The 144,179-nt window shown below is 42.4% G+C and overlaps 1 protein-coding gene across 1 annotated transcript; it reads right to left on the minus strand.

Moving 5' to 3' along the window:
• Positions 1 to 30,654: 30,654 nt before the first annotated feature.
• Positions 30,655 to 105,717, minus strand: RPS6KA6 (ribosomal protein S6 kinase A6). The gene is made up of 22 exons (XM_054995915.1): positions 105,152 to 105,717; positions 88,138 to 88,197; positions 78,702 to 78,818; positions 75,200 to 75,281; positions 73,654 to 73,734; positions 71,176 to 71,255; positions 69,655 to 69,761; positions 69,006 to 69,043; positions 61,530 to 61,672; positions 60,741 to 60,811; positions 58,778 to 58,866; positions 57,116 to 57,180; positions 55,698 to 55,800; positions 55,208 to 55,332; positions 53,331 to 53,456; positions 52,088 to 52,177; positions 51,655 to 51,813; positions 50,574 to 50,735; positions 50,124 to 50,200; positions 40,670 to 40,787; positions 39,413 to 39,553; positions 30,655 to 39,317 (listed from the first exon to the last, which is right to left on the minus strand). Exons 1-22 carry the CDS (start codon positions 105,293 to 105,295, stop codon positions 39,192 to 39,194), a joined length of 2,304 nt encoding a protein of 767 aa, XP_054851890.1. The 5' UTR covers positions 105,296 to 105,717; the 3' UTR covers positions 30,655 to 39,191.
• Positions 105,718 to 144,179: the final 38,462 nt, after the last annotated feature.

The following is a 144,179-nucleotide window of genomic DNA, read 5'->3' on the forward strand; positions in this document are numbered from 1 at the left end:
GTACTTGGGTGCAGAAATATGGCTGTCATTCTGTTGCTAGCTAGGGGCAGGTGGGGGGTCACCAGACTGAAAACAATCTATACCTATCCCTTTAGCAATCATAGAAACATCGAGCTGGAAGGTATCCCAAAGGCCATCTAGTCCACCCCCTGCACAACGCAGGAAATTCACAGCTATTCCCCCTCCATGATGCCTGCTCCCTCAATGATGCCTATTCTATGCCCTGAGAAAGGCAAACATTCTCCAGGATCCCTGGCCAATTTGGCCTGGAGGAAAATTCTTTCCTGTTCCCAAAGTGGTGATCAGCATTACCCTTGGCATATAAAACAGGGCCACAAGAGCTAAGCACCGGCTCATCCCTTCATGCCCTCCCTCTCTTGATCTGTGGTGACTGGTGATGCCATGACACCCACCACTGTGTTTCCTGGTACCCACTTCCTCCTTGAGTGTAGAACTAGAAGTTCTACACAAAGTCAGCAGAAAATTGTTCAGGGTTTTATCCAACAATTGTAGGAGCATTCTCTTTGACTTATGCACATAACCACTTTGGAGAATGGTTGCCACAGAACAACTGCCTTGTGTGCCAATCGCAGCCCATGAAACGCCCCCCCCCCACAGTCATGCACCTACAACAACATGCACACAATGAAGGTTTGTCACAAGATTGTACTCGTGCATGCACCATTAATCGCACAGTTAAAGTATCTCACAAGACTACAGTCATGAACATATATTCTCATGCATGGGATTTAAATTTTAATGTAAGAAAAATGCTTAGATGAAGACAATCAGAGGTGGTGGCGGAGGGGTGGTGTATGTACACACTAGCACTACCCTGCTACAGCTCTGCATAGTTTCCACTTCTATACAACTGAGCACAAAAAAATATTTGTAATCAAAAGGATGCTTTTCAGCTCAAATAATTATTTCTTGTTCAGTTTCTAGACTACAGTTCATTATCCTTTTCTGAGTGCGGTATTAAGTTGCCATATTTCCTGGTGGTCTCCACTGAAGTCTATTTAAAAGGCTTTTGGCTCCCATTGTAACAAATGCTTCAAAAGGTCCAGTTTATTTCTCGTTGCATTTCTTTTCATTGGCTAGGTCTATAAATTAGATCTTTCTTCTCCTAACCAGTCATGGATGAATGGTTTAATTAACAAGGAAAGAAACAAAACAATATTCCAAAAGAGGAGAGAAGTCTTTTCAAATGTTTTTAAAAAGCTCTTGAGCGAAATCACTGCAATATAAAAAAGAAGAAGAATTATAAAAACACCAGGCAATATGCAGGTGACAAAAATAATTCTTCAGCTCTTTCTATAAATTCTGGCAATTGCCTTGGAGTTGTGTAATCCTCCCCATCCCACTACCCATACACAAACAGAAAAACTGCATGCATAAATCAATGTGGTTGGAAGTTGGGGATAAGAGAATAGTAAGAATATTCTCTAACTATTTAACACTTCCTACATTTATTATGGCCCAGCAAAAGTCCTTCCTGCCATTTATTGTGGACAGCCCTGCTACAAATCTCTCCTTTTTAGGAAGGGGGATATGGGCAACAGAACTTTTGTGTAGCCCCCAAATTTAGGAATGCATTTAGGGTTGTCAGCTGCAACTTGGGAAATCCCTGGAGATTTGGGAACCCTAAAGTTGAATAGCATAACATAAAGAGTCCAGTAGCACCTTTAAGACTAACCGACTTTATTATAGCATAAGCTTTTGAGAACCACAGCTCTCTTTGGCAGATGCATAGTGCTACTGGACTCTTTGCTATTTTGCTACTGCTGACTAACACAGCTAACTCCTCTGGATCCATAAAATACGAAGCAATGTTAAAATTAAGTAATCACTTGGGCTGAGCAAGACTTACACTGGCCAGGTGTTGTTTTTCCCAGGCTGGGAGCTACTTTCCTTGGGTGGGCGCAGCTCTCTGTACTACGCTGGCCCAAAGGCAGAGAGGAGACAGCCATCGGCCGGCCAGGAAATTTCCCTTTCAAAACAAGCAAAAAGAGGCTGCTCCAAGAAAGACTGAAACCAAAACAGGGCGTATGCCCAACCAACTGGATATATATCCAGTTTACAAAAAGCAATAATCTCACTTGAGGAATAACCCTAGGGTTGCTAAGCCAACTCTGGCAACATGGGAGGATTGGAAGGTAGGGATGGGGGGGGGGGCGTGTGACATCAGCAATCTCATTTATGTCATTTCATCACTTCAGGGCACAATCTGGGAGTGAAAGTGGTAGCTCTAGGAATCACAGTATCTGTATGATAAAACTCTACTACTGTTCCACTGCTCAGAATCGTACAGGCAACTGATTGAATTCCCAGGATGCCCCCCTACAGTGGTTCACCTGGTACTGGGTTGCCAACTCTGGCATGGAAAAGTCTTGGAGATTTGGGGGTGGAGCCTGGGGAGGGTGGACTTTTGAAATGAAATTCAGCAAAGATACGATGCCACAAAGTCTGCCTCCCAAGCAACCATTTCTTCCAGGGCAACATCTCTGTAGTCTGGAGATCACTTTTAATTCCACGAAGTAGTATTACATTTTATTAATAATATGACCTTTTAATTTGTTTTCCTTCACGCCCTTGTTTTCTATGTGTGCTTTAAAACTCCCTCCTGCGGAATTGTTTTTATCCGAATGTATACCATGTTGTGGCTATATTGTTGTCCATTGATTGTATATGTTTCTGTCTTGCAATTTTGGTAGGCCACTTTGGGCATTTTATGGAGCGTTCAGCAAACAAATATTCTAATTAAATGAAAAATAAATGTCAGTACCTCACTTTCCCCTCCTTTTCCCCCTAGTAATTATGAAGACATTGTGCTATATGAAAAATACATCCCAGGTATGAAGTTATATACCCTTCTCAAGAGACTGGCTTAGTAGGGCAGAGCGCATGCTTCAAAAATGTATGTCCTTTGTTATCCAGTAGGGGGGAGAGGAGGTGAGCGTTCTTCCAATGTAGGTGGCTGCTCCACCCTTATGCCGCTTCATCTGGGTAGTGATATTTCTTTACTTATTCTTAAACATCTGATGAAAACGTAGGGCTGTAATGCTAAACCTTTCAGGCCCAGGATCCCCCTTTAATCTTAAATTGCAATACAGTTTCCTGCTTCAATATCTCTTTTTAATCCTATATGCTCTTTCCCCCCTTTACAGATTAGGTTCCTGTGCGAGATGTTTGAGCTCTCCTTAATTACTAGTAAATGAATTAAAGGGGGAAGTTTTGCAGCTGTGGCTCATGCAAGAGTTAAAAAGCTGTAACTCCCAACATTCTTTTCTTCTATACAACAACTGAAGATAAAGCAGTTCTCAGAGCTGGCTTTAAATTGAGGACAAGGGTTGACAAAATCACCTCCACCCACCTAAACCTCTGTATAAGGAGGGAGTAGAAAGAGAATGCCTTCAAGCCAGCAAGAGCAAATGGAGGACAAAACCCACATGGGTCATTCCTTTCATCTGATTACTCCTTCCAGCTAGAAATGGAAGGGTATTCCAGATTTCCTAGCATCCTTCCAAGTTCTCCAGGGTGAGTCCCAGGGAAGAAGCTAAGCTATGAAGTGGCAGAAAATATTCCCAAATTCACAGTGTTAAGACTAGAGATGGGCACGAACTGAAATACGAACCAAAATTAAGCAAGAACCAGGCCGGTTCGTGGTTCGCGAACCGCGGTTCATCAGATCCCATTTCTGATGAACTGCCACAAACTTTAGGCTGGTTCATTTGGTTCGTTTTTTGGTTCATGATGGCAGACAGCCTGGTGCCAATCAATCAGTTTCCTAGGCAACAGGGGATGGACTTCCTGCAGACCTTCTGCTGACCCGAAAGTGATGCTTTTCTGACCCGGATGTGACGTTTTCACAAACCAAACAAACCGGTTTGTGAACCAGGGGCAGGTTTGTGAAAGTTTGTGGTTCGTGGAATTTGACAAACCACAAACTGCATGGTTTGTTTTTTCCCGGTTCGTGCCCATCCCCATCCCAGAGTCTTGTGGTGCAGGAGTGACCACACACATCATCCTGCGAAGATACTGCTAGTGATCCATGTGCCAAAGTCCTTGGCACAATGTATATGAAGGTGGAAGTTTTGCTCTTAGTGAACTAAAAAAAGATGAAACACATTGTACACAGGGAATGAGAGAAGATTAACAATGCAATCCTATGAAGAGTTACTGCAGTCTAAGCCAATTGAAGTCAATGGGCTTAGACTGGAGTAACTCTCCATAGGATTGCACTGAAAGTCTCTGACTAGGATGTGGGAGAGCCAGGTTTGAATCCCTACTCTTCCATTGAAGCTTGCTGAATGACCTTGGGTTCACATTCATAGGATGGTTGGGAGAAGAAAATGGAGGAGAATGATGTAAGCCAGTTTGGTTATCCATTGGGGAGAAAGGAAGGGTATATATCAAGTAAATAAATAAATAAGAAAATAGGAAGAGAGAATACTGGCTTGCAGATAACAACTCTTGCAACCTCCCTTCAAAGACACTTTTCCCCAGTTAGCCATTTCAGCAGAGGTGCCAAAGAAGCACAGTCTGTACCATAGTAGACATTCTCAGCTATACAGTGCTACCAATCAATATAGTGATTCAGCAGATCAGCACATAATAACAAAGATGTTAGCTCAAAGAAAGCTCAGCATAGTTTGCTGTTTTCTTTCCACTTGTATCTCCAAGGCAGAGCTTCCAGACTTGGACATATCAGGGATTTGCTTAGGCTCACAAGCCACTTTAATCCAGGAAGAGCTTGGCTCTTTTATCCTAGGATGGACTGCCACTTGAGGTCAAGGTGGACACTGCCAACATGTGTCAGCACAACTGTATATAGAAGTTCAGTCACAATCGTAAATGCTAATATTTTGTTTTCAGTTATGCAAACATTGTAGTACAGCAAATAATTCCCCCAAGGATGCACAGTAGATAAAGGTAAAGGTAGTCCTCTGTGCAAGCACCAAGTCATTACTGACCCATAGCAGATAACTTTGCCTTAAAGAAGTATTTTCTAGAGGTGGGCACAAACCGCAATATGAACCAAAAAAATGCACGAACCGGACCGGTTTGTGGTTTGGGAAAATATGGTTCGTAGGGCCACATTTTCCACAAACCCCATGACTTTTTTGGCCCAGTATGTCACGTTCGTGAGCGGTTCGTGACCCCAGACAGGCTGGTGCTGCTGAGGGGTGTGTGAAACTGACAGCCCCATTCTCCTGCCGCCATCAAGGGGCAGGAGAAGGGGGCTGAACCCAGCGTGGGGTGAGTGAAGCTGACAGCCCCCATTCTCCTGCTGCTCTGGGTGGCAGGAGACCAGGAGCTGTCAGTTTGACAGACCCCACGCCAGGTTCAGCCCATGGACTGAGGCCGGCACAGGGTGAGTGAAGTTGACAGCTCTCATTCTTCTTCCGCTCAGGCGGCATGGGCTGAACCTAGCACAGGGTCTGTCAAACTGACAGCTCTCGTTCTCCTCTCACTCGGGTGGCAGGAGAACGGGGCTGTCAGTTTCACTCACCCCGTGCTGGGTTCAGCCAATGGGCTGAAGCTGGTGCTGGGTGAGTGATATCAGGGGGACAGGAGAACAGGGCTGTCAGTTTTACTCACTCCGTGCTGGGTTCAGCCGATGGGCTGAAGCTGGTGTGGGGTAAGTGAGGCTGACAGCCCTGTTCTCCTGCCACTCAGGGGACAGCAGAATGGGGATGTCAGTTTCACATGCCCTGCGCCGGCTTTGCTTGATCGGATGAAGCCTGTGCTGGGTGTTTTGAAACTGACAGACTTCTCCTGCTGCTTCAGGGTGACAGGAGAAGGGGGCTGTCAGTTTCAAACACCCCGTACGGGCTTCAGAAGCCAGCGCCAGGCATTTGAATTCCATGAACTATGAACCACAAACCGATTCATGAACTGTTAAATGTTTGTGGAAGTTCGTGGTTCATGGTTCATGGAACAGCAACAAACCATGAATCAGGTGCTTTGGTTTTTTGGGGTTCATGCCCATGTCTAGTATTTTCCCCTCTGCCTGCAATGTCATCCTCTGACATTAGATGGCTATTTTCCAACCTTTACTTTAAGCTCTTGCCAAAGGATCTGATATTGTAGTTTCATGAACTCAGGAGCAACATTTTTGTACTTTTTAAAGAGACCTCGCATTCCCCCCTCCATGATATACCATTGCAAATGGGCAAGCTGGGCTCTGTAGTATGATTTTGTGCAATTGTTTTCAGTATTCCATCCTATTCAGAAATTTTTGGTGATGTACCTGACCTCTGTTTTCAAAGTCGGCTATGAAAATAAATCTCTTGCCTCTCTTTGATCAGAAAGTATATCTGCATAGAAGGTAACTAGGTTTTCCTTTAAGTAGGTGAAGGCTCTCTGTTTATCACTTTTGTTGTGAAAACAGTAATTAAGAAGAAGAAAGTAAATGAAAGTGTAAATGCTAATGTAAACATATTCCTGCATAAGTTCCAGATAATTTAAAAAGCAGGTTCCTCTAAATTAAAAAAAAATGTATGACAATCATTTTCACACAAGCTCAAGTAGTTAAGGCTTTTTATGTCCACTTGTGAATCTAATGTTAGTATAAATGACATTGATTTCAGATATTTATTGTAAGAGTGCTGTCCTAGTGGCGCACATAGCATATCTGTGTACAGGGATAATACAAGTAGAAGGGAAGTGGGAATGAATATACTGCCCCCATACAACCATATGTGCTGGCACAGCTCTCTCTCACCATCTTTCATCCAGATGTGAACATGGTACCTACATGCACACAAGTAGCATGTCTTTATGCTTTGCTTTGGTGAAAATAATTTACTAGCTATGGGCTGTACAACATTTTCCTCTTTTTGACCACCTGTGATAGTCTTTTCTAGTGAATTTTCAAAAGATTTAATGCAAGTGAATTCCTTGGGACTGCTGTTGCCACAAACACATTCAATCCCCGCCCCATTTCATTTTGTCTTGATCTCTGTATTTCAGAACTTGACTGCTTCAGGTCAGTACAAAAGCAATACAGCCAACTAAGTTTTCCTCTAGACTTTGCAAAACCCGAACGGCCTGGTACCAAAAGAAGATCAAAGCCTTCTGATTTAAGGGTAGGCATTGTAAGAATTAAGAATTAGACATTGTAAACAATATGCGAGCAGCAGCAGCAGCTGCTGCTATTTATTGTTGGTTTTGCTTCTTCTTCTTCTTCTTCTTCTTCTTCTTCTTCTTCTTCTTGTGTAAGACTCACACATAGTCCCATTTAGTTTAATAGAAGATATTTTCACAAAAATGTCTTCAAGTTTAAAATTCAGTTATTCAAGATTAAATAATTAACAGTTAAATTATGCTGTAGCTGTGTACAGATGATTTCTGTACGTGTGTGTGTGAGAGAGAGACAGAGACAGAGAGAGATTACTGAGGAGCAAGTTGATGTCTTTAATTTCAAAGATGGAGTTCATAGGGTCTGAGATGGAGAGGACCCCAGATCCAAGTTGTGATTTCTGTCACATTTAGGCTCTTGCAGAAGATTAACTGGCCAAAGACATTCCCTCCCAACGATCTGTTTGGGGTAACAGCACAAGAGGGGAAAGCAAACTCCTTCAGCATGCATGCTGTGGACTCAGTCCAGAGCAGAATCAATACATGCAGAAAGAGAGGAGAAAACACATGGCCCGTATGACAGACTGGATACAGGGCCCCCACCCATGAATTTATTCTCACAGAAATTAACACTCATATAAAAGCAGCTGTCCCACTTCAGGCTCGTAGGGAAAAAGTCAGACAAATTCTCATTCATATATAAAGAAAGTAGTGGGGTGTTTTTTTGGGGGGGGGGTCCATTTTTAAGCAAAGCTCACACAAGCGAGGTAGGGGAACACTTGCAGCTTGTTCCAGAATGAGAAGTGTTTTTTCTCCCAGTCCTGCTGCATTCTGGTAGTGGAGCCTGGCTGAGAGAGAAATGCTTCATTGGGGGGGGGGGCAGCATTTGGTTGCCCATTTGCTCCATTGTTTTTAAAATAGACCCCCCCACACACACACACCCTCACCTGAGTCATAAATGAGGGGACTCCTAGACAAGAATCCTTGTGCCCTTAATTAAATATTGTTGGTCACTTGCTCCTTTAGATTGCCAAACATCTACTTCCTTCTGCCGTGCAATTGTCTGTAAAAAGGAGACACTTCCTCCTATCTGCCTTACATTTCAAAGAAGTACTCTTGGGGGGGGGGAGGTTGCAACTCTTGAAAATTTCATCCTGACTGAGCAGAAAACACGTGCACCCCTCCCAAAAGTTACTGCCTGAAGTGTGTTTCTTATTAAAAACCATTTTTTTAAAAAAATGAAGAATAAAGAATCCAAACAGGCATGACTGTAATATAGAAAATGAATTAAAAATATAAAAAGGGGGGGGGGCTACTTGGAAATGGCTATCTTTTGTACCTCCGTGCTAGCCCGTAATTTGGTTATTGCCTTTCCATAACAGAAACCATGCCCACCAGTTCCTGAGCCACCCGAGGAAGTCATCCAGTCTGAACCACCCCTAGAGCAGTGTGACACACCTCCCCCCAAACAGTCCTTCTGTGACAAAATCTGTTCAATGTGTTGTTGTTGTTGTTGTTCCACATGCTGGAGGGGAAAGGAAGACTCAGAAGAATCATCAACAGCTCCTTCTGCTGAAATCGAGTCCCCGCCTGCAGCACAAGAGCCCACGTTTCAGATACCGCCCAAACCACAGAAAGGAATTTTGAAAACAAGCACAGCCGTGGAAGAAAAAGTGCCACTTTCTAAGTCTGTTTCTATCATTTTACCAGAACCAGACCCCCCCACTCCACAACTTCCTTCTGAGCCTTTAGCTGATGCCAACACGTCCCTGTCATCTACAGATTCTGAAACCGACGGCACAGTGGTTGCATCCTTCACTGCTACAACAACTGTCGTAGCAGTTGAGTCTGAGCCTTTGACTACTATTTTTAGAAGTGAGGAAATTTCAGCCATCATTGACACCAGCATCTCCCAGACAGCTTCTGAGACAACCGAGCTTAGTTCAGATATTCAACTCAATGCGGAGGAGCCTCACTTACCTGTCACTCCTCCCAAATCAGAGAGGCATTCCCCTGTGCTCACTGGTGTTAGTGGACCAGATAAAGTTGCTGAGGAGCATCCTGGAAAAGAAACAGAAGTGGGTAAATCTATTCCCACTGAAACAACGGCAACGTCTCTGCCTGAGCCCGCAACTGACGCCAACTCCTCCCAGCCAACTTCTGAGAAAACAGAGAAAGGATCACAAGGCGACCAGTTCATTATGGCGGCGGCAGCTGCCTTACCCAATGTCCCTTCCAGATCTGTGCGTCCTAGACCAACCATAGCATCACGCAGATATTTTTCCCTTGCAAATCCAACATATCAGGAGAAGACACCTGCTGGAAAAAAGACCGCTCCCTTAGTAAGCGATTTCTTTTTTTCTTTCTCTTCATGTTCCATAGAGTTTTGTTGTTCTATGAATGGCCCTTGGCTTTGATGGGAACATTTTCACCAAACTGACAAGCAAAACTAGAGATCGGCCATTTTAAGCCACACCATGGGAAGCAATCCCTGCATGTATTACACACGCACATCAAATCAAAATCCTGCACTGGGAAAAGTTGAATTCTGTGATCTGCACTCATTATGCAAATAAAGTCTATTTTAATATTGCAAGGCTCTCTGGAGAAGAAGCATACACGTTGGCCGATTCTGCACGGCTTACCTGAAGCCGGAACGTTGTGGGACGTTGCGGAACATGCCGGCAAAACCACAAAAGATTGCTTTTTCTCGCGCAAGTTTTGCGCGATGTCGTGCAAAACTCGCGCGAGAAAACGCGATCTTTCGCGTTTTTGCCGACATGTTCTGCAACGTCCTGCAACGTTCTGGCTTCAGGTAAGCCGTGCAGAATCGGCCAATGTCTAAATAAATAAATAACATCTTTCTGTTTCTGTGGCCTATGGAGAGGAGTGAGGTGTCATGAATGTCACTGCTGGTGACCTTTATTTGCACTAATGGGCTAAAAAACTATAAAAATAATGTCACAAAACTAAGAATGCTGAATTCTGTTTTTGATATCATAATAAATAATAATGAAAATAACTGTACTTATATACCGCTCTTCTAGATAGATTAGTGCCCTACTTATAGGGGTGAATGGCAGTGTTATTATTATCTCCACAATACAGCTGGGGAACTGAGGCTGAGAGGAGTGGCTTCCCCAAGGGCTGAAACGTGTATGGTCTGTCATTGTGTTGATCCTCGGACTGTATCATCATCTGTGTACAGAGAACGTTTTAGCAATTCTTAGCATATGCATGTAGCCTGCCATTCAGACCTTATGTTTTTAACTTGTCTTTAACATATATTTTATGCATGTTCATAATAAATACTTCCTTGGAATATAAACTTGACCCCTCCATCTCCCCCCCCCGCTTGTTTGGGTTGAGTTTGTAGGGGCTTCTCCCCCACCCCTTATTCTTCTTTGTTGTGGCTTACCCAAGGCCTCCTGCTGAGCACATGGCAGTAGTGGGATTCAAACCAGCAGGGTGCTGACTCGCAGGTCAACAGCTTAATATCGCTGTATACTTTTCTGCATTTGCAGAATACACTCCCTGGGCAATGTCTTCTTCCCAGTCACTCCTCTAATACTCATTCTCATTACTTCATTATTAACATAGGAACATCTCACTTGTGAACTAAAGTCTGGTGAGGACCTAACTACATGATACACTTTTCCTGGATATGTTCCTAGGTTAGATCTACAGGTGTCTTCTGAGAGTTCTGTGCTTCCCTGGTATACATGGGCCTGATTAGGATCGGGACTAGACATGGGCACAAACCAAAATAAGAACCAAAATTAAGCACGAACCCGGCCGGTTTGTGGTTCGCGAACTACAGTTCGTCAGATCCCATTTCTGACAAACCGCCACGAACTTTTCGGCTGGTTCGTTTGGTTCATTTTTTGGTTTGTTACTGCGGACAGCCTGGTGCCAATCAATCAGTTTCCTAGGCAACAGGGGATGGACTTCCTGCAGACCTGCTGACCTGGAAGTGACCTTCTGCTGACCTGGAAGTGATGATTTTCTGACCCAGATGTGCTGTTTTCACGGACCAAATGAACCGGTTTGTGAACCAGTGGCAGGTTTATGAAAGTTCATGGTTTGTGAAATTTGACAAACCATGAACCACATGGTTCAGGTTTTTTCCAGTTTGTGCCCATCTCTAATCGGGACTATGGTGTACAGAGAAAGTGGGCTAAAGCTTTCTCTTCCCCATGCTATTTTTCCAACCTTGAATGGCCCTAGAAAGCTGCTGTTGCCTGCTTGGGAAAACTTAGTTGTACTAACAAGCTGTAGGTATATTCATGGGCAACTTGCAAGTTTCTTCGATGGGGCAAATAGTGGCTTCTCGAGGCCAACTCAGATGAGAAAAATGGTACAGGGGGAAGGTATATGCTCCGTCTCCTTTCATGCTGCAATGCTGGTCCAAATAGGGAAAGTATGGAATTCCCAGAGTCCATCTGGTGATCTGATGCAGGGTCACACTTGGGTGTATTGTGCAGTTAGGCCCTCAGGTTGTAAAGGTTCCAGAGAGGGGAGCAATTTGGGAGAGCCCTAAGCCCCTTGTCTCTGGCACGGGCTTAGGGTATCAAAGTTCTGGGGGCCCTAGTTGACCTGGTTACTTATGGAGCCAAGCGAGTCATGTGATTGTTTTCAAGTGAGGCTTTGATTGGGTCTGAGAGGTGTGCAGAAAGCCAGGTGAATTGTTGTCTAGCATTCTGTAGTGCCCATCAGTAGCCCTGCTCTGGGAGGAAACATTCCCTTACTACTGCATGCTGAATGAAAACATTAATTCTTCCTATGGCCTCAGTAGTTACTTCTGTGATCCTTTTGGGTTGTTAACACACTCATTTTCTGCAATCAGCTGCAAGTGGAATTGGAATAGAGGTTCCACACAACACACCATAGTGCTGTAGTTCCCATAAAAATGTTATCAATTATTATTCTGCTCATTTGAAGCAAGTTTGGTATATTGGTTAAGAGTGGCAGGATTCTAATCTGGAGAACTGGATTTGATCCCCCACCTCCTCTGCTTGAAGCCAGCTGGGTGACCTTGGGTCAGTCACAGCTCTCTCAGAGCTCTCTCAGCCCCACCCACCTCACAGGGTGATTGTTCTGGGGATAATAATAACACATTTTGTATACCACTCTGAGTGGGATTTAAGTTGTCCAGAAAGGTGGTATATAAATGTCATTGTTATTGTTGTTGTCCATTTCCTTTCATAGCATTTCTTGTTCTCTGTGTTTAATTAATTCATGTGCTTAATTCATTAATTCCTGTTACTTGACTGTGGTCACTCACAGCCCTCTTGAATGGATTCTTCATCTGTTCCCTTTCTCAGGGGTGGGGGACATAAGTTACTACTTTCCCCTGTGCAGCCGAAGTGATGGCTCTTTTATCTATCACGACCATAATTTTTAACTGGAAATGATAACATGAAAATAAACTTAACGGGCAATTGGTTTTTCTGCAGAGTGCAAAGCAGCAATTATAAGCCCTCCCCCATAAGATCTATTTAAGGATCTAATCAGAAATGCTGCACAAATGGGCTGAGAAATGGATGCTGTTTTAAAATAAAAGAGAAATTGTAGAGAGACCATAGCCCTGGGAAAGCTTTGTCAGTCCACATGTGGGTGGATGGCTAGCCACTGCAATCATATTTTAAGAAGGGGCAGCCTACATAAACTGAACCTTCAGAAAGGACAGAAATACAACTGGAATATAATGGGGTTTACAGCAATGTCATTATTTGGGTTCTCTGTAAAACGGAGCAAACGGACAATGGCCATTTCAGACCAAGTACCTTATGTTAAGGAAACAATATGCATGCATCAATGAACAACATGCACTTTTGTGAGAAATGCTTGCCTTTATGTCCTTTCCCATGCCTCTGTGGCCTCACATTGACTCACAGCCTGCATGTTCAAATTAACAACTGTATTCAAATTGTGCTTAATTTTGTTAACATATATAGTGGCAGAAATCAACTTTTTCTTGGTGCAAGATTTTTGTAAAAAAAAATCACACTCACAAATTCACACACACACAATCTTTTTAGTCTCACTCTCATGAATTGTATCTTCTCCTCTGCAGCCTGGACCAAATTGGATTCACAAATTCCTTTAAAAAAAAAACTAGCAAGGATGATTTTCCAATTCACCGCCTCACTCCCCTGGGGATTCATACTGCCAGAGCTAGTATCAAGGAACTGTTCTTGCTAGTAATCAAAGCTAACAAATAAAATATCTCCACCGATACACTGTGAGTAGTGATGTAAAGTTAGTTTTTGGATCTGATTCTTTTAAAACTGTCACTAGTATGGTAATGAAGAGAAGTCGAGGTGGGCCAGTACAGAGGGAACTGCAGTCAAAGGATTGCACTGGGATGAGTTCATTGAGGAAATGTTTTATTACACTAGAATCCTGTTGATTTAGTCATGGGTATGTCACAGCGATAGACAATTTAGCAATTTAATAGAAATAATTTATTGGCAAGACAAAGGAGCGCAACCTTGATTACAAGATTCATGCAAAAATATATAAGCATGACGTAAGAAAACAAATACTTGAATCTGCTTGATCCGAAAACTAGATCACTCCAGAGTGCCTTCAGACCATTGCAGCAAGTTGGTTCAAACAGAAAGCAACCTCTCTCTAGTGAACCATTGGTTTTGCAGCTGCCTTAGAGCAGCTGCTGAAATTGCAGTGACACCCAATGAACATTTCCACGCAAGGTTATTATTTAACTCATGTTTGGTGGTTTTGTTGGGTTGCCAACTCTGGGTTGGGAAGTTCCAGGAGATTTAGGGGTGGAGCCTGAGGAAGATTGGGTCTTCAGGGGGGTATAATGCCTTAGTGACCACTATTCAAAGCAGCCAATTATTTTGCAGGGGAACTGAGCTCTGTAGTCTGGAGATCAGCTGTAATTCCAGGAGATCTCCAAGCCACACCTGGAGGTTATCAATACTGTGCTGTTGGGAAGCTGGCCCCCATCCTGCTTCCCAACAGCACTGTAGTGCATTCGCGCATCTCCTGGAGTGTCCCCTGCTTCTATCTGACCTTTCCCAAATAAGTTTATCAGCCAAGTGTCGGCAACTGGTGGGAATTTTAGGGGGCAAGGACATTCAAATTGATGTTATGGTGATGCTACAACAGCAGGATGCTACGCAGCAGCAGGAGTCCAGGGCCATGGGAGGGAGGTCTCGTGAGTGACCTCCCTATTCCCAAATCTGTTTTGCTGAGAAGTTTGAGGACAGATTGCAGCAAAGCCTGGACACCTATTGTGTGGGTGAGAAAGTTTGGATTTTCCCAGATTCATTCATACAACAGCCATTTCCTCTGTCCGTGTCCTCACAGTAGCCATTTTCTCTCCCTGTCACTAGCCATTGTCATTGCAGAGATATAAGGGGAAAGGTATATTTCTACAATGAAAGGTTTGGAGACAATATAACAATACTCAATTACTGATTTAAAAAAATAATAATGGGGAAAGCCCTTGTGATATGGGTGCAGGGAGAGGAATTGCCACTGCCAGGAGACCGGGGCTGAGAAAATACATGAAGACTTGCCATGTGGAAGCCCCAGCACCATTGTGCTGTATTGGCAGCCATGGCAGCAATAGGGAAACTATACAAGTCTATCCCCACATAGAAAAACACCAACATCATTTTTCTTCCCAGCAGTCCAAGACAACATTCATAAGAATTATCTAATTTATGATCACTACAAATCTATGAGGTAGGTTAAGCTCAGAAATTATTGATGATCTGCACAAGGATTCTTGAATCAGTCTGTCCAAGTCCAAAACTTACCTGTAACTAATTAAATGGCTCTTGCAGCTCCCATTACAAACTGAAGGGCAGTTTTATGGAAATCAGTATCATTTCTTCACTTTTTATAAGAACTTGTTCCTTTTTTCCTTCCTTCTCCCCATTACTTAAATGTATCGCTATGTTGCTCCTTGTCTGTGAAGGAGCCTCCCCTTTCTATTAATCAACCTTTGCATCCTTCAAATCTCACTTCTTCCATACTGCCTTCCCTGATCCAACTTTACTGTAGTTCCTCCGGGACCACCCTCATCCTTCTGACTCTTGCTTTCCTTTCCAGGTGCTCAAAGCACTGTGCCTAAGCGTCTTTCTCTCATTTCATACTCAGAACAACCCTGTGAGGTAGACTAAGCTAAGAGGCAATGACTGGCCCATGGTCACTGTCATGCACAGGCCTCTTAATAGGGCCTTTCCCTCCTCATAAATGATTAAAGAATGGCAACATAAATAAGTGATTAAAATGTCAGTGGTCAATTATATATTCTCATGGCTGAGGTAAATTATAGCACGGAGAGAGCAACTTCTGGTTCCTGAGGTAAATTCTTCCTCCCGCCCCCTCCCCCCGTGATTCATGCAGATGCCTTAAATTTAACAAAACAACAGCACGCCTGTCACTTCCAGAGAAGGGTAAAAAGCTTATTATGATTGTCAGATATTATAACCCAAATGCATCTCAAATAGCCATAGCTAAGTTGGGTAGCCATTCTTTTTAGTGTGTTACAGTGTCACCATATGGACATATTCCCCAATGGCCCACTACTTTGCCCTGGTGAGGGCGATGGGCTTTATCTGGTCAGTCCCCACTTCCCTAGTCCCATTTGCTAGGACTTAATGCTGGAGACCAGGTTGGCTGACTTCTGGTTCCTACCCTGATCCAATACCAAAGCCTAACCTCATGTCTCCCTGTGCTAGCCTGCCTTGTTTAACCCAGGATACCTAAACCTATCCCTATTAAGTCATATCTCAATATCTTTTCATCTCTTTGCTTGCCAAGACCTATCTAAGCTGCTGACTAGAGTTGCCAGCCTCCAGGTAGTGGCAGGAGATCTCCCGGAATTACAACTTGTCTCCAGGCCACAGAGATCAGTTCACCTGGAGAAAATGGCTACTCTTGGGGGTGGACTCTATGGAATTTTGCCACACCAAGGTCCTTTCCCTCCCCAAACCGCACTTTCTCGAGGTTTCTCCAGGTCTCACCCCCCAGATCTCCAGGAATTTCCCAACTTAGAGCTGGCAACCCTACTGCTGACAGACTTTACTTGCTCCCATAATTCCTCTCCTCCCCACAGAGATTCCACAGCCTCCCATTGGTTGGTGCCACTGGGAATTCACATATTTGCTGTGACTCCTGGAAGTTGGAACTAAAGACTGCCCATCACAGTCACCCAGTCAGCTTTCTGGCTGGGCAGGGATTTGAACTCAGGTCCCCCCCATTCTAATCTAACCACACACTGGCTCAATTTTAAGGCATCATTCTCAGACTTCTCTTCCATCTCAAATCAGGAAAATATTGTGCCAGTCTCCAGGCCTGAGTTCACAGATGCTAGCACCAGAATGAGGCCCATAGCCAGAATGTTCATGTTAGGGGGGCAAATTACAGTGGAGGGAGGGGCAGCCCATCAGGTGTCTGTACAGAATTCCATGCTTATTTTTCTAAATAATTAAATAAGTCAAGTGGTGTATAATGCAAAGAATGTTTCAGGTTTATTAGAAATGTATTTACGTGTAGAACATATATTGACATTCAAGAGGTAACTGACAGCACAAATTTTCAAACTTTTTAACAGTGTGCAGAACCTCTTAGAAGAATTCTACTCTCAGAAGTAAAACTTGGTTCAAAAGAGAGAGAAATAGTCAAAATACATAGCCTGAAGTTTGGAAGATACTAAACTTTCCTAATATAATTAGGAACTACAACCCACTTAAAACCTACAGTTTCAAGTAGTTAGTGTACTGAAATATGAATTCAAGAGTAATAGCAGTGTAATTGCTTTTATTGTGACCAACTAAACAATCTAGTAGTGAGCAACCTTACTTAATTCCCCTCCTCTTCTTCAAGGTAGGTATTATAAGAGGTACCATGCAGGTTCCATTGAGTTAGACCACATAGAACAGATTTCATGTTGCACCAAGAGCTACTGGGACTGAAAGGCTGGTAACAGCTGTTCTCCCAGCTAGCATGTATATAACTAGAATGTTGGTCAAAGATCTGAGACTCTCATATTTAAACCCCTCCTCTGACTTTCTCAGCCTCAGTTATGATTCTGGGAGATTTCCTCCACCTGGAGGATAGCAACTGTATCACCTAACAGTCTGGAACACAAAAAGTATATTGTTTAGATCAGTCCTTTAGTTATTTATTTGATTTATTAAAACATTTATACCCCATGTTTCTCCTGGAAAGATGCAGCCTTTCTGTCACCTCTGTCACATTATTCCCATCTCATTCTCCTGCATGAGTAAATCAGACCTAAATTTGAGCTGGTGAGCAAGCAAAAGGGTTGGCAGGTCTCTTGGTATGGGAGAAAAATTAACAGATTACTGTTAGGCCAGAGGCATGCTGTCAGTTTCGGGAGGAACCCAGAAGGAATGTCCTCTCTGGGAATTACTGGGAACTCTATGGTTTTTCCTCTCTAGAAATTACTAGAAACTCTATGGTTTTACCAAGGAGTTTCCAGCAAATCCTGGAGAGGACAGACATCACTTCCAGCTTTTTTTTTACTGGAATTAATATCATGACATCATCAATTCATTTTCTATTGCCTGTGGGCAACAGTGGGGCAGGAGATCTCTTGCCCCCAACATCCATATGGCAATCTTGCCTTCGAGTTTGTTGTTCCAATATAATATGGGTGAGTATGGTGCTCATATAAGCTACTTTGTTGCTGCAGCAGAGACACTCAAGATAGCCAGTGCTCCATTAGCATTGCTTTCCCCCTCCCTTACAGATGTGTGGAAGGAACTCCTCCCGTTGCCAAGTTATTTAGAGAGAGTGGAAAAAGCGGAGTCTGTTGCCAGGTAGACTTGGAGCCAAGGACAGGGAGAGGCTTTGCCCTAACATGAGGTAGCCGGAGACAGGAGCAGTTTCACTTTTAAGTCACTCTTGTCAGGCAACTCTATTGGCAGGGCAGGTATGGCACACCAACAAGAAATAAGCCAGGAAACCCCAAAGCACAAAACCAAAGCTAAGGGTGACCTTGGTTAATCAACCAGCTTCAGATCTTGGCTTGAGGTACCTGAACTAACTGCGAGTTAGCATGGTGGCATGGGTTCAGACAATCATTTAGCCATGAGTATATCTTCTAAATAAAATCATGGGCTTGTGTTATGTCTGAACCACTTCTTTCTTTGGGTTTTGAAATGCTTCACCTGATTCCCATTTATCAAAGCTGAAGTGGATGAGTGGAACTATTGAAATTTATTTTGGAAAAGAATTGCAACGAAGATCATATGTCTATTTTTTTAAAAAAATAAACCCTTTTGGAACTTTGTGAGCTATTTCTGCTGAAAACATGCTCTATAATTCATCAAGCTAGCATAAAAGAATTAAATACCCAACTGCCCAAGGCACAGACTATATTTGTGGAAGTTAAGCAGAGTAATAAATGGCAAAGGAACCTGAAATATTAATTTGGCCTGTAGCACTTAAAACACTGATTTGCATTCATTAATCAGAGAGCAAGTTTGTAGCACTCCTTTGTCAAGGATTTGCTAGCGACTTTCAGGCAGTGCTAATTTTGTAAAAGACACTTTTAGGATAGTTGTATTCTCCATCTGTATTCTTTTCCACAATCATGACTTTTTGCCATGCCACACCTTCAAAAAATATTTGCAACTGTTAGAAATGTCATTTTCCAGGGGTCTTAGCCAGTTCCTAACTGTGCCATACAGTGAACTAGAGAATAAAACCTGGACATTCGTGGCTACTAAGCATTTTGGATCAGATCCTTTTTGCTAAGTGAATACCCTTGTTCCAGAAAGAGGAGTCTTGCTCCAGTGCACAGCTCTGCCACCTATCGCTCTTATAAAAAGAAAACAAAATGTAACTTTGAGAGGTAGGCAGAATGCTAGAATAACCAGTATGTGAAGATAATGTCAGGCAGAGACTTTAACAGGAATATGTGTGTAAGACCACACATAAATTTGCACACTGGCATGAACACGCGTAACTTGTCACATCTAGTTCCACCCTCGATCCCACAGTTTGGGTGTAATTTAACATGATGAATTAAACAAACCTACACTGCCAGTTCACCAATCCAACCTTCAGCTAGTAATATTCATCAATTTAGTAAGGCTCTGAAGGGGGGAAAAGTAAATGCCTTAAACTGCCAGTGGGAGGCGGTGGAGTGGCTTCACTTTGGACTTCTTCCTCTGTAGTGAGAGGGCAGAGCAACATCCTAAACTGGAGGCCTGATTTGTCATTATTTCTGAACCCTGCCTTTGATTAAGAGTGAGACTTGGGTTTTGAACCAAAGCCAGCAACCACAATTAAACCGCTTATTTTAAACTGAGTCAAGACAGAAAGAAGACATTTTAAATGAACGGATAGAATTTTTTATATTTGGGGAAAGGGGAACATGGTCATTCCCAAGCAATACCGAAGTATTTTTCTGATGTAAATAACTTGTTTACTTCTTAGTAATTATAACAAGTACATAACTACATATGTTTAAGAATAATAGCAAAAAGAATTCAAATCCCCAAGGACAGCTTAATGTTCAATAATTTCACTTAAATTTATACAATGTCTTTCTGGGTCAAACACTCATTCTTGAACCATTTAATGAGATAATGTACGTAAAAATCTGTTGGATGTTGGAGGGAAGTTGAGTGGCTCGATTTCTGATTGGAAAGCAAGCATGAACAAGCAGGTGCCATTTTTATTATACTCTGGTGAATTACCCTAACATACTACATTACATTACTTTGACTTCCTGAAATACTATAGAGATGATATATGCTAGACAATTGCTCCCTCTTCTGGCCAAAGGAGGGAATACAGAAAGGGAAATTTAAAAAGAATCTAAGAACAAAGGTCTAGAACAGTTCTTAAACTATGCACCAAGGAATCCTATAGTCTCTCCAAAATGGGGTAGGCTTCCAAAATTATCCTTCTCTGAATATCTCAGCATTTTGAAATTCTGAATAATCTGATTATATTCCTCAAATAAGAGCTGACATAAAGGTGAAGGTGCGTGGCCCATTAGTAAAACAAGCAGGGAACCAACCCATAATGCTCAGAGAGGAATCCCGTTCTCCTCCCACCAGTTCCCATTCCTCCATTTACCAGCCAGACTGCATCACTGCTGTCTGAGCAGCTAACAGCAGTGAAGGAGCTCCTTTCTCCCCTGCCCACATTGCTAACTTTCCTTGGCTTCTGCTCCTGTCGTCCACCCACTCGCATTACTACCACCTCTGCAACTCACACGTTGGTCTCTGCTCCTCCTCTGTTTGCCTGTCCTCATAGTAGGATTTAAACTCTCCTCCATTCTTTCACATTTGTAGAAATATGTTTTCTCAATATATAGTTTAAATCTTCAGATTTAATAATCTGTAGCTGGAGCCCATAGAGTTAAACAGATATGCTTGGCATGCAAAAGATCCTGGCTCAGTCCACCGTGTTTGCCATTGAAAGGATCAGGTAGCAGATAATGTAAAAGACTTCTTTTCCGCAGACCCAAGAGAGCTGCTGCCAGTCAGAAAGACAATACTGACCTTGATAGACTAATGGCCTGACACAGTGTAAAGTAGCTTTATGCATTTATAACAGCAATCATGCATAGTACCAGTTTTTTTTTATTTTGCACATGGAACACTATGTATGTACCTGCTTGACACAGCTTTCAGTATCTTCAGGCCATTGTTTTTATGTTATCAATGTACATCTCCACATTGGAAAAAAAAAGCTAACAGCAGCTTAATGTAACTGTACGTTCAGTTGCATCAAGGTTCTTTTTGTGTGATGTGTTACCACTGAAGTGTATGTGCACGTTCATAAGACATTGCACAAAAAGAATCTTGATTCATCTTATGTACAAGCATACTAAAGTTGCTTTTTTGCTCTGTTTTATCAATGCACATGGGCAAAAGAGGAAAGGGAAAAGATGCAAATAAAATGAAAGAGGAGAAGTCTGCAGTAAAGTGCATATACTTTATAGTGCAGTTTCCATTTTCAGAAATTGCCTTAGTAGAACTAGAATTAATGATGGGTGGAACGCATGACATAATGATCACACTGAACAATAAAGGGATAGAATGAGGGAAATCTGCTCACTCCAACTTATCAGAGGCTCTTCAGCAAAAGGTCAGTAAGTGGTAGACAAGTTTTTCTGAAAGTCCGCCAACCTTTCACTGGTTGTATTCTAAATGACTCCAGTCTTCAGATTTAAGAATCCACAGCTGTGGCTATAGCTGGGGCCACTGAGTGACACAATAGGCTAGGCCAATCTTCAGTAAACTGACCATATCTTCTAAGCAGTGGTTCATAACTGTGGCTGAGACCAGAAGTGTGAACGTTGATTGCAAGGTCAGGAAAGAGGATAAGAAATGTATGAGCTGTGAGAAGGTGGGAGGGGGGCTTGATAGCAGATTTGCATTTGCCTCTGCATAATGTGCAAAATGGCCAAGAAATACAGTCCGTTGCTCAGCAATGCGATATATTTACAAACACTAAAAAAAGTAAAGTGTGCTCAATGTTAACTGATGAGAGATGCTTGCATTTTATGTTGGGGGGGGTGTATGGAGCTATTTTGTAAGTGCATCCCACAAACAACGTTAAGTTTAGAAATAAGTCTCACTTAGAAAAGTTTGCATCTGATGAAGAGAGCTGTGGTTCTCAAAAGCTTATGCTACAATGAAGTTGGTCAGTCTTAAAGGTGCTACTAGACTCTTTACTATTTCAAAAAGTTTGAAAGCCATGGTCCTATAACACATCCATTACATACAGGGATTCCATAGCAGAGTCTAAGTGTTCTCTGAAAGTGAAAGGCTTGGAAATTACCCATAGGCACTGTCCCTTCTGATTTCTGAAAAACAGGGTTGTGCTTACCTGTAACTGTTATTCGTTGAGTGGTCTTCTATACAGGCACATGGTGGGCCTGCACACACACAGGCCAGCCACAGAAAAGACTTCCAGAGCTTTCTGGAAGACTAGGAGTACCCCTCCTCCCCTTGGCACTTTCCCACCAAAATCATCTTCTGATCAGGAGAAGGGATGCTATTCCCTCAGTTCTTTCCATGCTGCCACCAAAGGACCCCAACCACCCAAAAACCCCTAAGGTTCCAGAGTGTTCACAGAGGGACAGGAACGAGGGGTGTGTGCCTGCACAGAAGAACCACTTGATGAACAACAGTTACAGGTAATTGCAACCCTGCTTTCATCTTTGTGGCTTCTGTACAGTCCCACATTGGCCGAGTAGCAAGCTCACTTACTAAAGGAGATGGATATGAAGTTCTCAAAGTATGAGATTTTGGAGGACTACCTTCCCATCAGATGCTTAGCATCCCATATTGGCATTCATCCAGAAGTGCTTAGAAAGAAGCAAGGAGCTCTCGACAAGTATCTCTGCTGAAGTACAACCAGGAATGCCACAAGGAAAAACAGTGCGGTAGCGGAGACAGTTGTGCTAGGTAAAGGGAATTGAAAAGCCATGCACTCAAGATAGAGTGCAATAATTTGTACCAACCCCAAAAGAAGGGTTGTTTGAGCCTACTGCCCGGTCTCTTTCAGAGTCTGATTGACTAATACATCTGACAGAGTTGTGAGTAGTGGTGGGCCCGGACCAAAAAATGGACCAACATTTGACACAGACCGGCCTACTTCAGTGTTTGTGAACAGGCAGGTCATGGGACACACATTCTTCATGGACGTGACAACTTTTGGGCCAGTCCATCGATCCGTGAATCCAGACATCCCGGTGCCGAGCAATCAATTCCCTAGGCAATGTAGTGGAGTCACCTGCAGACCTTCTGCTGCTTTTGGAACACATCAATCTTAGCCCTGAAAACCTTGATAGGCAGCTCTGGCTGCCAACCAGAGAGCCCCCATTATTCTCTTTGAGAGCAAGCAGTATCTCTAACACCCAGCACTAAGCCACAGTTTCACTTTTCAGCTGGTTACCGAGAAAGGAACTGCTCGTTGTGGAAGTTTTTTTGGATTGTGTGAGAGGGAGGCTTGGGGCTTGTGCTGCAGCAAAGCTCTGGGAGCAAGCTTCCTCAGCTGGGTTTCCTCAGCTGAGTGCTCACTCTGTTTAATTTTTTTTAATTTCTTATTTCCTTGTGGGATGGTGGGCTAGTCTAGGGCTCTTCCCCAACCCAGTCTCAGAGCTGCAGTAAGGCTCTGGATGCAAGCTTATTCGGCTCCTTGAGGGCTCACACTTCTGCTTCATTTTTTTCTTTCAATTCTTATTTGCTTGTGGGGTGTTGGGCTAGGGAAATACACAGTTTGTTCCCCTTCTTGAAAGTCTTCTAAGGGCCTCTTGCTCCTAGAGACAGCCGCTGCCCCCCCCCACCAGTGCAGCCTCTGTACCTCCTTGCAGAGGTCCGGCTTCCTCCATTGGTGGAGCTCCTCATTACAGAATGCAATGCTGATGTGCAATGGAGACCTGCCGATGCCTGGCTGTCCACATCTGCCTCCTCCCAATTTTTGTCTGACCCCCACAAAATCCTCACTTTCATCTTCCTTTCCACATCTGTCCCCTCAAAAAGTCTGCCCCCCCAAGAATCCTGTCTTTTAGTCTCCCCATGCCCTGGTCTGCCTCCTCATGATGATTGTTTTCCCTCCCAGAGTCGGCAATTCCAGCCTCCCTTCTGCCAGCCCGTTGGGGAGATTTCTTTCCCCCAAGGAGACTCTCCCCCTGGATTAACCTCCCCTCATGGATTGCCTCTGTCCTTTGCTGTACAGGGATATTCCTGTCTCCCCAAAGAACATCCACTCCTTCCCCCCAAATTTAACCTCCTCTCATAGATTGTCTTTGTCCTCATGTCCTTTAAAAGTATATTCCTCCTGTCTTCCCAAAAACATCTCCTTGACTGTCCCCTCAAAGAGTACTTCTCTCCCCATTCCAGCCCCAGAGCAGGTTTTCTGCTCCCAGGAACCATCATTCCACTCACAGAGGAAGATTCTCCAACTCTATCCAACCTTTTCATTGCAACTTTTTGGTACTGCAAGCCAATGCAAGTCAGTTGGCATTTGAGGCTCCTATTTGGCGTAGTGGTTAAGAGCATGGGACTCTAAACTGGAGATCCCCACTCCTCCATTTGAAGCCAGCTGGGTGACCTTGGGCTAGTCACAGCTCTCTGGAGCTCTCTCAGCCCCACCCACCTCACAGGTTGTTTTGTTGTGGGGATAATAATGGCATTCTTTGTAAACCGCTCTGAGTGGGCATTAAGTTGTCCTGAAGGGCGGTATATAAATTGAATGTTGTTGTTGTTATTCTATCTACTGGAAGTTTCCTGGAGGTGGTCGCTTTGGGGGTCTGTAACTTGGACCTCTGAAATGCAATCTTGGCCAAACTTGGAGGGTGGCTGGAGGAGAGACTGCTGAAGACTCCCTGTGAGTTTGGCATCTCTGAGTGCAAAGAGGTCAGTCCTAGGGGCCCCAGAAGTGATGGACCATGGACCGATGAAGCGGTCTGTGAACAGGGGTGGGTCCATGAGAAGTTCATGGTCTGTGGACCATGAAAGGCAACAGAGCGTGGACCGATGGTCCATGGTTTTTCCCTGGTCCATGTCCATGTCTAGTTGTGAGAAATAAGGACTGAAAGCCAACCCTGGTAGGGAATCCTGTCCAAGGCATTGGACACATTAACATTATGAAACAGTATGAATGAGGGGGACACAGGTTAGAACCCTCATTCCACATGTAGATGTGCTGCACACTAAAAATGAAGCATCAGGGAGGTGCAACAAGTTAACAAGGAACGTCTTTAGAAATCCAGTAAGGAAGAAAGAAGTTTAAAGTGTTTGTGACCTAAACATAATAGCAAAAGAAGCAGGTTCCAAGACCTGGTGTAGCCTCAGTAAAGACTGTTACTTGCTAAAAGGTGCAAGATATGGTAATCAAAGAGCAGCAGTTGGCACTCAGAAAAAACTGAGACTACTGTTCTAGTGCAGGGAAAAGAGCTGACGGAAACTGCTGGAGTCATCAGCAGGAATGAAGACATAGCAGATCCACACCAGAATAATGAAAACAGTGACGCAGGTGGGATGGGGCCAAGGAAAGGACAAACTGTCTGCACCATAAATGAACCTTGTGCTGCTAGCAGAGCAATCCGTGAGCAAAACCAGCTGGGGGTGTAGGGGTAACGTCACACATAAAAAGAGATTACCTTACCAATAAATTCGCAAGGGCATTCCCCAATGACAGGAGGGTCCCTGGCAGCAAAAAAGCAAACCAAAGGGCAGGGCATGGACCATCGTAGTGTGTGGCAAGGCCCAATAATCCATGCCTCCAATCAGAATGTCTAGGAGTTGGCGTCACTTAGTTGAGGAAAACATAATAGTAATGCATTGCAATGAAGTGGAGCATTTGCTCTAAAACAAAAGACAAAGAAAAGTAAGGTACATCTAGTGTTTTGGTGAAAGTATTATGACGCTCGTTTTACAGAAAACCACCAGCCACCTGAAAACACACACTCATAGCAGGGCCCCCCCACAGCAGGTGTAGCCCCTGGAACCCTCACCTCATGGGAACCCCTATTTTGAGCCCTCATTTGTTCTAACATAGGCTTAGGGCTAGAAGATGGAGTCTAGATACTAGTACTGATATTAAACTAGCCTGTTAAATAGCAGCGAGCCCTGCCAAGGGCAATGGAATGCTAGAGCAGCTCATCCATCTATCATGCAAAAGCCCATCTAAAGAGATTAAACCAGAGGGCCATTCTCCCCAGGGACTTTGGAGGTTACTCTCTAAATAATTTGGTTCTAATGAACACTTCTGCTCCCCTTCATTTGCTGGCGATCAGCAGGAGGTAGTAACTCCCCCGGAGATTGATTGGCACCAACAGGCAACCCAGGACAACATCGCACCAACTGGGAGTGTGCTCCCACACTTCATTGAGGCCAATATTCATGCTTTGGTAACATGTGCACTGGGCTATTGTAATGCACACTACATACACCCACCTTTGAGTGAGACCCTTCAATGGCTCAAAATGCAACTGCTAGAATACATAATGGAGCTTGCTGTACAGGGAGGGACATACAATTCCAGGATCATGCAATTTATGGGTTACTTGTTTCTGGTTTTGTCTTGAAAAGCTATAAACTTTCTGGGACTGGAGTATCTTAAGAACTGCATATCCCATATGTACCAGTCTGAACATCCAATAACAGAGGCTTTCCTCGTCTCCCTCCATTTAAGTGTGGTCTGGAAAGCTCCATGAAATCACCTTTGAAGGAATGTCCACCAAGCTCCAGTATTGCTTACCTTTTGAAGAGTAGCAAAAATATTTTGGGGGGTGAGAACTGCCAACTAATGGTTAAAAATCAGTGCTCTGAAGCTTTGCCTTTTTTGCTGCTTTTAAAAAATATTTATGTTATTAAGTCACTAGGAATGTGTGTCTTTTTTAGGCAGATAGGTAAGGTAGAACTATTGAACATAAAAAGAACTTCCTTGCATTTGAGGCTAGATTTAAAACTTTCTTGTTCTAAGGATACAAACTCTTGATTACATGCAATCCTGAAACACAGACCTATCTTCAGGGACTTACATTATATCTCAGAAACAGGTAGTGGCAGGTAAACAGTTTGGTGTAGTGGTTAAGAGCGTGGGACTCTAATCTGGTGAACTGGGTTTGATTCCTCACTCCTCCACTTGAAGCCAGCTGGGTGACCTTGGCTAGTCACAGGTCTCTGGAGCTCTCAGCCCCGCCCACCTCACAGGGTGTTTTGTTGTGGGGATAACAACATACTTTGTAAACTGCTCTGAATGGGTGTTAAGTCATCCTGAAGGGTGGTATATAAATTTAATGTTGTTGTTATTAACAGTACTAAGATGTAGTACAGAATTTTTTCCCTAGATACGCAAAGCATAGGAACCATGTGAGATTTTAGGCAATTTTCATTGCTTTGTTCATTGTATATTTTAGACTGTTGGGCTGTTTCTTTAATTTCATAATGCCGTTTTGTTTCACTGTTGTATGCATGATACTCAATTATTGTGTGAAGTGTACTGTTTTTGGTGTGCTTTCTAATTCTGTGATCCTATTTTATAGCTTTATTGATTATATGTATTATATTGCTCTTGCATTGCTTTTAATTGTATAATTTGCCTTCAATCTCAGCGAGTGGTGAACTATAAACAAAATGAATAAATGAAATGAAATGCCCTTTGAAATACACTGCTTATCTATTTCAATAATTCAATTATATCCCCACCTTTCTACCCAATGAAGACTCAAAGAGCTAGCAGCATTCTCCTCTCCTCCATGTTATGCTTCCATGGCAGAGTGGCAATTCCAAACTGGATCTCACAGATCTTAATCCACCACTCAAATCAGGACATCTCATATACGTACAGTGACCAGAGGTATTTTACCATGTATGCTGGGTTGCTATACAAAACCACATGCCCAGAAAGACTGTAGCCTGGTCTACCCATGCAACAGAATGGATAGATCAGGCTGGACCAACAAAGACTATGGGGGGGGAGAATCATATATTTAACCCCCCCCCCATATAAAAACTCCCTACAAATAAAAAAATAGTACAAAAGTGCGAAAGGTTCTGTCCTAGAATGTTGAACTAGTGTTGAACTGAAAAGTTTACAACTAAATGAACATTAAAAATGTATTTAAAAAAGTAATTCATCTACAGTCTAAAGTAGTACAGTCCTCATCAGTGGTGTCACCTTATTACCCCTCACATGCAGTTGTATATGGTAGATTAACTAGAGTTTGTAGTCCAAGCTACATTTTAAAACTATCATGATCTGTTGTGCTTGAATGCAGCTGAAATTCCTGTATTTTAAACTAGAGGAGTTTCTTCCTCAACTAAATGAAGCAGATATGGATGTCCTGGTTCTGGCCGTTAAGAAGTCTTAATAAATAATCTCTTTGGAAAGCTTAGCATAGCTAGGTTGGGGAAAACACTTGAACCCATGGGAAAGAGGAAGCAAAGTTATGCAGGTAGAAATCAGTATGGTTATGTCTTCTGAGATTAATTCCAGTCCAGTTTTGAAAGGGGGTGGCGGCTCTGAAGAGGCCCCCTGAGTCTGTTGTGAAGCAAAAACGGTTTTAGACTACTCAGGAGATAGAAATACCCTCGTAACTATCGTCCTATAAGTCTACTTTCTATTCCAGGGAAAATCTTTGCGGCACAACTTCTTGATAGGTTAACGGATTGGATGGATCAAGAAGCAGTACTCTACCCTGAACAAACAGGCTTCCGTACAGGGGCCTCGACTATGGATCATTGCTTGGTTTTACACCATCTAGCAAGCAAATATTTGGCACCCCCCGGCGGTAAACTCTATGCGGCCTTCATGGATTTGAAGACCGCATTTGACTCTATTAATCGTTGTAGATTGTGGCGTAAATTGTCAGAATCTACAATAGATAAAAGACTTTTATATTTAATAACGAACTTATATACTGACACTTCCGCCCAAATTAGGTACAACCGGCAGGGTCAATTAACTCCAAGTTTTCAAACCGATAAAGGTGTGAAACAAGGTTGTTTGCTGGCTCCATCCTTATTTAATCTATTCATTAATGACATGATTCCATTTGTGAAATCACATACCAGACACCCCCCCCTTATCTAGCAAATACTCCAATTTCGATTCTTTTATACGCAGACGATGCTCTCCTTATCTCCAAAACAGAACTAGGTTTAAAATCACTAATTAACGCATTTATTACATATTGTAATAATGAGGAACTTAAAGTTAATTATGCTAAATCAAAAGTCCTGAGATTTTCCAGGTCCTTCCATAACGGCCCCAAATCGATAAAGAGTACTGGGAGGGGCTTTGGAGAGAGTCCCCTCCTTTAGTTATCTTGGTATCACTTTTAACTACAATCTATCATGGAAACCACATATCCAGGCTGCTCTGAAGGCCGCAAACATTTCATCAATGGCAATTAAAAAATTCTTTTACTCCAAAGGAGCAAAACATATACCAGCAGCCATTAGGATTTTTAATGCTAAGGTTATCCCACAGATACTTTATGGGTGTGGAGTGTGGATTGAAGGTGTATCCGACAACCTTGACACCCCTCTACACACATTTTTGAGGGAGATAGCGGCAGTACCGAGATGCGTAGCAGGTACTGCACTTAGGGTGGAATTCGCCCAACCCTCAATTGAGAAGAGAGCATGGATTACAGCCTTTAAGTTGTTCTTGAACAAGGAAATTTACAAGGACAATTCAGGGAAAGTAGGTTTTGCACATTTGATCTCGCAGGATACCTATAAGAGTAGCCGAACTAATTTAATTAACCAGAAACTAAAAATTCTGGATATTGATATAACATCTTTACAGACAAATGAGGCCCTAAGAGTTATAAAAATAAAACTAAAGGATCTCGATTACAGCAGTACTCTCCAGAGAGCCAGACGTACATGTTCGAGCTTATCCCTGGGACTTTCACCTCCAGAGGCTATTCCATCTTATTGCTATTCTTTAAAGATTCCAGCTCAACGCAGAGCCTTCACATTGGCCAGACTTAACTCCTTCCCCTCTAAAGTGCTTTCTGGTCGTTTCTCTGGACTCCCTTATTCTGAACGAGTTTGTGACTGTGGACAAGGAAAGTCAGAGACCTTGGATCATATAATAGTATTTTGCCCTAAGTGGAGTAAGGAAAGAGAGAGATTTATTATTCCTATTCCTATTATGTTAAAAGAAAAGCTTCCCTTCCTTCCTTGGGCAATCTCAGTGTTATTGTCTGATAACTTTCCTGACAATCAAACCTCTGCTATAGTGGCTTCCTTTTTAGCCACGGTGATAAAGAAACAAAATCTTCATGAGCTTAGATAGTTTAAAATGATAATGACGAGTTATGCCTGTGTGAATTGGGTATGTTCAAGTGTACAGTTCATATTTTGTTGCTGTTTGTATGGCTTATGGCTTCGGCCGGAAAAGCAATAAACATATTATTATTATTTTAAGAAAAGAGCAAGTTAGGTGCACAAAGAAAATGACTAACTCCAGAAAACCTTAACTGTCCCAAAGAAACACTGTTGTTATAACTAAATTACTAAGTAAAGCACCTCTCACTGTTAAGAACCAAAATATATGAAAATAAGCTTCAAGGATACTATTTTGCCTGTTACACAAAGTGTATTCTGTGATACCAACAAAATTTTACCTCCGCACTTCCATCCCCTGACTACACTTACTTAATCCCTGTCTGTTAAATAAAGTTATTTCTTTTTGAATGTTAAAACGTCTCTAGCAACCATTTCCAAGCAAAAAAAGAAAAGAGCTTCTGCTTTACCTCATCAAGTTCCTGGACTGGGATAAAAGCTAAAATTGTATGTGTGTGTCAGGGTGGGACAAACAGACTTTCTAAACCACAAATATTAACATGGTACTTGGGGCAGCTCAGTGAAAACAGGGAGGCTGAATTTTGGCGGGAAAATCTGCCTCACAGTGGGGAGAGTGAAAGTGGGGTCTGTCATTCTCTAACATTAATTTAGAGAACAAGCAATGATCTGAGTGTTTGAACTTTTAGAACATAGACATCAACATCATTTAGAAAATCAGCCTTAAAATGCTTCTTGAACTATAAATGATCAAAATGTGGTCACTTTGAAAGCCTTATGAATTTACGTTTTTATTCTAGTACCCATGGACCTGTTATTTTGAACGCTTTACCATTTAAAGTTGCTCCTCACAAACTTTCAACAAAAAATAGATACAAATTTCTATGTCGTCTTTGGCGTATGTCATGATTCAGAGAGAAAAGAAAAGCACACACCATCAGCAGCAGCATGGATGCAAAGAACAACATAAGATGCAATACAATGCCGGATACACCTTGAAGAAGAATGTAATACAATGCAAACTTTAATGTCAATATATACAGAGCATTAAAGAAAACTTTGTTTTAAAAAACTGAATGGAATAAATACAATATGATACAAATCCACAATGTTTTGAGAAATGATAGTTACAATATTGACAACAGGGTAAGAGGATTATTTTTGTATAATTTTACTTTTTGTTCCCCAAATATGTCATTGAATTGCACAATTGGGTTTCACTTAATGCTCTCTCATGGTTTGAAATTCATGGCCAGTCACATGCTGGAACAGTTTTAAAATGTAAACCTATCAGTGCAAGAATGCCAAAGTGCTTGAGAAGATGGATACATGTGATGGGAGCAAATGACAGTTAAAAGACCAGGTGCATCCTGGGTTAGATCCCCAGCGCCTTTGTGTGAGCATTGCCAGTCGCATGCAGGGTGGAGTGGTCTGCACACATCAGCTTCCCTCCCCTCTGCATCACACCTATTCTGTTCCCAAGGGTCAGAGGAACCCTCAGCAACAGATTTTTAGGCAAAGGGTGTGTGTGTGCTGAAGACAGGGTGGTGGGAAAGATCTGTCCCATGAGCACTCTTGGGATCCAACCTCATAATACGAACATGTCTATCCTAGACAACGAGATCTTTTTTGCTTGTTTTTTCAGTAACCTTCAGCTTGAGGAAAAAAACCCATGACTTTCTGAAAAGTCTATCCTAAAACTACGTATCTTGAAAACTTATTAATGAAGTTGCTCATTTAAATATAAAATTTAATTGAATCATACCTTTCTGAAAGCATTATTGCCCAGCTTTTGACTTCCATTTAATATTTTAACATGTACCTATGATTAGTTTTAACTACGCAGTATCACTATGCTAATAGGATGAAAGTGGAAACAAATAAGTTTTATAATTGTCTACTAAAAATACTGCAGTGTGGGACCAAATATCTGTTAATTGTCACAGGAAGTGTGGAGCTTAAACCCACTAGAATGTTTTCTTGTTAAGTTTCACTGAAGAGAGAGAGAGAGAACTGAGAAAGGAATCAAAGATTTATTCTCGTACCATTGCTTAGAAGATATTCCCAACAGATGGGCGTAATTTTAACCAGCCTGTACTTGTAAGTAGAGATGGGCACGAACCAGAAAAAAACCGAACCATGCGGTTCATGGTTCATGATGTTTCACGAACCACAAACTTTCACGAACGTGCCCTGGTTCACGAACCAGTTTGTTTTTGGTTCGTGAAAATGTCACTCTTCCAGGCCAACAAATCACCACTTCTGGGTCAGCAGGTCACTTCCAAGTCAGCATTAAGGTCACTTTCAGGTCAGCATAAGGTCTGCAGAAAGCCAAACCTTTGTTGCCTAGGAAACTGATTGAATGGCACCAGGCTGTCTGCAGTGACGAACCAAAAAAAGAACCAAACGAACCGCCCTAAAGTTCGTGGCAGTTCATCAGGAATAGGCTCTGACAAACCGCGGGTTCGTAAACCACGAATCGGCCTGGTTCATGATGAACTTTGTTTCATATTTCGGTTCGTGCCCATCTCTAGTTGGAAGTCATTTCCTTTAGCATCTAACAATAGAGAAGGATAATACAGTCAATAGTGTGTTGAATAGAAGTCTGTACAGGCACTCTAACCAAAACTGGCCTATTCTAAATACAGGTAAAACATACTTCCTACTGGACCATACAATAACATAATCCCTGAATGTAACACTGAAATTAAAACCCAATTTTTAAAAGGACATATTTACAAAGATTTGCTTTTTAAAAAAATCTGTATGTACAGCTCCCATTTATCAAGTGCTATTGTTTATATAAAAGCAAGTCATTTTTATTTGGATTACTCAAGTCAACCCAAAGCCAACTTTTCTACACAGGATGCGTCTTACAGGGGTTTGCTTCCCCAAACTGCTGTGTTTTTAAGAGTTGTTGGTGCACTTGTGTACAACTATGCCAGGATTAGTATGCTACCATTACTTTGCTGCATTTGAAAACAAACCATTTCATTTTAAATCCTAAATACACGTTATATATTTAAAAAGAGCCCCCTGGCGCAGAGTGGTAAGCGGTAGTACTGCAGCCCAAGCTCTGCTCATGACCTGAGTTCGATCCTGGCGGAAGCTAGGCTCAGGTAGCCAGCTCAAGGTTGACTCAGCCTTCCATCCTTCTGAGGTTGGTAAAATGACTACCCAGTTTCCTGGGGGTAAAGTGTAGATGACTGGGGAAGGCAATGGAAAACCACCCCGTAAAAAGTCTGCTAAGAAAATGTCATGATGCGACGTCCCCCCATGGCTCAGTAATGACTCGGTGTTTGCACAGGGGACTACCTTTACCCTACACGTTATATTTTCCTCTGGTCTGAGCAAACAAACATGTACTTGCACATTCCGTGCTCGGGAATTGGCATGCACAAGGTCTGATTTGGCTCCAATTTGTAGCACGCAGGGGAGAGGGTGCTTAAGCCCTCCCCCACACTGCACCATTTCCCTGGCCTGAAACTGCTCCACTGGAGAAATGTAAGTGTACCCATGTGAATCCCGATGCTGTTGCCTTGGCAAATTGTTTACCAAAGCAAAGATGACAGTCACAAAGATGACAATGGCCATTTCGGTGCAGTGAAGCCAGGAGGCAAGGAAAACAGGTCACAGGGTTTTGGGGGTGGAGGTTGGAGCCAGTAGAAGCAGCAGGATGTATGATTACACATACTTCTCAACATCACTCATTCTGCAAATCCTGTTCTGAAATAAAATGGGGGTTATGTTGGATGGAGTATGGTCAACATTCTGTTTAATTAGTTCAAAGACTGCTAAAACAAGAGCAGTTAAAAGTTTATCCATTTCTTGAACACATCTTTGGGAGAACAAGAGCTCAGTGCATAAGCACACTACTTAGAATATATGCTGTGGTATCATAGTCAATTTTGTCATACACATTAAAACATTTTAAGAGATGAATCTCTTGTCAGTGAGAGGGGTTTTACAGAATCCAAATACCCGGAAGTTTTAATTATTTTCACTCTTCCCATCTTTCATCATTTATTTTGGGAGCACTTCATGCTGCTTCTCTGTTGGGCCCAAATGGGTCAAGGGAAAAAGCGTATTTGCCTGAATTAGAGTTTAATACAACTGAGTTAATCGACACATGTAGATACATAAGCAACACTTCCTGCATTCTAGCAATATGGAAAACTGTGCCCTAGCTGAAGAGTATATATTACTCAAAAATGATGTTTTGAGTGCTCTGGTTTTTAGCCTCACACTGGGAGTTCCAAGTAAACAACAGCCATCATTCAGTAATGACAGTTCCCTAAAAATAAGATTTCTAGGAAAGACAAATATCTTCTAAGAAATAACCAAAAATGGAAATCTCTATATCTTATATGCACAACTGAATCACATACATAAATCAAATTCTTTTAACTGGGATTAATTAACCCATGACACTCTATAAATTTTACTGCCAATAATGGCCTGTTCTCACTATCCAGTGGTATTTTGCAGGTTTGGTGCCTCTGGAGTATGCAGGACCTCTTCTGAGCTCAGGGCTATGAAGTACTTATGAAGAGAGAAGGATTGCTGCAATTTCTATTACTGCTGCTTGAAAAAGGAAAGCCGAGTGCTTCACATGGAGATACTAGCTCATACAACCATGGAGGTGCCTCCTGAATACACACTATAGGTGTTTCCTTGGGAGGGCTCTGTCCAATGAGAACGAGACCTTAAGGAAGCAAAACGTATACGTAAGGCTAAAGTGAGGGAGCTAATGATGGCATTCTAAGCAGTTACGCCCTTCTAAGTCCACTGAAGTCAACGAACTAAGAAAGGTATAGTTCTGTTTAGGGTTGCCCTGCAAATCTAGTGAATGAGAGTCTGATGTGATCTTTCAGATTTATTAATACACTATGATCAGTGTGAAAGTCAACTATGTTCTTATCAGTAATAAAACTGCTCATGAAGCTTTCGAATAAGGCACTTCATTCACACTTGGGCGTAAGAATATAAGATCAGTTTTATTGGATCAGACCAGTGGTCTGTTCAGCACTGAATCCTATCCCACGAACATCCAAATCTAGGTGCATGAAGTGCATAATTCAGCACAAGTTTACTCCACAGCATCTCCCAGCTACTTTTCCACAGTTGGAGGATTAAGGGCAATTTAACACACTTAGCTGGATCTCTTAGCATCATTCTGATTAACAAAGATGATCCAACCATCCATAGCAGGGGTCCCCCCACCACGGGAGCCATGGCACCGGTCAATAACCTTTCCTGGTGCCTGCCAAGTGTTTTTAGAAAGCAGAAGGGGCTTTTGATTGGCTGTGCAGATTTTTAAAAAATGTTTCTTTGGCAGCAGCTGTCTCCATAACACAAGGATCTTCACTGTGCATCTAAAGGTAAGCTGTGTGTATGCAAGAAAATATTTTAGAACAGTATGTTCATTTAAAAAGGCATCTGGTTAAAACAGAGTTTCTACCTGAAATGTTGAAGATTTACTATCAGCATTACGCATAATCTTACTCTCTGACATTTTGGGGCTGACTCCATTTTCCGTATCAGCCATTTTGTAGTTACGTGCACCACCGTGTCAGGGTACCAAAGATGCCTGCAGGGTCAAAATGGTTGGGGAGCCCTGATCAATAGTGTACTCTTTAGACAGAAGAAAAGAAGCTTGTTTCAATCTTGCTCCATGCCAAATTTATTCAGGTATATAATTCAACATGTCCGCTTCTTTTTCATGGGAGGTGCATACTGTACTTTTTCCTGATCTGGTGTTGGTTTTTTCAAAATGGAATTGCCAAAGCTATAGTTTAATTAAAACATTTATATCCTACTTTATCTCCTCAGACTCAAGGCAGCTGACAAACATACTCAAGAGCGCTTTATGATCACTGACAGAAGTACACAATTCCATTACTTCGTTTTGCTCTCTAAATATACTTTTCTATTCTATTAAAGAGATCTGTACAGCTCTAAACAGTATACTTTTGAATTACACAGAGCACTTATTTACATAAGCAGAAGTTGGATCAATAAGCCTATCTTCTATTTCTTACTCTGTGGATCCAAGAACACCATGCATCTACACTGAAAAAATCAATGCTACCATCCAATTAGCTTTTGTTCCACAGTAAGCTGTTGTTTCAATGGGACTCCAAGATCTTTCCCATCCCCCCAAAGCTAGAGCCAATTTGATATCAGAAATTGTGTAAGCACATTTGTAAGTGTGAATGTCTTTGCACTGAACGTGCAATTTTATCTGTTGCTCTGTTCTAATGTTACGAAATTCTCAAATTACCTTTTGGCCTCATAGACTTAACTCATTTCGTATCATCAGCAGGCTTTCTTACTTCAAGTATTCACATATTCACTAATGACCTGGAAATAGGTGGGAAGGGAAAAAATCAAACTGCCTTGTCCTTTCTTCATATTTTAATGCTAAAAAACTATTTAATGAGATGATCAAATAAATTCTTAATTAAACTTCAATACTTCTGTTTGAGCTCCTTTGCTTTTCCCAGTTGAAGCACCCCCCCCAACAACAAAAACAGTCATTTAATGATACTCTAAACACCAACAAGTCCATCATAGTTTATAATCACATGTATTCAACTCTACCTTTCTCTATCTGCTTGCATTAAGGAGCTATTTTAGGAGTTAAAAAAAGTGATTGTTTCAATATTAAGATTTTTTGAACAATACGAATTGCATCTTGCAACAGCACAGCAGCCAGTACTGGAGTTGTCCTCCTTTGGATGTGGGACATATACAATTTCATAGGTAGATTCTGCAAACCAAATGTCATAGAACCATTATGTGAAACTTAGCCGAAGTTTACTGAAAAGTGCAAATTTCAAAACTACAACTCAAAATAATAATAACAACATTTGATTTATACACTGCCCTTCAGGACAACTTAATGCCTACTCAGAGCAGTTTACAAAATGTGTTATTATCCCTACAACAATCCCCTTGTGAGGTGGGTGGGGCTGAGAGAGCTCTGGAAGAGCTGTGACTGACCCAAAGTCACTCAGCTGGCTTCAAGCAGAGAAGTGGGGAATCAAACTCGGTTCTCCAGATTAGAGTCCTGCCACTCTCAACCACTACACCAAACTGGCTCTTACCAGCTTGCAATTTGCCCCATACTAAAGAGGGGCAAGTGCTCTGTTCCCCTATATAATCTTAGATTTACTTCCTGCTTAAGAAACACTACAACATTTAAGATCTGATGTGATGCTTGAGGAAAACAACGGTTCTCTTTCTCCCCCCACCACACATTAGAAGTTCTCATCTCTGGAAAAATAAGGCTTCTGCATAAATCAGGAAAAAAGATTTAGAAAACATTTTGAAGCTTATTCTGCAGCTAGAGGGGATTAAAATAAGACATGAATATTAGCATTTCTTTGTAATAATTTTTATAATGTGACTGAAAAATTACAGCTTTTTTCTACAAAGTCTGAATAAATAAAAATAATTGTGAAATATGTTATGTGATATGAAATCGGTATTTTATAATTCAGGGAGAATTAACTTCTATCACATCACAAAACAGTCCTGCCAGAATGATAACCAGGTCATGTAGGAAAAGGAAAACCAAGAAAACAGCACAGTGGATTACCGAGGTAGCTCAAACAGCTTGTTTAAAACAGGGTCAACGATCGTTTCTTGAGAGCTACTTCATTATAATAAAAAGTATCCCAAGCTATCCCCTCCCCCAGCATGTTACCAACTCTTGTTCCATCCGAGAGCAGAACCACAAGTGACAAAAGGCACAGGTTGGACACTTGTCAGCTTCCCTCACGTTTTGATGGGAAATGTAGGCATCCTGGTCTTGCAGCTTGGCTCTCCGACTGCTGTCCAATGGACTTTTCAACTGTCACTTGTCCAACATTCCGCCAAGCTGCCTACATTTCCCATCAAAACTTGAGGGACGCTGGCAAGTGTCCAATCTGTGCCTTTTGTCACTTGTGGTTCTGCTCCTAGAAACAAAGTATGAAGAGCATCTGCAATGAAGCTGTCAGCTAAGCAGCACAGAGAGAAATTCTATGAAACAATCGCTTTTTAAGAAGCCTAGAGCTTCTAATGATCTTTTCCTGGGTCTTCTATGGGATTCACGAGCTACTAGTCGTTAATGAGCTAATGCCCAGGGTTCATTCTGGAGGGATTGCAGCCTTAGTGCAGGCAAAACACCAGCCCTTCTACATTAAATGAAAGGGCACAGACCATGTTTTACAGAAAATTACACGGACAACGGAAAAAACATCACAGAAGACCCACATAGTTGGAAGGAGCTCAATGGACCATCTAGTTCACTGGTCTTCAACTGATGTCAGGACTCACAATCAGGTAACAGCAGTTGTATTGTCTTGGTTAGCTCTTGAAACACGACACACAGAGAGACAAAGAACAAAATGTCCATATACAGGAAGGAAACCGAATCTTTTGACTGAGACTGGGAATTAAAGGTGGGTCTGCAGTTTGATAAGGTTGAAGACTATTCAACTAGGGTCAACCTCTGGCTCTAAATGTCTCTACATAAAGCTTATCAAGAGGCTTTTCCTGAAAACCTTCAAAGATGAAGATGCCACATACATGTTGTTATTGCCCTAACAACCTTATCCCTCAGCAGCCTTATATTCCTAACCTGACTTCCTCTATAATTCAGGCAGGGGCTTTCACATTACAACTGAAGTATAGATCTTCAGAAACACATTGCCCGAACCCAGTATGGTCTAGGCTTCCATATAAACACTAACTCATTTTGCACTGACACATTCTTTTTTGATTAGCTTTGCCCTGTTCTACCACTCCGTTAAGTGGATGGTCTCCATTACCAGGTGACCAATTTACAAAACTATAGAGCTTACACGTTTGTTGCTAGGTTTGTTTGTTTTTTTACACAGTAGGGCCAGATAGCAAAAATACTAAACATCAACTATTATTTTTTTCCCTCTTTTAAATTTACAGCTCAAGCGTTGTTAATGGTCCTCTAAACCATTTCTTTAGCAACTGGGAAAACTATACAGTATTTAAAAGTATTAACATAATGCAACAGGTTTCTGAAAAGGACAGTGTACAGAAATTCTTCATGAGCTTTGTGATGCCCCGATGCTTTGCTTTGATGAACAACCAACACTTCCTGCAGAACACATTATGGATCCCCTTGAACCTGCGTCCTTTTTTCCCTCTTCAACGGAATTCAAGTAGTATAGGAGGAACTTGTATATGCCTTTTATATCACGGACCAGGCAGATACAGAGCCACTTATTGAATTCCCCTCCCCTCCCCCCCTTGTTCCACTTTGGCTAAGTACTCCCAGCGGAACTATAAGTCTGTTGACGTTAGCTTTTTCATGCTTCTCCGTTGAGCTAAGCTTGAAGCTGCGACAGGCTCTAACACAGGCTGAAATGTCTTGTGATTCAGTGCAGAATATGTGGCAGCCATGGCCCCCTAGAAAACAATGAAGTTAAGAGATCATGATATCCTCCTCTACCATAATAAAATCAAACTTTCACTGAAAATGAAAGGTGGGTCACGGTTTTTACCTTTACTAGGTGCGGTGCATCTTGCCTATTTAGCTGGTAGTGTGGCAACTGATCCCTACAGGTTATCCATGAGTGCTTGAGAACTTGCTCTGCAGTATATCGTTGATGTGGATCTACATGCAGCATATGAGACAGCAAATCCTGTATTAAAAGTAAATTAAGCAGAGACAACAGTTACAACCAAATAGGACAATGTGATTTTGAAAACAGACTAGAATACAACAGATTGCATTTGTCCCTGATGGTCCCTCTAACTGCCGCTGTGAAATCCTATCAAGTTTTAACACTAGTGGTACCTGGAAAACAGTAAGCAACAGAACCAATCAACTGAATCAACCTTAGTCTTACAAAGACTGAGCACACTGAGTTCAGGGGAAGTTACATCTATGTATCTGATGGGTCATCATGTAGCAGGCTATCTCCATATGCCGATGTGAATAGGGAGGCTCAATTGGGAATGCATATTATCAGATTAAAGAAAGCTATGTGGGAGCTGTTCTCTTTGCAAAACAACAAAGCATATTCTGAAATACTTCTGTATAAACAGCCCAATATTGCCTGTGACTGTCATCCATAACTCATTTGGGTTCCTGATCTTCTAGGTTTGTACTAGACTTTGTTAAGGAAAAGTTTCCATTGAGATTCATAAATTCAGAGGGCTTTCAGAACTATCCCTAAAAACACTGGCTGAAAATTGGAGTAGTAAGGAATTCTTAACATTCTGCATACGATTAATAATATACGCTTCATATATATACACTGCCTTGCATTTCTCTTATCCTATGCTTTTTATTTGAGCTTATGCATACATTTAAAATCCCATCGTGTGCTCTGCTTTCAGAGCAGAAAGCAAAGCATGGTAAAAATCTCATACATCAGTTGTTATAAAAGTACAAGATAATTGAACATCAAAATAAATTGGAACACAATTTACATAATATCAAGCCACATAAGTAGAAATGTAAGTATGAAATTTTATAACTGAAGCTCACACAATAGGAATTCTAAAATAATCACTGTGGTCTACTTCTGTCAAAACCCTTTACAGACAAGAGTTAAAGGGTCCTAAAGCCAGGTATTAATTTTATCTTGAAAGCAACACTTAAATTTCAAACAAAGAGGCCCCTGACAATTTTCTACATCAATTTGCTGTACATTCCACACTTTAAATTATGGGTCTCTGCCACAAGTATTATTCTATGGCATTCACACATTTGCTTCTACTCTTGCAAGATAGAAAATGAAATATATTTACACCTTTGCTGCATCTGAAACAGTGTCCCAGTTGCCTCCGCTTAAAGAAAATTTTCCACTTCCTATTCGCAACAAGATTTCCTCAGGGGTATCATTGGGGCCATTGGCAAAAGGAGTATACCTATGTTTGAAAGAAAGAATTACAGCAAGTATAACCTCTAATTTATTCCAGTTTATGTTGTGTCAGCAGGGCTTTTTTTCAGCTGGAACACGGTGGAACGGATTTCCAGAACCTCTTTAAAATGGTCACATGGCTGGTGGCCCCGCCCCCTGATCTCCAGACAGAGGCAATCTAAACTCCCCTCTGTCTGGAGATCAGGGGGCGGGGCCACCAGCCATGTGACCATTTTCTCTGAGGGCAACCCACTGAGTTCCACCACCTCTTTTCCCAGAAAAAAGCCCTGTGTGTCAGTATAGCTTTATCATCACTAAACACCATCAGGACTTACTAAACATTGTCAAGACTTGTTCTCAATTAATAAGACTGTCCTAAAATACAGCATAAGCTTTTGGGTTTGCGGAGAAAAGGCACTTCAGGTTGCTTCCTCAACACCTGACATTCAGACGCTGGCAGCAGAGCTGCAGTTGGGGCACCATTTTAAGTTCTTGGGACTGACATGCAGCCAATCACATTTGGCTATGTAACTGCATCACAGAGAGCAAAGGAAGCTATTTCAGAGTATGGGCAATATGGAAGCGGCTCACTCTGAACTAGTTTCCTTTGCTTTCACTAATACTCTTTGGGCCAGACCAGATGTTGGCATCAGGGAAAGTAACAATGCCTTTGTATTATGTTTTGATATGCTTGCTAAACCATTCTTTTGCTAGCTTAAGGTTTTATGAGGTCATCAAGGTGACCAAACTCAATTTCCCCAACCTTTTCTAATTTGAGCTGTAATTCATGAACCAGGTGGTCAATTTCAAATTTTAAAGCACAGTTGAAAAGCTAATAAACACCCATCTCAATAACTAATACCAGTAATGCCTCTATCCATTACAATTTATAAGGCATAAATCAAGTGAAAAGTCCATTTCCCCCTACATTTTTATACTGTTTATTGCATATGATGCTTTATATAATCCAGATAGTCACAGGAAATATATTAGATAACAATTGTAGCTTATTCTTTTGACTTTCCCATGAGCCTGAAAGAATTCATTCTGATATGCCATAAATAAGCACATGAGAACAGATCCATGTTTTATTTGATTTTTATCCAGCCCTAACCTGGATAGTCCAGGTGAGCCTGATCTTGTCAGATCTCAGAAGCGAAGCGTCAGCCTTGGTTAGTAATTGGATGAGAGACCTCCAACGAAGACCAGGGCTGCAGAGGCAGGCAATGGCAAACCACCTCTGTTACTCTCTTGCCATGAAAATCCCACCAGGGGTCGCTATAAGTCAGCTATGACTTGAGGGAACTCTCCACCAACAACTGGATAATAAGTAACCTTGTGTTACTGCAAAGAAATACCTTTCAGTTTTGTGAGTTCAGCACCTGTTCACAGTAGGCATGTCTTTATTTTCTAATGTTAAACTACAATTCACAACTGCTAACATTTCAAATTGTTAATCATCTTCTGAGTCCTCAAGTTCAACTACAAAGACTCCATTTTTTTTCTGGTTGCTACATGTATGTCATTTATACATAGCAGTAGCAAGTGAGTCCATATGACACGCATAAGCAGTTTGACATCTGACAGGAATGCATACACTGCATGATAACATCTCCAAAATTACAATTGGTGGAGGTGGTTCATGCATCCAATTGACGACAATATTGCCATCTCTATCTGTTATTCAACTATAATTTTTCGGGCTTAAGTATATTTTGCTTTGCAAACTGTGCTTCCAAATTCCTGCCTGGAAGTTGGCCCGAAGACTATGCATGAATAGGCAACAACCTATGCATGGGAGAAGTTGACTGAACTCCATCTCTACATGCTTCATTTATAGAAGTAGTGTAGGTCATACATTTGATAGGTAAATTGCACATCTTCTCGAAAAACCCAAACCGTCCTTAGTTGACTGTATGTATTCTAGCAATTCTTGACTTTTTCCAGTAGTTTCATGGGAGTTAACTTACCCTGACCTGCAAAAGCACTGTGTCACAGCCAGTGAAAGCAGGTAGCGCCATCAAGGCAGTAGATATGCTGTCCCAGGGAATTTCTGAAATTGGTTATGTCAATAAATCTTTGTGAGCTGCTGCGATGTTCTTCACCTCCAGGCAACCATTCCTTCCTTGATTGCATCTTTCAGCATTTTTGATAGAAATTTCAAAATCATCTGTAATTTCACTATGCATTTGTTTGCAAAGCATAACACAGAATATAGATTCTGCTAGCAGTTCAAATGCCTTCTCATTGCCCTTCGTCTTCTCACTAAATTCATTCCATCAGTGATGCAGGTAAGACCAGGTGGGACTAGTATGTTTTCTGCTGGAGAAAACATCTTCCCCAATACTATGGAAGATAAACAAGGCAGTGCTTACCAGAGTGAGCGATCTCCATGTGCAAGTGCCCACGGTCAAGTCTCAGAGGATGAGCTAGGACATCTCTTATATGCAACTTCAGCTGGTCTTGGGTTCAGCTTCCTTAACTTTACCATAACTGCATTTTGTCCTTTTATTGACTGTGGAAAAGGTTCTCAGGTGGTTTGGACATCTTGTCATAAAAACTGGCAGTTGTAGAGCTTACTTCCAAATGCATCTTGTTGCATGTCAAATATGCTGCTTCTCCCATTTCATACGCTATGGAGAAGATTCATGACCACATGAGAAGATTCATGCTCAGTGGACAAGCAAGCCAAATCTGCCTGACCATGGCTCACTGGATTCAGCCCACTGTTCATCATCAGAACAACTACAGCTTGATATTTCTCTCGCCTTTTTTCATTCCAGTAACATGGAAATCCGCATGTGTCACTCTGCTGCATTGACCAATCATGCCTCCCAACTTCTTCAGAAACGTGCTCCTGTATTCTGATCTTAAATAGTGACACCTCCTGGACTGAGGCTAAATCCCTTCGTTCCTCCTGGTGTTTGAGTATTTTTGTCACCATCTTCTCTACTGCCTGGTCTACATGAATTAACTAGGGTTGCTAGAGAAATTCTCTTAATTCTTCTTTACCCAATTTCTCTCTGAAATTCAATAATCTTTTCTTTCTAGATATTTGGAGTAAGCTCCTCATCAATTCCATTTTGATCAAATAGAAATTTGAAGAGAGGAGGGGCAGGAAGGGAGGGTTTTGTTTGTTTGTTTAATGTTAGGCTGGAGGCTGTGGCCAAAAGAGCTGAATCAAGAAAGGAAGGAAAGGAAAGGGAAGTTCTGCAAAATTTCAGACTTTCACTCAGGAGGTGCTCAGAGGCAGGCAGTGTGCTCCCTTCCCAAACATTCCTATCTTTCTGCTAGAGCACCTGTGGTATGTAACATAAACCCACTACAAGGACTGACGTTACAAAAAGATGCATTGATATCTCTTCAAAGAGAAATCAAGAAGAAATTAAAGAGAGACCCCTGTTTTAAAAGAAAAAAGAGGAAGAGGAAGAAATGGCTATACCTAAAGTAAGTGAATTTTGGAAAAAGAAATTTCACTCCACATAGCAACATTAAAATTCAACCAACTGGGTTTCTATATCCTAACTGTACTGAAAATCCACCTTGCAGGAAATACTTGTGAATGTCTGGATATTCAAGAGGAACAGTGGTCATCTGGGCAGAGTAGTATGGAAAGCAGCGTGAATAATTCTGTCATAGGCAAAGAACAAGGGGATCGTTTCTTGGCCATATGCTATGTGAAGCATCCAATCACCTTCTTGTGATGTTCTAATTAAGCCCAGAAAAATTTCTGCCCTGTCCAGATAGGATACCCAGAATGCTGACAGACCTCCATTTTCCTATCTGAACTAATTATGATAGTCTTCAGAGAGCTCCATAACCCTTAACGCGGTGGCTTACTAAGGATTTCCATCAGTGAAACTGCATACATCTTGGCAAAGGACGCTTATGCTTTTCACCATTTCATCTAAATACACCGTGTCTTCTTCATGAATGTCTTTCAACCCTGCCATGCCAGCCATTCGAGTGCTTCATAAACTGGTTTCTGAAGTGTACCCACACTGTTATACTTGTGACCACCTACTACACTAGCTAACTCATATTATGGTTGTGCCTAACTCATATCCTGAAACCACTTACTGATGATGGCTTAAAAAAGGCAAATAGTGTGAAATACGTCCATTCTAATTATGATCTTATGCTTAATTTTTTCTGGGGTGCTTCCATCCAATTCCTACAGCCTTTGCTTAAAGCATCTTATCAAACACATGGTCAGCCTTGGACAACCACAGAGACTGCATGACATTGACAGACTGGTTTGTGTGCATAAACTCCCATCCAGTTGCAGCTGATTTATGGCAACCTCATGGAGTTTTCAAGAGAAGAGACATTCAGAGGTGGCTTGCCATTGCCTGCCATGAAGAGCTGACATTTCAGTTGCAGGAGTATTACTGTTGGCAGATAGTCAATATTGTCTTGCACAACTGTGACATCATCACTGACAAGTATGTTAAATCCTTTCCAGCTGCATGTTGATTGGTCTTCATGATTTGACACATGCGCCAGATGTCATATGAGCTTCTTCTGCAAAGCAAGGCAGCACAATATCTTTGGGTCTACCTCTACACTATAAATTATTGATGGACCTTCCTTTTTGCCAATGTTGTATTTTCGGAACATGAAAAAATGGCTCTAAATGCTTCTCTTCTTGGCTTTTTCAACATGAGGCACTGATTTCAGCAAAGGACGCCCCAATGATCTTCAGCTGGATGGCAATCCCGTTGACTCTGTGTGATGTCCCCTTACCACTCAGTATGTCTTCTTGACTGATCTACAGTGTTTCTAGGCCATGGGGGTAGGTCTTCCAACGTAAGTATTAGCTGGAAGAGCAACATCTCCTTCCGAGATGGGCGTGAGGGGCTTTGTCTTACCATAGGTAACAGCATACACCAAGTCCTGACCAAAGAAAGAGACAAACCTGCAGACATCTGTAGGGGAATTATTCATATTCTGTGTCCCAGTAAGTAATGTATACAAGAAGTTAGTAAGGGCTTCTGGTATGCTGTAATCTTTATAATCAGCTTCTAACATCTTCTGATTCTAGCGCTCAGAGAGCTTTTGATTCTGGATGTCATTTCTTATTTGCAATGCAGCCAGGACTACACTGTTACAAAGGGCAGACTTGAAATAAAGTAACTCACTTTTCAGAGCCTGATTTTCTTTTGCAAGTTTGAACACTGAGAGACTGTCAGGATACAGAGGCAGTATTCTTCTATCATTAGGAAATATGTGCAGGATTTCAAGGAATTCATTTTACAAAACAAATTTGCAAAACAAAATGAATGTTTTTCTTGGTTGAATCTTTTACAATGTTAACACCGTAAGAGTTCATGGATGCAATCAATCTGAAGTAGACATGGGCACCAAGTGGGAAAAAAACGAAACGAGTTTCATGTTTCGTCACGATCCATGAATTGCAAATTACGAAATTTCACGAAACTGACACGTTTGTCGAAACAATTTGTTAGTTTCATGATTCGTCAGAACCTGAGGCATTTCAACGCCCCCCTTCATACCCGGAGATGCCAAACTCGCAGGGAGACTTCAGCAGGCTCTCCTCCACCCACCCTCCCAGTTTGCAATACGTTGATTGGGAAGGTCAATGGGAAGGGTGGGAAGGGAAGTGCTGCCAGAGGCCTCAGAGTCAAGCTAGGCCCCAGAGCCAGGCAAAGGCTTGAGAAAGGGGTTGGGGTGAAGGAAAAAAACCACCCTCACCCAAAAGACATTCTCAGCAAGCTCCCAAATCCACTCTCTTTCTTCCCAAAAAGCTCCCAAATGCTTTCCAAAAGATCTCCACTCTCTGTTTCGAAAAGCTCCCACTTCCACTCCCTCACTCCCAAATTCCAGCAACAACAGTTCCTCCCTCTCCTCTGTCTGTGCTGAAACTGAATGCATGAGGCAGAGCTGTGCCTTAAATAAGAAATGCTCACATAGAGCAGAACAGGAACTCTCTTGTTGGCAGACAGACCTGCCCATCAGGGTTTGGAGGGAAGAGATTGGTATTCCCATGGCTACAGAAGGCCCATCTCCTCAGTAGCCATCCCCTGCCCCTTGCTGTATAGGGCAAAATGGGAGCTCTCTCCAGTTGGCAGAGAGAGCTGCCTATCAGAGTTTGGAGGGCTAAGATTGGGCAATGAAAGATCCGCACACTTTCCTGCCCTCTGTTGCCTAGGGAATCAATAGATTGATACTGGCCTGTCTGGCGTTACGAATCGATCACGAAACACACAAAATAACCCAAACGATCGTGGATTTCATGACACCTTGGCCCCCCACGAAATGCGTTTCTCGAAGCGCAAGAGGGCCAGTTTCGTCATGATATTTGTTTCGTATTTCGATTCATGCCCATGTCTAATCTGAAGGTCACATCGGTCATACACATCACTTAAGGCACAGTGAACAACATTCCTTATGAATGAAAAATGTTCACTTACTGTATGCCTCATTAGCTACTACATTATATAGTAGCTCCTCATTACTTCTGTTAGCCATCAAGGAAGGTTGAACTGTTTCAAGCAGCCCTCTCCGTTGTGTCCACACAGTAACAAGACTGGCAATAGTAAGCTTCTGCAGCTACAAAGCTCTGCTGACAATGGCAACCACCCTTGTATCCAGTTTCCTAATGGCTGCACTTCTAATACTGACATCTGCACGTAGTTCACAACACTGAACAAGAGACTTTTTTTGTCCTTTATGACACCTGGACTCCCCCGCCCCTCACAGAAAACACACTTGGCCTCATACACTGTAGAATAATACGGTCCTTGTCCACTGAACCCTTTGTGAGCACGCTCCTCTTTCCTAGAATCAATAGCATCCAAACACTTCATTATACACAGACTGCAAAACTTCCTATGGTACTATAATGAAGGTATTCTACCATGTGCTAGATCTTCTGCAACTGCTAAAATTGCAATATGGTTTCTGATTTCTGCTGCCTTCAATAATGTTTTCCATGACTCAGGTATTTGAGAGGACACCAATCTTGCACCTGATGCATCATTAGAGAATTGAATAATGCAGACCACATGGGGCTGCCTCTGTGGTATCATACTTTCTTTTCCTGGTGGGTCAAATTCACAAGATATTTTTGTACTTTATCACGAAATACTCTGGAACTAACCTCCTTCATTCCTGTCTTCCTCCCTTCCTTCACTGGCCTCCTATCCCTATCATCATAGCAACCAGATTATGGTAGCTCTAAAGTGACAAATTTATAAGGATAAACACAAACATAAACATAAGCGCAGCCACAGGTGAGGCTGTAATACAATATTACTAGCATATATGGTTCCTTAAAAAATAAGATTCATGATAGTGTGACATTAGTAAATAAAAAGCATATGCATACTGAACAGTTACTATTACTAAACTAACAGTGCAATCCTATGCAGAGTTACTCCAGTCTAAGCCCATTGAAGTCAATGGCCTTAGACTGGAGTAACTCTCCATAGGATTGTACTGTTTAAGATGTTTCTTCGCAGTAACATAAAGTTGACTATTACCCCCTTACACTGGATAAAAATCACATAAAACATGGATCCGTTCTCATATGCCCAACTATGGCATAGCAAAATTAGTTACTTCATAATATGGGTCACTGGAAAGCAAAAATAATAACCTAAATCAAAAAGAGTCCAGTAGCACCTTTAAGGCTAACCAATTTTATTGTAGCATAAGCTTTCGAGAATCAAGTCTTAAAGGTGCTACTGGACACTTTTTGATTTTGCTACTACAGACTAACATGGCTAACTCCTCCGGATAATAACCTAAAATTACCCACGTTACTTTAGGTGACTATCTGGATTGAACTTTTGAACACAATTGAACTTTTTCTTTGATTTACGCCTTATATCATGAAACTGGTAATGAATAAAGGCATTGTATGGAAATGTATTAGCTTTTCAACAGTGCTTTAAAACTTGTCATTGATCACTTGGCTCACAAGTTATAGATCCAATTAGAAAGGTACAAGAAACTGGCTTCAACTACCTTGATGCTATCATGAAAAGCTTAAGCTACCAAAAGAATGGATTATCGTATCTAAACATAATATGTACACATATATACCTTTCAGAATATTATAAAGAAGTTTTTCCACCTTACCTGATACCAGTGTCAATTTTTGGGCTCTTGGCCCATGTGCTATAATAATAAAATGTGACTGCCCGCATGACAACATCTCTATTTATTCAAGGGGGCAACCTTTTCAGACAAAATAACTATGCCAGAACTGCAGCTGATCATGGATGAGAATTGGAGAAAGTACAAAAATATGAGTTTTTAGAGAGGCTTTGGGGAAACGTTTTAGGAGCCCCTGAAAGTCCCTCTTGAAGCCAAAGTGTTTCACCAACAGTTTAACATTTTCAAAAGTCTCTAGTGAGTCACAGCAGGGATATTACTTTAATTGCCATATCTGCATAAGTGGTCTTTAGAACTTCTTTTTATTTGTGAACAATGTCTTATATTCTAGTCATCAGGTTGGCTCCAAAGGATTGCTTTCATAAATAAAAGAATTTCAGTACTAACATATTTACTCTAGACGCAGATTAATTAAAGAGCAATCTTGTCAAGGAAACCCATGTCTCAAATACCCCATTTTAAAATACATAATTGACTGATGATTCTTATTTTTCAGTAGACTTGTATTACATGAATTTTATCTGATTCTTGAAGATATTTAATCAAATATCTAATGCTGCAAAAAGACTCTTAGATGGCTGGAAGGCCTCTCGGCAGCAACAACATTATTTTTGTAATTTTTATTTCCTACATTTAATTTTTTGTTTTTCTCTTGTACAATTACCCTGCTTGGTCATAGTGAACATGCTTCAAGAATCTTAAATAAGATTGCCAAGAGGGAAGTAAATATTTTATATGCATTGAGCAAAGCGATAGTTCTCAATCTCCCTCTTTGTTCATATGTCTTAACTATTATGCATGTTGATGGTACAGCCAAGAGCACCACAGCACAGACAGAACAGCAGCAGGGATCCAAAAAGCTCACATTAGATAGAAAGTTAATTGCCTTTGAACCAAAGCCCTGCCCCCGGCAATTTTCAAAAGCTGCAGGTCAGATAGCATAGAACAGCTGGTAGAGGTAAATAAAGAGGCTCAAGCTAGTATGAATTCACTGAAATGTCCTAGTTCTTTGGATTTTGGACTAAATTAGGATATTGGTACAGGATTTCTTCACAAGTACAAGACTAATGATGCCAGTATCTAGCTGCCAACATTCACACAAAACACCAGTCACCACCACATTAATGCTATAAAAGCAAGGAGTGCTCAAGTTTTGAATACAAACATTAAATCTTGTAACCCAATAGCAAATGCTTCTTACCCAGCCAACATTGTATAAAGGAGGACACCCAAACTCCAAATATCACAAGCAGCATCATATCCCTGTCTCATGAGAACCTAACAAACAGATAAGAACACAACATCAGTGTAAAACCCCAACTAAAAGTGCACGAAGAGGAAGTCTCAAAAGACAAACTATGCTTATATTTAAATATAGCGGCTGCCTTTTCTGAAACTTCCACACTCACAGGCAATAGAAATAATATAGAAATCTGGGCTGCATGAATACTTAAAAACCATTTTGATTGCTACATTTCACATCCCAGGTACTTTGCGTTATCAGAAAAGGTCTCTACAAATGTGGTAATTTTTTCCCTCTTATAATAGAGAACATCAACTTTTCTTTAAGAAGATATGAGGCAAATGTATCTTAACCACCTTTAAATGTCAGAAGGGATATGTGCAAAAATAAACATGAAATTCCACGCACCTCTGGTGCTACAAAGTTGGCAGTGTAGCAAGGCGTTAAGAGAAGCCCATTTTCCCCCCGAAGTTGTTTCGCAAAACCAAAATCACAAATTCTGATAGAGTCAGCATTATTAGAGTCATCCATATACAAGATATTACTGGGTTTGAGGTCTCGATGCACTACCTTTAAAAAAAAACTTCAGTAAATACTTCAGATGCAGGAGCATTATAATGAACATAATACAACAGACTAGGGATGTGCGCTTTGGGTTCCCGGTTTGGGAAAAACCTCCGAACTGGCACTGATTTGTAAAGATTTGATATTTCCGAATCAGAGCCAGTATGATGGCCTCGATTTGGAAATACCGAATCAAAGCTTCCCAAATAGATTCTGGTCACTTCGGGAAGCTTCGGGGCCTTTTTAAAGGGCTCACTCCCACCTACACCCCACTTACCTGGGACATCCTGGCGGCAGCACAGGTGGTGGAGGCGCTGGCTGCGGCCTTCCCCACCACCCTGCCAGCTGCCACGATGGCCGAAGCGGTGGCGTGAGTGACAGAGGTGCCAGCTGCGGCCTTCCCTGCCACACGCCGTGGCAGCTGAAGAGGTGGAGGCACCAGCTTCGGCCTTCGGGAAAGTTAAGTGGGGTTGGGGTTGAGGGAAGGGGGGCTCAGAGGGGAGGTGGGGGGCTCACTTTGGTATGCTCCAAATCATTATGAAGCATACCGAAGCGACTCCGATAACCCAAACCCGAAGTGGGAAAACCGAGTATTTCTTGGTGCACACCCCTACAACAGACATCTGCCTAGTACAGTGACTAACATGGTAATCCTATGCAAAGTTACTCTAGTCTAAGCCCTTTGAAATTAATGGTTTAGACCAGAGTGTACAGGACTGCACAGTAATTTCTGAATTTATATCTAACCAACGAATACAGTATCTTACTAATCATTAGTTATTACAACATAGCTATTAATTTGTTTTTAAGCTAACAATGATTATTCCCTGAAAGTTAATAATGTGCTTTTTAAGATGGTACATGCACTAGAACTTATTATAGTGACTATATAGTATGCAAAACTATCAGCATATTCATAACTTACTCCTTGACAGTGAAGGTAGTCGACTGTTTTGGTGATAGTGTACAACACAGCACTTGCTTCCCGTTCTGAGAAATACTTTTGTCTGAGAATACGGTCAAGCAGCTCACCCCCTTTCATCAATTCTGTGACAAGGTATATATATTTACCATCATCGTATACCTGCAGAAGATTAACACAACTGAGTAACACGAATATTCCCCAGGTACATATCTGTCTGATACGTTTTGCATATTTTTCATCATGTTCCTTGTTACCATTCAAAATTTTTAGAACAATTTCTGAGCAAAACTTAATTAAACTGTTATGGTAAAGAAGCTATTGAGTATTTCAATTAAAATACAGTCAATTTAAATTAAAATAGAGAACGTATTGCTTAATTACAACAGTGCTTAATCAGTGGTTTCTGAAACACCATATAAATCAGAATACATACATCTTTTAAAGTAATAATATTAGGGTGCTGTCCATAGCGCATCAAAATCTCAATTTCTTCAGAAGGATCTCTTTTACTTTTGTCAATGATCTAGAAAAGTGAAAAGGCATAAAAATGTTACATTATATTAATTAATTGTTACATTTATAGTATTTTGTTAAACTTCAAGTAAATTGAAATCTTAATTCTTAACAGTTTTCTGTAGAACTACCAGCAGGTAGGTATACAGAATTCTTGATGTTCAGCTGTAATCCTGCTTTGGCACTTTCTCCTTTAACCTTTATCAGCAACTTTTTCAAGTCTTCAATATTTTCTTCCAATAATGTGGTGTCATCTGCATATCTCAAATTGTTAATTTTCCTTACACCAATTTTTACTCAAGCTTCTTCTAGATTTAATCCAGCTTTCCTTATGATATGCTCTGCATAGAGGTTGAACAGGTAGGGAGATAATATGCATCCTTGTCTGACACCTTTGCCAATTTGAAACCATTCTGTTTCCCCCTATTCTGTCCTAACAGTAGCCTTTTGTCCAGAGTACAGGTTGCACATCAAAACAATCAGATGTTGTGGCACCCCCATTTCTTTTAACACTATCCATAGCTTTCTTTTAACACTATCCATTTTCAACTAGTCTTTGGTTTATAGGACATAAAGAATGGCATGTTAGAAACCTACTCTAAGTAATTCCAACCAAGGATATCAAAAGTTTTAAGTCAGAATCTACTTTCTCAGGTACATGAGAAACCAACTGCAATGTCTGTAGCCGATCAACTTTATGAACAGTTGTTTTCAGGAAAAAAGTCTATATTAAATAATAACAACAACATTAGATTTATATACTACCCTTCAGAACAACTTAACACCCACTCAGTGGGGTTTACAAAGTGTGTTGTTATTATCCTCACATCAATCACCCTGTGAGGTGGATGGGGCTGAGAGGGTTTCGAGAAACTGTGACTGACTCAAGGCCACCCACCTGTCTTCAAGCAGAAGGGTGGGAAATCAAACTCAGTTCTCCAGATTAGAGTCCTGCCACTCTTAACCACTACACCAAACTGGCATTAAAGTTTCAGATCTAAGTTTTACAAATGCTAGTCTTTGTAATGAGGTCAAAAAATAGGTAATCAACTACTGCTAAGGAAAGAACTCCAAGAACTTTCATGCTGTTGAAAGTTGGTATAAATTCTGTAAGGGTTGCTATAAACATTTAACAGACCTATAATAGGCAGTTTCATAGATACCTTCACAGCAAACTCCATATTGGAAGCTATGTGGATACATCGCTTGCACACTGAGTAGGACCCAACACCAATGTCCTCTTTAAGTTCATATGCATCTGTGAATAGTGCACTGTTTCCATGGAGTTGCTAAAAGCAAACATAAGCTGTCATGTAATGTTTCCAAACAAACTGATGTAAGATAAAGTTAACAACAGAAAAATAGCTAAGTTCCATCTGTTCTTTCTATTAATGAACGATAAGCTAAGACACAAAGAAGGGAGAAAACATAATGCTAAGGTCATTTAAAATAGGCCACCTTTTATGACTTTTAGGGAAAATAAAAGACACATTCCTCTTCTGATAACCCATTTATTCAGTTTCCTCTGACAACGTTCTTTTATATTTATTTACATATTGGATGCATATTACATATTACATTTTAGAATTTATTCATTTTTTTTCCTTTTTACAGTTGCAAGTAAAGGTTCCCAAATATACTTTAAAAAGTGTTTATTAGCCGCTTGTGCAGTATACCTGAAGGGGGAGAACGGAATGAGCAAAAAACACAAGGTTGCATTTGGACTTCATAGTCCATCTGGTTGCTTAAACTGTGCAAACTGTGCATTTCCCCCCCTATGGGGACTCAAAGCAGCTTGCAACATCATGCTTCTTTCCTGTTTTGTCCTCAAAACAAGCATCCAAGCAGTGGGTTAAGCTAAGAGAGACGATGATTAGCCCAAGGTCATCCAGCAAGCTTCCATGACAGAGTGAGGATTAAAAATTGGTTGTGTCCCAGATGCTAATACAACCTTCTAACTACTATACCACACTGGCTCTCCCCGATACTGCCATATCTGTGTCCAAATGACCATGAGTTCCAGTGCTACTCGAACTGTGGTTTGTGAATTCACAAATCACAACAAACCATATTTAGTACAAACTGTGGTTAACCAACTAGCTCAAGTTCAAGTTAGCCTTTATTGGTATATATCAACAATTCAAGTTATCCATTTACAAAAAAAGAAAAACAAAGTTAAAAGGATACTACATTACAAATACATAAAATACAATTATAGCTTATTTCTGTGATATCCTTTGACGCAACTTCAAAGCAGAATGGAGAAACTTAGCCACCTTCTCGGTGACATCAGGAAAGGAATCGTTCAACAGCCTATAGACTTTAGTTGGTTAACCAACTAACTATCAACTCTTTTGAAGTCAATGAAAAGACTCCAGTTTTTAGAATCTCTGCATCTGAATATCACAACTAGAGTATGATCAAACCATGCTTCATAAAACCCAGGTCACTGCAACATCTGTATGCCAACCAAGACAGCAACATTTTGGTACAGCTTGACAACTGATAATTTTGATTGTTTGAATATGCACAGCACCTGCATCGCATAGTTCTTCACTTTTTTACAAATGACAAAGGAACATCCCCATCTTCCAAATCCTCAGCAGTGTGTGTCTGAATTAGTCCTTAGAATCTAAAGGCTATGGTGCAACAAGCTTCTCTTACCAGTTTCTATTTGCTTCCTCTAGAGCAGGGGTCCCCAACCTGCGGCCCGCAGGCCACATGCGGCCCCCAAGCTCTTTCTGTGCGGCCCTCCAACCTGCTTACTTGCTGCTATCACTCTGCAATTTTGTTGCATTTTGAGTTAAGCTGTGGCCCTCTTTAGGCACTGGGCACTCTAATGCGGCCCCTATGTGCCAAAAGGTTGGGGATCCCTGCTCTAGAGCATCAATATTTACCAAGAAAGAAAGAAAGCAGCATATTACATAAAGATTTACTTAATGAGCAATTATTGAAAAATCATATCACTACACAAACTGATTTTTTGTTTCAATAGATATATACTTATGCAGAACCCAAAGTGGGGAGAAATTATCTTTACCTGTACTATTGGCAATATGTTGTTGAGGGGGGAAATTTTGTGGTCTTCTATAGCAGTAGTTGCAACGAAGCTAAATCCTTTGAAGAGCTGGTGTGCATTAGCACTTGGTGGAACTCCTGGAGAATCTAGTGGTTTAATCCACATTGTAATGAATAAATACATAGTTAGTATAATACACTTTAGTCTATACATGTAAAAGTTCTCTTTTTAAATGGAGAGTTTAAATGCTACCCATTTCTATTCAAATTTTTAACTGAACCAATTGCATAAAACAAATCTGTACTCCAAGATTTGTTTTTCAAAAAATTAACTTGGGAAAAGGGATAATTGGGCACAAAAAGGGGAAGCAAATACACATGATAAATATGTGATTATTCTTTAGCAGATTAGATGCTCTCCAGTTCGTAATAGATTTTGCTACATTAGAAAGTTATGCTGTGAGTTCAGAAGGAAAGAACTCTACATCAAGTTCTCCTTGAAAAATTATTACCTTTGGGTGTTTTTGCTGTGAATTCTGGATCAAAACAAAATGTGTCTTCAGGTTTTCCGGAAGCAGGCTTAAATGGGGGCTGAATCTCTCTCCTGTACAGTTTCTGGAATTGATATCACACACACACAAAGTACTATTTTCTCAGACAACCACAGATTGTTGGGAGCATAAAGGTTTCTAAGGCTTGCGCTCATCACAAAACAACTATATTTCACTGCAGTCCTTGACTTTAGTTTGCACTAGCTGGTTTGATAAGTTGTTTTCCTCACTCGGACCTTTTTTAAAAAATATATGTTTCTTAAGTTCTTGTAAACCTATAATATTATTATTTCTAAGTCTGAACATCAAAAATACAAACTGAAAAAATTCCCAAAATAAGGCCATATTCAGATTGGGCAGTTTTATCTCCAAACTTGGGGAAACACCCAGGTTTACAGAAAAGCCCTCCAACGGAGCTGGGGATGGGGGGTGGAAACTGTTTTTTAAAAAGCTCAAACCAAAACATACCAGGAAAAAATAAGATCTCGCAACACTATGTCATGAGATCTTAGCTGCCATATTGAGGGTTGCCTAGCAGCCCCACAAACATTGCTGCAGGCAACAATTACCATGAGGAATAAGACTGTGGGGGACAGGGAAGGCATCAAAAATAAAAATAACAGGAGGCGGCGGCAGTGGTGGGCAGATGGGCAAAGGTGGCAGCAGGCAAGCGAGGAGATGCAGTGGCCAAGCAAGCAAAGGAAAGAGCCATGGCAGAAGGAGTGGGAAAGCGAGAGCGAGAGAGACAGAGAGGAAGTGAAAGAGGATGTGAGCAGGCTACAGCAAGAAAGACAGCAGTCATTAAAGGGGCAGCAGGAAGGAATGAGGGAGTGGTAGGGGACCAGGGGAAATAAAGAGGAAGAGTAAGTGATGACCTGCATGGGTGTGAGAGATCTTTCCTCACCCATACATTTCTTATAAGTCCCAGCACATAACTGTATTTGGATTTAAGTTCTCATTAAAAAGAGACATTAATTCAATCTTTCCTTTGGATATGCAGTATGAAAAAAATGGTTGCACACATTCACTGAAATATGTTTGTTTGTTTGTTAAACTGAATTATTTGGTCCAGTTTTAGGGTATTCAGATAGATCAAAATTTCAGTATCTTGCTGACAACAAAATGCTTTCCTATGGCACCCCATAATTGCTTTTCCTTCTGCTATCAAGTGCACAATTAAAAAAAAGGACCATCTACATGCAAACAAAAACATCTTCCACTTCAACTGAAACACCTCTTTAAATTTTTGATTCTTTAATCCAGAATGGCAGGTTATGCTTGCTTACAAATATTCAGTATATTTTCCCTATCCCCTGTAATTAGAATTTAGTAGATTATTAGAATAGCGACACTACAAAAGATACCCTTTAGGCACTCACATTCCAGTCAATGGTAGAAAAAAAGGGATGTCTCTTAATTTCTTCAACCCCATCAGGCCCAGCTCCTGTAATTACAAAAAAATACAAAATATTAAACTACTGCAAATCAAATATGAATGTACCGAAACATCTAAATAAGGTCAGAATCAGGAATACTTTCTCTAGCTTCAGCACCAAATTCAGTTTTACAGGGAATCCTGCACAATACAGTACATAGTAGAGAGGAAAATACATATTTGTATTTGTATGGCCCAATTTATTTTATATCCTCAGACTGTCTCAGTCGTAGCATTTAAAAGGACAATGGGTTGGATCCAACAAACAGGGAGCAGAAGAATGATTAATGATGTTCATGCAATGTTATAAAAGATCCAAACACTGTCAAAGCTTCCAGTTGCTCAACAGGTTTTTTTGTGCACGAATATACACAGCATCTTTTGATTTAATTTCCTTTTTCTAATGCAAAGCTCTATCACAAAGTATAAATCACAATTCTGTGAATGGAAGATGCGTTCTATGTACAGAGGGGCACATTTGAATCCAATGAAATTTTTTAAAATCCTAATTGGTCTGTGTCTTTTTTGCACCCTCAGATGGACCAAGCCTACTTCACAAGGTGAACTCAAATGAAACAAAGGGAAAAGGATATTGAGAACACATACCATGATTTGTAGTGTACCATGTACACTACAAATCAAATTGGTCATATTCATCAGCAGGCTAGCACCGTTTATCTTTCCATGTGATGCCCAAGTTTGGCATCACATTTTTTTTAGTACTTTATAAGATAGATTGGAAATGTAGAGATCTGAAAAGATTTCCTGAAACTCTTTAACTGTCAAGTGAAGCAGTCTCATGAACAGCATGAGCCACGTTATTGAATCGTGGCCAGTTACGATGGAAGAGTGTGACTCATTACAAGTTGAACACTACTTGTCTTTAGTTAATTAAAGGGAAGTTCAGTAGGCTGCAATTCCAGAATAACCAGTTTATTTACTGTACTCAGTTAAACACAGATGGATTTATGTCCTCATTTGCAGTATTAATTTTTCAAAAAATCACAAAGACTCGGCATCCTTTTAACACAGGTAGCAGGCAGTAGCCTGTGTTATTTCAGTTGCCACGGTATCCCTATAAACTCCTCCTCTGACATCTTACTCAAGGCCTAGCTCAGGGCTTCCCAGCCTCTTTGGCTCCAATGTGCCCATAAAAGGATGCCAGTAGAAATGATGCACTTTGCCTAACGCAGCCCAAACATTTCCGTCTTGGCTTTTCTTCATCACTGCAACTCCTACGACAGCATAAAATGCTGCCTGCTATGGATCATGTCATTAAGCAAGACCAACAACTTATTAGTACACTAGTGCTGAAACCATAAAGGTCAACTGGACGAGGAGTTATACCAGCATGATGAGCTGGGCTGTAAATACAATTCTAATTTTTACATTCTATACTATATTTGGTTTTTGATACCAACTCCTCTATGGCAGCTAAGGTATTTTGGGCAACTCAGAATTACTCTGAATCATGGGGCTGCCTGATTCAAGAGTACCTTTGGCCCTCCTGCCTTTACAGTTTTGCTCTGTAAAATTACAATTTGTTCTCTTAAGCTTACCAAAGATGCCACAGCATTAGTTGCTACCAAGTCAAGGTGATACTTACCTAATCTATTGGAAGGATTTCTTTTAAACAACATTCTCAGAAGACTTTGCGCTTCAGGACTAAGAAACTGTGGCATTCCGAGTTTCGCTCTAGGGGAAAAAAGTACTTTGTCAAAATGCACTCAGCAATCAAATCACTTGAGACAAAGTCAGAGCAAGCAATTTGCATATGACATAGTACACTTTTAAACGGGACAGGAATTTATACAGTTCAATCCAAGTTATCCCAGAGAGATTGATTTCCAAATTGCAACATACATAGCATAATCTATACAGTTAATCTATTCCAGTCAATTCAAGTTGTTAGAAATGTTACACTCCACAGTACTTTCATTAGCTGGCTATCCTTTTGACAGGGCCACTTAAGGTTTGGGCTTCATTTTCTTTGCCAGTTAAGAAGCCATATCACAAAGATGCATGCATACTCATTTTAAAGAAGCAATCACTGAAGGCTCACACTATACCTGAAGAGATCCCCAAACCCAATAAATAACCTTGCAAGAAACTTATGACTCTTCAGTACAAAGAACATCTGGCATTAGAGATGAAAAACAAACTTTAAGCAATAAATGGAGTGATCCTAACATTTGCATAGAACCCTGCTAACAACTAGACATGGACACGAACTGGAAAAAAAAGAACCATGTGATTCGTGGTTTGTTGCATTTCCACGAACCAGGAACCACAAACTTGACGACCCTTTCCCAGTTCATGAATTAGGTTTGTGGAATTTCACTATCACACACTCCAAGCCAGCTTCAGCCCATTGGCTGAAGCCAGTGCAGAGTGTGTAAAGCTGACAGCCCCGTCAGCAGGAGAACGGGGCTATCAGCTTTACACGCCCCACGCTGGCTTCAGCCCATCGGCTGAACCCGGCTCAGGGTCTGTCAAACTGACAGCCCCCATTTTCCTGCCACCCTGGACCGAAAGAGAATGGGGGCTATCAGTTTGACAGACCCAGCGCCAGGTTCAACCCATGGGCTGAGGCCAGCGCAGGGTCTGTCAAACTGACAGCCCCCATTTTCCCGCCACCCTGGATGGAAAGAGAATGGGGGCTGTTAGTCTCACAGACCCCGTGCCGGCTTCAGCCCATGGGCCGAACCCAGCACAGGGTCTGTGAAACTGACAGCTCCCGTTTTCCTTGCCGCCCTGCGCAGAAAGAGAACAGGGGCTGTCAGTTTCACAGGCCCTGCGCCGGCGTCAGCCCATGGGCTGAACCCAGCACGGGGTCTGTCAAACTGACAACCCTGTTTTTCTGCGATGGGGGCTGTCAGCTTCACACACCCCACCATCGGCTTCTGCCCATGGGCTGAATCCGCTGTGGAGTGTGTGAAACTGATAGCCACCTTCTCCTGCCGCTCGCTGGTGGCAGAAGAACAGGGCTGTCACTTTCACACACTCCTCAGTGGCACCAGCCTGTCTGGGCTCACAACTGCGTTTTTTTGGTTCATACTGCGATTCGTGCCCACTTCTACTAACAACCCCAGATCAAACACTTGCCTAATGACATGGTTTCAATCATGTTTGGGTTTTCACTGTGATTTGTACACATGCAGCTATACGTAGGCTTGGTACAGTTGTGCTATCAAGCTATAATCTAAACAAGCCTTGTCCCCTACTCCACATATTAGTTCTTTTGTTCTGAAGACAAACAGTAATCTGTTATTGCATCCACACTAAAAAAAACCCTACGGTTTGTGCCTGTCCTCTGACTAGATACTGTGGTCTACAACCCTGATTTGAAACGCAAGCCAAGCCATAGCTTGCCAGTTGAGATACAAGAGCAAACTATTTGCACTAAAAGGAACTAATTGGATGACAGCATAAATGGATGAAGAAGCGCAAACCTCATACATATTGCTCCAAACTATGAATTGTTCTGTCTGAAACAAACCATATAAAAGATTATATGGTTATGACACCAGTCAAGCTGTAATTTACTGTTATGCTTAGAATATACTTACTTGAGTATCATATTCATGGTTTCATTTCGATCTTTACCTTGAAATGGCAGCGTACCAGTAAGCATTTCAAACTGGAAAAAACAAAACCCAAATGGTTAAGAAACTTGAAAACTGAACACCTAAAACCTTAAAAAAAAGAGGTTTCTAAATAGCCAGTAAAAGGTTTTTATATTTAAACTTTTGGTAGGCCTATGGGCTGCTAGCTAAAATAATAAGTACTTAGTCCAATGATAATCTGCTAAAATTATATTTCAGATGAGAAAAATCTGAAGCCTGCAAATTGTCTAAGAGTTTGGTGTTATTCATACCACCATGAACATGTAAAGGCATACAATATTCTTCATTCTGTCACCTTACTATACCAGAATACTATAGCAGAATATACTATTCCACTATTAGTTGTGCTTTGGCACATCTTGACAAATAAAATCTCCTGAGTCAAGAGAAGGACACATATTACAAGTATTACTGCTAGTGATTACAAGAATTACTGCTAGTGGAACAGATCTGCAGGATCTATACTGATACAGTTTTCTGAGTCTAATACGATTCTAAAGATTGCTGAATATTCAACTAGCTTATTAAACAAATGAATTATTTTTTTAGTCCAATCCAGGAAACAATAACCCCATAGAAAACAAATTATTCTTAAAACTGAAAAAGATTTATTCAGAGCACAACCTCAACAACATAATAGCCAATCACCCAAACTTGCAAATGGAGTCAATATTTCCTGGAGAACACCACATATGAACATTATGTAAAGTTCGGCAATGAAATTTACAGTACCATAAGAACACCAAATGACCACCAATCAGCACTCTGGTTATGGCCTCGCCTGTTTACAACTTCAGGTGCCATGTACTCTACAGTACCACAGAAAGAATAGGCCTTCTTTTCTTGATCCACAGATTCTTTGCTGAGGCCAAAGTCTAAAACAGTATTATAAAGACATACAAAGTAAAAAAAAAACTTGATTGAACAGTAACTACAAAACATTAAAATGTATTATTTTATCCCATGACTGCAAGACGGCCGATGTGGACCCATAATGACTAACCAGAGAATTAACAAATAAAATGCATGAACAGCTCCGTCCTGATCAAAGCATCCTGAAATATATTTGAAATATATGTGAACTAAGTAAGGCAACAAAATTTTGCTTTAGTGCATTGTGTCTTCTACAATATTGGCTTCATTTACTTGAGATTAAGTAATATTCAAGTTTCAGCCAATAATGATAAAAAGTTTATGGATTAATATGTAAATCAAAAAGTATACACTGAAGTTTTAAAGGCCACTATATTATTTATAAACCCTTCCTCCTATCTGTTTTGCACAATACAGAGCTTTGATTTTTTTTTTCTGAACAAGCTTGCTTTACGTGCATAAAACAAGGGTACGTTGTTACTTCAACTGTAACAGAATATTTATACACTTCAAACAGATAGCAATGGATAGAAGGTAAAGCTAGATTTCAGTAATTAAAAGTGACATCCTCCTAAGGCATTATATATACAAATAATCTCTTGTCAAATCCTTGCAAGAAACTGAAATGGTAGAATTATCAGCAGCGTAAGTTGTTCATTTGGGTAGCCATGTTGGTTTGCAGAACAGTAAGATTTTAGACCACTAGTACCTTAAAGATCAACCAGATTTTCAAGATATAAGCTGTCGAGAGTTAAAGGAATCTGACAAAGGAAGCTTTGATCCTGAAGGCTTATACCCTGAAATTCTTGGTGGGTGTAGTTCATGGCTCATGAACTACAATTTAACATCTTTTCTAAAGAAAGAATGATACTATCCCAAAAAACCCATGGCACATACCTGCAGCAGGTTACACTGAGCAAGAGACAAAGCTGCTGTTGCATTAGATAAAGCAGACTGTTGAAGCTACTGCAAAATATACGTCCTAGGACGCACAGGTTCAGCACATGGCTCTGCCCAGACGCATGCATATGTGCTTTGGATCAAAGCTCTAACCTTTAGCTACCTTTAATTAGTGTCCAGGAGCAGATACTGCAACGGTACAACAACAAAGTAAACTGTCTGATACTATCTGGAGTGATGCTTAATTAAAATCTCCCTTTTGCAGTAACAAACTTCAATTTAATCCAAGTTGTGTCTTTGAACAAAAAACCCTTGCTAAATGTTTGGGACAGATACACACAGCTGCCTCTACTCCAGCATGCCCATTGCTGCTCAGTCTCTTTTCCAGCAGGCTTGCACATACCTTCCCTCTCCTCCCATCTGCATTCCTTTCCTTTTCTTCATTTTTCAGATCTAGCCATGCAGCAGCATATCTGCATCAGCATCTCTGTTAACCATAGCTAGCTCCACCATGTAGTTCATCCATCGTTAAATGCAGGGTTGCAAACTGCAGTTTGGAATTAACCATAGTTAATGAAAATGCAAGTGCAGCTATAACTCTCTGCCACGGTTAGCTCTAAAAATGAAACGGGTGGGGGACATGAGTGCAAGGGTAGAAGAGGAAGGGGAAAGGGGCATTCCAGCCTCTGGGATACCCCCAGTCTTCAAACAACAATCAGGCTGAAAGGATGTAGAAAGAAAACTCACTGTGGATAAATCCACAAGAGTTGCGGGAGCTGCAGTTGGTATTGTGGCCACCACATGAACAAGAAGCCAGGTTTGAGATCTGTGTTCACACGGAAGCCAACTGCCTATTGAATCCTCTCACAAGAAACAATTCCACAGAGATTTCAGCGGAGAGACTGTAGACAAAGAAACCTACTACATGGAGTCTGAAAAGCGAGTAAATGCATCCACCATTCAGCCTCTGCAACTATAACAACATATAATCACAAGCTCAACACAAGAAGTAAATCCTATGTGCAGTCTAAACCCATTGATTTCAATGGGCTTTCGCTGGACTCACTCAACAGAACTGCACTAAAAGTTCTTTAGCTGTGTGCCACTCTAGATCTAAACAGTTCACATTCTGACACTGTTTTTCTTAGCAGATGCACTGACCTTGCTAACAATGCTCCAAAATTCCCTGCATGGTCACTTTGACATTTATTGCCCTTACTATACAGTTGAAAAGGAGAATTTGAGGACTGCTTACTATCCCAAGGAGTCTGCTCCACACGCAATTTTAAAATGTTTTGGCTCCCCCCAGCTACCCATTTCTGACCATATTAAGGCTCAGCAGATCTTACAACGCAGTCTGCAAAACAAAGCAAGGCCTTAGCCCTGTCTTTAAAAACGTAATGCTTCCTTGTCTGTAAACAGTGGAAGTCTCAAAGGACTGGTTTATCATTTGGACAGCCTTGGACACACAAAATTAATCTAAAAAACTTCCACGATACAGCAGACTTGACAAAGGTAAAAGACTCATGCGACTTTCCCACTAATCCAAACTTCCAAACAGGAGATTTTTGAGAGGGATCAGGATATGCATCACAGTCCAAAAAGACTGCCCAAAATGCAGATCCATTTTGTTAATCTCTTTCCAGAAATGGCTTCTTGCACATCCACTTAACATGAAAAGTGGGCAATTAAGGGTAGGAAGTTATCATCTGGGAGGCCCCGTAACACCTGGACAAAGCAGCAAAATTCAAGAAGAATGATTTGTAACACAAACTGCATAAATTAAATGGATCAATTGCCAAACACAGTGCACATAAATCAGAACGGGAAATCACAATCAAAAGACAGAGTGCTGGGTTCTATCAGAAGAGCAAAATACGGTTGGCCAAGAACTAAGATTTGGAAAGAGAACTGGAGGGCACCAACCCAAGGCTCACACATGACGGCACTTCATACTCAAAAAACCAGGGGTCTGACTGAGGTCATAAGGTCCACTCTGGCTGTCAGTAGCTCTCCAGTCTCTCATACATTATCTGTTACTTGATCATTTTGATCAAAAATGCTGGGGAACGAGCCAGTGATTTTCTGCACACCAAGCAGATGCTCTACCACTGTGCCATGGCTCCTTTCCTATGTTAAACCATGATTTGCCATTACATCTAAACAGATGTATAGTCTGGATATCACTGAATAGTGTCATCCACCATATTATTCCATGGTGCTTATACAAGAAGCCCACACAAGCTCCACCAAAATCAATGGAAGAGACACAAACGAAATTACTGGTGTACTGGGGCCCAAAACACAGCGTACTTCTGATTCTTCTCACTATGGAGCAAGTAAACATGCTGCAATATATCTGAATAATCAGCAATACAAAACATGGGGAAAACTAACATTTGACACTGGGCTACTGTGGGAAAGATGGAATGGCAAATTACAACAACATTCAATTTATATACTGCCCTTCAGGACAACTTAATGCCCACTTAGGGTGGTTTACAAAGTATGTCATTATTATCCCCACAACAAAACACCCTGTGAGGTGGGTAGGGCTGAGAGAGCTCCTAGAAGCTGTGACTGATCTAAGGTCATCCAGCTGGCTCCAAGTGGAGGAGTGGAGAATCAAACCTGGTTCTCCAGATTAGAGTCCCGCGCTCTTAACCATTACACCAAACTGGCTCTTTCCATAAATACCATTTTGGCACACTTGTGTAGTTTAGCGTTCACTAAAAGTGTTAACATCCTATAAAGCCTCACCTCAATAAAAAAAGAACAAACATTTCACTCTTGATTCCCTTGGCTATTGTTCCTGAGAGAAAAGAATGCATTATAGTAATAATCACACCTTGACCCAGGCAAACGAGGCTGAGGGGCGGGGAGGTCCAAAAGGGTTAAGACCTTAAGAAAGTCCTCCAAGTTCAACACACACAGGACATCTCGTGTATCTTTCTGTAATGGACTATGACATGCTATACTTTTACTAAATTCCCTATCTGAAACACTGTAGGAATGTCCAGTGTACAGTGGTGTTTATTTTATTTATTTACTTTCTTAATATAAGCCTCACCTTTTCCCCCAATGGGATCCAAACCAACTTACATTGTTCTATTTTCCTCCATTTTATCCTCGCAACTACCCTGAGTGTGACTGGACAGGTCACCCAGCAAACTTCCATGGTAGAGTTGGGGTTCAAACTTCGATCTTCCAGATTCTGGTCCAACATTATAACCACTACGCCACAATTGTCAAAAAATTTATTTGTAAAGTTTTATGGCTGCTGTCTGTTCCCTACTAATTTTTTGCCACTTAATGATACGGCTGTTCATTGCTGTTTTATGGTGACTGATTGGAGATCACTTCAGGTGTCGTTGGCCAATAAAATTGGAAAATACATTTTAAAGTTAAATACCTAGGAGAGCAGTGTTATTAGCCACCTGAACAATGTACGATAATTAGTGAGAACTAAGCTAATTTGAAAATTAATTAGTGAGAACCAGGGCTTTTTTTGAACTGGAATGCCCCAGAACGGCATTCCGGCAGCTCTTTAAAATACCCACGTAACAGCCCAGATTGGGGCCAAAATGGCCATGATCGCATCGGTGCCAGGCAGAGGAAACTGCCCAGCAGCGGCCCGTTCCAGGCCGTTTCGGCATGGATCGGGGCCGTTTCAGCCATTTTAGGGTCCAAAACGGCCCGGATCGGACCTGAAACAGCCAAGGTCGGGCCAGTGCCTGGCCGGTGAGGGTTCCCCTGCCTGGCAGCGACCTGATCCAGGCCATTTCGACCCCAATCCGGGCTGTTTCGGTGCTGTTTTGGCCATTTTGGGCCCAGTTAGGGTCCAAAATGGGTCAGGGCCAAAAGAACCAGGATCAGGCCAGGGCAGGGCAGAAGAGGGTTCCCCCACTCCAGGCCATTTCTGGAATGGGCAGCGGCCCGTTCCAGGCCATTTCTGCCTCAATCCTGGCTGTTTCAGCCATTTGGGGCCAATTTAGGGCCCAAAAAGGCAGGGATTGTAGCCGAAACGCCTGCGTGATGATGTCACTCCCCCGCCCAGCAGTGGCCGGATCTATGCCTTTTCGGACCTTTAAAAAAAAAAGGCCTTGATACAACAGAAAAAGAAAGAAACCATAGCCCTTGCATGGGATCAACTTAGTCAAGCAACTGTAAATAAAAATCCCAGATTATTTTGGTGCATGGTCTCTTAATTGTAACATTAGATCTCCCCCAGTGTGCAGTAATATAATTCTCCCTGAAACCTGGGGAAATTATTTTGAGCATTTTTATCAAGGTCAAGATGAGGCTGTAATGGAGGATCTGGATATTGATAACTCACCTTCTTGGCCCCCTGTGCATCCCCAAGAAATTAAGAACCTTATTCAGACTTTGAGCCCTGGTGCTGATCTTATACCCGCAGATCTGACTAAGATGAACCTTGAATGGTGGATTCCAGTTCTTACTTCTTTATTTACAACTATAGATAGAACAAGTAGGATGCCTAAGGATTGTGCCTATTTACAAGAAAGGTGACAGGGAGGATCCCGCTAATTACCAGCCAATCAATCTTTTAAATATAATAAATAAGCTCTATTCAAAACATTTACAATGGAAGTTAAAAGACTGGATGGGCCAGGAAGGTTTTTCTGGGACAAGAGCAAGCAGGTTTTAGAGAGGGACGATTCTGTTTAGATCAATGTGTCATTCTGGACCATTTAATCTCAAATACTCCTTGAACTCCCTAACCTCTTTATATGCAGCTTTTATAGATTTTAAATCTGTGTTTGATTCTATTTCGAGAACTATTCTATGGGATAAGTTGAAATCCACTACAATAGATAGGCGTCTTTTGTTCTTGCTGAGAGCTCTGCATAAAAATACTTCTATTAGGGTACGATGCAATCCAAACAGTCACCTAACAAAGATGGTTAGAACCGATAGAGGAGTAAAACAAGGATGCATTTGGGCACCACTTTTATTTAATATTTATATTATTGATATGGCTCAGTGTTTGGATAATCTTGATTTTCACCCCTCAAAGCTTGCTGGTAGACATATTCCGCTATTATTTTATGCAGATGATGTAGTTTTGCTTTCTAGGACCTCCAACAGCCTCAAGAGAGCTTTACAAGCTCTCTTGCAGTACGGCAGTCAAAACTACTTGGAGATAAATTTTACTAAGACTAAAATAATTGTATTTGCAAATAAGTCTACGGTGTTTAACTGGTTTATTGACTCTTGTCCCATAGAGCAGGTCCACTGCTATAGGTATCTTGGAGTTACATTTCAGTCGTCCGGTCGTATGAAAGGACATGTTGATTACCTCACTGCTAATGCACAGAAAAGCGCTGGTGCTATTCAGAAGTTTTTCTGGTCCAAAGGGGATCGTAATATAGAAGCTGCTGTTAAGCTATATTCTATAAAAGTATTACTTCAGTTATTATATCCAGCATAAATTCTCATTTCAGCTAGATGGCCAGTTTATTGCTTATCCAAATTCACTAAGCCATACTGAATAAACAGCAGCAGCATCAGATTCCATCCTAATTTTGGACTAAAACAGGTAACCAGTAGTACCGACTGCCTCTGAAGGAAATTAAAATTAGAAGATAGGAGTTCAGATGATATAAATTAACTGTCTGTTATATTTTGAGGCTTTTCTAAGAACCACATGCATACAGTTAGGAAATGTTCCATTTTCTACTACATTTACACAGCCCCAGCACAAGGGGGTGTGCGCCAAGCTGGGGTGTGTGTTGGTGGCGGCAGTGGCATGGGGCTGGCTGGCTGCAGCAGCTGCGGGCCAGGCACACCAGCTCCATGGTGTGCGCCTCCGCCCCTGGCACCCCCTCTGACGCCCCCTTCAGCGTCTCAGTGCCCGCGGCGCCTGCCTCACGGCCTCTATGGTGGCACCAGCCCTGCATTTACATTTTGTTCCTGGAAATCCTTCTGCCAACTTCAACGGCAGAATAGCAGTATACAGATGTTTAAAATAGGTTTTCATTAATTAATATCAGCTTATTGCGGAAGAGGGATACTCATTATACCCTGTTTTAATGTAAGTACCTACAGGGTATGATATACACCACTAAGTGTAATCCTATGGAGAGTTACTCCAGTCAAAGTCCATTGACTTCAAGGGGCTTAGACTGGAGTACTTCACCATAGGATTGTACTGTACTGATATAAAAGAATTTAGGAAAGCTGTCAGACTGCCTAGAAGGCAGCCACATTTCTGGCAAATGAGCAAAATATCCTGGCCAGACTCCAATTTTCAGTAATCTGGAAATCTGTTTGAAAAATTCCAAGCACGAAAGCATAGATGAAAGAATCTTGCAAAAACTAAATCCAATATAAAATGTCTTATATTAAAAGCAAATAGATGATACATATAACATACTAATATTGGAATAAACCATGCTAATAAATTCCACTTACCTGTTAACTTGATATGTCCTGTTTCATCAAGCAAAATGCTGAAAATTAAAATTCACATTCACCAATACACATAACAGCAATATTTTGTAAGACTATTTTAATAAATTAATTGAATATCAAGATTACTGATGGAGAACAGTATGGAAATAAATTATTTATTGTGAAGTTTTTAATGTAATTTTTTAATTATAAATGTAACCTTGCTCTTTCAACTTAAAGTTCACAAGGCAACTTACAAAGCTGATATAATAAAAAGAAATGAGACCATTAGACTAAAATTGGTAGCATTGTTCCAATAAAAAAATTAAAAGTCACAGCTTAAAACTCAAATATTAAAGACAGTTATTAAATCCTAAAAGGCATATTATACATCCTAATAGCAAAAAGAGAAGGAGCACTAGACACTAAAAACTAGAGAAGATGCAGAATAAACAGAAGGGGGAAGCATCAAAAGCCAGGCAAAAGGATATGAAACTAGACATCAGCACATCAGCTAAGACCTCTGAAATAAATTGACTTGGTCAAACTTTACAGAGCAAAGCACTGTAAATAAAGCTAAATGTCCACAGAACTGTATATTGGTATTATGAAAAATAAAAGTCAACTTAAATGTAAAACTGTAATGGGGATAAAATACATTTTACTTTACTTTTCTGGCTTCAGGTCCCTGTAGACAATCCCCAAGCTGTGCAGATGATCCAAAGCAAGTGCCAGTTCTGCGAGGTAGAATTTCACATCTTCCTCTGTAAACATAACCTAATAAGAACTATATAGATTTACATTCTGATCTTGTTAAATTTCTGCATGTCTCTATGATGTTTACAAACTTAATTTTAAAAAAACAGACAATCTGTGAATTAGATTAACTAAGTGTTATGCATTCTTCTTAATCTAGCATGATGGAATGTCAGGCTGTAAACGGCATACCCAGACACTGGAAGAGAACAAGTCCGTTCTTTAAGCTTCCACCAGATTAGGTCTCTCACACATGTAGTTGCCCACTCTTAACAGAGAAGTTAAGCGAGATGGTGATAAACTTCCTGACAGATGGCTGAATGACCACTCTTCCCTCATGAAAATGGGATCTGAACGCAGCATGCATGCTCTTTTTTACCGCTGCTCCTCAAGTCAAACAAGCATACGGAGCGGAGCACAGAACAATATAATTAACAGCATCTACATGGTCTTTAATGCAAATTGTTGATCTAAAGAGCAATTAAGACGTATACTTTTAAACTTTTAATTTCAAAGCCTATTATTTTACTACAGGTATCGTATACCTAGGAATCAAACAAAGGGAAAATGAAAATAAGATTGTTCAATTAAGAATATTTTTTTAAAAGGAAAATTCAGAATGAAAATGGATTTTTCCTCAATGTTAGGAAAAACTGAAATGTCTGTATACGTTTCTATTGAATGAACAAATACTGCAAGGTAAAAATGATAAGCCTATTTCTCAATAATGTAATATTTGCCAAACATAGTATTAGCTTGCAGTTCATTAAGCAAAACACACCCAGCAGCGGAAACTCCAGCTTGCTAATCAAACAGACCCAGCCACTCGCGCATACAACATGCTTATTTGCTTTTTCAGCACTCAGGTTATCACCTGATATCAAACTCCAACATTATCTGCCCCACATTGCCTAATAATTTTAAAAATCTGAAAGAAGAAATGGGGAAGAGGTAATATATTGGTTCCTGTACTTTGAGGTGTTCAAGAGAGGACGACTCTTCCAAATTTCATATATCTTGTTATGGTTATCAAAACCACCAGATCAATTCCAGAGGACAGGGACAGCAAAGAAAGAAAGAAAGAAAGAAAGAAAGAAAGAAAGAAAGAAAGAAAGAAAGAAAGAAAGAAAGAAAGAAAGAAAGAAAGAAAGAAAGAAAGAAAGAAAGAAAGAAAGAAAGAAAGAAAGAAAGAAAGAAAGAAAGAAAGAAAGAAAGAAAGAAAGAAAAGCTGAGGAATGTTTCTTGAAGAGAGAATGAAAAGATAATGGAGTCCCTATCTCTCAGCCAAAATATCAGTTTCTGCATAGAAAGGGGGAGGGGAGAGTATGTCTGAGCTCCTTGGAGAAAAAGCAAGATAAAAATGAAACAGTAAACAAGAAAGGTGATGCACTTTTCAGCTTCAATTCTCTTAATTTTGATTTTTATAAATACATACCTCTTTGGATAATCTTGTGAACACATCTCCTCCCCTGAGAAAATCCAGTATTAAATACAGCTTCCCTTCAGTCTGAAAGGCTAATTTTAAAAGTTAAAACATTAATCAGTTTTACTTGATAATGGATACATTTTATAAACACCCAATTCTAATGTATTAAAGAACGTATTTTAAACTAACAGAAAGCATGTATCGGACCTTTAAAATTAATGGGGATAGTTCCAAATGCTGTGATACAACACCCGTACAACATCAAACTCATACCTCCCCACTCTAAAGAGGAGTAACATCATTAGATTTTATATTTATCAATTTGTATTTTTATGTTTTTTACGTTTTTAATGGTATCTTAGAGACATCACTTAACTAAATTTTTTTTGTAACTTATTAGGTATTATTGATTCTATTGTATTTTACTATATTGTAAACTGCCCTGGGAACTTCTAGTTGAAAATAAAATAAAATAACTTTACTACTATTTAGTAATAATCTACCTAGTATTTGCTAGTATAGACTGCAAAGATTTAGATACTTAGTTTAAGAATGTAATTATTATGCCTTAAAGAATGCTAGTCACACGCTTATCTTTTTTTGTAAAAATACAAAAAAGTACTTATTTACATAAACAGAACCTTTGGTCTAAATGCAGCAGAACATCAAGGAAGGGAAATTAATACTCTACATGAGTCATGTCAAGATACAAATCTTGTATGTAGCGGTCTCCAACTACAAGGCTACACAACCATGCCAAATACTATGGAGGGAGAACTGCAAATAGGGCTGCCAGGAATTCCAGCTGGGGCAGGAGAGAGCAGGGTGCTTATCTCCCATGTGTGTTCTACGCACGCGCATGCTCCCCTCCACAGAGGAATCCCAGTGTGCACTGGGTGAAAACTGCCACTTTGGAGGCAGTTTTCACTTTCAGCATGCATGGGTTGACCGGTTGGAACACGAACGCGCAAAGGAAGGAGCTGCAGTGCATGCTGAAAGTGAAAACTGCCCCCCAAAGGGCAGTTTTCACCCAGTGCTTACCGGGACTCATCTGCAGAGGGAGGCATGAACAAGTTTCTTCTCACCCCTCTGCTTCTTCCCTGCCAGCCAGGGGGGTAGGATGTGGGGTGGTGGCCGGTGGGGTCAGGGGATTCTCCGCCCCAGGCAAGGGGATAGCAAACCAAACTGCAACGCATCTTTAAGCAAAGATAGCATGAAAAGTTAATAGAAAATGTTAAAAGATTGCTTGTAAAATGATAGGTATCTTAATACAAGCCAAATGTAGCCTTTCCAAAACTGACTGTTATCAGTCAGTAAAATATGCTGCACTCTTCCATCTTGGAAATGGCTCTCTGAAGCATCAACGAAGTAGTTGCTACTTTCTGTAGGCAATGAAAAGATATATATGGAAGGAGAACTTACATACAGAAAGAAATGCTTAGTCAACAGGCTTTTGGGTGGAAGAATTCCCAGCCATTTACTTTTTTTTTCCTCTGCCAGTACTGCAGAGTAACTGCTATGGCCCAATCCACAAGCCAGTTATTCCTGAACTACGAGTGAATCACAATAGTTTGCCGTGAGAAATTAAATTATTAACAACTCCTGTATGCTCCAAGGAACCACCCACAGAGCAGGCAGTCCACTGCGTCTCGACACACATCACTGTTTTCAGATTGCCTCCTCAATTAGCAAGCATGCTCTGAGCAGCAACTGATGCAGAAATGGGGGGTGAGCTCCTCCGATATACACCGGATATGAATTGAGTTGCTCCTATTTTAATTGAGGAGAAGAAGAAGGCATGCCTCAGTTAACATGAGGTTTGAGAAAATGAAATTCCCCTGAAATCTGTGAAACTAGTTCAATTTGGTTACATTCGTTTGTGAATCATAATCACATATAAATGAAATTAATCCTCAAGTCTAGCTTACACCCATGTTGAATGCAATTGCAATTCTAAAAGGAGAACAGCGAGAAGGTCCCCACTGCGGAGAAAAGCAGGTTATAAATGAATAAAACACAAGTGGTTTTATTTAATATTATTACTGAAATATCTATATTCTGGCTCGACACGGCTTACAAATCAAAATTAAAAACATTGTACTTTAAAACTAACAAAATAAAACCCGAGATATCTCATGCCGCCATCAAAAATCTTGCAGTTTATACACCGTTGAAAGCCCTTGCAAATAAAAGGGATTTTCAGCACCTTCAGAAGACTTCTGAGAGCAGTCCCCCCCGCTCTCCTTCTCCGAGGGTCCATTCCATAAAGTGTGAACTACGGTGAAGAAATCATGGGCTCAGGTTGACGCCAGGTGGGCTACTTTAAGTGGAGGAAAATCCAGTGAATGGCAGCCTGAGGACTGTACTTGGCGCATGGCGAAATATGGAAGGAGATGGCCTTTTGGATACATGGGTCCTAGGTTATAAGTAGTTTTCTATTTTTTAAGCCTACACCAAAACGTAAGTGACAGAACAAGATCCACTCACCGTAGTGCAGCTTGACAATAAATGGATGGTTTACTTCTACCAATATATCTCTCTCCATCTTTGTACGAACCCTATCTCGAACTGTAAACAGAAATATCAGTTACCTATACAAGCAAACAATGTGATTTAAGCAACAGCGGAAGGAAAACTCACCCTGCCCCATTCCTGCTAATAAAGACAGTTAATTGTAGTTAAGGTTCTTTCCAAGAGTTTCAGGAATAGATTTGGGGAAAGTCTTAACAAAATTACAGTGCAATCCAAAGCAGATTTACTCCAGTCTAAGCCCACCTATGGATGCTTGATCCACCAAAAACTTTCCATGAACGAGCTATCCAAAGTGAGTCATCACTATCTAAGAGCATTCCCGTGCATTGCCACAGGGACCACAGAAGAAATACTGCAGCAATTGTGCTTGCAGTCAAGTAGGTAAAAATCACTAATTTCGACCCAATTAAAATCCTGAGAGACTAGCACCAGCCTGATGTGCTAATACAGGTATAAGCAGGGCTTTTTTTCAGCGGGAACGCGGTGGAACGGAGTTCCGGAACCTCTTGAAAATGGTCACATGGCTGGTGGCCCCGCCCCCTGATCTCCAGGCAGAGGGGAGTTTAGATTGCCCTCTGCACCGCTCAGCGGTGCAGAGGGCAATCTCAACTCCCCTCTGCCTGGAGATCAGGGGGCGGGGCCACCAGCCATGTGACCCTTTTTGCCGAGGGCAACCCTCTGAGCTCCACTACCTCTTCTCCCAGAAGACAAGCCCTGGGTATAAGAAAGCATCTGGAGAAAACATACCCTCAAGTTCCTAGCTTATATGATGTTAAGTATAATTTCTTGCATTTAATCAAACCCATCTGAAGGCAAGTCTTCAAAACGTCGTCCCTTAACACTACAGTAGTGCAGAATACATTACTTAACCTTGTTTTCAACGTCAGAAGGTGAGTTCTGGAACAAATGCAGAATCTCTGCCACTTAGTCTGGTTAAAAGTGCAAACCTGCACCTACTATGGCTGTCATCGGATTAAAGAAATCTTAGCTAATTAAATCACTGAGTTTTAATTAAGCTCGCATGCGTCTGCACATGAATAAAGCAACCATTCTGAAGAAAAGCCTTCTCCCATTTGTTTCTCCAATTAATTCATTCAATATTATAGCCCCAATATCTATACACATCAGTAGCTAAAAGTGCTTTCAGAAGCCAGCGTCAGGCAGATTTGAGACCTTCCACCTTTCAATAAAGATATCAAGAAGAACTTGTTAAAAGATTCTACTGAACGAAGGCAGCTAAAGAGCAGCCATTACTATGCCATTTTCTTCAAAGACAATCAAAAAGCAAAACTCATCGCACTTCTGGTCCGGGTCTTATTTTTCTGTTAAAAACTCAAAGCCTAACACATCTACTGAGGATTTAAGCTCACTGCATTCAAATGGGAGTATCTTTAAGACTGAGATGAATCTACAAATACAAATGCATTATATTTAGCAGCTGAACAAAATGTCACAAGCCAACAGAATTAATTTCTGTACTGTACAAAAAGAGCAACTGTACCTTTCAAAGAAGCTTTCTTCAGAACTTTCATTGCATACAGCTGTCCAGCATCAGGACCTATAATTTTCCTCACAAGGAAAACCTAACCAAAGAGAAATTAAATGTTTTACAAAACGATCACTGAAATATACACAATATATATATATATATATACTCTGACATTCAAGTGGTCAGCAAAATTCCAGGATCTCCAACCAAGCAAGCTCAAGGCGCTCCATGTAGAACTACAATAAGACTCCCATTTCTTAGAAGCCAGCATCAAAAATTTCTAGGTGATCGAGCACCTGGTATTTTTCTAATTGCAATGCCATATTTAAGAAACCAGCTTAACTTAAGCACGTGCACAATGAGAACTAATTAACAGGCTAAGCAACTGTACAAAATAGGATGTAATATACAGAATCATATCGTTATTATTTTTGGCTCTCATTCATATCATAAAGCTCAAAGGGTGATTTACTACCACCACCCAATCTCTCAGGTGTCTGAAGAAAAAACACATAAGTACTATGATTTAGGTTTACGTTTATTTCCTGTAAACTGAAAGGCAACAGGCCAGTCATTTTCTATAACAATATTTTCAAGTCTGAACATTCATCACGGACTATCAGTCTAAGGAGAGTTTCACTGGGGAAACCAAATGCGATTGCTCCTTCATGGGTTTCGCTGCCTCCTTTTAGAAATGTACACAGAGATGACATTTTGATTAGCCAGCACAAGAATGTTCCAAGATTGAAAGCTTCTCGGTCTTGAGAGCCTCTCAGTCTTAAAGCCTGGTGCAAATGTAATACTTCTGGATTTTCCCATGGCTTGCTCTGAAAACAAAGGAGAAAGGAGAGCACGAGGGACAATGGTGAAGGAGCCTGGATACTCTTGATATGATCATGGCCGTCAGGGCTTTTTTTCTGGGAAGAGTGGTGGAACTCGGTGGGTTGCCCTCGGAGAAAAAGGTCACGTGGCTGGTGGCTGATCTCCAGACAGAGGGGAGTTTAGATTGCCCTCCACACCGCTTGGGCAATCTAAGCTCCCCTCTGTCTGGAGATCAGGGGGCGGGGCCACCAGCCACGTGACCATTTTCAAGAGGTTCCGGAACTCCGTTCCACCGCGTTCCTGCTGAAAAAAATCCCTGATGGCCGTTATTATTTGCTGTCAGAGGTTTGTCTGACTTGTCCTCCAAGGAACACGCCACAATCCCATATGCAGTTTTAAAACTGTGACCAAAAGGGCTGTATCAGAAAAAGAAATGAACTTGCTGATCTTGTGAGGTAGATTTGGATAAGGGAAAGAAGCTGATACAAGATCTCTCTGTGCCTTCATGGTATAGTGAGGGCATTCAAACCATCTACTAAATCACAGTGCCTAACTAGCGGTGGGTATAATAGCAAGTAATTCTAAACCAGGCCTAGGTACATCTTATTAATTAAAGAATCAATATTGTGAAACCAACCTTATGGTTGCTAAGCCCACTAATTGAGAAACTGGTATAAAGCTGCTTCCATGCACCATAGGAACATGTTTCTATTCCCACTTCACATTTTAATTCCAAGTGTAATAGCAGTGTAACAGCAAAATGTGTAAATATTATTATGATATGTGAAGCTGCTAATTAGAAAGCAAAAATGCAGCAAGATTCTGAAATTGTGTTCTGGAGATTCTAGCAGCTCGCTCCAAAAACACTTGTGCATTTTAATGTCTCAGAAAAGGTGCAACAGATGAACACACATATGTTTAAAGGACACTTTCAAAGCTTTCAATTATTTTGCCTAAGCATTTACTCTTAAATCAAATATGCCTCTTCCATCAAGTACGCCTCCTTTCATACAAAGTAAAGTGCATTATTCATCATGAAGTAGCTGAGAAAACATTGTGCATGGGGTGTGTAGTGCAGGGTTGTATTATTAAAAGGTTTTGTAAACCAAAAAGCAATGATCTATAGATTTAAAGTTCCGTCAAAAATGAAAACCTGTTTAAGTAATTTAAGTATTAATCCAAGAATATTTTACACGTTGCTCTACACACACATTCCTGCCTAAAGCTCAAGCAGTATTCAGTATTTCATTTTTCATTCTTTTGAGAGAAAATGGTAGCAATTAACAGATTTCTTTATTGACTTGATACTTTCCTGTTCAAAAGCAATGAGGGGCAAGTAAGGTAATCAGTGTCAGAACAGCATGTGGGAGGAGAGATAACCACGTTCCACAGTTATTAGGAAGATTGGTTTCGTTATTAAAGCTGTAAGATACCTTTCCTAGAACCACTCACAAAGAGATTGCGTTTGTAAGAAATGTGTCACCCCACCTGGATAAGATGCTATGCTCAAAGTAATTCTAAAAACATCAGCAACATGATGTGTCATATATGTCTGTCTACATATCTGCCATGAGTATTTTCTATGTTCTGTGCTGGGTAATGATCCTCTGAGAGTACACGAAGTTGCCTATTGATAGCCTGCTTGGCTGGGAGTTGCTTATCTCGCAGGTGCCTATGCTGGCGTCTACTTTCGTTTTCACAGCCGCCTGAGAGAGTGTCCTTGAAGGTCGGCTGAGCCTGGGAACTGAAAATAACTTCATTTTTGCTTCTCTCCTCCAGTCCCTCTCCCCTCCTGTCTCAAAAGCCCTTCCTCCCCCTCCTGACCCCTTTGCACCAGAATCTCAACTGTCATCCCAAAGGCGGGAACTTTCCCTATAACTGACCCCTCCTAACTCCCATACATCACTTCTGCCAATGGCCTTGTCTGAGTATGCTGATACTGATAGATCTCTAATAAAGTTTTAACTCATACGCTGGAGCAGGGATTTTTTCTGGGAAAAGAGGTGGTGGAACTCAGTGGGTTGCCCTCGGAGAAAATGGTCACATGGCTGGTGGCCCCGCCCCCTGATCTCCAGACAGAGGGAAGTTTAGATTGCCCTCTGCGCCGCTGAGCAATCTAGGCAATCTCAACTCCCCTCTGTCTGGAGATCAGGGGGCGGGGCCACCAGCCATGTGACCATTTTCAAGAGGTTCCGGAACTCCGTTCCACCGTGTTCCTGCTGAAAAAAAGCCCTGCCCTGGAGAGTGTGCAGTGGAGTACTATGGGGATCTAACTGCCAGAACCTGACATCATGATGACTCATCACAGTTATAGATTCTTTCACAAAAATGCGTGCACTGACATGGGAGTAACTTAAATAATGATCCACTAGGAACTCTAATTATAAAACCATCATAATTGCATTACAGTCTAAATTTGCAGGTAGCACAGTACAAGACGTTGTACCAAGGAACATTACACACTCCATTAAAAAAAATCAAAATACCCTGCTAGATCATTTTAGTGCACTCTGGGAACTGGATCAGGAAGCAGGTGGCAAAGCCTTGTTCCATGAAAGGAACTCCGCTGGCAGCCATCCGTATCATAGCCATAGGAAGATAATTCTTAAAGGACTGATTATCAGGATAAAAACATAAATTCTTAACATGCAATACAAAGTTTTAGAATGAAAAGCTACAGCTGGTGTCTTACCTTTCCAAATGATCCCTGACCAAGCACTTTAAGTAACTCAAATTGTGCAGGATCTGCTTTTTCACATCCTTCTTTCACATGATGGGTAATGGGTATCTCTTTCACACATTCTTCATCCTATTCAGGCAAAAACCAACAGTAACTACCACTGAAATAATCACCTTTAGTTAGGTTCCCAACATTCAGATAGCATTTTCCACTGCTACTCAGAGCAGCAGTGGGAGAAAATTTTTTTTAAAAAAAATTACATTGCACCTCTAAAAAGTGCCAAAAATTCTGTTTACACCATAGATTTTTGGCCGAATTCTAGAGAGGCATGAGATCACTTCCAGGTTTATCCAGAACTATCGGCTAACAGCTACCTCCCACACTGGCTGCTAGGCTGGTTGTCTTTAAGGCACAATATATTTAGTTATTTACAAAATTTGTGCCCCGCCTTTCTGCTGCATAGGGGCCATCAAAATAACATCACAAAAAACAATTAAAACTAAAACTCATACTTAAAAGCATAAACAATTGTGAAAAACATAAGGCAGGAAGGAAAAAATCACTGATGGAATGTCAGATTTAACAAAACATTTTTCACCTATGGATGGAAGATAGTGACAGAAGAATTTTGCTGGAGAGTGAGTGCCAGAGTTTTGGTGCCACAACTGACGAGGTCCTCTTGGGTTACCCACTACCTACTCTCAAAATGTGGGACGCACAAAGCAGGGCTTCGCCAGATGACCACGGCAGGGGGGAAGGTGTTGCACTGTTACTAGTAAAAGACAGTGTTTGTAAACAGCTGGATATAGGCACTTTTCAATTAAAGGGAAAATCATAATGTCTGCAGAAAAAACTTACTGTCTGAAAATATGCAACAAATGCAAGGAAAGGGGAACAGAAGAGGTAGAACTAAACACTTTTTCTTAATTACATATGACAAATGGTGCTCTCTCTCTCTCTCTCTCTCTCTCTCTCACTCACACACACACACACACACACTATATCAATATTTTCTTTGCTAAGCAGCCTCTCATGACACTGAAATCAAAGTAAAGATATACAAATCAAGCAAGTGTTCACCTCTTTATGTTCGCCTCCTCCCTTCTGCACAGAACCAGCAAGGAGGAGGGCTTTGGGTAAGACACTGTCACAGACCAAGAGCTCTCTGGGATGTAGTTAGAGGATCCCCAGAATTAGCTTCTTACAGTGGGCTGTGGGAAAGCGATTTTGACACACACGTCCCAGTTCCCTAGCGGCATGAGAGAAGTGTGTAAACACAGCTGCACTGTGCAAGCACAATCCCAATCTTGAACTGCAAGCTTGAACTCCATTTTAAAAATTAGGCTGCCCTACTGGTCACAGAGTATTTGATATATTTCATTTTTATATCTCCTGTCTTCCAAGGAATTCAGGTTATCAGACATGGCCTCCCCACAACTCTGTGAGATAGTTTAGGCTGAGAGAATGTGACCACGGAGGTTCATAAATGGGTGGGATCTAAACCCATTCCCCTGGTCCCAGACCAATGTCTACTACACCAAACCAGCTGTGCAAAGATAAATGTTAACATTAAAAGAGAGAGATCACATTCACAATATTGTGTGATCTGTTCCTACAAACGGCTGCACGTGCAAGTATGTACTCAGGGGATAAGACATGCCAACCATTATCAATACAAAGTTGCAAATGATGTTATCCAAACACAAAAGTTATCTTATCCCGGCACTGGCAAATAGATTGAGCAGTATAAATACTGGCAGGACTACAGGAAAAAATTGTAAATTCACAGTATATGCAAGGAAGCAGCTGAACAACATGAGCGCTCTAGCTATCTCATACCAAGGCCTACAAGATCAGGTCTACTGAATTTCTGTGTCATCTACATTACCATCCTATGCAGAGTTGCTCTAGTCTAAGTCCACTAAGGCCCCAACTACATGCTATGTTTAACATGGGCTCCTCCCAACATGGACTTGAAGGAGGGTGCCAGCAACAAGTTTGCCAAGCAAATTCAATTTAGAAGAGCAGCAAGAGACTGTTCCCAGCAGGTCAGGAATGTGGCACAGGGGGAAGGTGCTCCTGCCTTCCACCTCCGCACTATTTTTCCAACCCAAAATGGGGACATGGGTGTTATCTGGCCTATATTGCAGCCCCCTAATGAGGGCGCTTCCATTATGAGATAACCTACAAAGTAAGCTATCACTGCAACATACATATACAGTTGCCAGGTCCCTCTATCCTCTCAGCGGGAGGATAGGGCCTGGAACTTACCAGCAGCGGCGGCATGATGACATCACTTCTGTAAGTGATGTCGTCACGCCAGCCACGGGAGCGCTCCTGCGCTCCATTTTGGCTGGTTTGGGGCCAAATCGGAGCACAGGGATGCTCCCGCAGCCAGCGCAAGAGGTGGGAGTGCGCACACAGAGCACGCTCCAGGAGTTTGCCCCCTCCCACCGATCACTCAGCAATCGGCGGACAAGGGGGCAAATCCCCAGGAGTTTGCCCACCACCGGCAGGCACCTGGTAACCTACATACCTACACACATTTAACATTTTAGATACAAGTACAAGTTCTTCCAGTTACTCATGAAAAGAAGCAGAGAAGTTGTGAGCATATTTTCAAAACTGTGATCCATTTTAGATTAGAGTCATAGCAAAACTGCATCGTTTTTCAAGTATTTGCCTCCACCCATGACTGAAAAGCAAATGCCAGCACCTCAAAATTCCCAGTGTATACTAACATGTCAGATCCCCATTCTGCCCCTCACTTAAGATTAGAAGCCTTGTGAATATTGTTTTCAAGCATAATAAGTAGGCATCCTTTGCTTCAGGAAAATAAACTAGAAATGCTTGCATTCAAGTTGCCTAGAGACAAGGGGGAAAAAAACAGAAGACATATCAATCAGACCTAATGAAATTTTTAATAGCTGCTGATGTCAGACACAAGAGGAATATTCCACATTGTTGCTTTCATTTTTGTGCTCTAATAAATTCTAGAGGTGCGCAAAACAAAATAAACGAGCTGGAAATATGCATAGAAACCATTTCATTAAAGTGGCTCCTGGAATGGTGAACCAAATCCTGGAAACCAAGTTATAACAACACTCTCCCACCAAAAAGTTTCTGTTTTACTTCTTACTGGGCAGCGTCAGCAACAGACAGGCAAGGACTGGGCCAGCAGCAGCATTTTCTTTTCCTTATCAGCATTGTCTACCAATTGGATCTCAAGAGAAGAGAGCCCTTATGGTACATTATACCACCTAATTAACTCCATTGGTGGGAAGGTGGGATGTGCACAATGTGCATGACTGCATCTCTTTTGGGGTGCTAGCCAGGCAATGAGATTGTCTCCCTAACAACTGGGTCCCAGACAGGGGAGGAGCACTGGCCCCGTCCTGCACACCGGCTTCAGAAGTGCTTAATTCTGTTGGAGGAAAGGGGGAGTGTGCATCTCTGTGGCGCTACCTGGGCAATGGCATTGTCTTCCTGCCAATCGGATCCTCGCAAGCTTCTCCTGCAGGAAGTGTCCTGCAGCAGCAGCTCCAGTCCCTGCTATCCTTCCCCAGCTGCAGACTTTGGCGTCTCCACTCACCCCTCTCTCCAGTCAATCATGTTTTCCCTTCCTTAGCAAACCAGCCTGAGCCTGACTCGAAGGGATGAACACAGTGGCTGTCTTGCCAACACACATGCTCCTCTTCCTCAATATTACCAAGAGGAAAACTGTTTTTAAATGATTTTTCATTAACGGACTTCGATGGGGGGGGGGGATGCTCGACCATGTAGGGCGCTGTTTTACACTCTACATCAAGGGTTTCTTTCTGCTGTGTTTCAAGTCTGCCCACCATATGCTGTTATGGTAGGCAGTCAGGCTGGCTAGTTCTGGGTGGCCCTTGAAAATAAACTGTAAAGGACTGATTTGATTCTGTAGTCTTTTGGGGGACCAGTGGTTCGGGGTTGCAGGTGTATTCACAGCCCAGGTCTCTTCCCAACCAGCTCCATGTCAAAAGAACACATCTGGTGTTTCTCCAGATTAATGTTCATCGCTCCAAAGGGAGAAGGTACACAGCTGCACCTTCTCCCACTTATCAGTGCAGTGACAGAAAAAGGGTGAAAACAGAAAGACTGATCAGTTACTCTTAATGCATTACATTCCAAAATGAGAGAAGGAATATTTCTCATCCCCAGCTGCTGCAGGACTAACTTTTGTTGAAGTCTTCTCAGTACCAAGGAGCAGCCCCCCACCCACCCAAAGAAGAATAGGCTCATAATCAGACCATAAAAGCTTTGCTTTGCTCTAGGGAGCTTGTGCATTGCACAAAGCAGAAGGAAACATGGCAGCAACAGGCAACAGCAGGACAAAAAGGTAATCTTTTATTGGTACTAATCATCATGTAGAAAAAGAAAAAAGTGAGCACAAAGCAGGATTTTTTAAAATGTTGCTGCAGAGCGCTCATCTGCTTGGACACCAATTTACCAGCCAGCTTCTTGCCGTAGTGTGTACCTGCTGACACTTGCCTTCTTCCGGGTTCATTCTGTTGTGCAAGTGTGTGTGTGTGTGTGTGTGTGTGTACACAGGTGCACCCAGTATAGTAGAGGAAAAACTCAGTGGATTGATAGTTCAGAGGGAGATGTACTAATGGTCGGTACAATTTTTGGTTAAGTGTGAAAACAGCTGCCCCAGAGCCTCATTTTTCCACTCCCACCTTTTGAAAAGAGCAGTGTGAGCGTGAACAGCTGTCCAACACTTCCCTTGATGCCTTTCCCAAGTATTATTTGGGGTCCATAAACACTGAACCCTGTTGTTGTGCATAACCTCAAACTCGTTGGGTCAATGGTTTAAAGGGACGACTGTTCTGTGTGATTTTGGTGCCGTTAACTGCAAAAACAGCTGCCCCAAGGAGCCTTGATGGTCTCACTGCAAAGAATGAGTTTGAAACTAATGATAATGGGGGGGGGGATAGAGCCAAGCAGCCAATGCCTCACCTTGAAAAAAAAAACAATAGTAAACAGTTTGAAAACTCCAGATTCAAAACGGAAACAAAAATTTTCTCAGTGCACACCCCTAATAAATTTAAACACTTGCAGGAAAGATGGATTTCTAGCACATCTGTTGCATCTGCCACCCTCTTTAAGTCACCAAGTCCTGACATCACAATAGAGGAGAGAAGGACGGCTATCTGGCTCCTGTCAGCGGCCAAAGATCCAAGGACGACTGCTCACTGCGTTGCCTTTGCCCCAGCAAGAACCCCAGTAAGAAAGGTTCAGCTGAGCCCTTCCTGAATATAAATTGTGTTAAATCTGACACTTTGTTCCGGTTTTGACAAGGTAATCTTCCTCCTCCCTCCACTCCCTTTCCTTGTTTGTCTAGTTTTTCAGTTTGTAAGCCTGAGGGGCAAAACTGGCGTGTTTGTGTGCATTTTATATGTATATGAATAATTTATATATATACACACAATGATTGTTACCAGCAATAGGTATTACAAGTGTGGGACCCAGGGAGACTTCTGGGGGGGGGGGGTGGAATCTCATTTTCCTCTCCCCCACTATTTCCTATTTCCCTTCCATGAAAACTCCCATACCCTCTCTTCTTTTCCTGCATGTTTCTCCTTTCCTTCTCTCTTTCCCACCCACCAGCCAATCTTTATCTGCCCTCCCGTCCTCAGCTTTCCCTCTTTCCGTTCACCTGACTGCCTGTCTGGCCGAGCTGCCTGGTGCCAGTTGGGCCGAGCCCCGTTGCACAGCAGAAAACCTGCAAGGACCTGTATGAGGGGAGGGGTTCCCCATTGTATCTTCTTCCCCACACTATTTCCTCTTTCCCTTCTGCTTCCTTTTCTCTTCCCCAGCCACCAGCCAACCTACCTTCTACCTGCCCTCCCATCTTCAGCTATATTTATTATTTACTTCATTCATACCCCATCTTTCTCCACAACGGGCACTCAAAGTCGCTCACATCACTTTCCCCTTCCACATCTTTAAATCTAGGAAACAGGAAGATGGTTCATATCCTGAAGCCATGGTGATTGAGCAAACTGGCTGCCAACAAGTTTGCCAGCCTTTTCAAGCCCCAATTCAGTGCTCTGAGTATGTAGCCCTCTGATCCACAGACATGAAGAGCACTATTGATTTAACAATATTCTATAAGATTATTGCCCAGATTATCTGTTTTATGTAATGCACTGCTTATTTAATAACGATTTAAGAGATTATTAAGAAATGCAGATTCTTTTTTTAAAAAAATGAGTCTATTTGGAAAAAGGTTAGTAAATTACTAAAAACTAAGAAAGTCTAAGAATTGATCAGGTAAGTTAATATCACTGCGAAATTCTGTACACAACTGTGTATTCACACTCTTGGCTCCCATTTCCGATTTACAATTACCACATCAGAATGCATCACATGGCAGAACTTACCCACTAAACTTTCACAAATTGGCAGACTTTACCCACTAAACTTTCAACGGCTCGGTCAGGTCTGGATAGTAGATACAGTGACCTTTTATCTGTAGCATCCAATCCTCAAAACTTCTCTTACATTCTACTTCTTTGCTGTTCCCACTTTCCATCTAGGTCGCCCTTTTCTCATGCACCTTCACCAATAATTTCCTACATTTCACTCCACTAACTAGTTTATTCAGTCAGTTTGGAGAGCCAGTTTGGTGCAGTGGTTAAGAGCGCAGGACTCTAATCTGGAGAGCTGGGTTTGATTCCTCACTCCTCCGCCTGAAACCAGCTGGGTGACCTTGGGTCAGTCACAGCTCTTTCAGAGCTCTCGCAGCAGCACCCACCTCACAGGGTGTTTTGTTGTGGGGATAATAATGGCATACTTCGTAAACCGCTCTGAGTGGGCATTAAGTTGTCCTGAAGGGCAGTATATAAATCGAATGTTTTTATTATTATAAATAGTCTCTTGATCAGCCTCTCTAGTACTCATCTCCCTACCTCCTTTGACCTGAACATAGAGCAATTCCTCATTTTAAATGCTGCTGAGTTCCTTGAGAGCCCCGCCTCACTTCCGCAAGTGCTATGGCCATTGCCCTTTTCCTCACGCCTTTCTCATCTTTCATGGGACTCCAGTTTCATTGTCTATTCTGCACCTTGACTCCAGCAACTTGGTCACCCGCAGCCACGTTCCTTAGCTTCTTTTCCTCCACGGACCTCTTCCCAGGCCTTCGCCTTCCCCTCTAAGCTACTCTTGTCCACAGAGCTTTTGTGAGGCTTTTATCCCAGCCAAACGAGCGACTTTCTGTTCCCGTACAAGAGCTGCTCTGTAAACATTTCCTTGTTCCCTGTTCAAGAATATTCTGGGCCACCGAACTAGCCTAACCAATCTGCAACAGAAATTTTACTTCACAGTACAAAAATAGATTCCCAAATGAAAAAAAAAAGTTAGGAATATTCAACGTCTTCTAAATATATGGTTGAGCCAGAAAAGACTGTAATGAGGGCAAAGCCCTAGGAACCCAATAAAGCTATGATTATGATATCAAAATATTTTGTTATTTGCGTCTAACTCACCATGTGAATACACAAAATGTACAGTCAATCATATTATACAATATAAATACAAATCCAAATACAACAAGTCAATCAGGTATTACAATATAAATGCAACATGCATCTGTCCCATAATTTCTGCCAAAGGTCCAGAGCAATACTATAATCTGGATGTGCTGGAATAATGGTAGTCCATGAAATAATTCTTCCTCTAGTCCTCGTATCAGGATGGTCGATATAAAGGTAAATGTCCAAATTGCAATATCAGAAGAGTCTAGTAGGATCCCTCTGGATCTCCAGGTAAGTGGCAACGAGCCTGCCAGCTTAAAATTGCTCGTTTCGGTTTCCCTTCATCCTGGCCTCCTCTATACACATAATGGTCCCAGTCACACTCTCCAAATTGATATTTTCCGTTCTCAATCAATGCTAATTCACAGCAGGTGTATTTGGATTTGTATTTATATTGTATAATATGATTGACTGTACATTTTGTGTATTCACATGGTGAGTTAGACGCAAATAACAAAATATTTTGATATCATAATCATAGCTTTATTGGGTTCCTAGGGCTTTGCCCTCATTACAGTCTTTTGGGTTTGGGACCCCTCTCTTCCTTGTTGCTGTTGAGCCAGAAAAGATACATTAAAAATGCCTCTCTTCCAAAAATTGTGTATGTCTTACCACTACCACCACAAGACGCATACCTTAAATTCAAGGAAACAAAGTGTTTGATATATGTACAGTGGCATCCCGTAATCAGCTGTGGCCTTGACCTATTAGCATTCACACTGGAAACATTGACAATCAAGGCTACCTAATACCCAAGCACAAAGTTTCTCCTAAATTAAAATTACACATGTATTATTAATTATGTAGCACTTTTCAAAGTAAGTGAATAAAGGTAGGTGCCTACTATAGCAGCCATCAAGTTCAAGGCTGAGGTCACTAAGAAGACACTAGGATGCCAACACTGAGTGAAAAGGATAACGTAACAAGTGACTTAAACTTCCAGGTCAAGTATTAGAAACATTAGGTTGTCTCAAAAAAACAAGCAAAATTCTTCAGAGAAAAGTTCAGAGACCATGGCTTAAGCCACCAGACAATATCTGTTTCGAGATGCTGAAGGGCTAAATAAAAACAAAGTAAGGCCATATCACACGAAACAAATTTGGGGAAGTGAAATATATCAAGGTTCTAGATTATTCCCTGGTTGAACAGGACACTTGTAAACTGAAATATTTGGCCAAGAATGTTAGACCACATTCGCCTGGTATGTCTCAAAAAGTAATATCATGTTTCAGAAAGTTGTATTTAAATTCAGGACACATGTTGAGAAAGTTCTCTCTGCCATTTATGACAAAGTAGCTCAGGCACCAAAGCTTGAGAATCATCTCTACTCTCAGTAAGACTTTGCTGGCAGATGGCTGGGGTGGCAGGCAGAGGCGGCTCTGCGCTCCGCATGCTGCCCCAACAGCGGCTCGTAACTCCTGCGCCCGGCTGGGGACGTGTGGCAGCAGCGGCACGGGGCTGGCTGGCTGCAGCAGCTGTGGGCCAGCCACGCCAGCGCTGCAGCGCACACCTCCGCCCCCGACACCTCCTCTGGCGTCTCTCCAGTGCCCTTGCGCCCTGAAGCCACCGCCTACCTGGCCTCAATGGGCACGCCGGCCCTGTGCATATCTTGGAAACGCCTACACTTAGTGCACAGATTTAGAGGTAAGAGTACTCAACGTTCCCATCTAATCTCAGGATATTGGACTAAACCAGAAGCCTGTCAATTTCATGCTGGAGGAAGAACGGAAAAGTTTTCATACTTTTCATTTTTATTTATTTTACCCTCCAGAGGTTTGTTCGTTTGGTTGCTAGAAGCTTCTCAAAGAAAACTACATGAAATACGTTTAAACTATCTGATGGGGATTCCCATCATTAGAATTATGAACTATTATAAATGTACTTACATTATAGGAATATGGTTCACCCTCCTCCATAGGTTCATCCACCATTTTAATGCCATTCAGCTGCAGAAAGAAAAAATAGTAACACTGAAGAGAAATTATGAGTAATTATAAACAGAAACAGTATTCTTCCAATACACCCTGATCAAATAAAAATTTGATAGCTGAGGCTTAACATGTTTCTTCATTAAACATGAGCACGAATCGAAATACGAGTCAGGATCGATCAGTCTTGATCCCAGAGAAAGAATATGAAAAATTATAGAAAATAAATTTGAGAGCAAAAACCTGACAGTCACAATTATATTATCAATATTATTTTTAATCCAACTGCATCTGCTTATCAAATGAGGATCAATCAGTCTTGGATTGAATAGAGACTATGAATGGTTATCTCATTATCAGAAGTAACTGATTTCATTATCAGAAGCAAACTGATCCCTTTAGCAGAAGCCACTGATTGCATCTACTCCCCCTCCCCGCTCTCTATATCCCTCCCTACTCCGCCCTCCCCTCTCCACCTATATATCTGACCAGTTTCTTCTTACCCTCCATGCATCTGACGAAGAGAACTGTGATTCTCGAAAGCTTATGCTACAGTAAAGTAGGTTAGACTTAAAGGTGCTACTGGACTCTTTTCTAGTAGACAGGGGGAGAGGGATGAGCTGTTTCTGGTATTTGGAGTGAGAGAGAGTGGATTTGGGAGCTTTTGGCTGGATTTGCTGCTGCTTCAAGAGAGACTGAAAAGCCTCTTTCTTATTTTCGGCTCTTATCCTTGCTGGGCAGGTTGTTGGGCGAGGATGTCTTTTTTCCTCCACCCCACCCCAGTCTCTGGGCATTGCCTGGCTCGGGGGCCTAGTGTGACAGAGGCCGCCCCCCACCCCCCGAGCCCGTGGCACCCAGGGGAACAGAAGGGAGGCAGTCTCCCCGTCAGCGTATTGCAATTTTCACCAAACTTGGAGGGTGGCTGGAGGAGAGCCTGCTGAATTCTCCCTGTGAGTTTGGCATCTCTGAATATGAAGGGGGCCGTTGTAGGGCCCCAGGATCTGATGAATCATGAACCTAACAAATTGTTTCGCAAAACGGGACAATTTTGTAAAAGTTTGTGGTTCGCGGAACACAACGAACCATGAAACTCGGGGTTCTTTTTTTTGTTTCATGCCCATCTCTATTCTTCATCTTATAAACAATGTACAGGTCCAGTCTGTATGAACAAACTAGTGCTTTATACTTGATCCCAGAGAAAGAATATGAGAAATTATAGAAAACAAATTTGAGAGCAAAAACCTGAGTCACAATTATATTCTCAATATTATTTTTAATCCAACTGCATCTGCTTATCAAATGGCTACTATATTTAACAAGCCCAGAAAAGAAACTGTTATGAACATGCAAAGCACCTACAAATGCTGATTTAGATCAATTAGCTTCTAACTCACATTTTGAGTTGGTGAAAGCCTACTTTTCTATGTGAAAGAACAAACTGAAGGCAAAGGGATGAGATAGAATTATACATATAACTTGCCCAATTTATGAATATTTAAACTACTGTCAAACTATTTTGCAGCCACAGAGAAACACTGTTCTGACCAGTAAACCCTTGCTTCTAGAATATCCTAAGTACTGATTCTACTGAGAGCTAAACTACAAGAGATGAATTACACGAGGATGCTCACGTGAAGGGAGTCGCAACGTTAGCCAGAAAGCTGAGTTTTAAAAGACAGAAAAGTGGGAGTAGATGGAAGGCAGGCAACCAATGGAAACAGAGCAAAAGGATGACAAGCAAGGGCCAGTGGGATGTTTCCTTCTCCATAAGTCTGCGGGCATCTGCATTTTGCAACCCCTCTTGGGAAGTTGGAGGATCTGCTGACACTGTTCCAGCAGCAGCTGTTCTCTAATCCCTGAGGATGGCAACAAAGGTGAAGACGGTCCCATCTTTGTAGCTGTCCTAGGGCAAGCTGAAAACAATCTGCAACATTTTATTGTGGGGTCTTATTCACAAATGTTCTATATAAATCCAAATAAATATTACAAGGACCGATTAGTATACATGCTCGTTCATGAAGAACCAGGAAGTTGGAAATGTGATTTAACTCAATCTAATCTGTTTTAAATACTTCAAGAAAGCCAAAGGAAAAGAACTGAGCCCTACCAGCTCAAGCCACAGGATGCCAGAGTGCCAATAACAATTAGGTAGGGATGCCAGTCCTGCGCTGGGGGCAGGGGATCTCCACTCCCACCCTCCACCCCCCTGCCTCCACTTACCTGGCCAGCAGGGGGAACACACTTCCTGGAGTGCACCCTGGGTGGCATGGCGCACTCCTGCACACCACAGTGGCCCAATTTGAGCTGAATTCAGCCAGAATCGGGCTGGATTCAGCTGGAATTGGGCTGCTGCTAGTGCAGGAGCACTCCCACACTCCACAGTGGCTGGATTCAGGCCGATTCGGCCCTGGGGAGTGCAGAAGCACTCCCAGGGTGACGTGTGATGACGTCAGTTCCCAGAAGTGATGTCATCATGCACACTGGGAGCATGCATGCTGTGCGCGTGCACAAAAAGAAAAGTACAAGATAGGAGCTGGGTCCCACATCTCCCACCAGGCGGCTAGGGGGACCTGGCAGCGCTACCATTAGGACACCTGAAAAAACAGTTCACCATGGCTAGAAGGTTAATAGTCTTAAGGGGTGAGCAGGCAAAGTTTTCAAAAATCTCCTGCCTGAAAGTTAGATAGCTGGGGGGGGGACCCCCCCTCTAATTCTAATACACTACCTCAGTTTATTAAGAGGCATTACTAAGTATTTTGTAGCTAAATTTCCTTAAACAGACAAACATAAGGAGCAAGGCCCTGCCTCAACATGTAGAATGTATTAATTAAAAAAACTAGAATAACCTGGTATGGGAAATTATTCATTTTGAAATATCACACTATTCAATAAGTAGTCATTAACAAAATGCCTCCTCCCTAGCATGGTATGATACTCAAAGAAGCGCTCAAAACATCCCAACCAACTGGGATTCCTGGAACAAGTTTGTGTAGTTTCAATGTTAAAGACCTTTTCCAAAGAAGTCAAACTGTAAAATAGGTATCTATCAACAGAATCAGCTTGTACCCAATTTGTAAAATGTAATTCTTGAAGGGCTGAAAGTGGATCTAGATTATGTGAGAACAGGTAACATAACACTTCATTAAGTTAAATAAATTTTCTATGGGAAGTTATGGCATTTTGGAACCAATAATAAATACATTTATTTTGGGGAAGTTACCTTCAGAAAAAGAGACAAAGAGAACTTCCCCTATATACCACACTACAGACTCAGGGCTAGTGCTCTGAGCCGAGGTCCACTCTGACAAGGAACCCACTGCCTGACCAAAGATACCAAAGAGAGTATGAGCCCACAACGGTGTCATGCCCTGTGGAGGCTGAGTCAGTACCAAGTTTACTACCTAGATCAGAAGCTGCACACAAAATGCTGGTTTTAAATCAGTCCACCTGGAGCCCCTCTTACCAAGAAACAGGAGAGAATCCCGAATCCCACTGCAATGATACAAGGTCCACAAAAACAATATTCCTTTGCCCAATAGGATGGGCAATGAGATGGGCCAAATCACTCTCTTGGGCTCCTTCGGTCCCCACCAGAAGCGGCAATTGTGTGCTGATGTGGCCAAAAAGAACATACGTGTCACCCTAAGTGACAACAGGGACCCAGCAGGCACCTGGGATGATCTCCCATTCCCGATTTGGAGGGGCACCTGATTGTAGCATCTTAAATAATAATAACAACAATATTCGATTTATATACCGCCCTTCAGGACAACTTAAGGCCCACTCAGAGTGGTTTACAAAGTATGTCATTATTATCCCAACAAAACACCCTGTGAGGTGGGTGGGGCTGAGAGAGCTCCAGAGAGCCGTGACTGACTCAATGTTACTCAGCTGGCCTCAAGTGGAGGAATGGGGAATCAAACCCGGCTCTCCAGATTAGAGTCCCGTGCTCTTAACCACTACACCAAACTGGCTCTCCAAAGAGACAGTAGCAAAGGAAGTGAGTGGGTGACTGGAAGAGTTCTATCATCCACTTAACCAGAACCCGCAAACACTGTGAACCTTAGTTAAATTCAAAAACATTTTAAATCTACACATGCTCTAAACAAAACACAGTGGTGGAACAGGGTTAAATCTCATTAAACAACAGCCAATGACCGATATAGACATTCGCTCAGAAAACACAGAGTTCCACAAAAAAAATGTAAAAAGTTTGGAAATTTAGAAGCCAGGGGGAGGGGGTTGTTGAAAACTAGACACAGTATTTTATTAGCGGTTATTTCAAGATATAGAATGTGTAATTTAATGTAACGCGTGAAACTGTAGTGTTCTAAAAGAAATGTAAATGCATATTGTACTAATAAAATGAAGATACACACACACAAATAATTAGAGATTTTAATCTGTGCCATTTAGGAAAGAAAAAGTTGTAACTTGAATTCATCAGCACCACTGGAGTACACAAGGAGTACTTAACAATACAGAAACCTCCAAAGCCCACTTACCAAATCCACCTATGGGATAAATATACACACCACAAGAATCACTTTCTCAAACTGTTTCATCAAACTCCCTGAAAAAACCTAGCACATAGCAGATTGCAGTATAAATGACAATAAACTTAATACTGTGAGAGTTAGTGCGCCTAGAGTACACAATCTGGACTACAATCTGGAAGACTCAGGTTTGAAATATGGCTCTACCATGGACTTTCATTGCGTGACCTTGGGCCAATCATATTCTCTCAACCTAACCTACCTCACAGGGCCGTTGTGAGGATAAAATGGAGGGGAGAATGATGCCATTGGCTTTGGGTCCTCGATGAGGAGAAAGTCAAGGTATAAATGAATAAAATAAATTTTAACAATATTGTACTCTTCTGTAGCACACCATCATGACAACTGTAGTGGTCAAGAAAGTGTATACTAAGTTAGATATGAGCCTATTATGTCATTTCAATAAATAATGTATCTTTAAAACTACTAATGTAAAATTTCTCTCTCTAATTGGAATCAGTGATGCTGAAGTTCATATTCCTCCGGCTCAGAATACATAAGCACCAGTGATTCATAAAGCCTGTTTTCAATCATGAAGGTGAATATTAGGACTCTGCATTATTCTCCAGTTTGCACGGTATTCTAATTCACAGAAGAATGCATTCACAATCTACTTTCCTTCTCTCTCCGTTCAACCACCAATTCCACTTCTCTGCAGTGGTAGAAAGTGCTGTCAAGCTGAAGCTAGGTTATGGATTGGTGACCGCTGCTTTCAAAGCAAGAAACATTTTCAAAGCAAGAAACATTTAAAGATGATTTGCCATCGCCTGCCTCTGTGAGGTGACCCTGGTCTTCTTTGGTGATCTCCCATCCTTTACATGTGTTTTTGTTTTCAAGTTGTCACTGACCGTCTCTTAATTTTGGCATTCAGTTAATTTGGGGCTTTTATATAATTTATATGCAATTGACTCACAAAATTCACAATGAAAAATGCACACATTTTGGGGGGGGGAAATGGCAACAAAAAACAAAATTGAAAGGGTTTAACCTCAAGGAAGAAGCAAAATTCAAACAGGCCTTTTCAGATCAAACCAGCGGGGATGAGAAATTTGAGGGCATCCTTAACTGGAATCAGTTCAGAAACTCAACAGCTTCTGATCCTGAGCGCACGTTTTTATCTCCAGAGAATTCAGGGAACTCATCATTTGTACAGCTTGCAAAATAAAAGCTTCTCTACTCTACCACATTAACTTGTTTCTTAATTTGGTATATCTATTTCCAAACACAGACCAGATTCTTTCCCATGCTGTAGAATATGGAGGAATCTAAAGTAGACAAGAAGATTTAAGAGTTACATGTGTCTATGGATACAGGGATTGTCATTACTTATACTTTAGGCAGTTTTCCAGAATTCTGCATCTGACGAAGAGAGCTGTGGTTCTCGAAAGCTTATGCTACAGTAAAGTTGGTTAGTCTTAAAGGTGCTACTGGACTCCAGAATTCTGAAAGTGTAAAGAGAAGCTAAAAGGTATTTGAAAATACTTATTTAACTCATCTTTTTATTAAGATATGTGCTGAAATTACAGGAAATGTGAGAGCAAGGAAGACTTCTCATAGAAGGCAGGTTAACAGGAAGGAGATATTTAATTATTCCTCACTTTCCCAACCTACACCACCCCGTTCTTATCCCTTAGAATTGGGACCTTTGCATTTCCTTTTAACATCTACTTAAAATTTAAGGCTAAATAGTTTCCCCCAGATAGCCCCAACTAGTTCTGCTCCGATTTTAAATCCCTCAAAAAGCCTTAAACATTAACTTTTAGCAAAAGCTACAAGTGTTAACTGCCTTTTATAACATTACCAACAATTTTAGTTCTAAGCAAAGTCTTTTAGTTCTAAGCAAAGTCCACGATTTGATTATTTTCAACAGAACCATGATTTTGAAACCCTGTTGAAACACAGTGAAGAGCAAATTAAGTGGCTGCTGCTATCAATAAAATAGCTATCAATGAAATGCATCAATAGCCTCTTCTTACCACTACCACTTCTCACAAAGTAATTAAGCATTTATCAAAACTCAACTTCCTGTGTCCCTCACCTGCTAAGTGGCAGCAGCTTACACACATTCTTTTTTCCTTCTCTCTCTCCCTCTTTCTGTTTTAATGATTTGTTCAATGGAACTTGTCCTGGTGGCGCAACAAATATATGTACATCAGAATCTTCTTCAGCAACCTTTATCGGCATTACATCCATGTTAACAAAAACGCTCAACACAACCAGAACTCAGCCTACAAATACACAACTCGCCTCATAGAGTACATCAGAATCTACAGTAAGTTCAAGGGCTTGAACATACACAGGGGACTTGTTGCCTTTCCCTCTTCTTGGAACAGCAGACCATCACATCACATACTGGTTCTGAAAACCCTCACGGCTTCAAAAGCCAAGTGGCATGGGCTGCTCTTTGGGAAACGCAAGTCTTAAGATGCTTCCCTGCAAGGGAAAATGAATTGTGTCTATAGATCTATAGCTTTACACAGTTATACAAAGAAGCTACGAGCAGAAGGAAAACAGCTCTCACACACTTCTACAAATGCTTGTTCAGAATGCTAAAGCAATTCTCTCACTTGCACAGGAGATTGCCCAAGCTCTTCTGCATGATAGAATATCTTCAGACTTAGTTTTCTTTTTCTCAAACAAAGCTCAAGCACAAGGTGTAAAAACTGCCCCCCAAGCTTTCCACATTCAGAGTACACCTTTGCATCCCCTCATGTGAAAAAACCTGCCTATACATTTTCAACGTGCACACTAATCCATTGTTTCATATGCAGGCTTAAATTTGAAAAGGGAATCCAAAATATTTGCCAACAGCAATTAGCCGTGTAATAACTATAGAGAAATTTCTCTGTCTGTGGTCAACAAGAAATAAATTTCTCTTTTGGTAGTCAACAAGAAATAAATGTTACCATGTTAATAACTAGTCACCTGTTACTGGCAAGTCTCGCCTACAGTCAATCAGGAGAGAAAACCTTTGTAAACTAGATATTTGGCTCGCTCATTTTCTATATTCCCCTCTCACACCACAGCTTATAAATCTGATAGTAAAACTTCAGTGCAAGAGTAACGTTGGGGGTCTTAACTGCAAGTTCAGTCAAATCTATCTATACTTATATAGTCGTGTAAAAATAAAAGAAGTAACAACAGATGGGTTGGATCCAACTAGCTTTTCTGCCTGTAAAAATGGAAAGTGGTGTCCCCGTTGATCACCAAAACGAAGCTATGATGGGGATCACACTCGCAGATACAAAAACTATGTCATACGAGGGCTACTATAGTAAGGAGGAGTCCTTGGTGAGATTGAGCAAAAAATCTAGCTGGATAGTTGAATAGCCAATAGCTTCAACTATTTAAACATCCATGTAAACAGACTCAATAATTCTCCAGCATTCATATCTTTCTCAGGTCGTTATTTTTTTTTAATTATATGATGAAATATTAATCAAGTGTATCTATTTTTATCATTCTGATACATCAAAATACAATACCCACATGACAGAAGTAATTCTTTCAAAATACGTGTCACTAATAGAGATGGGCACGATAAAAAAAATTAACGATCCAGCTGATCGTGGATCGATGCCGGCAACGATCCCGAATTAATGACCCACACTGAGCATCTCCCGTTCCCGATCCGTGGATCGTGGAGGCAAAAGCGGAGGGCACCCCACTGTTCCCAGCGATACAGGAACGGTGGGTGATGCCGGTGGCATCTGTGTTTGTGTTTGGCCATCTGTGTTTGGCTGTCAGAGCTGCCTACTATCAGGGTTTGCAGGGATGAGATTGGAGTGCCCATGGCTACAGAACACCCCCTTCCCCCTCCCTCCCCTGGGTGTCTTCTCCCAACTTGTGACTGCTTTGCTGCTCCGTGGTTGGAAGGAAGCCCTGCTGATCAAGGAAAGCTGGGCTTCCATTTGGGTTTCCAGGGCAACAGAAGGAAGGCAAACAGAGCTCAGGCATTCCCCTGACTCCGTTGCCAGGGGAATAGATTGCTGGTGCCTGAGTGTCTGGATCCCTGATCCGAGCCCGGACGCCCCGATCCAGGCCTCTCCCGACCGCTGGATCGTTGGCCGTGGACGATCACGATCCACCAGGTCACAATCGCGCAATCGCCATTATCATGGGTTTTTTTTTTCCCGATCGTAATGCGGATCGTGCCCATCTCTAGCCACTAATCTTAGCAATTCCTGGATCTTCATATATTTTATTTCTTTGTTGCATAATTTTTTTAGCAACAGAGGGAAAGCATATTTTAAAGAAATATGGATATTAATCCATTCTGATAAAAATGTAGCATTACTGCTGTTAATTTCCTCCCTTTGGAAGTTTAATGCCACTGAAAACTTCCAAGATGATGCTTTCTATACTGCTCACTAACAATGGGCTATTTTGGTATTTTACAGCCATATGAAGCACAAGGCTTTCAAGGATGCCAACAGATGCATCTGAAATACAATGGTGGCACATAGCAGGCTATTTATTAATTGACAGAGAGTTTCAGGTGTCCCCAAACAAGTTACAAGAAGCAAACTGCTCAACCAAGCAGTTGAGCATTGGTACATTCCTGTAATTACAGGAAGGACATTGGTACATTCCTGTAATTAAGGCTATGAATCTCCTTCCTTGCTAATCAAGGCTTCCTCCCATCTCTCACTTCAACTTCAATGTTACATCATTTAAATTTTGCAGACACTTCTTTAACAATATGCAAGGTTAATAACACTCTTTCTCCTCTTCTGTTAAAGAGGTGACAAATCCAATTTGAAGATTCTTTGAAAAGTTTTCCAACTATATTAGTTTTAGATGGGTAGCCTCCGTTGGTCTGCAGTAGAACAGTAGGATTTGAGTCCAGTGGCACCTTAGAGACAAACAAGATTTTCACGGTAGAAGCTTTCGAGAGTCAGAGGTCCCTTCGTGCCTGAAGAAGGGAGCTCTGACTCTCAAAAGTTTACACTCTGAAAACCTTGTTGGTCTTTAAGGTGCCCTACACTCGAAATCTGCTCAATTATATTAGGTAAGTTGTATAATAAATCTAATGGCAGGATGGGGGAATAATGTGCTCCACCACTATGAATCTCCCCCAACAGGATGATTATGGGTTCCTGGGGCTTGAACAAGCCAATTCCTCCCCCACACCCTCAAATGCTCTCAATTTTCTGTGATTGCAGGATATATTCTTAACAGGCTGAGTGTTGGGAGATAACCCTTCCTTCAATTACAAAGACAAGCTTTTCTGCATACCTGGGGAATTCCACAAGCACCATTGACACCCCTTCCGTGTATGTGGGAGGCCTGGTTTACTGCATCTGTTACTGGCACAAGGCCACCCACTTTACTGAGGGCCAAGCCACAAGTGACGCCTGACACAGGTTGGACACTTGTCAGCTTCCCTCAAGTTTCGATGGGAAATGTAGGCGTCCTGGTTTTACAGCTTGGCTCTCCATTACAGCTGCAAGACCAGGATGCCTACATTTCCCATCAAAACTCGAGGGAAGCTGACAAGTGTCCAACCTGTGTCAGGCGTCACTTGTGGCTTGGCTCTGAGAGGAGGTTGGCTTCCCAAGGAAATGAAGGTTTGAGTGAGAATTCACACACTGCATACCCCCTTATTGCTCACTGCAACTACAACTAATAGCTTGTGTGTGTGAATAAATCACCTCAAATGTAGCTTATAGTTCACTGATTTGACTGCTGGTCATCAAACCTTGATGATCAAGAAGTGTACCTACCAATCATAATGGAAACATGACGTATTAAATTTCTACCCTACATTTTTAATGCAGAGCTCAGGTCAATCTATGTGCCTCTCCCCACCTTTCTCACTACCACAGACCTGTGAGTTATATTAGGCTGACACAACCCAATGGCCCAAGGTAACAAAATTAGTTTTATGGCTGAGCAGTAATTGAACCTGGGTCTTCACAAAGTACACCAATCTAACCACTACAGAATAGTGACTCACTTCGTACCCAACCAGTGTTGACAACAAGAAGTGAACAGGATTTTCACTTAGTTCAGACATAACGTCACGTACTTTACAACCAGGTGGAACCCTCTGGCTCTCCTGCTCTCTTCTCCCCCTCCTTCTCAGCTACACTCTTGTATGTTACAATCTCACTGGTTACCTCTAGATTTGGAGCCATCCATAGTTTGTCATTCTATCCAACCTGGAAAACTATGGTTTATGGTAGGCCTACCAGCTGGAAACCTGGTTTGCAGAGCAAGCACAAGCCATAGGATACAAGGTTGGCTTGCAACAGCAAACTAGGAATTAATTAATTAGATGACAGCACTGGAGTGTCATTCATGCCTTGGGGCTTACATACTTGAATGGCCACCTCTCCTTGCACGGTGCCCATGTGGCAACTCTAATCTTCCCAGCAAGGCCTATTATCAGCAGCACCCCCCAAATACACCCACATTTTCCAATGTGCATTCTGCCACAATCCATGCTCAAGTTTTTCAGTGGCTGCCTCATGCCTTTGAAACACTCCCAGAAGAGGTTAGGGTAGATCCTACTGCCTGGCTTTCCAGGGAGACTGTCAATCAGAGCTGTTCCAGATAGCTTTGGTGGCAGCCTGAGCCTGGACAAAGGGGGGAATAGCCTGTTGGTTGGTGTATGTTGTTTTAGTTTTCAATGGTTTTTTACATTAAATTGTTTATATTGTTTTTACATTGTTGTTACCCAGGTCCTAGGCATGAGAGAAAGGTGGGTATATACATGATAAATTAAGAGCCCAAAGATTCCCCCATGCCAAACCACAGTTTGAAGTTATATGGTGCCAAACCACAGTTTGGAGTTACTTTTGATTTTAAGACCGTTTCCTCATTTATTTATAAATTTTGAATGTAGCCACCAAGTATTAGGGCTACAAAGAGGTCAGATGAACTTAAAAACATAAATAAATCTTCACACAAATGATAATTGCTATTAGTAATAGTCCTAGATAGTACCGAGTATGATGGGTTTGATTTCTTGCAACTCACATGGACGCACACACATACACATAATACACTTTTCTAAGTACAACACCTTCAATTGGGTCATAAGCCAAAACTGCATTCTATATTTAGGGAAATGACAACCTAGATGAATAAAAAGAGATTTCAAAAAATAAATCCAATGAAAAATAACTACTAAAGCAATTTAAATTATCGATTCCAACTACCTACCAATGTAGAAACCAAGTTGATAGTCTAAGGACGCACTCTTCTCCCTCATCACTTCAACAATGAGAACACATACAAAGGAGGCATTGAGCTGGCAAAGCTACAGAAGCAGCAAGGTTCAATTCATATGCATGACAATATTTGCTGTCTCCAAATCCAACAGCATTGTTCTAAGTAAACATCCCTTTTGTTATGGCTGAATAATTTCATTTCAGGCCACAATGTTATTCTGGCATTTGATTTCCTTGTGAACTTCAAACAATGAACAAGAAATTTCCCATTTACAAATATTTTTCAAAAAGAAAGAAAAAGAGCAATTTAAATGGATGATAGTTGGAGCCTAACAATCTAAAGAACTCATGCTAGATCTAAAACAGCTGCACAAATTGACATTAAATTACAACTATTATGCTTTTAAAAGGCTACCTTTACTCAACACTGATTCAGATGACTCAACGGTGAACAGTTCATAGAACAGCATCTACATACTAAACTTGCAATTTGTTGCGAAATTCATTTGCTGACCCTGAAAACTTTACCGGTGAATCTTAAACAGTGTAAATCCAAAAAATCTATTGGGGCATGGTTTTATGATTTATCAGGTTATTTACACAAGCAAATAACTATTACCATATCATATGCCAAACATATATACAGGAGTCAGACTGAAGCTTAGAGTCCCTGTCTATGAAATCAATTAATTTAAAAACATTTGCATTCCTTTTAAAAGTAGGCAGAACTTGCACAATAGTTCAGTATATGATGTTAACAGCTAAATGTGTATAAAATACAACTGGATTTACACTTAAATTCTTAACCCTGAAGCAGTGACCTCTGGAAGTTTGATACATACTTTAACATTTACGTGAAATCCCAGAACTTAACGTACAGAAGCTTCATATATCTCATGCTTTAGTGTAAATGACTGAATAGAACCACTATGCTTGCACTTAGGTTTAAAACGGATGCCATTAGCAGTTAATGTCTTTCTAACAGCAAATGTATAAAGGGGGAGTATTAAGTTTGAGAGTCAGCATAGTGTAGTGGCTAGAGTGATGGACTAGGATGGGGGCTACCCAGGCACAATTCCGTGTACTACCACAGAAGGCCCTAGGGTGAGCTTGCACTAGTCACTCTCCCCCAGCCCAACCTACCTTGCAGGGAGGATAAAATGGAGTAGAGAATGATGCAAGCTGCTTTGGGTGCCCAGTGGGGAGAAAGCACAAGTATAAACAAAGAAAAATAAAATAAGTTGAAACAGGAAACAAGAGGCACTCTATAGGGTTAACATGCTAAAAGACTTCTGGGTATGCCAATAGTTTACAACCAATAGTTCTCTAAACAAGAAACTGATTCCATCCAGGAGGCATAGCTAATAAGGAAGGCACAGAATGGTCATGAAAGGAGGCTGTAAAGCTTGGCTCTGATTTCCCATTGCGAAGCCTCCTAATCAGCTAGACGTCCACTCTTTGGTCTTTCAGGTAGCACAGGATGACTGTAACACTAGGATGGAAGGAGATGGCAGCACAGCGCTTTGCTCAGAGGGTGTTTTTTGTTTTTTACACCCAGGACTTCCCTCCTTGCTTCAAAACAAAGAGACAAATCAAAAAGCCCAACTTGGCAGCACAATTCTCTGCGTCCTACTAAATTCAATGGCTCTTACTCCTAAGTAAGTGTGCCTAGGATTGCAGCTCCCAAAGGAGTAACTATTGCCGGAATTGTTGCATGTCTATTAGCTTAAGTAACCCTGTAATATTTTAACAAAAATGAACCTGCCATTTTTCACAGATGGTCTTTAGAAGAAAGCTAAAATTAAGATTTTTTTTGCGAGTGGATTATATTTTAACAAGTCTTAAATATAAACACCAATTTTCAGCACTCTAGAGGTAACTGAATGTTTTTATTTAGATAACCAATGACGTTATTTTATTATAGTATTTTTTCTAAATTACTGGGGCATAGAGACCATGATTAAGTATTCAATCACTGAAATATTTCAAAGTGCATACAGCTATAATGGAGAAATGTCTAGTAATTACAGTGCTTAAGAACAGCACTCTATGGACATATGAACAGAGTAGTCAGGCTACAATCCTGCACGCCAAGGCTGTTTAAACCCCACTGAGATCAATCCTATGTACATTCACTTGGGAACCGAGTTCCAGTGAACTCTGTGGGAACCACTTCCAAGTAAACATACATATGATCAAGTTGTGTTCATGATTTCCTATCCAACAGAGTTTACAATATAAGCATAAAATTCCTTCTGAGTATAAGAATGTCCCCTCTATAGGAGTGTGCTAGTAGCTAACAAAACTTGTAGTACAACCAAATGCAAGTCTGACTAGTTTTCCAAACAGTATTTAGATAAAATCTTTCATTAACATAGTATGTAAATTAGGAGTTTAAACCATATACGCAATACTTGAATTCAGTTCTTGTCTAGCAATTCTGGAAGCCTACGGTCTACTGCAGGGTCTGACCTCATTTATATTATTATAGCATAAATATTTGAATATCACGTAGCACACAGTGCTAGAATATTATTTGCACAGTGTGAATTTTTAAAACTTGTACTACGTTCTCAGTTTCCAGCAGCAGCCATTTCTAGATCAGGGAAGTGCCAAGAGAATGAGCAACAGTTAAAGAAATTTCACTGAGGTTGTTGCTTATTTTTGTCGCAAAACTGCTGAGTATCTTTTTTTCAAAAATTCCATCTGACCTTGCTACAATTGTCACTAATTGATGCGTATAGTATGTTTGCTTAATGAAGCCTCTGGTGGTGTCTGGGACAGGGAAAAGAGTGAGCAGTCAGACTGCTAGAATTAAGCCACCTAAACAGAACAAAAGACATTCCAAAAAGCCGTAAGTTACAAGCAGATATACAAGACTCCAATATCAAGCAGAATTTTCTAACATTCTGGCAATGCCAACCAACATAGAGAAGTTGGGCATATCAACTTATGTCACTCTTACGCAAAGACATGTACAGACACTTCATTGGGCACCATTCATCTGAACAACACCTTGCTAAATCGTAACTATGCACAAGTTGTTTTCCATAATAAATGAACCCTTGAGAGGGCAAGAGGTTTGCCGGCTTCTCCTTGGCCTGGAAACAGTAACTACAGAAGTTCTCAGATCCTCCAAGGACAAATGAGGCTCAAAGTACTTACAAAGATATAGAACAACTGAATTATGATGGAAACATAAAACATGGGGCTTTTAAGCAGTGTTTTTAAAGAAAGCACAGGGCTTCTAAATCTTATCCCAAGATGCCTGGTATTAGTAAATCGGAACTGGCAAGCTAAAAACAGCTTGACATTTCTGGAAAACAGAGGACTCCAGAAAGGGTCATCACTAGCCCCTTATAGGGTTTGCCTGGCATTCTGTATTTTTACTCCCTACTCAAACAGTTGACATGTTCCACTACACCTTGTATTTTTAAAACTGAATGCTAGCATCACAGGACTGATACATAAAACGCGGCTGGAATTTGCAAGTCCTTAAAGCTAAAATTAAAAGACACAACTCAAGGACAAAAGGCCACAGTAGAGCATAGAGCAGCTATGCTCATGAGGTCTGAAGTTCAAATAAAGGTAGAATGGTTGGGAAGGAAAAACAAAACTTTTAGATTTTGGGGATATCAGATGTACCAATATCCTCCAACCACAACCGTCTAATGAATACAAAAACACCCAAGTAAAGAGGAGTAACTTACCCCCACTGTATCTGGCAGCGTGAACAATACACAAGAGAAGTACTTTGCTGCTGTTGCAGCCTACAGCAGTTTAAGTGGCCAGGTGCAAACATGCTGATTATTATGGGCTAGCAACAGAGATAAGAGGGTGGCAACTCTTTGGAGAAGCTTTCAGTTCCAAAAACTGGAGGCTACAGTCTAATGAAAGAGGGCCCTAGGCACTGGTGTGTGTGCATGTGCCGTCAAGTCACAATCCACTTATAGTGACCTCCCTTGATGGCTGCCCATCCCCTGCTTAGCTTCACAGATCTGGCAAGATCCAGGTATACCATACCACATTCCCTCCTCTAGGCACTTAAGCAGTAATACAAATAACCAGTGTTACTAAGCTGGCGATCAATGGGGCGGGGGGGGGGAGAGCTCTTGGGAGAAAAGATGAATGAATGAACCCTTGGTATATTATCTTCCATGTCACAACCTGCCAAACACAGACGGCAATGAAGTGGCCTGAGCCTGGCTCAGCAAAGCAAGATACAGCTGTTAATTCAGGACACGGGAGAAGCTATCACCATGTATGAATTAGAAACATCTGAAGGTGAGAGTTCGGGACTAGGCTTATTGAGGCCAGGTATTTTCATGTTAAGGTAAGGTAACAAGACTGCAGCGGTATCGACAGTAACTACCTGGAAAAGTTTCAGGTGGGTAGCCATGTAGGTTTGCAGTAAAAGACCAAGATCAGGGCCCAGTAGCACCTTAAGGACCAACTCGATTTCCAGGGGATGAGCTTTCGAGACTCAGGCCGAAGAAGGGAGTTTGACTCTTGAAACCCAATACCCTAGAAATCTAGCAGGTAGAAAAGCGATAGCACCTGAAAGGCCAACCCGAACCTTGTCTCTTGCCGGAGAAAAAGAATCTAAGCTCTCAAGGAGCAACAGAGGCATTGTACCCGTTTGGTGAGACCACAGAAGCAGGAACATCCGAGAAAGGGCCTTTTGAAAGGGCGGTTTTATGGGAACCAAGGGGCTCCAGAAGCAAGCGGGTATCCGAGTTCAGGCAGGTGGAGGACTCAAGGGGGAGCGACTGGAAGGAGGGGGGGGGGAGAAGGAGGGTTGCCAGCTCTAAGTTGGAAAATTCCTGGAGATCTATGGGATGAAACCTGGGAAAAGTGGGTTTTAGGGAGGGAAAGGACCTTGGCATGGCATAATTCCATAGAGTCCACCCCCCCCCCCAAGTAGCCATTTTCTCCAGGTGAATTGATCTCTGTGGCCTGGAGACCAGTTGTAATTCCGGGAGATCTCCAGCCACTACCTGGAGGCTGGCAACCCAGGGAGAAGGCAGGCGAAGTTCTCAGGGCACGGAAGGGGAAGGGCTGACATTACCTGAGGGGGGGGGGCTGACGGGAGGAGGGGGCGTGCCGGCAGAAGGGCGGAGCAGAGCCGGAGGAGGGGGGGAGAGGGCCGGTTGGTGTCACGACCCCCCCTGAAGCCCCCCCGCGCCCCCCCGCCCTGCCCCCCTCAGGCTCGGCGCCTGCTCGCCCCGCCCGCCTCACCTCTCCGCCGGGGCCGCCTCTTCCTCCGCCGCTGCCCGAGACCTCCATGAGGCCGTCGGCGGGGGGCGGAGGAGGGCAGGAAGGCTCCGCTTCGGGCTCAGGCTGAGGCTCCTCCGCGCCCTCCGGCGGCGCGAAGGGCACCATGTCGCGGCCGCCGCTGTCGTCGTCGTGGTGGCGGCGGCGGTCCCCGCGCTGCCTCCGCCGCTGCTGCCCCTCCGCCGCCGCCTCTTCCTCCTCCTCCTCCTCCTCCGCCGCCTGCTCGTCCTCTCCTCCTCCTCGCCCTGGCCCAGGCGGCGCCGCGGCGGACAGGGACGGGGCAGCCTCTCATGCTCTTCCCCTCCCCTCTGGCCGAGGGGACGGGGAGACGGCGGCAGACGGAGGCGCCCAGGCAGGCAGGCAGGCAGGCCGGCCCGGCGCTCGGGTCGCTCGTCGGCGCGGCAGCCTCGGCTCACGACTCGCAGCCCGCCCGCTCCCTGCCCGCCCGGCCCATGGAGGAGCGGCGGCGGCGGCGGCGGCTGCTAGCCGGCAGGCGGGGGCGGCTCCGCGTTCCGCCGGCCTCCCCTCCTTCCCCCAACATGGCGGGAGGGGACAGGGAGCGGGAGGGGCGGGGCCGTGACGTCAGGCCGGGCAGGAGAATCCCCTGCGGGGGGGCTACAAACCTCGCGGAGGGGGGGCGGGGGAGGGGCCGTGACGTCAGTGGGTGCGTGGGCTCCGGGAAGGTGACGTCGGTGGCCGTGACGTCGGCGCGCCCCTTCTCCCCCCCCCTTCTCTTCTGAAGCCCAAACAAAGCCTTCCTCGCCCGGCTTCGTCAAAGCAACGGCTCAGGGCCGGGAGAAGCGCTAAACGGCAGGAATTGCGGGTTGGAGATGCAAAGGGGGAGAGAGGAGAGAAGGTGCTGAGGATGAGAGAGGGAGGGGAGCCTGCCGGGCTGCAGCGGCAGCAGTGCAGTCCTATCCAGAGTGACTCCAGTTGTCAGCCCACTGCCTTCAATGGACCTAAACTGGAGTAAGTTGCCCTAAGGCAATTCCAGGTGGGGAGCCGTATTGGTCTGTAGTAGAAGAGCAAGATCCAGGACTAGTCGCACCTTAAAGGCCGACTAGATTTCCAAGGTATGAACTCTCCAGAGTCAACGTCCCCTTCATTAAATAGGAGTGGGAAAAGGGAGATACAAAGATTCCTTCCTTTTCCCACTCCTTGTAATTGACAAAGGGAGTTTTGACTCGCAAACGCTCATATGCTGGAAATCTAGTTGGTCATCACCCTAGGATTGCACTGTAAGTTTCTGAAAAGGTGTGCGCCAGCATTTTTATTTTAAAAGAGTGCATCTGAGCATGTACAGAGAGCCTTCTTGACTTTAAAACCTACAGTTGCTTTGCGCTGTACTCCAGTCAACCAAAAGGGAAACACAGGATGCATAAAAGCCTTCAGAGAACAAGGGATTTATACAGGCTGAAGGACAAAAATGGGATGGCTGCTGCCCATCCAGGTACTTGGGTGAATAAAAAATAGCTCAAAGCGATATCTTGGTAAAGGACAGGGACTGTAGGCTAGCCGATTGGAGACTGCCTGCTGGTGTAGATATGCTTCTACTGGGTAGTTCAAGGTTGCTTTAATTCAGAACAGATATTAACTTACAGTATGTAATCTGCCTTGGATCTCGGTGAGAAGGGCAGACCATAAATAAACAACTACAATGTTTATTTACTTAATGTTTATATAGTACTTTTTTGAAGTAACTTGGATTGGCACGCTACACATCCATGAGAGTGATGGGTTAGAACAGACAGGACTGTGGAATGCCCTCCTCTGTTCAAAGCTCCCTGTAAATAGCAGGATTTGAGTCCAGTGGCACCTGAGAGACCAACAAGATTTTCAGGGTATGAGTTTTGGAGAGTCAGGGCTCCCCTTCGTCAAACAGAAAAAAATAGAAAACCAGCACAACAAGCCAGGAGAAGGGGGAGAACTGGCTGTGCTGCTTTTCTGTTTGCCTGGAGTTCTTTATATATTATTCTGGGCTTTCAATGATATCTCTTATTTTTTTAATATTTTGTACAAAGGTTTCCATTCTGTAAGTGGAAGGAAAGTGAGCCAGAAATTTAAAAAACAAGCAATAAAATGACGTTATGAAACAGTATATTTAGTGGATCTCAATACCTGAGAAAAAATAACATATTTTGAAAGCTTGGTTTCAATATTACCAAGTATTTAGTCCAATAAAAGGTAACATTTTGTTTTTTGTTTCTCACAAATATAATGACCTTTTTTTCCATCACTAGTAAAAGCAAGTCAAGGATTCTCGTTTCAGTGCATTCCAGACCTGCTGCTTTGGAGATAACACAGCACACCACCGTCCTACTTGTAATAAACTTTTCTTCACTGTCCCTTCCTAGATGACATCTGACCTCCTTACTTTTAAGGGTAGAGACAGAGCAATGTTCGTTTTTTTAAAAAAATTAGAAATGGAGTCTGCCAGTACAGATGAAATAAGAAATACAGGACACGACACACTCCATACCCATCAAGAAGTTTAATTGCTCGTATGTTAAGGGAAAGACAACAGACATCTTAGTACAAGGTCACACTTTACAAAAGTGTCAGAAACAAACATTAATAAAGGAAGATCCAAGTCCTCTATAATCATAGGTATTTGCCTGTGTGGTCAGAAAAACAAATATGTTGTATGAATGGACCCTAAACAATAATTAATTTGTTCCTGCATGTTTTGCTCTGGTATCTGTTTTCATGGTCCTGGCTCATCCCTGGGATTTATAAAGGGAAAAGTCTATGGATCTTTGAGCGGCTGCAAAGTGCCTTTCTCTTACCACTCTGTAGCTTCTGCACAGCAGGGATAAAGAAAGGACTTCCATTCCAGATCACAAGATCTGTTCAGACAGACTAAGATCCCACTATCTTGTTTTCTAGAAATTATATAAGAATACAGAGGCATATTCTTATTTCATTTTCACAGCAACGTGGAACTGCGTAAGAGAGCGTGGTTACCAAAGGCCACCCTGAGCTTCATGGATTTTGGCATAGATCATCTATATCAAAATTTTAATTTTTTTTAATCCAAATTTAATACAAGAAACAATAAAACAGTACAATACAAACAAGAAAGGGATTAAAACTAAACCATAAAAGACATTATCAAAACCACTCTTGGCAAATTGTTAAAAACCCAAGAATTACAATAAACAAGCATTTAAATTTTGTTGCATTGGGGAAATTACTTTGGCATTTAAAACATCTAAAATTGGTTTCCATATTTCATCATATTTTAATTTCTATGTAGAAATTTTTAATTTCTGCGTACTGCCTGGTATCAGTCTTCAGCTTATTATCTTCCCACACCGTGTATAGTCACAAAGTGGCCAGGACCCAGCAGTGGTGGAAGGAAGTCAAGGCAGCGGGTCGCAGGAAACTGGGGAGAGGCACCTGCTTCATGCTCCAGGGCAATTGGTCTGGCGAATCAGATGTGTTGGTGGGGATATGGAAGCAACACTAGTTTCATTCATTTTCAGAGGGTAGAAGGTATTGTCTTCCTACTACTGTGGGAGATCCTTCACTCACCGTACAATGCTCTAGTGCAAGTTTCTTCATTCCCTCCCCTCTTGCTCAAGCCCCAGCTTCCTCTAGGCTTTCATTTTCAGGTTACTTATCCTACCTGTGGACCTCTTGCCTCTGACACCCTCAGCACTGCCTCCTACTGGTCAAAAGTATGCTCCAGCACCCCTGGAGGTAGTCCCCAGGCTAGCTACCCATGCCCCAAACATCCCATACATGACCTGACTCTTGTAACTGGAACTCACTTTTTCTATTCCTGCACTCTAGTGTTCTGTACCTTTGCCAGGAGGACCTCCACCTACCCTTGCCACAGCAAACCATTGAGAAGCAACTGGCATGCCTTGAAAATTAAACCACAAAACGGAATGCATCTTTGTGTCCATTGGAGCAGAAGACACCCTGCAATACTGATCCTTCCCTTCTCTATACCTATATATGGACGGTAACATCATCTTTAGATGGGGAGGGATGCACTGGGATTCCCTGGATGAAATTTAATTGAAGTCTTTCAAAACATTAATGGTGGATGGACCAAGCTAGCCTGACCTCATCAGATCTTGGAAGCTAAGCATGTTCAGGTCTGGTTAGTACTCAGGTGAGAGACCGCCAAGGAAGTCCACAGTCACTGTGCAGAGGCAGGCAACCACCTCTGTCTGTCTCTTGCCTTGAAAACCCTATGGGGTTACCATAAGTCAGCCGCAACCTGATGGCACTTTGTACCACCATAACATTATCAAACGCATTTTCGGTGTCTATTGACTTACTGTTCATTGTGCAATCGATTGGGTTTACCAGTCTTCTTATTTTTTAGTTTTCACTGCCTATTAGATCCATTGGTAGATAGTTACGTAGAACCTTATTTACAGTGCTATCCTAAGCAGAGTTATACCCTTCTAAATCCATTGAAGTCGATGGGGTTAGCAAGATATAAGTTTGCTTAGGATGTCACAGTCACTTTGGGCCAGTACAGAGACAAAGTCTTTAAAATTGCAGTTTGACAATGAAATCTGCCTGTATGAGGTTACCAGTGAAGGATGTCTAATTTTTATTTTGTTGTTGTTTAGTTGTATTCAACAGTTTGGGGGATGTTTGTTATCAAAAACCCATTCATAATCTCCGTGAAAGGCTTTGCTAAAATGCTGGCAAAAGTTTTATAAAGAAAGGCAATTAGTTCATTGAGTGCTTTGTTGTCTTTTTTATTATATATATTTTTTTCTTAATTATAATATTAATAGTACAAAATATGCAACTTACAACTTATAACATAATATATTTGTATATATACCTTGCATTATACATTTTGACACTGATTATTGCCTCCAAAAACTGTGAGTATAATCTTTAATAACACTCTTAAGATATAACGATATATATGCTTCAGAAATTGCACCTCTCTTTGTTGTCTTTTATATTTCTTATGGTTGTAGATAGAGATGGGCACAAACAGCAATACGAACTAAAAAAATCCACGAACAGCCCAATCTGCAGTTCGTGAACAAGCTGTTCGTGAGGCCCCATTCGAAACGAACAGGTGGTCATTGTAAGCCTCGTTCATTGCTGTTCGTTGCTGTTCGTCAAGCCAGACAGTCTGGCACCTGCAATCAATTCTCTTGGCAACTTAGGCATGGTTTGTCTGAACTCTGTCTGAACTCCTGCTGTTGCTCTGGAAACCCCAATCTAAGCCCAATTTAGCTTGATAGGCAGGTTTTCCTTCCAAGTGTGGACTGGAGCTCCAAATTTGTTACAAAAGGAAAAGACCAGGGGGGAGGGGGCTCCCAGCTCTGGCTTTCAGGGAGAGACACCTGCTGTTAGAGAGACAGGGTGAGTGCATCGGAGCTTGAATTTTCTTAGGGCTGCTGCCAGGCTCTGGGGCCAAGCTATTATTTATTATTTGTACATTTCCTGCTGCCTGCTCAGGTAGACTTTCTGGGAGTGGTGCAGTAGGGATCTTGATGGCTGGAGGAGAGTCTGCTGGCCCCCACGAACAACAAACATGTTTGTGACAGGATCATGTTCATCAGTGTTCATTGTTCATTGTTCGTGGATGGCAATGAACAACGAACACCATGTTCAGGTTTTTTTTCCTGTTCATGCCCATGTCTAGTTGTAGATAGATCTATGAGTTCTAATAACCTTTCATTTTAGAATAAAACATCCTTTAGATAATTTTTTTATTTCTTCAGATCTCACTGAATAGTTTTTCTGACTCTTATAACTGTTCACAATCTTTTTCAATATATATTTTCAAGAATATTTCATTATCCTTTTTTATTGCTGGAGCTGTTGTTTTCTCACATTCTTCTCTGAGTCAATATGGTAGCATCTTATGCCAAATCAATCCTTTGCTGAGTTTGATGCATCCATTAGACTTAGATTCTGTGTTAAATCTTTAATTTCTTAAGAATCGCACTAGAACAACTATTTTTCTTACGTGCCTTTACTAACTAAGCTAATTTGTCAAAGGTTTTATGCCTACCTTTGTTGTATCTTTTGCTATAAAATGTCAGTAAACATTTTAGTGATTTCTCAAGTAATGATCTGGAAAAGTCTCTTGAGATTCCCAGAAGAAATATTGAAGTGCTCACTACCGTTCATCTTTTAATTTAGGATGTTGCAAAAGCAAATCTTTATTTGTTCTGTTTTACCACGGTTCTAAACTACTTTATTGTTTTCAGAAGTTTTCAAAATGGTTCGTACCCAAGTTAAAAAGAATAATCATCTTACAATTACAATTATGTCATTATGCCATGGAAGTTCGCTGGGTGACCTTGGCCCAGTTACTCTCGCTTAGCCTAACCTACCTCACAGGGTTGTCAGGAGGAAAAATGGAGGAGAGATGTAAGCTGCTTTGGGTCCTCATGGAGGAGAAAGGCAGAGTATAAATAATATAAAGACATAAATAAACAAAACATTTCACATAGTTACGTATCTGCAGAATTGCAGCATTCAGCACGGTGGATGGCCAATTGTCCTGTCTAAGTCACATTCACATTTCACTGGTTTGTCTTGGATTACATATGCCCCCAAATCACCATGGGTAGGGTATACAGGGTTTCAAACCAGCTTCATTAAAGCAGATGTGCTGCTTTGGTATCGGCACAGTTGTCAGCATTCATCTTGCTGGAACCGGCTCAGGAGAGATCAAACTTCACTTTCCAGACGGCAGTGTGAGAAAGCATAAAAACAATGATTTTCAGCATGGGGAATTAGGCCCAGGAACAAAATGGGCAAAATTATTGCCATTTCCTTGCAATCATTTGGGCCCGAAAATTCACTTTGTAGTGACTAGCTACAAACAACTTATCTAACTGGGGCGAAACTATTTAGGACCACTCTGCACAAGCACATATCATCTGTCTAATTCCCAAGGGGCCCCAGCCTGCAGTGCTTAAACCTGTTGACCAGGAGGACCCCTTGGGTACAAAGCAGATGCTTCTGCAACCTTAGGGGCAGAAAAACCTAACAGTTAAAGAGATGCATTTGAGTTTTCAAAAACGAAACAAGGCCATACACTGTGCAGGCACAACTCACCGCAGGGGTCAAGAAAATGTGCACCAACTGCAGCCTTGCAAGGCCCAGGTGGCATCGGAGCACTCCTGCTAGCTCAACCAGAACAGAAGATGGCCAAGCCAAGGGAAGCACCAGAATGCCGGCAGAGTGCCAGGACTAACTCTGCCCTGCCATGTTTGAACAGAGGCAGGAGGGCATGTGGAAACAACAAAAGTTGGTAACATATACGGTGGGGGTGGGGAGAGAAAAATAGTGAAATGGGAGGGGGGTATCTTGAGGGGGGAAGAGTCATGTGGAAGGTTTTTTGCCTGGGAAGAGACAGAACACAAAAGGGTGTTGTGGAGAGGGGACATGGAATGGTCTTACATCAAAAGGCCACGTTTGGGCATTTGTGGTGCTCCCCAGTGCATACACAAACACACTTTATTTCACACCCTTCAACATTCCCAAGATCAAAATTCCCCCCATCATGCACAGATCTAGCACCAGCTGAGGGTCCCCTCCGTTCAGCATCCAGTTACCATTACTGAGATCATTGAAGGAGGGCGGTGGCAGTGGCTTGACCCTCGTACATGCTAATACCTACTTCTACTCTCAAAAGATTTTCTTTTTTGCTGTTATATGTTGTTAGCTTTTGCTTCACAATGCAATCAATTTACCTTTTTTTACTGTAAAGTGCATTGAGAAGTCTTGTGTTGAAAATCAGTATGCAAATAGAAATAAACTGCCTTAAGTTCTGAGAATCCCCATATTCTCACTCCAAGCCAGTTTGGTGTAGTGGTTAAGAGTGCTGGGACTAATCTGGAGAACTGAGTTTGATTCCCTACTCCTCCATTTGAAGCCAGCTGGGTGATCTTGGGTCAGTCACAGCTTCTTGGAGCTCTCTCAGCCCCACCCACCTTACACGGTGATTGTTGTGCGGATAATAATAACACACTTTCTAAACCGCTCTGAGTGGGTGTTAAATTGCCCTGAAGGGCGGTATATAAATCAAATGTTGTTATTGTTAAGGATCACTGATTGAGTAATCCCCTTGTACATTATTACACACTTCTGAGGGCTCTCCTCTGTCCACTGGATCTTGTATTCATTCAACCTGTGATAGCTCAGCCTGTACTGGTGCCTACAGCCTTCTTTGCATAGTGGCAGTAACACAGAAACCAGAAAATAGTGATATATTGAAAATAGTGTGGAGGAAAAAAACCTTTTATTTGAGAACAGGAACATGCTCAGAATAACCAAAAATTCATGAAGAGAGAGAGTTACACAGAGACAAAAGTTACACAGCTGTGGACCTATAACTACTATCGGCATGAGTAGCAGACAAGTTGTAAGTGCCATACGTAGTTTCCATGCATATGATATACTTTTACAGATAAAGGAACTTTGACAAACAACTGATATAAGGGCAGAGATAACCCACTTGACTTTAGTTTCACGTGAGTAACCATGTTGGTCTGCAGTAGAAGAGCAAGTTCTGAGTCCAATAGTACCTTAAAGATCAACTAGATTTCCATGATACGAGCATTCAGGAATGTACTATCTCTTGAGATCAGATCATGAACTCCAAGTTCGCTTATTTATCTAATCACATTATCCACTTGATTTATCTTGTACCTAGAAACTCTGTCTCTTTGTCAGGACAGAACACGAAATTGCAACCGCTGCAATCATATGTGACAAGTATTTTACAGAACAAAGAACTGTTACAGAGAAATGCATTATAAGAAACTGGCAACATCACTCACGAGGTGGGGAACTCACATTCCCAAAAGAGGATCTAAAGTTAAGAATGGAAAATCAGTGATTTTCTCATAAACAACACCAATGTTTGTACTATAGTCATGAGTAGGGGTGTGCGCTTTGGGAATCTGATTCGGGTAAAATACCCAAATCGGACCCAATCTGGAAAGTTTAGGCGTGCTGGCCCTGATCTGAAAACCCTGAAGCAAAGCTTCCCAAGCATTCGTAATACTTAGGGAAGCTTCAGGTTTAAATACCCGTTTTCCTGCCACTGCGAGCAGCAGGGAAAGGAACATTTAAACCCCTGAATCAGCTGCTCATCGGGGGCTTCCCCCAATGAGCAGCTGAGTGCCGGAGATGTTGGGGCCAGGAAACTCCTCGGCCCTGACACTGGCGGACGAAGGAGGTGGCGAGGATGCAGGCATAAGCCTGCATCCCCCCTCCAGGTACTCCGTTTGCCCACCAATGTCAGGGCCGAGGAGCTCCTCGGCCCCGATATCAACGGGAAAATGGAGGTGGCAGGGATTGCAGGCTTAAGCCTACAAACCCCCCTCTCTCCGGGTGCTCCGTTCGCCTAGCGATGTTGGGGACGAGGAGCTCCCCCTCCCCAACATCGCCGGATGAATGGAGGCAGTGGGGATTGCACGCTTAAGCCAGCAACCCCTCCGGGCGTTCTGTTCACCTGCCGAACTCGGGGACAAAGAGCTCCTCTTCCCTGACATCACTGAGTGAATAGAAGTGGCAGGGATTGCACGCTTAAGCCAGCAACCCCCCCCCTCTCTCCGGGCGTTCTGTTCACCTGCCGAACTCGGGGACAAAGAGCTCCTCCTCCCCGACATCGCTGAGTGAACAGAAGTGGCAGGGATTGCAGGCTTAAACCTGCAAACCCCCCCCCCCTCTCACCAGGCAATTCGTTTGCCTGGCGATGTCAGGGATGAGGAGCTCCTTGGCCCCGACATCGCCGGGCAAACCGAGATGGCGGGGATTGCAGGATTAAGCTTGCACCTCAGGAGGCAGTGCGGTGGCAGAGGGCTCCAGGCTCCAGGCCGCCGCCACAGCCACCGTGGCAACCACACCGCCCAGCTGATGTCCCTCTTGCTCTCCTTCCAACCAGGTAAGTGGGGGGGGGTTGCCGGGGATGTGGAGGGGTTGCAGGGAGGGGTGTAGAGGTTGCCCCAGGGTGGTGGGAGGTTCAGGTGAGGGAGTTGCCCCCCTCACTTTGGTATGCTCCGAATATTTACAGAGCATACCGAAGCTCGGTATTATGCTATTTCCAAAAAATTTTCCCACTTCGGAAACCCGAATATTTTCGGGCTGCACACCCCTAGTCATGAGGCTCCAGTGTCTGTGTATTTTATCTTCCATTACTTATTTGAATCATCATAATATAAACCAGTGAGGTCTTTGGTCTTTCCAAATGCAGGCCCCAATGTTAATCCTCAGGCAGCATCATGAGACCCAGTGAGTTGCAAACACATGACAGGATGTTGCGACCTCAAAGCTTCATGACAGGAAGAGGAGGTGCCAGAGTTTTGAGCTAATTGGAGGGATTCATGCTGCAAGCACACCTGGAACGTTGGAGGAGCAGCTGGTGGGGGTAGCCAGGTCTGACTAGCAGGGAAAAGTTAAAGGAGAGCTTCTTCCAGAGAGGGGGGCATTATCTCTGAACTGGCCGTGGCTAAAGGGAATCCTCTCAGTCACTGAGTAACTTTGCCTCAGCGTCCAGATATTACTCTCAGCATGTGTGCAGAGAGAGGCAGGATGTATAGGCTTTTGGTCTCAATGCATGCAGGTGCTTCCATTTAAGAACACCCCCCCCACCAAATCTCTATGGGTGGCAGTATTATTATTAGACCACGACCCAAGATAACACTTGCTACTTCTTACTGCTTTAAGGAACCTAAAGCACTCATATTATTTGGGGGGGATCTTTTAACCAGCAGAAGGAAATTAGTTCAAGAAACTACCACGAGCCAAGAGGAAACTTGATTGGACAGAGCTGTACTGGACGGGGGATGTTTTGAACTCTACTATTTGGGGTGGGGGGCACCACTGATTTCAGATTTGTTAAAAGATTCAGACTTTTTTTGTTCTCATTCCTCAAACTGAAGTAACCATGTCACCAATTCAAATATCTGCAAGAGGCTTAAGTGGCATGAATGCACGGACCTGTTTTGAAGACAATTTAATTTTAAAAAAAAACCCTTAAGACTGTTTAATACAGTGGTACTTACCCCATGGCTTACGGAGAGCCATATTCGCAACTGCCTTCAACCCAAAAAACCATAACTGCTGTGTGCCGTGCCACCCCACCAAACACACATGCAGTAACATATAACTATTAATATGAAATGTGTAACTGTAACCTTTCCTACTTGGAAATCAAATGTTATATGAATTGAATGTTGTTGTTGTTGTTGTTACCGTCATCATCTGATGAAGCGAACTTTGAGTCTCAAAAGCTTATACCTTGAAAATCTTGTTAATCTTTTAAGGTGCTGCTGGACTCAGATCTTTCTGTTCTACTGCAGACCACCCTTTCTATCCATCTAAAAATATAACCTTTTAAATTACCAGACAACCTCTGAGCAAGTAGGTTTATCTCTTCCCACCCTTGTTGAACCTTAGCCAACTCTCGTGTGTCTGGAGTGAGGGGTGGTGGTGGAAAACCAGACTTATGACCCAAGGCAGTGTGCAAGCTTTCAAGTTCTGCAGCTCTCTTTATTAGACTGGTTGTTAAAAGATGATTTCCCTATGTTAAAAACACTCTTCAGTTTGAACTCTGGTGTTGCAAGAGACGGGGTGGATAGAACCGGTCGCAGTGCTGAATGGGAACTACTTGCCAACCATGAACCCCCAGGACCAACAGTCTTGCTCACTTTCCTGAATCATAGGGCTGGTACCACGTTGGTGAACAGAGCTCAGAAGAGCCACTGAGTGAGTGCCACCGGTTGAATATAATGCTTCATCTCACAATGGTTCCCCGTTTTGCTTATTTTTGAACACTTGCAAGTTGCAACTCAAATACATTCAGCAACATTTGCTATATGGACAGGTGGTTACGGGGGAGGCAGAAAGAAACTAGTGAATCCTAGAGCATTTGTATGCATACTAACAGGATTTTTAAATGATGACTTCCTCAGGATTTACTCCAAAACAAAATAAAGACAGTCAGTTATGAGGTACAGACGCCAGAAAATATAACCTGACTGAAACAGGGAATGGAGAACCTATGGCTGCGGTAATGAACTTGAAATATAGGCTTAGCCATGGAGAAATGCCATGGAGGAATCATGGCTTGGCCATGCAGAAATGCCGTGGAATGGCAATATGTCCTAACAACTATAGAGGAGTTCTGGATAGCCCTCAAGTGTCAAAACCCAGTTTGGTTCAAGTATCTATCTAGATTGGAAAAGGTAAATTTTGTGCCAGGTGGAAAGAGAGGCAACATGGAAGTCCATATGAAAAGTCAGCACAAGTTGGTTGCTGGAAAAGACAGAGGACCCACAACAGTCAGGACAAGCAACTTAACACAAAGTACAGCACACACTTATGGTTAAAGTTACTAACCACTTTTATGAACAATATTAATCACAAAGGCCACTAGCCTGTTGCTTTTTAATACAAAATGAACACAAGGATTGCACAAACAGAAAGTCCACACTACCCTATGGGAAAGACGTCCCAAAATTGTTTCTTGAGTCACTCCTTTAACTTAATCACGGTGGTCAAATGATAAACACGTTCTAATGACCAGCCCCAGTCAGGAGATTCCACAAAGCAGACGCCAACCCTGCAGGGAGGACGGAAAGCCACCGTGCGCTCAACAGGGCGCAAGCTGAAATCCTGTTTCGTCTCTTCTTTATCAAGAGCGCTATATACTGGTGGTTGTGCAGTTCCACAAAGCTGCACTCTCTCCTCTAGCTCCAAATTGGATATCAATTGTCAGGTCTGTTCACTTGCCATTCAAGTGTCATTCATCACTTTTAGCTTGGCTCTCAGAGAGCGTGCAAGCACAGCAACAGACTTTCGGCTTCATTGCAGAATATTACCGCTTGTTGCAATGTCTGAATGCAGCTTACGTGATTTCTGATAACCTGCTTATGACAACAGACATTCGAACAGCGCAGAAATATTGTCTTTTGATCCTCGCTTCCAATGTCAGACGTGTTTGGTGGTGATTTGGTGTTTTTTGGACCTCTGTGCATCATGCATAGAGTTGCCAACTCCAATCTGGGAAATCCATGGTGATTTGGGGGAAGTGCCTGTGTAGAAAGATGTTTGGGGAGGAATTTCACCTAGTATCTATGATATATCACACAGTCTGCCCTTTAAAACAGCCAGTTTCTCCCCAGGAACTGATCTTTCTTGTCTGAAGAGCTGTTGTAATTCCAGGAAAACTCCAGGCCCTCCTGGAGGTTGGCAACCCTATGGACAAATCTAGCAAGTGAAGCAACAATGAAGAACTGCTTAAGGCCCACCATTTTTCTCTTTCTTGATTTTGTAAACTTGGCAAGAACGAGGCAGCAATCTGGTGCAACACATGGATCCGGAGAAGTACTTATCCTTCCTTCTCCCTCTCTCTCCCCCTTTTGTCAGAAGTCAGCAGTCGCATTTGTCAATCTGCGTACAGGCTACAGGCTGTTGTAGTGTTGTTTATTTGAATACGCTGGGAAGAACTACATGTTTTATTCCACTCACCATAATACATCGTAACACAGCGATACGACTCCAAAAGAGAACTGCATCTCGTGGGTGTTGAGAAATCTGCCAGCACGTAGTCGTACCGTCAATGATGAGAGCTGCCTTTTTAGCAAACTATCTTGGTGACTTCTTCGAAACGCAGACTTCTTTTGCAGGAGTCAGCTTTGCAATACTCAGGGGCTGGGGGCAACTAGACTGAAACTAGACACCCAAAGCCAGCCTAATATGTCCAGGTATCAAGTTCACAGTGAGGTTTAGTGGCCAGATATTGGTATCTTCTTTCCTGTCCCCCACCCAGTACTATTGCCTTCTAGTCTGCACTGAGCAGCTTTGGTTCGCTAGATAATCATTTCCTGAAGCTTCATGACAGAGTTACACCAATGTACACACACTCCAACTGGTCCTATTTATCAGGGACAACCTGTGTTTTCTGCTTGTAGTATCTAGTTAAAACAGTGTCATTATTTGCCTTTGGCTGAGGGATGTACAAGAATTTCCATCGTTCACCAGTTCAACGTGACCTTCAATGCTCCATGTGGATTTGTGTAGGCTGCGGGATGAAGCTTAGCTGCTGTTTAAGCTGAGCAGCAAACACATAAAGTGCATGAAGTACTAAACAGTGAAAGTGCTAGTCAGGTAGTTTAAAAACCAAAAAAGATGTTTCATTGTAAATCAACAAATGATCATTTCCTCCCTGTCACAATATGGGCATGCTACAATATAGAAAGAGGAGCAGAATTTCAACAGGTAGCCAGAGCTAAACTATTATATCTTTAGCATTTCAGCTTTTATGAAACTAAAGAGACTACTTGCAATGGAGAGATATTTATTAATTTAAAAGACTTCTATCTGATTTTTCTCCCAATTGGCACTGAAACACTGAAAATCTCATTTCACAAAAAAACTAGGGTTTCCCGCTCCAGGTTGGGAAATTCCTGGAGTTTTGGAGGGGGGTGGAGCCTGGAGATGGTGGGATTTGGAGAGGGGAGGGATCTCAGGGTAGTATAATGCCATACAGTCCCCCCCCCTTCCAAAGCAGCCATTTTCTCCAGGAGAACTGATCTCTGTAGCCTGGAGATCACTTGTAATTCTGGAAGATCTTCAGCCACCACCTGGAGGCTGGCCAACCTACAAAAACACGGTTCACCTAACAAGAGAGGAAACCCATCCTCATCGCTGACCTCCATTCACAAGCCAACAAAAGCACATCAGAAAAGCTCTGCCTTACAGATCTTCCAAGCTCTCTGCAAGATTGGGGCCTTCCTCACTTCTTTTGAGAAGCCCTTCTGTGATACAGGGGAGGCCTGAACAAAAACAGTTCTCAGTAGCAGAGATGGGCACGAACCGAAATACGAACCAAAATTAAGCATGAACCAGACTGGTTTGTGGTTCGCAAACCAGTTTGTCAGATCCCATTTCTGATAAACTGCCACGAACTTTTAGGCTGGTTTGTTTGGTTTGTTTTTTGGTTCATCACTGCAGACAGCCTGGTGCCAATCAATCAGTTTTCTAGGTAATAGGGGATGGACTTCCTGCAGACCTTCTGCTGACCCGGAAGTAAACTTCTGCTGGCCTGGAAGTGACCTTCTGCTGACCTGGAAGTGATGGTTTTCTGACCTGGATGTGACATTTTCATGAACCAAATGAACCGGTTCACAAACCAGGGGCAGGTTTGTGAAAGTTCGTGGTTCATGAAATTTGATGAACCACGAACCACGTGGTTCGGTTTTTTCCCAGTTTGTGCCCATCTCTATTCAGTAGCCCAAGTGAAGGAACTGTTGATAATCCCCAGACTGGACAGCAGAGCCATCTTTTGGGCACGTATGGGGTGAGGGAGTCTCACAAATCTGAGGGCCCCAGGTCCTGAAGAACTTCAAAGGTTAACCACAGCACCTTGACCTGAAAAGGGATCCAGCCCATCCCTCAGGTCACGTGCCCAGTTTCTTCTTTGAGTCAAGAGAACAACTTGAAAAGGGAATCCATCCAGATAATTATTTACATAAGAGGAATTCTGTGCCGTTTTCATTTGTACAGTTATTTTATGAGCTATTAAAATTTCCTATATATTGTACCAAGATTTATGGCAGGCATAAGTTTGCTTTTTCAAGATTTAGCAATTGGCATTTGATTATAGTGCAGGCTGCCGCAGAATACCGCAAAACAACACAGAGCACGTGGGTAACAATGTTCAGTAATGAACAGTGCATGCCGGGTTACTTGGTTCAGGAATACACAAGAGCATCTTCCTTTTTGTCTGTGAAATGCTGGGTGGTATGCATTATTCATGTTCTAATGCTACCATCCTTGTACTTTTCCCACCCCCACCCACCCCTCCCCCTGCCAGTTTCTATTGTAAAAGAATCCAGGCCCTCAAGAGACAAGCAATATTTCTCTTTGGCAAAAATAAAGAATGGTAATTGATAATGCAGGCCTTTAGGTCTGCAGCTTTGAGCATACGAAGTTGCCTTTTACTGAGTCAGACCATTGACTCATCAAGGCTAATATTCTGTCCTCGGCTAGCGGATCTCCAAGGTCTCAAGCAGAGAACTTTCCCCTGCAATCTGTGAACCTTTTAAAAGAGGCAATTTGTGCTTATAAAATATGCGTGCAGTGATCTGAATGGGAAAAACATTAGTCTGGTGTGTGGGGGGAATTACTGGCGTCAGGAGAAGACTGCCATGGGTTAGATCCCGGCAGGGCTTTTTTTCTGGGAAAAGAGGTGGTGGGACTCAGTGGTGGAACTCAAGACCACACAATGATGTCACTTTGGGTCAGCTGGAACAAGGGGGGAGTTTTTTAAAAGTTTAAATTGCCATCAGCAAAGATGGTCACATGGCTGGTGGCCCCGCCCCCTGATCTCCAGACAGAGGGGAGTTTAGATTGCCCTCTGCACCGCGGCACGGAGGACAATCTAAACTCCTCTCTGTCTGGAGATAAGGGAGGCGGGGCCACTGGCCATGTGACCATTTTTAAGAGGTGCCGGAACTCCGTTCCACCACGTTCCTGCTGAAAAAAAGCCCTGGATCCAGGGATCCATTTGACTAATGATGGTACCCTCCCTAGCACTCCTTGCATTGTGGGAAAGCACCACCAGTTGCAGAATGGAACCAAGGGATCCAATCCAGTTATTCGTAATGCTGGTCTAGAAGGAAAGTGCATTGCATTGTAAATATGGAAACAACAACTTGCATCCCATCTTCATAATTTTGTGCACCCAAGGGAGCTTCAGCGTCTTCTCTACCAACATCTAAAACCAGTTTCTCTTTTCAATATTTTTTCAATTGTCTATGCTTTGCAGGCATATTCAGCAGCTGAGCTGGTACCTTCTGCTGCCCCAAACACCAACATTTAAAGGGAAAAACTCCCCTCCATCACTCAGACCTTCAGCACCATTTGCCTGTTCACTCAGTTTTTGATACAAAAATAATTACAAGTGCACTTGTACAGTATAACCTTCATTATAATCGTTAATCTGTGCCTTTCCTTTCCCAAGTGTTTTCATTCTGTTAACTGATTTTTCTATCAGCCAAGGTGAAAAAGCTCTTCATTGTCGAAAGACTGATTGTTCTGCCTCTCAACAGCCTTGCTTTATTACTGATAATGCTTGTTGAGGTTTAAATGAGAGCCGGTATCTCTCCAAAAAAATAACCTGGTAGCGGATGATATCTTTGCCATGTCAAGATACTGTTTTGAAGCAGCAGATTTATCAGTGACTTTGTTTGTATTGCCGAACAATGAGATCTGATTGTATGCTACTGATGGCTGACAAGCAGGCATGGAAAGCTACAGGCGAGAGGGCAAGGTAAGAGAGAAAAGAAAATTCAAGGATCATTATTAGGGTTGCCATTCCCTTGGTAGGGGATTACTTGCTCCCACCTGGCTGGTGGGAGGGGGGAAAGGTGGGGAAACAGGCCTCTCATGTGTGCTCTCAGGGCGGCGCAACAAGCTCTACCGTGTTTTAGACCTAGCTGATTTGGGTGTGGGGCCGAAATCAGCCTGGTGTGAAGCACACATGTACTCCCAGGCCTGAGGCAGGCCCAGGAGTGCACGCACACAAAGTGTGCTTGCAAAGAAAACAAACTAGGTGAGTGCCAGGTCCCCTACCTCTCACTAGAAGGATATGGGAACCTGGCAACCCTAATCATTATTGATGATGGACAGTCCAATGTTTGGACTGGTTTGGACAGACCAGTTTTGGATTGGTAGCACTTTCCCCCCACATGGTCAGCCTTGCCCTGTTGCAAGAGGCTCCATGCACTCCAGTGAGCAAACACCTTGAGTGGAATGTATCCACAGAAGATCCAACCCCAGTGCTAATAAACTGCACTCTAATGCCAATACTCCTCAACAGGTAAAGGCTCCTAAGTGGATCCCCAGCATTCATCGTCAGGGTGCATAAATTATCACCATGGACTTTGTCAACTGGCACTTTGAAGAGAAGACAATCTCATCTTAAGAAATGCAGAACCAGCACGGTGTAGTGGTTAGAGCATCAGACTAGGATCTGGGAGACCCAGGTTCAAATCCCCACTCTGCCATGGAAGCCTGCTGGGTGACCTTGGGTCAGTCACACACTATCAGCTGAACCTACTGTGACTTCCTTACACACAGGCACCACCATAAACCTCCTTTTACAGGCTTGGGGGCTTCCCAGGCAGTTAAGAGCAGTCACAACCTGCCACCTGTATAACCTTTTTTTATCAGGCAGAAAGTCCTGACCACACCAAGTCTCCTCTCTCCTCTTCTAGAGATGCCACCAGACAGGTAGCCAGTTCTCTATATTTATTTCCCCTCACCTAGCTACTGCCTAGGATACATTGTTTTCCTCTCTTCCATCTTATCCTCACAACAATCCTATGAGGTAGTTGTGACAGAAAGGACTGGTTCCAGCTCCACCTCTCCTGGGAAGACAGCTAGTGAGAGCTGGAGGAATGCTGGACCAGTGACAGTTGAAGTCTGTTGGAAGGCAGAGTTAACTCAGAAATAACTTTCCCTAATGTTGTCACCATATATTTTAAACTTGGCCCATTTGTTGTAATCAGAGTGTTTGAGGTTTGTATGCATGTTTTAATTCCCCTCAGGCAACAAGTTCAAGCTAGCCAGGGTTAAAATAAAACCAAGAATAAATTTTATTTACAACATAGAACACTGGAGTGAATGATTTTAAAATTCAAAGATATACTGTGGTTAAACAGGGAAGGATTACGTGTCAATACAAGAAGTACAGATTAATAGCCAGCTATCTCTCAGCTGCCACTCTTTGCAGCCTCAAAACCCTTCTCTCCTCAGTAACTGCCTTCCAACAGACTCCAACTGTCACTGGTCCAGTATACTTCCAGATCTCGATAGCTGTCTTCCCAGGAGTGGTGGAGCTGGAACCAGTCCTGTCTGTCACAACTACCTCATAGGGTTGTTGAGAGGATAAGATGGAGGAGAGGAAAACAATGTAAGTTGCTTCAGGTCCCCATTAGGGTATAAATGGAGTAAATAACAGGGGCAGAATGCTTGGGTGGTAGTGAGAAGGTGAAAGATTAAGCAATGGGCCAATTAGGGGCCAGATGGGTGGAGAAGAAAGATTCCTAAGAGAACAGGGACAAATGAAGGAGGATTTGTAGAACAGGGGAGTCATGTCTTGCTGCAATTTCAGAAGTTGCTTTCTGGATGTTTTGCCTCAGTTGCTGGGTATGTCATCACTGTGACTCATAAATGACCACTTTCTGTTCAGTAGAGGTCTTCTGAAGGAGACCATGGCCAAAATCAAGCTGGGTGTAGATAAGTCCTTGTCTTTCTTTACATAACTTGAGTTGTTCCTGTATCTCATAGGCTGCTTCCTCCATTCATAGGTATGAGATAGTTAAGCAGAAGATGTCTGTGGTTGCTTTGTTCTCAAAAGTCAACAATAAAATAAAAAGAGGTACTGAAATACTAAAAACAGCAAATAAAAGAAACAATTATCCAGTGAACACTCAGAACCAGTGAATTAAGAAACGTAATTTAAAAGCAAAAAGACAGGAAATTAAACTAGCATAAGAAGCACTAAAACTGTGGAAAAGTGTTTCAGGAACTTAGACTTCAGTGTAGTTGATTTTGAAAGCCAGCAAAGAATGGGATAACCTGCGCTTTTAACGGGAGGGAATTCTATAGATTTGGACCCCCACAAAGAAACCTGTCAAAAGGAGCTGCCCATCTTGTGTGCTTTTTCTCACTGAAACTTAAAGCAGATTACACAGTGTGTGTAGGGCTTCCGAGGCCTTATTGGGCCAGACTGCACTATCCCAGTTTGAACAGCAACAGCACAACTGTCTCCAGAGTCACACCTTTCATTGACTACAAAGGACTTAGAAAGGAGTTACCTCTGTTTAGAACTACACTGCAGGCAAAAGAAAATAAAATACTGATTGGAATTCTAATACTTTGGTGCTAACTAAACAGATGCTACTATCTCTCATTATTCTGTAGCTTCCAAACGTTTGCATAATTCACCTCAATTATGTTCTCTTTGCCTTAGTGAAGGTTACATTCAAGCCACCCCTAGCCTTCCGTTCAGTTCACTGTGGAGCCTAACTTGATTCATCAATTCTTTATTTGGACTGCATTTCTTCACTGCATCAGCTTTATTCTCCATGATGTCACCCGTTAATGGACATTTAATCCTCCCTTCACATTCCAGCTTCTCACTTTGATTTACTGACATAGAACCCGGTACCCAGAATTCTCATTAATGCTCCATTTCAGGAATGTATGCTTTTCCAAGAAGGCATTTAGGAAGGTTTTATGCCTGTGGTTACACCTCATGGTAAAACTGAATGGGTCTTCAGCATGTGCTGAAAGCAAAATATGTTCATAAGATTTTTCCTATATCCAATTACCATTAAAAATTAATGCGAAGAAAATGTGAAAGTCCTCCAGCTCACAGAACAGAAATGTAAAGGGGGGGAGGGGGGATGTAACATATAACTTATGTCACATCTGTTTCTGACAACATAAGGGCACCAAATATGAGGTCATTCCATTTTGTCCATACTCCAGCCTTGTGAAAGGACTTCTTTACACAATGTACAATTAACGTATGGAACTCATTGCCACAGGATATGACAATGGCCACTAGCTTTGTGACACGCACACCATGTCACAGAGCAATATCAGCTTGCACATCCCCCTTTTTTATGTTTGGTGGGCAGGGAAATGTGAAGGGGCCCCATACTGGATCGTCGGAATCTGTATTGTTGAGATCTTCAATTCTGAAAGTTATACTCCTTTGAGATTTGTGATTTTATTGTTTTATTCCTTGTATTTCTATTATTATTGTAACCTGCCCTGAGCTCACTTGTGGGGAGGGTGGGTTAAAACTAAACTGATTTAAATGTGACACTGGTGAGGCCAACACATTTGCCTGAGGGCCTTGGGAACTCACACAGAGTCTTCTTTAAACTGTGCGGCTACCCATGCAAAGGCTCAATGCATGCTTACTTGGCACACCATCCACTAGTAGTCCTGGCAGGGGTTGCGCTGGCGTGCTAATTAAGCAGGCATAGCTACTTTGCACAGTTTAAACAAGACATGCTGTCCTGACAGAGCTCCACAGGTGAGTTCTTTTACCTCGCCATCCTTATGTTGAAGTCAGAGCTCAGGTGGTTTTAAAAGGGTGCTCAGGCAATTTCATCGGTGGCTATTTGCCACAATGGCTGAAGGGAACCTTCATGTTCAGAGGCAGTGTACCTCTCAATACCTGTTGTCAGGGGTCATTTCGTAGAAAAAGAGCTGAAGGAACTCATTAGCATAATTCATTAGCAAAACTCATTAGCACAACTCATTAGCTTATGCCATACCCCTTGACATCGCTGGAAATGTGTCATTAGCATAACTGATTTGCATATGTCACACCACCTGGCATCACCTATCCTGGCTGTTTTGGACCCAATCCTGGCCATTCAGGGCTGAAATTGGGCCCAAAATGGCAAAAAGGGGCTGAAAATGGCCAAAAAGGGGTCCTAAATGGTCAGGATTGGGCCGCTGCTGAGTGGGAGAGTGATCCACCACCACCCATCAGAGGCCCAATCCAGTCCATTTTGGCCCCAATCCAGGCCGAAACGGGCCCAAAATGGCTGAGAGTCAGGTGGGCGGGGCCACCTGACGTGACTTCTTTGGGGAACTGCCGGAACTGCGTTCCTGTGCGTTCCCCCTCAAAATGAGCCCTGCCTGTTGTTAGTGAGCAACAACTGCAAAACGTTTGAGCCTCAGTGGTCCTACTTGTGGTCCTTCCAAAGTATCTGCTTGGCCGCTGAGAAAAACAGGATGTTGGACTCTTGGTCTGATTCAACCAAGGTTCCCCACGCTCTTAACTTAAGCAGCGTGGTGGTTTGTATGTGTGTAACTTGCTCAACAGGGTCTATATCTGAGGTTGGCATCACTGGGCACCTACTGAGGACCTCACCCAACAAAGGACGCTGTTTTTTGCTATAACCACCTGCTTGTCTGCCCTCTATAACTGAATAAGCAATGGAGGAGAAAGGAGAGGAAGCAGCTCCCACTGCCCTGACAGTGAGTAATGGTTGACTGAACCCTGTGAAAAGACAGATCTATCACTGCAAATCATTTTGGCAGGAATATCTGCCGACTCTTCTGGATGGATAAAGTACCTATCATTTACATCGTAGGCCAATTCACCATCCCCTCCCATGGCATCCCTTCCCCTTCTCTTGCCATCTTATACAACATGAACAAATAGGTAGCGCAAGTGCGGGAACTTACAAGGGATCTTTCTAAAAACTGCTGTTGTTATTAGCAATTGGTTATAATGCCAACAATTACTGAATCTGCATCTAGTCTGTTCCTTAGTTTACACTGCAATCCTAAGCAGAGTTACTCCAATCTAAGCCCATTGATTTCAATGGGCTTAGACTGGAGCAACTCTGTTTAGGATTGCATTGCAAATGACTGAATGTGCATCCCTATTCTGAGCCACATACTTAGGCTGCTTCCACCCACGTTGGATAATGCACTTTCATTGCTTTTTAGTGACCATTTGGAACTGGGTTTTCATGCATGAAACAAAAAACCCACTTCCAAAGGATTGCTAAAGTGTATTGAAAGTGCATAATTCAACACGTGCGGAAACGGCCTTAGTTTGTGCCAGATGGTGATGAAATTTACCCCATACGCCGAATACTTTGTCTAAACTGTGCACTTGCAAACTTTCCAAGCACCTTCCATAACTTGCTAGAGGTTCCGTGGCAGACACTAGGAAATTTCTCAGCAGACCAATCAATGTGGACAGTATAGCCCAGCATTGCTCTGTTCGGTAATGAATCTCACTAGCACTATTATGAACCAGCCACTTTTGGAGATAAAATATTACACCAAGCAAGCCACTAATATTATCTAATACATCTTTTCTTAGGATCTGAAGACCTCTTACAGTGCCGCTCTAAGCAGAGAGACACCGTTCTAAACCCATCAAAGTCAGTGTGCTGAGACGAGTGTAACTCTGCTTGGGATGGCACTGCAAGCTACCTTAACGGTTGCCAGAACAAGTAACTTGTCACATTTATAGTTAAACCTTGTTTGATTGACACTTTTTTGTTGGCAAGATTTCTATTTCAAGAACAATAGGGTGACAATTTCTATCAGTCTTTTCATCTTAGTCATAACTTGATAACCATCTAATACAAGCTACTTCTTCCATTTGTTTTTTTTTTTAAACTCCCCCCTTCCTGTATAGTACTTTTGATAAAAACTTTACATGGGGACAGAAAATAATTAGATACCATCAGAACAATCTGTTAGGAAAAGATGGGTCTATAGCACGATACATGTTGTTTAAAGATAGTTCCCGGCAAGGTGGTGCTGCATATATTAATCTGTGCATAACTTGTTCATACACACACTTTGCATGAAAAACATTTAAACACACAATGCACACATTGCAGTGCTTTGATGAGAGCCACTTTTACAGTATATGCATGGCTCAGGATCTTACACACACATGCGCATGCATGCATGCACAAAGACAATTTGTTAATTTTGCTGGGGGCAGGGGTCATTTTGTAGAAAAAGAGATGGAGGAACTCATTAGCATAACTCATTAGCATATGCCATGTCTCTAGCCATCACCGGAAGTGTGTCATTAGTATAACTGATTTGCATATGCCACACCCCCTGACATCACATATTCTGGCTGTTTTGGATCCAAACCTGGCCATTCAGGGCCGAAATTGGGCCCAAAATGGGCTGAAAATGGCTGAAAAGGTGCCCAAAATGGTCAGGATTGGGCCACTGATGAGCAGGAGCGTGATCCACCATCTGCCAGAGGCTCGATCCGGGCCGTTTCGGCCCCAATACAGGCCAAAATGGGTCCAAAATGGCTGAGAGTCAGGTGGGCAGGACCACTGACATGTGACCTCTTTGGGGAACTGCCGGAACTGCATTCCTGCACATTCCCCCTCGAAATGAGCCCTGCTGGGGGGCATATTACAGGTACCCATAAGATATTGTACATTTCTCCTGCAGTGTAAATAGTACCTGCAAAGCAGGATTTAAATTGTGAAAGCTGGGCAGAAGAAAAGAGTTAATACAGCTCCCCCCCATCTCCCTATGTCATGGCTCCATACCTATTCACACACACACACACCACACACAGCAGCTAATAACAACTTTAAAAAAAACAGGAAAGGCCATCAAAGGTCATAAATGGATCTTTATGTCAGTGTATCTAGGACTCCCATGGAAAAGTCATGACCAGATTTCAGAAAGTGACTCCAATGGCGATTAACCATTGGCAGAGGGGATCAGCCACTTGCCACCCAGCTCTTAGGGGCTCCCAATCCCAAACTACAGCTGAGATCCAAACAGGCACAGACTGAGAAATCCAAGCTTGCAGCATTGTGGGTCTGACTGTCACCCAGGGCCCAAATTCCCCCCAGCAGTGACCCACTAGCCGAGACCCCTCATTCCTGGCCAATCTGCAACTGAGATGATGCAGGATATGGAGCCTTCTTATACTGTTTGGACCATCTCATTCCACGTTGTTTAGCTAGATTGGCAGCAGCTCCTCCAAGCGCACAAGATGCCAGATGTTCCACATAAAGAACCCCAAGTCGGGTCCTCCCTCTTTTTCAATAGCAAGCAGGATCAGTATGTTTCCTTGCTGGGGCAAATAGCAGCCTTTGGGGGCTGAGTGTTAATCCTTCACCTCCTTGCAAAATCAAATGACTTTGGGCATTTTCTGAATGTTTGGGAAAGCCAGTCAGACACCCCTGCCTTTTCTCCTTCTTCAAGAAGAAAGCCACCCTATTAAGAAATATGGAATATGGCCCCAACCAAGGGTTTTTAATTTTTTTAAAAAAATTAAATTTTTTAATGCAAAACAAATTAATGCTGGAAAATCTATACATAAGCTTCTATAAAAGGTTTCCAAATTTCTAAAAATGTCTATTCACAATTGCCATTTATATACAATATGTTCAAATGTTGATTAGTTTATAAGGTCCTCAGTCCAATGAGTAATGGGAAATGGGCTTTTGTCTTTCCAGTGCTGTAGAATAAGTCTTCTAGTAACTGTAAGGGCATGGAGCATCTATTTCTGTTGACCCTTGATCAAGTTCCAAGAGACAGGCAAATAGTTTAAAAGTATGGTTGTTGTGGGTTTTCCGGGCTGTATTGCCGTGGTCTTGGCATTGTAGTTCCTGACGTTTCGCCAGCAGCTGTGGCTGGCATCTTCAGAGGTGTAGCACCAAAAGACAGAGATCTCTCAATGTCACAGTTTAAAACTACATTAACATCCTCAAAAAGAAATGAGTATTCTAATCAAAAATATGAGTAATGACTTCCTCCCAAAAAGACTGAATAACTGAACATATCCAAAGCATATGTTTAAGAGACACATCTTGTAAGCTACACTGCCAACAATTGGACACTGTACTTAATCCTTTGCTAAAAAGGCTCTGTGGTGTTCAATATATCCTAAACATAAGTTTTTGCTGAATAAGTTGCAGCGTAAGATCTATAGCAGAAACAGGTATGATAAGGCTTAAAGCCTTACCCCGTTGCTTTGGCAGAATTAGATGATCTAGCTCACATGGCCCCAACCTAGGGTGACAGTAAACTAGTTCAGGCGAGTACAGGGTACCAGTAAGAACATGGCCAAATTGGTACTTCCTTTGTTCGGCTTTGAATCCATCCAAGAGAGAGAGGGCACCAGCAAGAAATGGAAATTATTTTCATCCTTGGTACAAACTAGATTTTCCAGGGATGTGGAAGGTACCGGGAATCCAACAGCAAGCCCTTGAGCAGTCACAGCCAGCTACGTCGAACAGTATTCATATACTGCAGTTTATCACGAGTGATTCAAACTGATGTTAAGAACCAGAGACTGCCTGTTAGTCTTTGACTTCTCAAGTTTTGTGTGTGTGTGTGTGTGTGTGTGTGTACATTTATGCAGAGGTGCTAGTGGGAAGAAGACAGTTAAATGAGCCATGATTCACACTGCCATCCTACTCTGTATCAAAAGGCATCATTTAAAAATACATTGCAAAAGTAATTGCTATTTCCGAAGAGTCTTTTAAAAGCAGAAATGTAGCGCTGTGTGTGTGTGTGTTTGTGGCAAAGTCTTTGTGGACAATGCTTCAGCAGGAGGCAAAATTGACAAGGGGGAACAGATTGTTTTAAGCTTGACAGTGCAATAGATTTAGAAGGGTGTAAGGATTTATTAAGGTTTTGGGGGTGGGGAGAGGTGCATTTGTTCTACACTGCCAACTCCCCTTACAGTAAATGGAGGGGTGGGGAACATACCCTCCCCTCTCCACATGTGCAGCGTTGTTTGACTTTGGTGCCTACTTGGCACAAATTTCACTATTTTGCTCCCAAACTCAGTGCTCAGTGCTGAGGTTGAGGGTTCAGCCAGCCAGAAGTATACTCACCCAGCCCCAGAGATTAGTGGTCTCAGACCAGAGCGTGGAGAGAAATTTCCCATTTCTTCACTTACCCACCTGCAAATCCACTCTTCAATTCTTGGCATGCTCCCAGTGTGTTCAGTTCTAGCCCCCTGGATCCCTTTGCAAAGAACATCTTGCAAGAATGACTTGCGTAGCGGCAGCAGAAGCAGGGCCCTCTGTGTCTGGCAACACCCCATCTTTCAGAAAAAGTCCATGGGAAAAAACTTTGGGATTTTTGTGACTAGAGCTCACTGCTAGAGAAGTGAAAATTCAGGGTAGTGGGTGGGGGAGTAGGGTTGCCAGGTTCCTAGGGGGGCAAACCAGGGGATAGGGAGGGCAGAGGGGAGAGTTGCACAGGGTGGTACTTAGCTTGTGCATTTCAGAGTGCCCCACGTTGCGCCATGAATGACGTCATTCCGGGCACGATGCAGAAGTAATGGGTTGCACCAGGAGCCAATTGAGTGAAAATTGGCCCCAAACACTAAATTGGGGGCCGATTTTCACTCAATCAGCCCTCAGTGCGACTCGGTACTTCCGTATCATGCCAGTAATGATGTCATTTCTGGCACGATGCGAGTGAGCGTGGAGGCACTCTAGAGCATGTGGGAGCGTGCTTTGCTCTCAGCACAGTATTCCCACACTGTTCTTTCACCCACTGGCCAGGTAAGAGGCAGTGGGGGGAAGAGGCTGGGGGCCCCAACTGAGGGAATGGCAAGTCTAGGAGTCACCCCCTCCAGGAACTAGATAAATTGGAAACTTGAGGAAGCACTGAAAAAAACTCCTGTGAAATATTTTGTCCTTTAGAATGAGTGAATGCTTTTATTGACAAGGTTTTACTCACTCAAAAAATGTAATAAAGGGTTTTTAAAACATAAAACAATCAACACAACATTAAATAATGACAACTGGGGGACCCACCAGGACATATTAAGAACACCTCACTTTTCTCTGTATCCCCCTCCCCATACTATTTCCTCTTTCCCTTCTCCTGGCAACTCTTATATCCTCATTTTTCTCTGCTTCCTTTACTCATTCCCACCCACCAACATTTGATGTGCCCTCAGTCTTCAACTAGATGTATTTTTTACTTCATTTATACCCTGCTTTTCTGCACATTGCAGACCCAAATCAGCCTACATCGTTCTCCTCTCCTCCATATTATCCTCACAACAACTCTGTGAGGTAGGTTAGGCTAAGAATGTGTTAACTGCCCCAAGGTCACTCAGTGAGCTTCCACAGGAGAGTGGAGATGTGAACATGGGTCTTACAGACCCTAATCTGAAATGAACCACTACATCACATTGGTTTTCATGGGGTGGTGGCTGTTGTACAGTTGCAAACAGCCAGTCCTGAATGAGTCGTGCAAATCACACAGTATCAAGTTGTCCAGTGGTAGCTGCCAGGACTGGCCCCAAAGTGTCTTCCCTCAAAGGCCAAAACAGCCCTGAAAAGGGCCCTGCTCCTCTGCCTTTTACTGACAGAAACCAAGACTCCAAGGTTAGTAATACTGTTGTGGTTGCCTAGTAACCCCCATAATGGCCACTGAGAGAGCATTCATTTCTTCAAAGTACAGGTACTGCTTCTAATATTTTGAGGGGGTTTAAACTCCTCTCTCTCTCTCTCTCTCCCTCTCCCTCTCCCTCTCTCTCTGTGTGTGTGTGTGTCTGATTTTTCTTTTCTCAGGTTTATAGCTTTTCTCAGATTTCTAGAAAGATCTGTCTTGTCTGTTCATGGCCCCAGTCTCTGGATTTAAGTACCCACAGATTTAGTCATGTTGAGAATTAGATATATTGATAATATATATTTCCAAGGATTGCTTCCACATGGGGATTTTCCTCCACATGGAAAGCAGGAGGCCCCTGGATTAAAGGGCATGGTGACTCATGGCATATCTGGGGCTTCTCCCTTTAATCTGGAGGGGGGAAAACCCCTTATTTTTCTCTCGTTGAAAGGAGAATCTTCAGAGGGTCTGTAGGGGAGTGTCTATGTGAACACTCCCTCTATCACCACTATGGAGAGAGGGGTGAAGCTTGACTCCATTTTCAAAATACTTCAGGACAGTTCATTGCCACATGAGACATCACCTCTTCCCTTTGGGGCCTTTTAAAGGTCCTTCTCTGTGTCCCCACCAAGCCATGCTGTACTATAACAAGGCATCTTAACAGGGAAAGGGGAAATGAGGGGAGAGGAGAAGGTCTAGGCTCTGGAGGTTTCCTGGCACCGTCACCATTGTGCCTTTGCTATGCACAGGCGTGACAGAAAAGGAGAGGAGTAGGAAGGCCGCATTGAGTGGCACAGGAACAGGCAAGAGCAGATTTTATTCCTGTGCACTTGCTGCAGCTGCCCTGGCAGGTTGCATTTTCGTGCCCCTGTGTGGAAGCAGTGGAGGCTGTGAATGATGTGGTAGATTGGTCCCTAGTACTTTAGACTGAGTGTGTGTGTCACATTAACATTCCCCTACATCAAAAGCTCCATGCAAATAAAAAAACCTGCCGCATAGAACTGGGCTAGAACCTCTCTCTCTAATGTGCTCCCAAGGTGTGTCTGGAAGGTCCACAATCCATCAGCCTTGCTGGAGCAAAGCAGGTCTTGGTCTGGTCAGTGTCTGGCTGGGAGACAGCTTGAAAATTCCCTGTGTTCATTCACAAATTACAGAGTACTCAGGTTGATTCTGGCATCCACACCCTGTGGGAAAACCAGGTGTGGGTTGCAGGTTCTTCTCATTTCCCACTCACAGTGCCTGATTCAGCCTCATTTTGCTGACCTGAAATGGTCCTGTGCTTCCTAGGATACATCTGGATTTCCGTGTGTGTTATGAGCCATCACATCATCTCTGACCTATGGCGACCCTATGAATGAAAGACCTCCAAAATGTCCTATCATTAACAGACTTGCTCAGATCCTGCCAACAGGAAGACATGGCTTCTTTGATTGAGTCCAGCCATCTCGTTTTAGGTCTTCCTCTTTTCCTACCGCCTTCCACTTTCCCTAGCATTATTGACTTTTCCAGAGAATCTTATCATCTCATTATGTGACCAAAGTAGGATAGCCCTACTGGTCCAAAAAGCACCCTCAGGGCCATTTCGTGTCTACAGAACAGTGCAGGAGGGAAGGTCGAAGCCCCTTTCTTCATGCATGCCGTGGTCATGATCTGAATCAGCCTCCACATTCACAAGAATTAAGCACAACCAGGAACTGGTGGCTGTGGCATTAGGCGGGGACCCTAGTCCCAACCTGTATGCTTTGTAATGTGAGAATTGGTCTTAGAGTTCCATGATAGCAGAAAAATTGAGTAGGAATTACTTAGGGAGCAAGCTTAAGCTGGTCTACTCAAAAATAAGTCTTGGGTTCTTCAATGGGGCTTGCTTTCAGGAATGTACCCTTAGGACAGCTACCGAAATGTGTTGGTTGTCTCTTTGCCGGCAATTTTTTTTCACTGAGGGGGGCCAGGGCTTTTTTTCAGCAGGAACGCGGGGGAACAGAGTTCCGGAACCTCTTGAAAATGATCACATGGCTGGTGGCCCCGCCCCCTGATCTCCAGACAGAGGGGAGCTTAGATTGCCTCCGCGCCGCTGAGCGGCGCGGAGGGCAATCTAAACTCCCCTCTGTCTGGAGACCAGGGGGCGGGGCCACCAGCCATGTGACCATTTCTCTGAGGGCAACCCACTGAGTTCCACCACCTCTTTTCCCAGAAAAGAGCCCTGAGGGGGGCATTAAAAAGCAGTATCTTTCTCTTGCAATCTGAAGCGGTACAGTCCATTCTATTGTTTTACCCTACTGTGTGTGCATACACACCCAGAAGTGGCTATCAAAATATCCTGCATCAAGGAATGTCATAAGCTAAAATGGGTTATGTGAAGAAATATCTCCTTTGCTGCCTAAGTTTCCCCTAAGGTCAGCCAGTTTCAACAGATGACCTTGAGTCGAAGGAAGGAAGGATGGAAGGAAAAGAAAGAATAATTTCAGTCTTATTTTTCTCCAAATTTTATAATAACAACAACAACATTTGATTTATATACTGCCCTTCAGGACAATTTAATGACCACTCAGAGCAGTTTACAAAGTATGCCATTATTATCCCCACAACAAACACCCTGTGAGGTGGGTGGGGCTGAGAGAGCTTCAGAGAACTGTGACTAGCCCAAGGTCACCCAGCTGGCTTCAAGTGGAGGAGTGGGGAATCAAACCCGGCTCTCCAGATTAGAACCCCGCGCTCTTATCTACTACACCAAACTGGCTCTCACCTGCATGCCCCCTTAAATTTTAAAGCACCAACTTCTCAACCCTTGCTTAACAAGAATTCCCCAAATCATCTGAGTTCCCTTTTCTTTGCTAGACCTGAGCAATAACAAATTACATAAATCAGCATGCCAAAGAATGGAATATCAGGCTGAATTTCCAGTCTAAGCTTACACAGAACAGAAGAGAGATTGTAGAATCAGGAATAATGTCCCAGACTGCGTGCAATGTGAGGAGCAGATAAGATCTCCAGCAGATTGCTACTAATGTAAGTTCCTTACTCTTTAAAAGCCTAGGCTCATAATAAGATAACATCAACATGACTATTAATCAAGGTCTTCTGTAGGATAACTGCGTGCTAATTCATGTGGTTGATCTTATATAATTGGGTCCCCCCCACCCGCTCCAGTTTCGATGGGTTCACGGGGCACCGAATACCATGGAGAGCTCATTCTTGCAGCGAAATCCATTAAGCCCTCGCACATCCCTAAACTCTAAAATGCTGAAGAGACATTGGCAAAGAATAAAAGTCCAAGCTTGCTTTTTTTCCCCCAGTGAGCGCCACACAGCAGAAATGTGGGCTCTGATTCAAAAGCCACACCACACCTTTCATTTGGAAGTAGAAGTAACTTTATAAAAACCAGGGTCAAGATACATTTAAACCAGAACACAGATACCTTTTTTGAAACTTAAACACTTGTTCTCTCACTATGTAATAGGGCATTGAATTTACCTCCGCTCCCTAGATTCCCTTTCTTTTATAAAGAAAGAATAATATACTCAGACGGTTGGATGGATGGGCCGTGCCAGATAAAATCTGCAGTGTTATGTTGGATGAGCGGCATGTATACAATGCTGATGGAAAGGACCAACCCTGCTGGTTCCTTGACAAGCCAGAAACAAGTCAAAAATAAATAAATAAAGCTTTCTATCAAATATGAGTGAAGATGGCTCTCTCCCAAATCGTGTGAATTCAGATCCAGCTGAGAATTCTCTTGAAAAACGGGCACGATTTGGATGCCAGGCGATGAGGTTAACCTATTGCCAGGCACTGAGTCAGCTCTGAGTCAGACTTAACTACTGCCCACAGCAATCACCAAGAGCATGCGGGCGTGCCGTGCCGCGCATATTCTAATACCTTTAGCTACTACTACAGAGACACACACAGAAAAACTCTCCTATCATCTACATTATATACACGATGCACTGATATGAATAGAAGGAATCCTCCGTCCAGGGGGGTCCTGTTTTTGAACGTTGGTTTATTATTTCCTGGCTTCTGTGGCAGCTGATAAGCCACTGGCATGCTTGCAGCTTGGAGAGGCACAGCTTAATGACACACTGAGTCAACATATTGCTTCGGCGTGGGAGAAGTGAGCAGTCAGTGATGTCAGCCTCCGCTCTGTCGTGCAGCCTTGAAGGAGCCAGTGCAGCAACACTCAGGCCAAGAGAGAGGCACAGCGACCATTCCAGCAGGTGCAGAAGCCCAAAGGGGGGGTCCATCCGATTGGCTGCTGTACCAGGTTCAGAGGGTGAACAGAAAGGTGCATGTTCCTATATCAAGACCAAATGCCATTTTTTGTTGTTGCTTTGAACAAACACGGGCTCTGGTCTCCCACTGCTGCAGGTCATAAGAACGAGGGTAGAGTCTGGGTCTACAAGCCCCAATTCAAATCTCAGTTTTAGCTGCACAGTTTTGGAAAAGACAGGCTCACCTTGCCTAATCTATTTCACAAGGTAATTGTTAGGCTGAAAAACGATTTTTAAAAACTTATCAGAGTGCCTTTGAACAAAACGCCGCCCGCAGTTCCAAAGGCAGAACGTTTCCCTGTTCAGAACTGCTCAGCCAAGGCATTTCTGAGCTTACTATGGACAGCTTACATAATACTTGGCAATCTCATTCCAGCCTCTGTCAAGACACAGTTCTGGAGGGCACCAGGACTGAACAGGTTAAACCAGGCGTCCCCAATGTGGTGCCCATGAGTGCCCATCAAAAAATTTTCCTGGAACCCACCAAGTGTTTTTGGAAAGAGGGAGGGACCAGGGGGGCTTTTGCCCAGCAAGATTTCTGATTAGCCGTTCTGTGGCTGCCCTTTTGTGGCTGTGCCCACGACACTGTCAGAAAGCAGGATCAAAAAGGTTTGGCACTTCTCAGTTAAATGATACATTACGTTGCGGGGGTGGGGCTGGATCAGATCTTTCAGCCAGTTTGGTGTAGTGGTTAAGAGCGTGGGACTCTAATCTGGAGAGCCGGGTTTGATTCCTCACTCTTCTGCTTGAAGCCAGCTGGGTGACCTTGGGTCAGTCGCAGCTTCTCGGAACTCTCTCAGCTCCACCCACCTCACAGGGTGATTGTCGTGAGGATAACAACAACACACTTTAACACACTTTGTAAACCTCTCTGAGGGGGTGATAAGTTGTTCTGAAGGGTGGCATATAAATTGAATGTTGTTGTTTTCGTTATTATTATTTCATGTAATTTACCTGCAGAAGCCTCATAGGGAACTGGAGCTGTGGCCCTGTGAAGGGGACATTAACTGTTTCCCTGAATGAAATCACCCCCCCTTCTGCCCCCCCCCCACGAGAGGAGGAAAAAAACTGTACCCATAGTCTGCTGGGGCTCAAAGCAGCCCAAAGGGGCCATTATCATTTGGCGAAATGGGGGAAGAAGAGTCCCCCCTTTCCCTTCCACCATATCCTTGATACTTGTCGCCTCCTATTCTGGTGGCTGGTGGCTGATACCATCACGAATACCTTGTGCTTTCTGGCCACCATGATGCAGTGATTAGAGTGGCAGACTAGGATCTGGGAGACCCAAGTTCGAATCTCTACTCTGCTGTGGAAGGTTGCTAGGTAACCTTGGGCCAGTCACACACTCTCGGCCTTACCTACTTCACAGGATGGCTGTGAGGATAAAATGGAGAACAACGTACGTAACTTTGGGTCCCCACTGGGGAGAAAGGCAGAGAAAATAAATGAAGAAAATAAAGAAAACAGGAGCTCTCTGTGCCTCTGTAGGAAGTCCAACCTGCAGGGAGCTCCCTGAATGTCCTCCTCCTTACCCGGAGACCAGCAGGGCAAAGCCTTCTTACTGTTCAACATCAGCCATTCCACCCAAGGTTGTTCAAAGTCAGAGTGTTAAACAAGGCTTGCATCTGGGGCTACGTATTTTCCGTGTTTGTTCCCAGTCTCCATTCTGTACTAGAGGCATTACTTCCAAGGCAATGTTTTAGGTCGGTGGCTGTATTGGTCTGTGGTGGAACAGCAGGATTTGAGTCCAGTGGCACCTTAGAGACCAGCAAGACTTTCCGGGTGTGCAAGCTTTCCAGAGTCAGAGCTCTCTTCCGGAGTCTGAAGAAGGGAGCGCTGACTCCTGAAAGCTTACACCCTGAGAATCTTGTTGGTCTCTAAGGTGCCACTGGACTCAGTTCCAAGGCAATATTGCTTTACTTTCTCTTCTGCGGCTTTGAGAATATGTAATGTGCCTACCTCCCAGGCTTGTTGTGTAGAGAAATAGGATTAATCCGTACACCCCTGCACAAGCTCCCCAAAGGGAGGGCAGGCTGCAAATCAGTCCACCGAGGAGGGTGATGTAAGGTAAGCTGCCAGAGTTGTGGGTTGCTGAAGAAGAGAAATGGCGGGCTGTACTGAGCAGTTGGCAGAATGAGAACAACAGGGAGAGAGATGTGCGCACCGGAAGGAAGACTAAACTCAACAAGAAATATTTGGCAAGAATTATTCCAACATGTTTATAGTACAGATGGGAATGTGCGTATGATTCATTTGCCGAGCAAAGCTCTTGCTCCTTTTTAGAGCGACAAAAAAAAAAAAAGGGTTGTATAAGGCCATTCACATGCTCAGGTAGAGAGGGAGCATGGCATTGGAGGCACATAGTGGTCCAACTCCATTATCTGTTTTGCTCCGAGCATCCCACCAGTTGACCTCTTCACTTCAAAGCATGGGGCAGGTCATTTTTGAAATAGGGAAGAGAGTCTATGGCCCTGGGGTAGTCGCTACCTATCTGCCTAGCCTACAACAGAGGGATTGGGGGGCGGGGAAGAATGAGCTTGTTGGAAGAAGGACAAGACAGAAATACGAGAAACTGATTCCGGAATTTCCCAACCTGGAGTTGGCAATCCTATGCATAGCCGATCCTATTTTTTAATGAGACATTTCTCTTAAGATTACTAATAAAATCACCTGTGCAGCCAGAGTTGACTATTCATCTGATTTTTGTAATTTCCTCAATAGTCATTGGTTGCCACATCCACGGACTGATCCTAGGTTTGCCAGTTTCCCACTAGGGGTAGGGGATCTCCTATCCCCAGCTCCCGAGACTTCTGCCACTCTGCTGGGCAGCAGGAAGAAATGCTCGTGCGAAATGGGGTTGTTGTTTTTGGTGTTCGTGGCATGATACTGTTGTTTCCTGCACAATCTAGAAGTGATAACATCACTCCAGGTGATGCTCTATTATTTGCCCAAAGGTCTATGGTTAAGCCATGCTAGAGCATCCCCACCCCAGTGTGATGACATCACTTCCAGGTTGTGCCAGAAGTGACATCATTGTTCTGGGGGTTCTCATTCCCCCCAGTCCAGAAATCCCCCTATCTCCCACAGTTTGTCTAACTAAGCCACTCCTGACAAACTAGTTCATACCAAATGAAATCAATTGTTTATTTGTAAACAAAATAAAATTGTTGAAGCTTTTGTCAGAGGTGAGAGAGAATCTCTGCTGGATGGAGAACAAATGGACACTGGATGATACAGGAACACAGGCTGAACTGAGAATGGCTTCATAAGCTATCAAATAGGCCACCATGACTCTTTAGAATACCATTTTGCAATGTGGTACCTGCCTCGTATTTCAGAAAATTGGACAAGGCTCTGGTAATTAAAAAGTTTATCATTATAGACGTCCTATGCCAATATTAATGTATTGTGTGTTTGGTAGGATGGCACACAGGCATACAGCAGACATGACTAAGGGTAATTGCGAACGAGGCGTTCTATAAGCCACGGAGTGAATGTCATGGCAAGAAGTTGCACTCACTTTCAACATTAACACATTAATTGTGGTATGAGATTTTGTGGGCCAGAATCCAGAGAGCATCCAACGTGGTTATGAAGGTGTAATAAAGGTGTCTTTAGAGTACCACAGTAGCTGTCATTTCTGTGGAAAACACTATTTTCTGCCAGGACAGCAAAGAACATGCATTTAGGCAGAAGCAGTAATGGCATTCGATGACAGTCAGTGTGATATTTTATTTCTTGCCCACCAAAGACAGTTAAGATTTCAAAAAGCAATGGCCAACTCTCTATCTCCGATAAGATGGCGTATCAACCAAAGTGGAGAATGGCGCCCCCTGAACAGCTGGTACCTAGGAGTCCAAGAGGACTCCCAAGCTCATTTCTTTCTTTCTTCATGGCTTTATCATTGGTTTTCCTGATGCCTCATACCATCTCATAGATGCGTACAGCTGTTTTTTAAAGACAGCTAAGGAGAAGGCCTGCCAACCCCCAGGTGGGGCCTGGAGATCTCCTGGAGTTACAACTGATCTCCAGAGTACAGAGATCAGTTCTCCGGGGGGAAACAGAAGGTTCAGAGGGTGGACTGGATGACCTTGTACCTAGCTGAGCCCCTCCCAAACCCCACCCTCCCCAGACTCCAGTCTCTGAATCTAATTATAATAACAACAACACTCAATTTATATACTGGCCTTCAGGACAACTCAATGCCCACTCAGAGTGGTTTACAAAATATGTCATTATTATCCCCATTTAAAGTTAGCAGCAAAGGAGAGTAACACAATGGTAATAAAATCTGTATAACAACAACAACCACGTATATGCCTAACTAACAACTTCAGTAATCCATTTATTCATACATGCACAATACACATAGTAAAAGCTATTTATACACACAAATCTTCACTTCCCACATGGAAAATCCTTTGCACAATTGCTAAAAACAGGTTACCTAAAGATGATAAAGTGCTGGTGCTACAAAATGCTATACAATTTTATTGCACATATAGTCCATAAAGTGCAAATGCATAGTAACAACCCAGCATAATTCCTAATTACAGGTCCCAATTAGCAAAAGTTCAGCTGGTATGTGAAGACTACAATCAAAGTAGGGAACAATCCTTCTTGTATGTCAATTCCAAACGGCTCTGTAGAGTCCAATAAAATTGGTATGGTCCTCCAAACAACAATCACCCTGTGAGGTGAGTGGGGCTGAGAGAGCTCTGAGAGAGCTGCAACTGACTCAAGGTCACCCAGCTGGCTTCAAGTGGAGAAGTGGGGAATCAAACCTGGTTCTCCAGATTAGTGTCCTGCCGCTTTTAATCACTACACCAAACTGGATCTCCAGGAATTTCCCAACCCAAAGCTGACAACAACCCTACTGAGGGGCTAGCACCATGCAACAAGAGAACGGGAAGGGCCTTTTTTGGCACAGTGCAAACGGAGCAGACCTGGGCCGGTGCAGAATGGCAAGCCCACTCCCCCAGTTTCCATGGGATGACAGCAGACAGGAAGTGCACTGCTCTTTCAGCATTGCTGCTACATACTGCTGTACAAGCACCACAGAACACACTGTCCTGTGATCTGTCACTCAGCAAAAATGTATCCAAAAGGATCCCGGGAACTTAAGAACCTGAAAAAAAATCTCCAGGAAGCATTATGTGGATCAATGTGATGTCCACAGTAGAGCCACTGCTCTATGCCTGTTGCTGTGGAACTGTCCATCTGAATCCCATCTTAATCAAGGGGCAGAGTTAAAGTTACAGTGTTATGATTTTTTTTGTTCTATACTATATGTTTTTTCATTCATCAAGAGTGGCATGCATCCTCCTCCAACTGAATGGCATTTCCATTTGTGGAGACAGAAGAGGAGATTTTTTACTAATTTCCCCGCTCTCTGAAGAACCCCATTTTGCTCCCCCACAGCAACACCATTTTAGGGGGTTCAGTGGGTTGGAGCACAAGGAGAAAGCAAGAATGTCCCCACAGCTTGGGAGTTGTTTCATACACACCACTGCCTTAGAGTCTTTCTACACGGGACATCAAGTGTTTGTCAAGTGTAGGGAGATGCAATGTTAGCCAGGAAGCACAGTTTAAAAAGACAGAGCTGGTGGGGATTGCTCCTCAGAGGGTTTGTTAATTTCATTTTCACCTCCTAGAAGGCTCTGTCAATTTCACCTCTCCAGTCTAAAACTGTGTGGGATTGTAACCAGAGGGCAGCAAGGAATGGAAATGGGCTGGAGCTGCCTTCCAGAGCCGGGCTTGGACTTGGAGAGGTTATAATAAGCTGAAGTTTCCCTTCTGGCATTTCACAGCCCCTTCACACAGCTCCAGTATATAGCAAAGCCTTTGCCCTGTTGCCGGCTCTGTCTTTTTAAATTACCCTTCCCACCTACCATTGCATCTCCCAACACATGTTCTTCACGTATCGGATGTCTTGTGTAGAGAGACTCTTAATGTCAGCTAGTTTTGACTTTACTACTTTTTATACTGAGAATAAATAGGAGTTTTTCAGCAGATCATTTCCATTCAGTGGGTTCTACCACCAGGTGTCAGTGTAACAGCATATATGGCACAGATAATGTATATAGAAGTTGCATGCCCTTCTAAAAGGAACACATCCACTTGTTAGCATAGCATATACTGCCATTTCCCCACTTGTTTTTCTAAGCCTTTTCTCCCAACCTACTTTTAAAACTGCCTCATTTGGTTCATCACATCTAATAGTAAAGTTGCTCCCCGCCCATGTTAGTTATGAAGGCAGCAAAACCGAATAGATGAGGTATGCAGAAAATTGTGATTTTGTACATTAACCAAAGGGCGGGGGGACTCCTCAAATATGTTCTGATAGGGACTGAATATACTCTACAAGAGACAGAATGTTGAGAGGAGCAGAATGTCTGAAAGGAAGGGGACTAAGGAGAAATGAGCCTGATAACGTCCCCTTCCCTCACTCCTGAAAATTTAGCAAATTATAGAGAAGGACATTTGTGGGATGGGACTTCTAAATTATTCTCCTCCTCCCCAATTCCACACATGCTCCCAGCTTGCTTCTTGTGTTTTGCAGTTATCCATATGCAGAGTTTTGCAAAGAACAGACATGGTTCATAATTCAAAAGAGGACACAGATTCCCGAAAGCATTGACTTCCTGATTTTGGTTTTGTTAAACAGCAAGTTACTTGTTCTCATGCTTTTGGAGAAGAAGGTCATTATTGCATTCTGCCAAGAATAAAATCCATGTCAAAACTTGCTGTTCCTCTAAAGCAGAGAGTCCTAAAATGACCAAAAGTTCCCATGCGATTTTCATTGC

This window comes from Eublepharis macularius, chromosome 13, assembly GCF_028583425.1.
Source record: "Eublepharis macularius isolate TG4126 chromosome 13, MPM_Emac_v1.0, whole genome shotgun sequence".
Taxonomy (NCBI): domain Eukaryota; kingdom Metazoa; phylum Chordata; class Lepidosauria; order Squamata; family Eublepharidae; genus Eublepharis; species Eublepharis macularius.

Excerpts from the sequence above, each read along its gene's own strand:
- RPS6KA6 (XM_054995915.1), bottom strand. The coding sequence starts at position 105,295 with ATGGTGCCCTTCGCGCCGCCGGAGGGCGCGGAGGAGCCTCAGCCTGAG. Across the intron at positions 58,867-60,740 it reads ACCATGAATATGATACTCAA|AGCGAAACTCGGAATGCCAC; the intron begins GTAAGTATATTC and ends TTTTTCCCCTAG. Across the intron at positions 52,178-53,330 it reads ATATGGAGTTTGCTGTGAAG|ATCATTGACAAAAGTAAAAG; the intron begins GTATCTATGAAA and ends TCACTTTTCTAG.